Below are 144,179 nucleotides of genomic sequence, written 5' to 3'. Positions count from 1 at the left end.
ACCAACGGGACCTACAATGCAAAATAGCTACTGTAGTTAGCTACAACAAAACCATTCGTAACATTCACATTACAAACATAAATCGTAGGCCGTACAAACGGTTAACAAGCACCTAAATGTTTGCAATAATAACCAACCGAGTTTAGGGAAGTAAAATCAAATAAGTTCAATGAATGCATTTTCATTTAACGTTATCAACTGCTAGCTAGCTAGCTAGCACAACATTGTGCAAGCAACGACTGCACCAAACGGGTTAAAACTTAGTTTTATTGAGTGCGATTATGTATAACACAACAGGAATATCAAGAAAATGTATCAAAACTTAAAGAAACGTTAGCTACATACATAAAACCTTTCAAATGTTGCAAAAATACCTTTGCCTTGGTTCAAAGGGGCGCTTGGGGGTTACAAAGCATGCGCTGCGTATTACGTCACATCTATGCGTCGGTACGTAACGGGGCGTGTGTTTTGACCACAGAAATGAATATTACGTCACATCTATGCGTCGGTACGTAACGGGGCGTGTGTTTTGGCCATATAAATGAATAGAACATCCTTAGAAGCTCTGACCCTGGCTGGTACACTCAAAATGGCTGCCTGGTATTTTTAAAAAAAAGTTTTTTATTAACAGTAACATGCAAAACATAAACATAACAGCCAGAGGGATTCCAAAGAAATGAGAATTTTTTAAAAATAAAACTATTCCACATTATATCAAATCAAATACAGACATATAGCGTATACATTTTTTGACATTTTGTTTTGTATACGTTTTAAAGACGTTTTAAAGAAAATTAAGAAAAGGGGCTTTTTCTTCATAAATTTTGATTTGTGTATGAAACATTTTCCTAATAAAATAAAGAGATTTATGACATACGTTCAATTGTGGAATCAGTGTAGTAAAATAATATGTCAAACTTAGACATATGTCAAACTTAGACATCAAACGACGAAGCCCAACAAAATATCGCAGAGGGAATAGACTTCCTGTAGAAAATATCCCTTAATAAACGATTGTTGAATTTCGTATCTAGTAGACCAATGCCATTCACCTGAATATTGCTTACAATCGGAGATATTCCAAAATATGTATTATTCTGAAGTAAAGTTTTTATCCCACTAGGTATAGCTTTAATAACAGCGTCATTGTAACGGCCGTCATAGTGAATGGTCCAAGGCGCAGCGGGTTGAGTGCTCATTTTATAAACTTTATTAAGACACTGACAAACCAAGACCACAAACAAACAGTGTTGTATGCTAACACATAGCAGTACAACCACAACCTCCCACAACAAACATACTCCTAATTATAGGACCTTCAATCAGAGGCAACGATACACAGCTGCCTCCAATTGAAGGCCCCAATTGAAGGCCCCAATCCCAATTACCTAAACATAGAATTAAACACCCTAGAATACACCCTAGAATAGACGTAGAACTATACGTAGAACTATACAACATAGAACTAAACCAAAAACCCCGGAATACATAAATCAAACGCCCCTCTACATAAACACACACCCAAAACCATATAAAACAAATACACCCTGTCACGTCCTGACCAAACTATAATAACAAATAACCCCTTTACTGGTCAGGACGTGACAGTCATAATCCTTGCTTGAAACCTGCCTGGTATTGTGTTGCAATACTTTCCATGGTATTTTGGAATGTTCTATCAACTGATGCTGTATTTACATGGTAATGTAGAATGTTCATTCAAATGATGCTAACCGATGGCTCATGCAATGAAATTTATGTTTGAAAATATCAATTGAGTTAACTCAACAAATCACACAGGACAGTTTGAAGGGTGCACTTCCTGTTTTTACTTTCATGCATGGGTACACTCAAAATGGCTGCCAGTCCACCATTATGCCGTCACTGACTTGAATGGACACGCCCTTTCTATTCATTCTTATTTCTGTTTTTGCAGTGTTCCAAACAACTGGCAACTCACGAAAAAAAAAACATCAGCCATCTCCAACTGGGAAAAATAGTTTTGAACGGTCATCCAACTTGGAGTTCCAAGTCGGAAACTCGGGCATCTTTCTAGCGCTCCGACTTTCCGACCTGAAGATCACTGACGTCATTATTTGACCTCAGGTTTTTTCAGAGTTCCCAGTTGTCTTGAAAGCACCATTTGTTCCCGAGCTTCCCCAGGTAACACGAATGTCTGGTCCACATTTGGCCTGATTCCGGCATGCCAGATCTAAATCTGCTGGCCTGGGTCTGGCAGCCGGATCCGGCCTGAGTCCGAAATGAATGACGGTACAGACTAGGCCCGATCTGGCAACCTGAAAGGAGACAGAATTGGCCCAGCAATGGCCTAAATCCACTCGATTCTATATTAAATGTAAGAAGTAAATTTATATTAAATGTAAGTAGTAATATTTTATTAAATGTAGGTAGTCATATTTATATTAAATATAAGTAGTCATATTTATATTAAATGTAGGTAGTAATATTTTATTAAATGTAGGTAGTCATATTTATATTAAATATAAGTAGTCATATTTATATTAAATGTAGGTAGTAATATTGCAGCTATCAACTGAACTATGAATGAACATAAAAAAGATATTCTCATTTTAAAACTTTTACTTAAATAGATGAAGTTGACTTTCTGTGGGTGTGAATACCTATCCTATATCCCTCCACAGGCGCTATCTGTGTACAGTAGCGTGGATGTATCCAAATAAATGTCACTAGAAAACAGCTTAAACAAATGCAGCTACTTTAATTTGATTCTATACGCAGAGTTGACACGACTATGTTAGCCATAGTTGACTAGCTAGCTAGCAAGGGATCAGAACATTGCCAGCCTGCCTAGCAATCAAATAAATAGAATGAACAACAAGTCTGCTCCTCTAGCAACCAAACCGATACAACTAACAACCAGGTATAGTGGAATGATGAAATAAACATTTTTACCAGTAAATGTGTGATTGTTTTCTTTGGCAACGGTGGTATAAGATAAACCCCTCTGTTCTGTACATTATCTGCAACTAATAAACACGGAACCAAGTCGTCCATTATTTCCAGATAATGTACAAAGCGTCAGTGTTTATCCCTTACATGTATGTATGTGTAAATGTGTCTACAGTTGAAGTCTGAAGTTTACATACACTTAGGTTGGAGTCATTAAAACTCATATTTCAACCACTCCACAAATTTCTTGTTGATTTGTCAGTTAGGACATCTACTTTGTGCATGACACAAGTAATTTTTCCAACAATTGTTTACAGACGGATTATTTCACTTATAATTCACTGTATCACAAATCAAGTGGGTCAGAAGTTTACATACGCTAAGTTGACTGAGCCTTTAAACAGCTTGGAAAATTCCAGAAAATGATGTCATGGCTATAGAAGCTTCTGATAAGCAAATTGACATCATTTGAGTCAATTGGAGGTGTACCTGTGGACGTATTTCAAGGCCTACCTCCAAACTTAGTGCCTCTTTGCTTGACATTGTGGGAAAATCAAAAGAAATCAGCCAAGACCTCAGAATTCTTTTTTTTTCCGTCATACCGCTCAGGAAGGAGATGCGTTCTGTCTCCTAGAGATGAACGTACTTTGGTGCGAAAAGTTCAAATCAATCCCAGAACAGCAGCAAAGGACCTTGTGAAGATGCTGGAGGAAACAGGTACAAAAGTATCTATATCCACAGTAAAACGAGACCTATATCGACATAACCTGAAAGGCCGCTCAGCAAGGAAGAAGCCACTGCTCCAAAACCGCCATAAAAAAGCCAGACTACGGTTTGCAACTGCACACGGGGACAAAGATCATACTTTTTGGAGAAATGTCCTCTGGTCTGATGAAACAAAAATAGAACTGTTTGGCCATAATGACCATCGTTATGTTTGGAGGAAAAAGTGGGAGGCTTGCAAGCCGAAGAACACCATCCCAACCGTGAAGCACGGGGGTGGCAGCATCATGTTGTGGGGGTGCTTTTCTGCAGGAGGGACTGGTGCACTTCACAAAATAGATGGCATCATGAGGCAGGAAAATGATTTGCAAATATTGAAGCAACATCTCAAGACACCAGTCAGGAAGTTAAAGCTTGGTTGCAAATGGGTCTTTCAAATGGACAATGACCCCAAGCATACTTCCAAAGATGTGGCAAAATGGCTTAAGGACAACAAAGTCAAGGTATTGGAGTGGCCATCACAAAGCCCTGACCTCAACCCTATAGAACATTTGTTGGCAGAACTGAAAAAGCGTGAGAGCAAGGAGGCCTACAAACCTGACTCAGTTACACCAGCTCTGTCAGGAGGAATGGGCCAAAATTCACCCAAATTATTGTGGGAAGCTTGTGGAAAGCTACTCGAAACGTTTGACCCAAGTTAAACAATTTAAAGGCAATGCTACCAATACTAATTGAGTGTATGTAAACTTCTGACCCACTGGGAATGTGATGAAAGAAATAAAAGCTGAAATAAATCATTCTCTCTCCGTTTATTCTGACATTTCACATTCTTAAAATAAAGTAGTGATCCTAACTGACCTAAATGTATTTGGCTAAGGTGTATGTAAACGTCCGACTTCAAATGTATGTAAATAAGGTATTTCTGTTATTAACTTTGTATTACATTTGCAAAAATGTCTAAAAACATGTTTTCGCTTCGTTATTATTGGGCATTGTGTGTAGATAGAGGACATTTTTTTATTTATTCCATTATAGAATAAGTGTCACGTCCTGACCAGCAGAGGGAGGTATGGTATCAGTTTTGGGTCAGGATGTGGCAGGGGTTTGTATGTTAAGGGGTTTGTGTTGGTGATTAGACTCCCAACTGAAGGCAGGGAGTTGCCTTTGATTGGGAGTCTTATATAGTGGTGTGTGTTTTTCTTTGGGGTTGTGGGTAGTTGTTTGTGTGCACTGCGTTTGATTTAGCCTGCCACACTGTTGCCGTTGTGAGTATTGTTTTTTTTTTATTTTTTTGGTTTTCCAGTGGATACTTTACTTGTTTTCATCAATAAACATGAGTGTCCACATTCCCGCTGCGCCTTGGTCCTCCTTTCCCAACGACGGTTGTGACAATAAGGCTGTAACGTAACAAAATGTGCAAAAAGTGAAGGGGTCTGAACACTTTTGGAATGCACTGTATATATGTGCCTGTGGTCAATCTGAATGTGATTGAATATGTTGAGTATCTGTGTACCAAGTTTGGTTACAATACAAATATCAGCGTCTGATTTATATGCATTTATGTACCAGACCCACATGAATGTTGTTTGCCATACTTGTCTGGAAAATATTGCGTTGAAAGACCTTGGTCCAAAAATGCCGTAGATGAAGTTTCATCCGAATAGGGCGAATAGAAATAAAGTGGTGATCCTAACTGACCTAACACAGGGATTTTTATGAGGATTAAATGTCAGGAATTGTGAAAAACTGAGTTTAAATGTATTTGGCTAAGGTGTATGTAAACTTCCGACTTCAACTGTATACTGTACATATGAGATGAGTAATGTGAGATAGGTAAACATTATTAAAGTGGCATTATTAAAGTGACTAGTGATCCATTTGTTAAAGTGGCCAATGATATCAAGTCTGCAGGTAGGTAGCCGCCTCTCTGTGCTAGTGGTGGCTGTTTAACAATCTGATGGCCTTGAGATAGAAGCTGCTTTTCAGTCTCTCTGTCCCAGCTTTGATGCACCCGTTCTGACCTCACCTTCTGGATAATAGCAGGGTGAACAGGCAGTGGCTCGGGTGGTTGTTGTCCTTGATGATCTTTTTGGCCTTTCTGTGACATCGGGAGCTGTAGGTGTCCTGGAGGGCAGGTAGTTTGCCCCGGGTGATGCGTTGGTTAGACCGCTGTCACGGCTGTTTGAAGGAGCGGACCAAAATGCAGCGTGTTCGTAGTTCCACATATTTATTAAACGTGAAACTGAATGCAATACACTTAAATTACTTAAACACAAAACAACAAACCGTGACGCAGAGAGGAAAACACACTACTCAAAAAAGAATAACCCACAAAACAGGAAGAGAAAAACCCCTACTTAAATATGATCTCTAATCAGAGGCAATGAGGATCAGCTGCCTCCAATTAGAGATCAACCCAAACAATCCCAACATAGAAATAGAAAAACTAGAACTTAAACATAGAAATAGAAAACATAGAACAACCCAAAACACCCCCTGTCACGCCCTGCCCTACTCTACTATAGAAAATGTCATCTTACTAGGGTCAGGACGTGACAACCGCACCACCCTCTGGAGAGCCCTGCGTTTGTGGGCGGTGCAGTTGCCTTACCAGGCGGTGATAAAGCCCGACAGGATGCTCTCGATTGTGCATCTGTAAAAGTTAAGTGAGGGTTTTAGGAGCCAAGACAAATTTATTCAGCCTCCTGAGGTTAAACGCTCTTGCGCTTTCTTCACCACACTGTCTGTGTGAGTGGACTATTTCAGTTTGTCGGTGATATGTACACAGAGGAACTTGTGGGGCCACAGTGATGAGGATCAGCGGAGATGGAGATGTTGTTTCCTACCTTCACCACCTGGGGGCGGCCCGTCAGAAAGTCCAGGACCCAGTTGCACAAGGCGGGGTCGAGACCCACGGTCTCAAGCTTAGTGATGAGTTTGGAGGGTACTATGGTGTTAAATGCTGAGCTGTAGTCAATGAACAGCATTCTTACATAGGTAATCATCTTGTCCAGATGGGACAGGGTAGGGTGGAGGTGATATGATCCTTGACTAGTCTCTCAAAGCACTTCATGATGACAGAAGTGAGTGCTACGGGGCGATAGTCATTTAGCTCAGTTACCTTTGCTTTCTTGGGTTCAGGAACAATGGTGGCCATCTTGAAGCATGTGGGGACAGCAGACTGGGATAGGGAGAGATTGAATATGTCTGTAAACACACCAGCCAGCTGGTCTGCGTATGCTCTGAGGACGCGGCCGGGGATGCCGTCTGGGCCGGCAGCCTTGCGAGGGTTAACGCGTTTAAATGTTTTACTCACGTCGGCCACGAAGAAGGAGAGCCCACAGTCCTTGGTGGCGGGCCAGGTCGGTGGCACTGTATTGTCCGCGCAGAAAGAAGTTGTTTAATTTGTCTGAGAGCAAGACGTCAATGTCCGCGACGGGGCTGGTTTTCTTTTTGTAATCCGTGATTGACTGGAGACCCTGACACATACGTCTCGTGTTTGAGCCGTTGAATTGCGACTCCACTTTGTTTCTATACTGACGCTTTGCCTGTTTGATTGCCTTGCGGAGGGAATAACTACACTGTTTGTATTCGGTCATGTTTCCAGTCGCCTTGCCGTAATTAAATGCGGTGGTATGTGCTTTCAGTTTTGCGTGATCAATCCATGGTTTCTGGTTAGGGAAGGTTTTAATAGTCACAGTGGGTACAACATCTCCTATACACTTCCTTATAAATTCGCTCACCGAGTCAGCGTATACGTCAATGTTGTTCTCTGAGGCTACCCGGAACATATCCCAGTCCACGTGATCAAAGCAATCTTGAAGCGTGGAATCCGATTGGTCAGACCAGCGTTGAATAGACCTAAGCACGGGCGCTTCATGTTTTAGTTTCTGCCTATAGGAGGGGAGCAACAAAATGGAGTCATGGTTGGATTTGCCAAAAGGAAGGCGGGGGAGGACCTATGCATCGCGGAAGTTAGAGCAGCAATGGTCGAGTGTGTTACTCGCTTGTTTTACTACAATCAATATGCTGATAGAATTTAGGTAGCCTTATTCTCAAATGAGCAGCTACAATAAATGCAGCCTTAGGATATATGGTTTCCAGTTTGCATAGAGTCCAGTGAAGTTCCTTGATGGCCATCTTGGTATCGTCTTGAGGGGGGGGATGTACACGGCTGTGACAATAAACGAGGAGAGTTCTCTTGGGAGACAATACCGTCGGCATTTGATTGTGAGGAATTCTAGGTCAGGTGAACAAAAAGACTTGAGTTCTTGTATGTTGTTACAGTTACACCATGAGTCATTAATCATGAAACATTCCACCCCTGTCATTCTTCTTACCGGATAGATGTTTATTCCTGTCGGCACGATGCACAGAAAATCCCGTTGGCTATACGGACTCCGACAGCATGTCCCCAACTAGCCATGTTTCCGTGAACCAGAGTATGTTACAATCCTGGAGGTCTCTTTGGAAAGAGACAGGACATAGTAGCCTATTGTTGACTTGGTGATGTGAGGTCTCAATCTTCAATTAAACTTTGTCTATGTTCAGGTTCAGCAAAAATGTGGCATGCAACCTTCGGTTATGACACAGAAAAAACATTGGCAAAGTTACAGCTTAGGTGATACAATTCATAACTTACCTGTGTAACTTCTGCTTCCAACTCACACTCTCAAACACCTAGATCCCTTGAACGCAGCTCACTTTCCAGATCCCAATCACCTGAATTCTAATCACCTGTTCACACACCTGTATGTCATTATCACACACTATTTAGTTCAGTTCTTTGCACCCCATTATTGTGAGGTGTTGTTTGTTTTGTGACACACGTCTATTCGGAGTGCAGGTTTTCCTATAATTTAATCCTCCTGTGTATGGTCGTTTTTGCCTGCCTCACTAACGACTGTCACAACATCCACAGAAGGGGGCGCCTCTCCTCGGTCGAGCGGTGCTCGGCGGTCGTCGTCGCCGGCCTACTAGCTGCCACCGATCTGTGTTTCAGTGTCTATTAGTTATGTCTGGTTTTTGTTTGCACCTGTTTTGTGTTTTGTCATTAGTGGGGGGGTTATTTAGTCTGTCTGTGTTTAGCTAGGATTTTGTGCGGGATTGTTCGTTGTTACGTGTGGTGTTACTTTTATTTTCTAGGCATTAGGGTTGCCGGGCTGCGCCCCGTCTGCCCTTTGAACGGAGCTTCTTTTTGTCCATTTTTCTGACTTATGCTCCCAGCCGTATGTTAAACTTACCCGTGGATTTATTAAATTAAGATTGTTCCAACGGACCTCAGTCTCCTGCGTTTGACTCACTCCTTAAACTGTTCATTCCGCTCGTGACAGAATCCCGCACCACTTATGGAGTCAGCAGGGACAGGAACATTGTCAGTGGAGGAACATGTCGGCCAACATGCCAGTCTCCTCCAGCGACTGGGCACGGCCATGGACCAGGTGCTGACCCGACTGGAGAGCTGGGAGCGAGTCGCTCCATCACCCCCACCAGGACCAATTCATCGCCCTGCGCCCCTACCGAATCCAACCGAATCCAGTACAAGCGGGATATGGATAATGGCTCCCAGGGAGTTCGATGGGACGGCCGCTGGGTGCAAGGGGTTTTTGCTCCAGTTGGACCTGTACCTGGCGACCATCCGGCCCTCTCCCTCCGATGAAGAGAGGGTGAGCGTCCGCGTCTCGTGCCTCACGGGTAGAGCCCTGGAATGGGCCAACGCCGTCTGGGAGGGCCCAGACTCAGCAAAGGACAACTACCCAGAGTTCGCTCGCTGCTTCCGGGCGGTATTCGATCATCCCCCGGAGGGCAAGGCGCCGGGCGAGCGATTATTTCATCTGAGGCAGGAGACGAGGAGCGCTCAGGACTTTGCGCTGGAGTTTCGGACTCTAGCCGCCGGATCGGGGTGGAATGAGCGGGCCCTGATTGACCACTACAGGTGTAGTCTACGTGAGGACGTTCGCCGGGAACTGGCTTGCCGGGACCATACCATCACTCTGGACCAGCTGATTGATTTGTCCATCAGGCTGGACAACCTGCTAACTGCCCGGGGATGTTCCGATCGGGGCCTATTCATTCCACCTCCCATCCCTCCTGCTCCAACGCCCATGGAGCTTGGAGGGACCGCTGCGAGGAGGACCGGAGGGGGGGGCCTCTCCTGCACCCACTGTGGCCGTAGAGGACACACTGCGGACCGGTGCTGGAGAGGTTCTCCCGGGAACTCAGAGGGCAGGCAGAGCACTCCATCGACCCCCCCAGGTGAGTCCGCACCAGTCTCACCCAGACCCCCCTGTTGACCACATGTATGTCTCTGTTTTCTTCCCTGGTTTTTCCCCTCACTCCCAGTATAAGGCACTAGTCGATTCAGGCGCAGCTGGGAGTTTCATGGACCGAAGTGTTGCTGATAAGTTAGGGATCCCCCTGGTTAAACTGGACAAACCCTTCCCCGTGCACGCGTTAGATAGTCGACCACTAGGGTCTGGCCAAGTGAGGGAGGAAACAGTGCCACTGGTCATGGTAACGCAGGGGGGTCATGAGGAACGTATCAGCCTGTTCCTTATTGATTCCCCGGCGTTTCCGGTGGTGCTGGGACTTCCCTGGCTAGCCTCTCACAATCCTCTGATTTCGTGGGGGCAGAGGGCTCTTAAGGGGTGGTCGAGGGAGTGCTCAGGTAGGTGTATAGGAGTTTCCATCGGTGCAACCACGGTGGAGAGTCCAGACCAAGTCTCCACTGTACACATTCCCTCTGAATATGCCGGTTTGGCTATCGCCTTCAGTAAAATGAAGGCGACTCAATTACCACCCCATCGACAAGGGGATTGTGTGATAAACCTCCAGGCTGGCGCGGCCCTTCCTAAAAGTCACGTGTATCCTCTGTCGCAGGAGGAGACAGTGGCAATGGAGACATACGTCACTGAATCCTTGAGACAGGGATACATTCGGCCATCTAAATCACCCGTCTCCTCGAGTTTCTTTTTGTGAAGAAGAAGGGGGAGGCCTGCGCCCGTGCATTGACTGTAGAGGTCTAAATTCTATCACAGTGGGGTTCAGTTACCCACTACCTCTCATTGCTACGGCAGTGGAGTCATTTCACGGGGCGTGCTTTTTCACCAAATTAGATCTCAGGAGCGCTTATAACTTGGTGCGTATCCGAGATGGAGACGAGTGGAAGACCGCATTTAGTACCACATCGGGCCATTATGAGTACCTCGTCATGCCATATGGGTTAAAGAATGCTCCCGCTGTCTTCCAATCCTTTGTGGACGAGGTTCTCAGGGACATGCTCGGGCAGGGGGTGGTGGTGTACATTAATGACATCTTGATCTACTCCGCCACTCGCGCCGCGCATGTGGCTCTGGTGCGTAAAGTGCTTGGGCGGCTGCTGGAGCATGACCTATACGTCAAGGCTGAGAAATGTGAGTTCTTCCAACAAGCCGTTTCTTTTCTGGGATATCGCATTTCCACCACAGGGGTGGTGATGGAAGATGACCGCGTTACGGCTGTGCGTAATTGGCCGACCCCTACCACTGTGAAGGAGGTGCAGCGGTTCTTGGGGTTCGCCAATTATTACCGGAGGTTTATCCGGGGTTTTGGCCAGGTGGCAGCTCCCATTACCTCACTGATGAAGGGGGTCCGGTGCAATTGCGGTGGTCGGCAGAGGCGGACAGAGCCTTCCGTCGTCTGAAGGTTCTGTTTACCAACGCTCCGGTGCTGGCGCATCCGGATCCCTCTTTGCCATTCATAGTGGAGGTGGACGCGTCCGAGGCTGGGGTGGGAGCTGTGCTTTCGCAGCGTTCGGGCGCTCCTCCGAAGCTCCGCCCCTGCGCTTTCTTTTCTAAGAAGCTGAGCCCGGCGGAGCGCAACTATGATGTGGGGGACAGGGAGTTGTTAGCCGTGGTCAAGGCTTTGACAGTGTGGAGACATTGGCTTGAGGGGGCACGTCACCCTTTTCTCATCTGGACCACTGTAGATAGTGGTTTTATTTTCTTCTGTCTTCTCAGAATGCGAAGGCAGCGCATATCTACTGTCAAAAGTTCCATGCAGGAAAATGTTGGATGTCTCACATATGAGGTGAAAATAATAAATGTGACATTAAGTTTTACTTTTTTATCCAAAGCGACAGGATCGTTTCATGTTCGTGGCCCCGGGAATCGAACCCCCGGGAATCGAACCCCCGGGAATCGAACCCACAATCATGACGTTTCGAGCACCCTGATTTCTTTTTTTAATTGACTGTCGTGGTCATTAGTTATTTTGCTATTTTAATAGGCTATAGACTAAATTTGTAACAGTTTAATAGGCTGTAGACTAAATTTGTAACAGTTTAATAGGCTAGAGACTAAATTTGTAACAGTTTAATAGGCTAGAGACTAAATTTGTAACAGTTTAATAGGCTATTGCAATAGTTCAACATGCATGGTTGTAGGCTGCATCACTCAGCCTAGGTTTTTATTTAACTAGATAAGTCAGTTAAGAATCAATTCTTATTTACTACGACGGCCTACCTGGCCAAACTCTAACCCGGACGACGCTGGGCCCTTTTGTGCGCCGCCCTATGGGACTCCCATTCACAGCCAGTTGTGATACAGCCTGGAATCAAACCAGGGTCTGTAGTGACGCCTCTTGCGCTGAGATGCAGTGCCTTATACCGCTGCGCCACTCTGGTTGCAGATTATCAAATGGAAGATAGGCGTACGTTTTTAGAAAATTTTATTATTCTACGTCTATGCTACAACAACACAGTGCAATGAGGAATGTATTGTTTGCTATTATTGTCTAAACTGCAGTGATGCAGGCTAATTTGAATAACCGCTCAAACGTCCTTTTGTGTTTCATGCCAAAATAAAGTCCAGATATATACAACCATTTGGGTCAGTTATAGGTTTACTCTCGACAGTTTACAAGGTCCAGGAAATGACATCAGGCCACTCATATGGTATATTTCGTCAGGATGTATCGGAGTTTAGTATTTTACCATTAGCCGGAACCAAGAGGATTCTGCTGGACTCGGAAAGAGTCGATGCCCGAGTCCCCTGAGTCTCTGACGGAACATGCCCGAATCCGCCGTGTTGACTCGGTCAGTTAAAAGCGCTGCTCACGAAGTCAACTTCGAACAGAACAAGAGTAGAAAACTATGGCTGCAGTTGACGAGCCGCTCTCATCGGACTGTGTGACGGGGCAAAGGCCAAAGGCTCATCCGACGTCTTACTTGACGTACAGAATTGGGGACGGACCGGACAACCTTTAAATGATTGCATGGCAACATCTCCTCTGTGATCTGGTGCACGTGTACTGCTCCCTAGCGGCGACTCCCTACCCCCCGCACCCTGAATGTGTTCGCCTGCCCTGAGCCTCAGTTCAGCGGACAGCCTGCGAGATGGACAGCCTGCGAGATGGACGGTTCTGCGTTCTCAGTGTCTGGAATCAGAGGTCAGAACCAACAACCCTTTTGGTCCAGCCGTCAGGCCACGCCCTGGTTAATGGGGTGACGGGCTTATGACAGGGACGAGGAGGAGGACGGGACAAGGCCCAAGACCAGAAAGAGGTAGTGGACCCTGAGACTCTCCTACCAACCGGGACCTCCTCTGAGCTGGATGTGAGTGGCAGGCTCCAGAGACTCGGTCTGGAGGGAGGAGAGGCTCCAGGAAGGAGAGGGAGGTTCAGGGTAACATCCCCACCATCAGCGCCTTCCACATCAGTGTGGAGGAGAATACAGACCTAGAGACTGCTGAGAGCCAACTGAGAGAGGATGAACAGATTCAGAATGTTTAATAGTCACATGTACAGGGTTACAGGTGATATTACAGTGTTAATAGGTACAGGGTTACAGGTGTTATTACAGTGTTAATAGGTACAGGGTTACAGGTGTTATTACAGTGTTAATAGGTACATGAACAGGGTTACAGGTGATATTACAGTGTTAATAGGTACATGAACAGGGTTACAGGTGATATTACAGTGTTAATAGGTACAGGGTTACAGGTGTTATTACAGTGTTAATAGGTACATGTACAGGGTTACAGGTGATATTACAGTGTTAATAGTTACAGGGTTACAGGTGTTATTACAGTGTTAATAGGTACATGAACAGGGTTACAGGTGATATTACAGTGTTAATAGGTACATGAACAGGGTTACAGGTGTTATTACAGTGTTAATAGGTACATGAACAGGGTTACAGGTGATATTACAGTGTTAATAGTCACATGAACAGGGTTACAGGTGTTATTACAGTGTTAATAGGTACATGAACAGGGTTACAGGTGATATTACAGTGTTAATAGGTACATGAACAGGGTTACAGGTGTTTAGGTTTTAATAGGTACATGAACAGGGTTACAGGTGTTATTACAGTGTACAGTGTTTAAGGATTGGCCCCTTTTAAAAATGTCCCCCCAAAATGACATACCCAAATCTAACTGCCTGTAGCTCAGGACCTGAAGCAAGGATATGCATATTCTTGGTACCATTTGAAAGGAAACACTTTGATTTTTATGGAAATGTGAAAGGAATGCAGGAGAATATAACACATTAGATCTGGTAAAAGATAATACAAAGTAAAAAACAACCCTTTTTATTGTACTATCATCTTTGAAATGCAAGAGAAAGGCCATAATGTATTATTCCAGCCCAGGTGCATTTTAGATTTTGGCCACTAGATGGCAGCAGCGTATGTGCAAAGTTTTAGACTGCTCCAATGAGCCATTGTATTTCTGTTAAAAATGTTGTATCAAGACTGCCCAAATGTGCCTAATTTGTTTATTAATAACTTTTCATGTTCAAAACTGTGCACCCTCCTCAAACAATAGCATGGTATTATTTCACTGTAATCGCTACTGTAAATTGGACAGTGCAGTTAGATTAACAAGAATTTAAGCTTTCTGCCAATATCAGATATGTCTATGTCCTGGGAAATGGTCTTGTTATTTACAGCCCTATGCTAATCGCATTAGCCTACGTTAGCTGAACCGTCCCGCAGGGGACCCACCTATATTTTTTACGTGTGTAGTCTGATTACTACATTATAGACTAGTGATCTATAGCGTATAGAATCCATATGAGGGCGCCGGAGTATCACAGCAGATGTTCATTCTACTGGGCTGTGAAGGATACTGTTAGAGTGGAGGGGCGGCAGCGTACATTTACATTTACATTTAAGTCATTTAGCAGACGCTCTTATCCAGAGCGACTTACAAATTGGTGCATTCACCTTATAATATCCAGTGGAACAACCACTTTACAATAGTGCATCTAAATCTTTTAAGGGGGGGGTTAGAAGGATTACTTTGTCCTATCCCAGGTATTCCTTGAAGAGGTGGGGTTTCAGGTGTCTCCGGAAGGTGGTGATTGACTCCGCTGTCCTGGCGTCGTGAGGGAGCTTGTTCCACCATTGGGGTGCCAGAGCAGCGAACAGTTTTGACTGGGCTGCGCGGGAACTGTGCTTCCTCAGAGGTAGGGAGGCGAGCAGGCCAGAGGTGGATGAACGGAGTGCCCTTGTTTGGGTGTAGGGCCTGATCAGAGCCTGAAGGTACGGAGGTGCCGTTCCCCTCACAGCTCCGTAGGCAAGCACCATGGTCTTGTAGCGGATGCGAGCTTCGACTGGAAGCCAGTGGAGAGAGCGGAGGAGCGGGGTGACGTGAGAGAACTTGGGAAGGTTGAACACCAGACGGGCTGCGGCGTTCTGGATGAGTTGTAGGGGTTTAATGGCACAGGCAGGGAGCCCAGCCAACAGCGAGTTGCAATAATCCAGACGGGAGATGACAAGTGCCTGGATTAGGACCTGCGCCGCTTCCTGTGTGAGGCAGGGTCGTACTCTGCGAATGTTGTAGAGCATGAACCTACAGGATCGGGTCACCGCCTTGATGTTGGTGGAGAACGACAGGGTGTTGTCCAGGGTCACGCCAAGGCTCTTAGCACTCTGGGAGGAGGACACAAGGGAGTTGTCAACCGTGATGGCGAGATCATGGAACGGGCAGTCCTTCCCCGGGAGGAAGAGCAGCTCCGTCTTGCCGAGGTTCAGCTTGAGGTGGTGATCCATCATCCACACTGATATGTCTGCCAGACATGCAGAGATGCGATTCGCCACCTGGTTGTCAGAAGGGGGAAAGGAGAAGATTAATTGTGTGTCATCTGCATAGCAATGATATGAGAGACCATGTGAGGATATGACAGAGCCAAGTGACTTGGTGTATAGCGAGAATAGGAGTGGGCCAAGAACAGAGCCCTGGGGGACACCAGTGGTGAGAGCACGTGGTGCGGAGACAGATTCTCGCCACGCCACCTGGTAGGAGCGACCTGTCAGGTAGGACGCAATCCACGCGTGGGCGGCGCCGGAGATGCCCAGCTCGGAGAGGGTGGAGAGGAGGATCTGATGGTTCACGGTATCAAAGGCAGCAGATAGGTCTAGAAGGATGAGAGCAGAGGAGAGAGAGTTAGCTTTAGCAGTGCGGAGAGCCTCTGTGACACAGAGAAGAGCAGTCTCAGTTGAATGCCCAGTCTTGAAACCTGACTGATTAGGATCAAGAAGGTCATTCTGAGAGAGATAGCAAGAGAGCTGGCCAAGGACGGCGCGTTCAAGAGTTTTGGAGAGAAAGGAAAGAAGGGATACTGGTCTGTAGTTGTTGACATCGGAGGGATCGAGTGTAGGTTTTTTCAGAAGGGGTGCAACTCTCGCTCTCTTGAAGACGGAAGGGACGTAGCCAGCGGTCAAGGATGAGTTGATGAGCGAGGTGAGGTAGGGGAGAAGGTCTCTGGAAATGGTCTGGAGAAGAGAGGAGGGGATAGGGTCAAGTGGGCAGGTTGTTGGGCGGCCGGCCGTCACAAGACGCGAGATTTCATCTGGAGAGAGAGGGGAGAAAGAGGTCAAAGCACAGGGTAGGGCAGTGTGAGCAGGACCAGCAGTGTCGTTTGACTTAGCAAACGAGGATCGGATGTCGTCAACCTTCTTTTCAAAATGGTTGACGAAGTCATCCGCAGAGAGGGAGGAGGGGGGGGAGGGGGAGGAGGATTCAGGAGGGAGGAGAAGGTAGCAAAGAGCTTCCTAGGGTTAGAGGCAGATGCTTGGAGTTTAGAGTGCTAGAAAGTGGCTTTAGCAGCAGAGACAGAAGAGGAAAATGTAGAGAGGAGGGAGTGAAAGGATGCCAGGTCCGCAGGGAGGCGAGTTTTCCTCCATTTCCGCTCGGCTGCCCGGAGCGTAGCCTAGTGGTTAGAGTGTAGGGACGGCAGGTAGCCTAGTGGTTAGAGTGTAGAGGCGGCAGGTAGCCTAGTGGTTAGAGTGTAGGGCGGCAGGTAGCCTAGTGGTTAGAGTGTAGAGGAGGCAGGTAGCCTAGTGGTTAGAGTGTAGAGGAGGCAGGTAGCCTAGTGGTTAGAGTGGAGGGGCGGCAGCGTAGCCTAGTGGTTAGAGTGGAGGGACGGCAGGTAGCCTAGTGGTTAGAGTGGAGGGGCGGCAGGTAGCCTAGTGGTTAGAGTGGAGGGACGGCAGGTAGCCTAGTGGTTAGAGTGGAGGGACGGCAGGTAGCCTAGTGGTTAGAGTGGAGGGGCGGCAGGTAGCCTAGTGGTTAGAGTGGAGGGGCGGCAGCGTAGCCTAGTGGTTAGAGTGTAGGGGCGGCAGGTAGCCTAGTGGTTAGAGTGTAGGGGCGGCAGGTAGCCTAGTGGTTAAAGTGGAGGGACGGCAGGTAGCCTAGTGGTTAGAGTGGAGGGGGGCAGGTAGCCTAGTGGTTAGAGTGTAGGGGAGGCAGGTAGCCTAGTGGTTAGAGTGTAGGGACGGCAGGTAGCCTAGTGGTTAGAGTGTAGGGGCGGCAGGTAGCCTAGTGGTTAGAGTGTAGAGGAGGCAGGTAGCCTAGTGGTTAGAGTGTAGAGGTGGCAGGTAGCCTAGTGGTTAGAGTGGAGGGACGGCAGGTAGCCTAGTGGTTAGAGTGGAGGGGCGGCAGGTAGCCTAGTGGTTAGAGTGGAGGGGCGGCAGCGTAGCCTAGTGGTTAGAGTGGAGGGACGGCAGGTAGCCTAGTGGTTAGAGTGGAGGGACGGCAGGTAGCCTAGTGGTTAGAGTGGAGGGGCGGCAGGTAGCCTAGTGGTTAGAGTGGAGGGGCGGCAGCGTAGCCTAGTGGTTAGAGTGTAGGGGCGGCAGGTAGCCTAGTGGTTAGAGTGTAGAGGCGGCAGGTAGCCTAGTGGTTAGAGTGTAGAGGCGGCAGGTAGCCTAGTGGTTAGAGTGGAGGGACGGCAGGTAGCCTAGTGGTTAGAGTGGAGGGGCGGCAGGTAGCCTAGTGGTTAGAGTGGAGGGGCGGCAGCGTAGCCTAGTGGTTAGAGTGGAGGGACGGCAGGTAGCCTAGTGGTTAGAGTGGAGGGACGGCAGGTAGCCTAGTGGTTAGAGTGGAGGGGCGGCAGGTAGCCTAGTGGTTAGAGTGGAGGGGCGGCAGCGTAGCCTAGTGGTTAGAGTGTAGGGGCGGCAGGTAGCCTAGTGGTTACAGTGTAGGGGCGGCAGGTAGCCTAGTGGTTAGAGTGGAGGGGCGGCAGGTAGCCTAGTGGTTAGAGTGGAGGGGCGGCAGCGTAGCCTAGTGGTTAGAGTGGAGGGGCGGCAGGTAGCCTAGTGGTTAGAGTGGAGGGACGGCAGGTAGCCTAGTGGTTAGAGTGGAGGGGGGGCAGGTAGCCTAGTGGTTAGAGTGTAGGGGCGGCAGGTAGCCTAGTGGTTAGAGTGTAGGGGGCGGCAGGTAGCCTAGTGGTTAGAGTGTAGGGCAGGCAGGTAGCCTAGTGGTTAGAGTGTAGAGGAGGCAGGTAGCCTAGTGGTTAGAGTGGAGGGGAGGCAGGTAGCCTAGTGGTTAGAGGGGGGACGGCAGGTAGCCTAGTGGTTAGAGTGGGAGGAAGGTAGCCTAGTGGTTAGAGTGTAGAGGCGGCAGGTAGCCTAGTGGTTAGAGTGGGAGGCAGGTAGCCTAGTGGTTAGAGTGGAGGGGAGGCAGGTAGCCTAGTGGTTAGAGTAGAGGGGCGGCAGGTAGCCTAGTGGTTAGAGTGTAGGGGAGGCAGGTAGCCTAGTGGTTAGAGTGTAGGGACGGCAGGTAACCTAGTGGTTAGAGTGTAGAGGCGGCAGGTAGCCTAGTGGTTAGAGTGTAGGGGCGGCAGGTAGCCTAGTGGTTAGAGTGGAGGTGCGGCAGGTAGCCTAGTGGTTAGAGTGAAGGGGAGGCAGGTAGCCTAGTGGTTAGAGTGTAGGGACGGCAGGTAGCCTAGTGGTTAGAGTGTAGGGGCGGCAGGTATCCTAGTGGTTAGAGTGTAGGGACGGCAGGTAGCCTAGTGGTTAGAGTGTAGAGGTGGCAGGTAGCCTAGTGGTTAGAGTGGAGGGGCGGCAGGTAGCCTAGTGGTTAGAGTGTAGAGGTGGCAGGTAGCGTAGTGGTTAGAGTGTAGAGGTGGCAGGTAGCCTAGTGGTTAGAGTGTAGAGGTGGCAGGTAGCCTAGTGGTTAGAGTGTAGAGGTGGCAGGTAGCCTAGTGGTTAGAGTGTAGGGGGGGCAGGTAGCCTAGTGGTTAGAGTGGAGGGGCGGCAGGTAGCCTAGTGGTTAGAGCGTTGGGGTGGCAGGTAGCCTAGTGGTTAGAGTGTAGAGGTGGCAGGTAGCCTAGTGGTTAGAGTGTAGGGATGGCAGGTAGCCTAGTGGTTAGAGTGTAGGGGGGGCAGGTAGCCTAGTGGTTAGAGTGTAGGGGTGGCAGGTAGCCTAGTGGTTAGAGTGTAGGGACGGCAGGTTAGAGGCAATCAACACTGAGACATGCATGAGAGCATCAGCTGTACCGGACGACTGTGTGATCACGCTCTCCGCAGCCGATGTGAGCAATACCTTTAAACATGTCAACATTCACAAGGCCGCAGGGCCAGACGGATTACCAGGACGTGTACTCAGAGCATGCGCTGACCAACTGGCAAGTGTCTTCACTGACATTTTCAACCTCTCCCTGTCCGAGTCTGTAATACCAACATGTTTTAAGTAGACCATCATAGTCCCTGTGCCCAAGAATACTAAGGTAACCTGCCTAAATGACTACAGACCCGTAGCACTCACGTCTGTAGCCAGGAAGTGCTTTGAAAGGCTGGTCATGGCTCACATCAACACCATTATCCCAGAAACCCTGGACCCACTCCAATTTGCATACCGCACCAACAGATCCACAGATAATGCAATCTCTATTGCACTCCACACTGCCCTTTCCCACCTGGACAAAAGGAACACCTATGTGAGAATGCTATTCATTGACTACAGCTCAGCGTTCAACACATTTACATTTACATTTAAGTCATTTAGCAGACACTCTTATCCAGAGCGACTTACAAAATGATGCATTCACCTTATGATATCCAGTGGAACAACCACTTTACAATAGTGCATCTAAATATTTTAAGGGGGGGGTTAGAAGGATTACTTTATCCTATCCTAGGTATTCCTTAAAGAGGTGGGGTTTCAGTTGTCTCCGGAAGGTGGTGATTGACTCCGCTGTCCTGGCGTCGTGAGGGAGCTTGTTCCACCATTGGGGTGCCAGAGCAGCGAACAGTTTTGACTGGGCTGAGCGGGAACTGTGCTTCCTCAGAGGTAGGGGGGCCAGCAGGCCAGTGGTGGATGAACGCAGTGCCCTTGTTTGGGTGTAGGGCCTGATCAGAGCCTGAAGGTATGGAGGTGCCGTTCCCTTCACAGCTCCGTAGGCAATCACCATGGTCTTGTAGCGGATGCGAGCTTCAACTGGAAGCCAGTGGAGAGAGCGGAGGAGCGGGGTGACGTGAGAGAACTTGGGAAGGTTGAACACCAGACGGGCTGCGGCGTTCTGGATGAGTTGTAGGGGTTTAATGGCACAGGCAGGGAGCCCAGCCAACAGCGAGTTGAAATAATCCAGACGGGAGATGACAAGTGCCTGGATTAGGACCTGCGCCGCTTCCTGTGTGAGGCAGGGTCGTACTCTGCGAATGTTGTAGAGCATGAACCTACAGGATCGGGTCACCGCTTTGATGTTGGTGGAGAACGACAGGGTGTTGTCCAGGGTCACGCCAAGGCTCTTAGCACTCTGGGAGGAGGACACAAGGGAGTTGTCAACCGTGATGGCGAGATCATGGAACGGGCAGTCCTTCCCCGGGAGGAAGAGCAGCTCCGTCTTGCCGAGGTTCAGCTTGAGGTGGTGATCCGTCATCCACACTGATATGTCTGACAGACATGCAGAGATGCGATTCGCCGCCTGGTTATCAGAAGGGGGAAAGGAGAAGATTAATTGTGTGTCGTCTGCATAGCAATGATAGGAGAGACCATGTGAGGATATGACAGAGCCAAGTGACTTGGTGTATAGCGAGAATAGGAGAGGGCCTAGAACAGAGCCCTGGGGGACACCAGTGGTGAGAGCGCATGGTGCGGAGACAGATTCTCGCCACGCCACCTGGTAGGAGCGACCTGTCAGGTAGGACGCAATCCAAGCGTGGGCCGCGCTGGAGATGCCCAACTCGGAGAGGGTGGAGAGGAGGATCTGATGGTTCACAGTATCAAAGGCAGCAGATAGGTCTAGAAGTATGAGAGCAGAGGAGAGAGAGTTAGCTTTAGCAGTGCGGAGAGCCTCCGTGACACAGAGAAGAGCAGTCTCAGTTGAATGCCCAGTCTTGAAACCTGACTGATTAGGATCAAGAAGGTCATTCTGAGAGAGATAGCAGGAGAGCTGGCCAAGGATGGCACGTTCAAGAGTTTTGGAGACAAAAGAAAGAAGGGATACTGGTCTGTAGTTGTTGACATCGGAGGGATCGAGTGTAGGTTTTTTCAGAAGGGGTGCAACTCTCGCTCTCTTGAAGACGGAAGGGACGTAGCCAGCGGTCAAGGATGAGTTGATGAGCGAGGTGAGGAAGGGGAGAAGGTCTCCGGAAATGGCCTGGAGAAGAGAGGAGGGGATAGGGTCAAGTGGGCAGGTTGTTGGGCGGCCGGCCGTCACAAGATGCGAGATTTCATCTGGAGAGAGAGGGGAGAAAGAGGTCAAAGCACAGGGTAGGGCAGTGTGAGCAGGACCAGCGGTGTCGTTTGACTTAGCAAACGAGGATCGGATATCGTCAACCTTCTTTTCAAAATGGTTGACGAAGTCATCCGCAGAGAGGGAGGAGGGGGGGGGGAGGGGGAGGAGGATTCAGGAGGGAGGAGAAGGTAGCAAAGAGCTTCCTAGGGTTAGAGGCAGATGCTTGGAATTTAGAGTGGTAGAAAGTGGCTTTAGCAGCAGAGACAGAAGAGGAGAATGTAGAGAGGAGTGAGTGAAAGGATGCCAGGTCCGCAGGGAGGCGAGTTTTCCTCCATTTCCGCTCAGCTGCCCGGAGCCCTGTTCTGTGAGGTCGTAGTGAGTCGTCGAGCCACGGAGCAGGAGGGGAGGACCGAGCCGGCCTGGAGGATAGGGGACAGAGAAAATCAAAGGATGCAGAAAGGGAGGAGAGGAGGGTTGAGGAAGCAGAATCAGGAGATTGGTTGGAGAAGGTTTGAGCAGAGGGAAGAGATGATAGGATGGAAGAGGAGAGAGTAGCGGGAGAGAGAGAGCGAAGGTTGGGACGGCGCAATACCATCCGAGTAAGGGCAGAGTGAGAAGTGTTAGATGAGAGCAAGAGGGAAAAGGATACAAGGTAGTGGTCGGAGATTTGGAGGGGAGTTGCAATGAGATTAGTGGAAGAACAGCATCTAGTAAAGATGAGGTCAAGCGTATTGCCTGCCTTGTGAGTAGGGGGGGAAGGTGAGAGGGTGAGGTCAAAAGAGGAGAGGAGTGGAAAGAAGGAGGCAGAGAGGAATGAGTCAAAGGTAGACGTGGGGAGGTTAAAGTCACCCAGAACTGTGAGAGGTGAGCCATCCTCAGGAAAGGAACTTATCAAGGCGTCAAGCTCATTGATGAACTCTCCAAGGGAACCTGGAGGGCGATAAATGATAAGGATGTTAAGCTTGAAAGGGCTGGTAACTGTGACAGCATGGAATTCAAATGAGGAGATAGACAGATGGGTCAGGGGAGAAAGAGAGAATGTCCACTTGGGAGAGATGAGGATTCCAGTGCCACCACCCCGCTGGCTCGATGCTCTAGGGGTATGCGAGAACACGTGGGCAGACGAAGAGAGAGCAGTAGGAGTAGCAGTGTTATCTGTGGTAATCCATGCTTCCGTCAGCGCCAGGAAGTCTAGGGACTGGAGGGTAGCATAGGCTGAGATGAACTCAGCCTTGTTGGCTGCAGACCGGCAGTTCCAGAGGCTGCCGGAGACCTGGAACTCCACGTGGGTCGTGCGCGTTGGGACCACCAGGTTGGAGTGGCAGCGGCCACGCGGTGTGAAGCGTTTGTATGGCCTGTGCAGAGAGGAGAGAACAGGGATAGACAGACACATAGTTGACAAGCTACAGAAGTGTTGTTTCTTGTATTATTGTCTCTTGTGTCTTTAGAGAACTGTTTCACTTAGATATCCTTTTTCTTCTGTCCTGATTTTCTCTTTCTTTTCTTCTGTTAACTAGATATTCTTTGTTGTTCTTCGTTAGCTAGCTAGCTTCTTCCAAAAGAGTCCCTACACCAACACCATAGTGCCCTCAAAGCTCATCACTAAGCTAAGGATCCTGGGACTAAACACCTCCCTCTGCAACTGGATCCTGGACTTCCTGACGGATGGCCTGACATTCTCCTGAATAATTCTCTGATACAGAGCAGAATTCATGGTTTCTTCTATTAAGGCAAGTCGTCCAGGTCCTGAGGCAGCAAAGCATCCCCATCACACTACCACCACCATGCTGGACCGTTGGTATGAGGTTCTTACCGTAGAATGCAGTGTATGTTTTTCACTAGACATAATGGGACCCATCTCAACCAGAAAGTTGACTCCAGTTTGCTAAAAAGCACCTGGATGATCATCAAGACTCTGGGAAGAATGTTCTATGGACGGATGAGTCAAAAGTAAAACCTTTTGGACGACATGGGTCCCCATATCCTCAAAAAATGTATACAGCTGCACCATCGAGAGCATCCTGACCGGTTGCATCATCGCTTGGTATGGCAACAGCTAGGCATTCGACCGTAAGGCACTACAGAGGGTAGTGCGTACAGCCCAATACACCACCGGGGCCAAGCTTCCTGCCATCCAGGACCTCTATACCAGGCGGTGTCAGAGGAAGGCCCAAAAGTAGGTCAAAGACTCCAGTCACCCTAGTCATAGACTGTTCTCTCTGCTACCGCACGGCAGGCGGTACCGGAGTCTAGGTCCAAAAGGCTCCTTAACAGCCTCTAGCCACAAGCCATCAGACTGCTGAACAATTAATCAAATGGCCACCCGGACTATTTACATTGCCCCCCCCATTTGTTTTGTACCCTGCTGCTACTCGCTGTTTATTATCTATGCATAGTCACTTCACCCCTACCTACATGTACGAATTACCACGACTAACCTGTATCCTCTCACGTTGACTCAGTCCTGGTACCCCCTGTATACAGCCTCCACATTGCCTCTGTACCGGTACCCCCTGTATATAGCCTCCACATTGACTCTGTACCGGTACCCCCTGTATATAGCCTCCACATTGACTCTGTACCGGTACCCCCTGTATATAGCCTCCACATTGACTCTGTACCGGTACCCCCTGTATACAGCCTCCACATTGACTCTGTACCGGTACCCCCTGTATATAGCCTCCACATTGACTCTGTACCGTAATACCCTGTATATAGCCTCCACATTGACTCTGTACCGGTACCCCCTGTATATAGCCTCCACATTGACTCTGTACCGTAATACCCTGTATATAGCCTCCACATTGACTCAGTCCTGGTACCCCCTGTATATAGCCTCCACATTGACTCTGTACCGGTACCCCCTGTATATAGCCTCCACATTGACTCAGTACCGGTACCCCCTGTATATAGCCTCCACATTGACTCTGTACTGGTACCCCCTGTATATAGCCTCCACATTGACTCTGTACTGGTACCCCCTGTATATAGCCTCCACATTGACTCTGTACCGTAATACCCTGTATATAGCCTCCACATTGACTCTGTACCGTAATACCCTGTATATAGCCTCCACATTGACTCTGTACCGGTACCCCCTGTATATAGCCTCCACATTGACTCTGTACCGTAATACCCTGTATATAGCCTCCACATTGACTCTGTACCGGTACCCCCTGTATATAGCCTCCACATTGACTCTGTACCGGTACCCCCTGTATATAGCCTCCACATTGACTCTGTACCGTAATACCCTGTATATAGCCTCCACATTGACTCTGTACCGGTACCCCCTGTATATAGCCTCCACATTGACTCTGTACCGGTACCCCCTGTATATAGCCTCCACATTGACTCTGTACTGGTACCCCCTGTATATAGCCTCCACATTGACTCTGTACCAGTACCCCCTGTATATAGCCTCCACATTGACTCTGTACCGTAATACCCCTGTATATAGCCTCCACATTGACTCTGTACCGGTACCCCCTGTATATAGCCTCCACATTGACTCTGTACCGGTACCCCCTGTATATAGCCTCCACATTGACTCTGTACCGGTACCCCCTGTATATAGCCTCCACATTGACTCTGTACCGGTACCCCCTGTATATAGCCTCCACATTGACTCTGTACCGGTACCCCCTGTATATAGCCTCCACATTGACTCTGTACCGGTACCCCCTGTATATAGCCTCCACATTGACTCTGTACCGTAATACCCTGTATATAGCCTCCACATTGACTCTGTACCGGTACCCCCTGTATATAGCCTCCACATTGACTCTGTACCGGTACCCCCTGTATATAGCCTCCACATTGACTCTGTACCGGTACCCCCTGTATATAGCCTCCACATTGACTCTGTACCGGTACCCCCTGTATATAGCCTCCACATTGACTCTGTACCGGTACCCCCTGTATATAGCCTCCACATTGACTCTGTACCGGTACCCCCTGTATATAGCCTCCACATTGACTCTGTACCGGTACCCCCTGTATATAGCCTCCACATTGACTCTGTACCGGTACCCCCTGTATATAGCCTCCACATTGACTCTGTACCGGTACCCCCTGTATATAGCCTCCACATTGACTCTGTACCGGTACCCCCTGTATATAGCCTCCACATTGACTCTGTACCGGTACCCCCTGTATATAGCCTCCACATTGACTCTGTACCGGTACCCCCTGTATAAAGCCTCCACATTGACTCTGTACCGGTACCCCCTGTATATAGCCTCCACATTGACTCTGTACCGTAACACCCTGTATATAGCCTCCACATTGACTCTGTACCGGTACCCCCTGTATATAGCCTCCACATTGACTCTGTACCGGTACCCCCTGTATATAGCCTCCACATTGACTCTGTACCGGTACCCCTGTATATAGCCTCCACATTGACTCTGTACCGGTACCCCCTGTATATAGCCTCCACATTTACTCTGTACCGGTACCCCCTGTATATAGCCTCCACATTGACTCTGTACCGGTACCCCCCTGTATATAGCCTCCACATTGACTCTGTACCGGTAGCCCCCTGTATATAGCCTCCACATTGACTCTGTACCGGTACCCCCTGTATATAGCCTCCACATTGACTCTGTACCGGTACCCCCTGTATATAGCCTCCACATTGACTCTGTACCGGTACCCCCTGTATATAGCCTCCACATTGACTCTGTACCGGTACCCCCTGTATATAGCCTCCACATTGACTCTGTACCGGTAGCCCCTGTATATAGCCTCCACATTGACTCTGTACCGGTACCCCCTGTATATAGCCTCCACATTGACTCTGTACCGGTACCCCCTGTATACAGCCTTGTTATTGTTATTTTAGTGTGCTACTTTTTATTTACATTTTTTGTTTATTTAGTAAGTATTTTCTTAACTCTATTTATTGAACTGCATTGTTGGTTAAGGTCTTGTAAGTTAGCATTTCACTGTGAGGTCTACTACACCTGTTGTATTCAGCATTTCACTGTGAGGTCTACTACACCTGTTGTATTCAGCATTTCACTGTGAGGTCTACTACACCTGTTGTATTCAGCATTTCACTGTGAGGTCTACTACACCTGTTGTATTCAGCATTTCACTGTGAGGTCTACTACACCTGTTGTATTCGGAGCTTGTGACTAATAAACTTTAATCTGATTATTTTCTGGCGAAAACCAAACTGCTCAATGTCCACAATGTCATCAAGCAGAAGGTGTGTGGTAAAGATTTTGATGTCAATTTTAATATGATAGTTGTGACTTGAATTCACACCGGATTCAAATATTATTTTGATATTTTTTTTTTTTTAAGAGTTAATTCAAACAGGATTTATTAAAGAGCCTTTTAAATGTTGTTTTTAAAGTTTGATCTTTCTGACAGCTTGTTGTTGCACCATGTGCAGCTTGCAGCACCCACCCACACATCTGAGCTCTCACTTCCTGCATGTGGCTTCCCACATGATTTACAGCTTGCAGAATCTCTGCCAACTGCCATTGCACAGAGCACCCTCTAATACACAGCACAACTAGGCAGCTAGGCAGTTTCACGTGATTTACCTATCACTGTAGCCACTGCAAGGAAGCGTTTCCACCTAACGGCTCTGCTTGTAAGAGATACAGGATAATCTTTGGAAAAGTAAGAAAATAAATACTATTTAATATATGAAGTGTGTCAAAATAGGTTGAATATTTGTTCGTATAATTTGATGTGCCACTTTACAAGAAAGTGTTGTTCCCTAATTATAGTACTACATTATAATCGCAGTGGTTGTAAAGAAAATACGGTATAATGTTTGAAAAAAATGCAAATAAAGGCTGTGTAATATAGGAAGTTCGCTTGTAATCCATTTGTTCATGATTCCATCTTCTGCCCAAACTCCAGAGCGGACTGAGATTGTTGGTTACCATGCCAACACTAACCATGGTTCCTCGGAGCAGCAGGCCGTTGTCGTGGAGACCAGAATCTAACAAGAGGCTTCAACCACCCAGGGAGAATAATATGAAAAGTAACTGTCTTGTCTGTCTCTCTCTGTCTCTCTCTGTCTTTCCCCATCTCTCTGTCTCCCTGTCTCTCTCTGTCTTTCTCTGTCTCTCTCTCTCCCCGTCTCTCTCTGTCTCCCTGTCTCTCTCTGTCTTTCTCTGTCTCTCTCTCTCCCCGTCTCTCTCTGTCTCCCTGTCTCTCTCTGTCTTTCTCTTTCTGTCTCCCTGTCTCTCTCTGTCTTTCTCTCTTTGTCTCTCTCTCTCCCCGTCTCTGTCTTTCTCCATCCCCCTGTGTCTCTCTCCACCTCTCTCTCTCCCCGTCTCTCTCTGTCTTTCCCTGTCTCCCTGTCTCTCTCTGTCTTTCTCTCTTTGTCTCTCTCTCTCCCCGTCTCTCTCTGTCTCCCTGTCTCTCTCTGTCTTTCTCTGTCTCTCTCTCCCCGTCTCTCTCTGTCTCCCTGTCTCTCTCTGTCTTTCTCTGTCTCTCTCTCTCCCCGTCTCTCTCTGTCTCCCTGTCTCTCTCTGTCTTTCTCTCTCTGTCTCCCTGTCTCTCTCTGTCTTTCTCTCTTTGTCTCTCTCTCTCCCCGTCTCTGTCTTTCTCCATCTCCCTGTGTCTCTCTCCACCTCTCTCTCTCCCCGTCTCTCTCTGTCTTTCCCTGTCTCCCTGTCTCTCTCTGTCTTTCTCTGTCTCTCTCTCTCCCCATCTCTGTCTTTCTCCATCTCTCTCTCTCTCCATCGCTCTCTCTCTCCCCGTCTCTCTCTGTCTTTCTCCATCTCTCTGTGTCCCTTCTGTGTCTCTCTCTATCCCCCTGTGTCTTTCCCCATCTCTCTCTCTATCTATTTCCATCTCCCTGTCTCTCCTCATCTCTCTCTGTCTTTCTCCATCTCTCGGTGTCTCTGTGTCTCTCTCCATCTCTCTCTGTCTTTCTCCATCTCTCTCTGTCTTTCTCCATCTCTCTGTGTCTCTCTCTGTCTTTCTCCATCTCTCTGTGTCTCTCTCTGTCTTTCTCCATCTCTCTGTGTCTCTCTCTGTCTTTCTCCATCCCCCTGTGTCTCTCTCTTTCTTTCTCCATCCCCCTGTGTCTCTCTCTTTCTCTCTCTGTGTCTCTCCCCGTCTCTCTCTCTGTCTTTCTCCATCTCTCTGTCTTTCTCCATCTCTCTGTGTTGCTCTCCATCTATCTGTGTCTCTCCCCATCTCTCTGTGTCTCACTCCATCTCTCTCTCTTCTAAAAAGATAACAATGAGTCATCCAATGGTCAAGTGTAATGTAGTAGTCTAGGATGGGTCATAAAGTAACACGGAATGACATGGATCATCATTAGACAGTTGGTTCCTGTGGACAAACAAGGACACAGAGAGAGAGAAAGGGAGCGAGAAAAAGATAGTGAGAGCGAGTTAACATGTAGGATCATTCTGGCGGCAGGTAGTCTAGTGGTTAGAGCGTTGGGCCAGTAACTACAAAGTTGCTAGATTGAATCCCCTGAGCTGACAAGGTAAAAAATTGTCATTCTGCCCCTGAACAAGGCAGTTAACTCACCGTTCCTAGGCCGTCATTGTAAATAAGAAATCGTTTTTAACTGACTTGCCTAGTTAAATAAAGGTAAAATCAAATTATACAGTTGGGCGGGGGGGCGGGGGGGCAAGAATTATACCGAAAAAAAATATTAGCATGTAAAGTGTTGGTCTCATGTTTCATGAGCTGAAATAAAAGATCCCAGAAATGTTCCATATGCACAAAAAGCTTATTTTGCTTAAATTTTGTGCACAAATTTGCTTACATTCCTGTTAGTGAGCATTTCTACTTTGCCAAGATAATCCATCCACCTGACAGTTGTGGCATATCAAGAAGCTGATAAAACAGCATGATCATTACACAGGTGCACCTTGTTCTGGGGACAATAAAAGGACATTCTAACTTGTGCAGTTTTGTCACACAACACAATGCCACAGATGCTCGTTGAGGGAGCGTGCAGTTGGCATGCTGACTGCAGGAATGTCCACCAAAGCTGTTGCCAAATAATTTAATGTTAATTTCTCTACCATAAGCCCCCTCCAATTTCGTTTTAGAGAATTTTGCAGTACGTCCAACCGGCCTCACAACCGCAGACCACGTGTAACCACGCGCCAGCCCAGGACCTCCACATCCGGCTTCTTCACCGGCGGGATCATCTGAGACCAGCCACTCGGACAGCTGATGAAACTGTGGGTTGGCACAATCGAAGAATTTCTGCACAAACTGTCAGAAACCATCTCAGAGAAGCTCATCTGCGTGCTCGTTGTCCTAACCAGAATATTGACCTGACTGCAGTTTGGAGTGTTAACTGACATCAGTGGGCAAATGCTCACCTTCGACGGCCACTGGCAGGCTGGAGAGGTGTGCTATTCTCGGATGAATCTCAATTTCAATGCACAAAGATACCGTGACGAGATCCTGAGGCCCGTTGTCGTGCCATTCATCCGCCGCCATCGGGAGTGTACAATCAAATCAAATAAAATGTTATTTGTCACAAGCGCCGAATACAAATAGTCTGGGTAACCATTTGATTAGCTGTTCAGGAGTCCTATGGTTTGGGGGTAGAAGCTGTTTAGAAGGCTCCTGAACCTAGACTTGGCTGTACGGTACAGCTTGCCGTGCGGTAGCAGAGAGAACAGGCTACGACTAGGGTGGCTGGAGTCTTTGACAATTTTTAGGGCCTTCCTCTGACACCGCCTGGTATAGAGGTCCTGGATGGCAGGTAGCTTGGCCCCAGTGATATACTGGGCCGTTCGCACTACCCTCTGTAGTGCCTTGTGGTCGGAGGCCGAGCAGTTGCCATACCAGGCAGTGATGCAACCGGTCAGGATGCTCCTATGGTGCAGCTGTAAAACCTTTTGAGGATCTGAGGACCCATGACAAATCTTTCCAGTCTCCTGAGGGGGGATATGTTTTTTCATGCCCTCTTCACGACTGTCTTGGTGTGCTTGGACCATAGTTTGTTGGTGATGTGGACACCAAGGAACTTGAAGCTCTCAACCTGCTCCACTACAGCCCCGTCGATGAGAATGGGGACGTGCTCGGTCCTCCTTTTCCTGTAGTCCACAATCATCTCTTTTGTCTTGATCACGTTGAGGGAAAGGTTGTTGTCCTTGCACCACACTGTCAGGTCTTTGACCTCCTCGCTATAGGCTGTCTCATCGTTGTCAGTGATCAGGCCTACCACTGTTGTGTCTTCGGCAAACTTGATGATGGTGTTGGAGTCGTGCCTGGCCATGCAGTCGTGAGTGAACAGGGAGTACAGCAGGGGACTGAGCATGCACCCATGAGGGGCCCCTGTGTTGAGGATCAGCATGGCGGATGTGTTGTTACCTACCCTTACCACCTGGGGGTGACCCATCAGGAAGTCCAGGATCCAGTTGCAGAGGGAGGTGTTTAGTCCCAGGGTCCTTAGCTTAGTGATGAGCTTTGAGGGCACTATGGTGTTGAATGTTGAGCTGTAGTCAATGAACAGCATTCTCACATAGGTGTTCCTTTTGTCCAGGTGGGAAAGGGCAGTGTGGAGTGGCAATAGAGATTGCATCATCTGTGGATCTGTTGAGGCGGTATGCAAATTGGAGTGGGTCTAGGGTTTCTGGGATAATGGTGTTGATGTGAGCCATGACCAGCCTTTCAAAGCACTTCATGGCTACAGACGTGAGTGCTACGGGTCGGTAGTCATTTAGGCAGGTTACCTTAGTGTTCTTGGGCACAGGGACTATGCTTAAAACATGTTGGTATTACAGACTCAGACAGGGAGAGGTTGAAAATGTCAGTGAAGACACTTGCCAGTTGGTCAGCGCATGCTCAGAGTACACATACTGGTAATCCATCTGGCCCTGCGGTCTTGTGAATGTTGACCTGTTTAAAGGTCTTACTCACATCGGCTGCGGAGAGCGTGATCACACAGTCGTCCAGAACAGCTGATGCTCTCATGCATGTTCCAGTGTTACTTGTCTCGAAGCGAGCATAGAAGTTATTTAGCTCGTCTGGTAGGCTTGTTCACTTCCCTTTGTGGTCTGTAATAGTTTGCAAGCCTACTCTAATCTTAAAGGGTGAATGAGAATATGTACATATAAGTATATGGATGAGCGATGGCCGAGCGGCATAGGCAAGGTGCAGTAGATGGCATAAAATACAGTATATACATGTGATATGAGTAATGTAAGATATGCAAACAATATTAAAGTGACTAGTGATCTATTTATTAAGTGTCCAGTGATTGGGTCTCAATGTAGGCAGCAGCCTCTCTGAGTTAGTGATGGCTGTTTAGCAGTCTGATGGCCTTGAGATAGAAGCTGTTTCTCAATCTCTCGGTCCCTGCTTTGATGCACCTGTACTGATCTCGCCTTTGATGGTAGCGGGGTGAACAGGCAGTGGCTCGGGTGGTTGTTGTCCTTGATGATCCTTTTGGTCTTCCTGTGACATCGGGTGGTGTAGGTGTCCTGGAGGGCAGGTAGTTTGCCCCCGGTGATGCGTTGTGCAGACCTCACTACCCTCTGGAGAGCCCTGCGGTTGAGGGCGGAGCAGCTGCCGTACCAGGATGTGATACAGCCAGACAGGATGCTCTCGATTGTGCATCTGTTAAAGTTAGTCAGGGTTTTGAGTGACAGCCTCCTGAGGTTGAAGAGGCGCTGTTGCGCTTTCTTCACCACACTGTCTGTGTGGGTGGACCATTTCAGTTTGTCTGTGATGTGTACCCCCAGGTATTTTCCACCTTCTCCGCTGCTGTCCCTTCGATGTGGATAGGGGTGTGCTCCCTCTGCTGTTTCCTGAAGTCCACGATCATCTCCTTTGTTTTGTTGATGTTGAGTGAGAGGTTGTTTTCCTGATACCACACTCTGAGTGCCCTCACCTCCTCCCTCTGGCTGTCTCGTCATTGTTGGTAATCAAGCCTACTACTGTTGTGTCGTCTGCAAACTTGATGATTGAGTTGGAGGCGTGCATGGCCACGCAGTCGTGGGTGAACAAGGAGTACAGGAGAGGGCTGAGCACGCACCCTTGCGGGGCCCCAGTGTTGAGGGTCAGCGAAGTGGAGATGTTGTTTCCTACCTTCACCACCTGGGGGCGGCCCGTCAGAAAGTCCAGGACCCAGCTGCACAGGGAGGGGCAGAGACCCAGGGCCTCCAGCTTAACCTCTTACATCTAGATGTTCCGCTAGCGGAACACCTGCTCCAATATCCAATGATGGGCGTGGCGCGAAATACAAATTCCTCTAAAATCCGAAAACTTCCATTTTTCAAACATATGACTATTTTACAGCATTTTATAGACAAGACTCTCGTTAATCTAACCACACTGTCCGATTTCAAAAAGGCTTTACAGCGAAAGCAAAACATTAGATTATGTCAGCAGAGTACCCAGCCAGAAATAATCAGACTACCCATTTTTCAAGCTAGCATATAATGTCACAAAAAACAAAACCACAGCTAAATGCAGCACTAACCTTTGATGATCTTCATCAGATGACAACCCTAGGACATTATGTTATACAATGCATGCATGTTTTGTTCAATCAAGTTCATATTTATATCAAAAACCAGCTTTTTTACATTAGCATGTGACGTTCAGAACTAGCATACCCCCCGCAAACCTCCGGTGAATTTACTAAATTACTCACGATAAACGTTCACAAAAAACATAACAATTATTTTAAGAATTATAGATACAGAACTCCTCTATGCACTCGATATGTCCGATTTTAAAATAGCTTTTCGGTGAAAGCACATTTTACAATATTCTCAGTAGATAGCCCAGCCATCACGGCTAGCTATTTAGACACCGACCAAGTTTAGCCCTGACCAAAGTCAGATTTACTATTACAAAAGTTTCATTACCTTTGTTGTCTTCGTCAGAATGCACTCCCAGGACTGCTACTTCAATAACAAATGTTGGTTTGGTCCAAAATAATCCATCGTTATATCCAAATAGCGGCGTTTTGTTCGTGCGTTCCAGACACTATCCGAATGGTAAATAAGGGTGACGAGCATGGCGCAATTCGTGACAAAAGATTTCTAAATATTTCATGACCGTACTTCGAAGCATGTCAACCGCTGTTTAAAATCAATTTTTATGCAATTTTTCTCGTAAAAAAGCGATAATATTCCGACCGGGAATCTGAGTTTCGGTAAATAGAGGGAAAAACAGAAAGACGGGGGCGGCCAGTGCACGCGCCTAAGCCCATTGTCCTCTGATCGGCCACTTGACAAACGCGATAATGTGTTTCAGCCAGGGCTTTGAATTACGTCATTCAGCTTTTTCCTGGGCTCTGAGAGCCCATTGGAGCCGTAGGAAGTGTCACGTAACAGCAGAGATCCCCTGTAATGGATAGAGATAATCAAGAAGGGCAAGAAACGGTCAGACAGGGTACTTCCTGCATGGAATCTTCTCAGGTTTTGGCCTGCCAAATGAGTTCTGTTATACTCACAGACACCATTCAAACAGTTTTAGAAACTTTGGAGTGTTTTCTATCCAAAGCTAATAATTATATGCATATTCTAGTTTCTGGGCAGGAGTAATAATCAGATTAAATCGGGTACGTTTTTTATCCAGCCGTGAAAATACTGCCCCCTAGCCATAACAGGTTAATGATGATGAGTTTGGACGGTACTATGGTGTTGAATGCTGAGCTGTAGTCAATGAACAGCATTCTTACATAGGTCCTCCTCTTGGCCACCGTCTACAGAGGCTGCTGCTCTATCCTGCTGATAGAGTGTATAACTCGCCTTCTGTATTTTCTTAATGTCGTCGTTCAGCAACGAATCGGTGAAACATAAGATATTACAGTTTTTAATGTCCCGTTGGTAGGATATACGTGCTTTCAGTTCGTCCCTTTTTTTTCTCCCAGTGATTGAACTTTGGCGATCAGTACGGATGGCAAAGGCAGATTAGCCACTCGTCGCCTGATCCTCACAGGGCACCCCGATCTCTTTCCGCAAAATCTCTGTTTGTTTCTCCAGTGAATGACGTGGATAAGGGCCTGTTCGGGTGTTTGGAGTTCCGACTCTTTTTAAAGAACAATTCTTAGGCCAATTCGAGGTGAGTAATCACTGTTCTGACTTCCAGAAGCTCTTTTCTGTCATAAGAGACGGTAGCAGAAACATTACGTACAAAATAAGTTACAAACAATGAGAAAAAACAAACAAAATAGTACGGTTGGTTATTTATAGGCAGGGGAGAGATCAGGTGGTAGACGGGAGAGATCAGGTGATAGGCAGGGGAGAGGTCAGGTGGTAGGCAGGGGAGAGGTCAGGTGATAGGCAGGGGAGAGATCAGGTGATAGACAGGGGAGAGATCAGGTGGTAGGCAGGGGAGAGGTCAGGTGATAGACAGGGGAGAGATCAGGTGGTAGACAGGGGAGAGATCAGGTGATAGGCAGGGGAGAGGTCAGGTGGTAGGCAGGGGAGAGGTCAGGTGATAGACAGGGGAGAGGTCAGGTGATAGACAGGGGAGAGGTCAGGTGATAGGCAGTGGAGAGGTCAGGTGATAGGCAGGGGAGAGGTCAGGTGGTAGGCAGGGGAGAGGTCAGGTGATAGGCAGGGGAGAGGTCAGGTGGTAGGCAGGGGAGAGGTCAGGTGATAGGCAGGGGAGAGGTCAGGTGGTAGGCAGGGGAGAGATCAGGTGATAGGCAGGGAGAGATCAGGTGATAGGCAGGGGAGAGGTCAGGTGATAGACAGGGGAGAGGTCAGGTGATAGGCAGTGGAGAGGTCAGGTGATAGGCAGTGGAGAGGTCAGGTGATAGGCAGGGGAGAGGTCAGGTGGTAGGCAGGGGAGAGGTCAGGTGATAGACAGGGGAGAGGTCAGGTGATAGGCAGTGGAGAGGTCAGGTGATAGGCAGGGGAAAGGTCAGGTGATAGGCAGGGGAGAGGTCAGGTGGTAGGCAGGGGAGAGGTCAGGTGATAGACAGGGGAGAGATCAGGTGATAGGCAGGGGAGAGATCAGGTGATAGGCAGGGGAGAGGTCAGGTGGTAGGCAGGGGAGAGGTCAGGTGATAGACAGGGGAGAGGTCAGGTGATAGACAGGGGAGAGGTCAGGTGATAGGCAGTGGAGAGGTCAGGTGATAGGCAGTGGAGAGGTCAGGTGATAGGCAGGGGAGAGGTCAGGTGATAGGCAGGGGAGAGGTCAGGTGATAGGCAGGGGAGAGGTCAGGTGGTAGGCAGGGGAGAGGTCAGGTGATAGGCAGTGGAGAGGTCAGGTGATAGACAGGGGAGAGATCAGGTGATAGGCAGGGAGAGATCAGGTGATAGGCAGGGGAGAGGTCAGGTGATAGGCAGGGGAGAGATCAGGTGATAGGCAGGGAGAGATCAGGTGATAGGCAGGGGAGAGGTCAGGTGATAGACAGGGGAGAGGTCAGGTGATAGGCAGTGGAGAGGTCAGGTGATAGGCAGGGGAGAGGTCAGGTGGTAGGCAGGGGAGAGATCAGATGATAGGCAGTGGAGAGGTCAGGTGATAGACAGGGGAAAGGTCAGGTGATAGGCAGGGGAGAGGTCAGGTGATAGGCAGTGGAGAGGTCAGGTGATAGGCAGGGGAGAGGTCAGGTGATAGGCAGGGGAGAGGTCAGGTGATAGGCAGTGGAGAGGTCAGGTGATAGACAGGGGAGAGATCAGGTGATAGGCAGGGGAGAGGTCAGGTGGTGGAGAGGTCAGGTGGTAGGCAGGGGAGAGGTCAGGTGATAGACAGGGGAGAGATCAGGTGATAGGCAGGGGAGAAGTCAGGTGGTGGAGAGGTCAGGTGGTAGGCAGGGGAGAGGTCAGGTGATAGACAGGGGAGAGATCAGGTGATAGGCAGCAGATCACACTGTTTTCAAGTGAGTACAAAATTCTAATCTAGGCTGTGAACTGCATGAGAATGTTATTTGAATAATGACGCTAAAGCCCTGAACATTGGGCATCTATTCAACAATGTTGAATGTTTCATTCCATTTGGATCAGTAGTGGGTTTACTCTGGACATTTTACAAGGTTTACAAAGACACAGAGGCAAAAGATTTAACTTCTGATATTGAGATGTGCTGTCTGTTGCAGATCATCAAGTCCTCCTATAATAATCTGGCCGCATACAGTTGAAGTCGGAAGTTTACATACACCTTTGCCAAATACATTTAAACTCCGTTTTTCACAATTCCTGACATTTAATCCTAGTAAAAATGCACTGTTTTAGGTCAGATAGGATCACCACTTTATTTTAAGAATGTGAAATGTCAGAATAATAGTAGAGAAAATGATTTATTTCAGCTTTTATTTCTTTCATCACATTCCCAGTGGGTCAGAAGTTTACATACACTCAATTAGTATTTGGTAGCGTTGCCTTTAAATTGTTTAAACTTTGGTCAAACGTTTCGGGTAGCTTTCCACAAGACAGAGCTGGTGTAACTGAGTCAGGTTTGTAGGCCTCCTTGCTCGCACACGCTTTTTCAGTTCTGCCCACACATTTTCTATAGGACTGAGGTCAAGGGTTTATGATGGCAACTCCAATACCTTTACTTTGTTGCCCTTAAGCCATTTTGCCACAACTTTGGAAGTATGCTTGGGGTCATTGTCCATTTGGAAGACCCATTTGCGACCAAGCTTTAACTTCCTGACTGATGTCTTGAGATGTTGCTTCAATATATCCACATAATTTTCCTTCCTCATGATGCCATCTATTTTGTGAAGTGCACCAGTCCCTCCTGCAGCAAAGCACTCCCACAACATGATGCTGCCACCCCCGTGCTTCACGGTTGGGATGGTGTTCTTCAGCTTGCAAGCCTCCCACTTTTTCCTCCCACTTTTTCCTCCAAACATAACGATCTTTGTCCCCATGTGCAGTTGCAAACCATAATCTGGCTATTTTATGGCGGTTTTGGAGCAGTGGCTTCTTCCTTGCTGAGCGGCCTTTCAGGTTATGACGATATAGGACTCGTTTCACTGTGGATATAGATACTTTTGTACCTGTTTCCTCCAGCATCTTCACAAGGTCTTTTGCTGTTGTTCTGGGATTGATTTGACTTTTTGCACCAAAGTACGTTCATCTCTAGGAGACAGAATGCCTCTCCTTCCTGAGCGGTATGACAGCTGCGTGGTCCCATGGTGTTTATACTTGCGTACTATTGTTTGTACAGATGAACGTGGTACCTTCAGGCGTTTGGAAATTGCTCCCAAGGATGAACCAGACTTGTGGAGGTCTACAATTTTTTTCTGAGGTCTTGGCTGATTTCTTTTGATTTACCCATGATGTCAAGCAAAGAGGCACTGAGTTTGAAGGTAGGCCTTGAAATACATCCACAGGTACACCTCCAATTGACTCAAATTATGTCAATTAGCCTATCAGAAGCTTCTAAAGCCATGACATCATTTTCTTGAATTTTCCAAGCTGTTTAAAGGCACAGTCAACCTAGTGTATGTAAACTTCTGACCCACTGGAATTGTGATACAGTGAATTATAAGTGAAATAATCTGTAAACAATTGTTGGAAAAATTACTTGTGTCATGCACAAAGTAGATGTCTTAACCGACTTGCTAAAACTATAGTTTGTTAACAAGAAATTTGTGGAGTGGTTAAAAAACGAGTTTAATGACTCCAACCTAAATGTATGTAAACTTCCCACTTCAATTGTAGTTCTATGATCCCAGCAGGCCCAGTTATTCAGGAAAGCTTATGCTCCCTGCAGGCCCAGATATTCAGGAAAGCTTATGCTCCCAGCAGGCCCAGATATTCAGGAAAGCTTATGCTCCCTGCAGGCCCAGTTATTCAGGAAAGCTTATGCTCCCAGCAGGCCCAGATATTCAGGAAAGCTTATGCTCCCAGCAGGCCCAGATATTCAGGAAAGCTTATGCTCCCAGCAGGCCCAGATATTCAGGAAAGCTTATGCTCCCAGCAGGCCCAGATATTCAGGAAAGCTTATGCTCCCTGCAGGCCCAGATATTCAGGAAAGCTTATGCTCCCTGCAGGCCCAGATATTCAGGAAAGCTTATGCTCCCAGCAGGCCCAGATATTCAGGAAAGCTTATGCTCCCTGCAGGCCCAGTTATTCAGGAAAGCTTATGCTCCCTGCAGGCCCAGTTATTCAGGAAAGCTTATGCTCCCTGCAGGCCCAGTTATTCAGGAAAGATTATGCTCCCTGCAGGCCCAGTTATTCAGGAAAGCTTATGCTCCCTGCAGGCCCAGATATTCAGGAAAGCATAAGGTGCGCTCTGCCACCGATCCAAGCGGCTATTCCTCGCTCACCTAGAACCATAACGCTTCAATATAGCCTAAATATTAGTCATTTTACTTTAAAAATGTATTACCTTTTATGTGTGGCATGAACACAGCCAGTCACAATGTTTTAATCTGATTAGGCTCCTTCAACAGTCTCCTGTAGGCATGTTCGTCCACTCCACTCTGATATAATTCCAGCATCCAAACCGTGCTCAGGCCATTTGAGGAATGGAAAGAGAAAAGTTGAATGACAGAGATTGTCAAGCCTTCGATACTGGGTCCAGGGTAGGGAGCAATGCATTTTGTCTTTATCAAGATTGACATAATCTATTTGATTGTGGTGTTGAAAACACAAACTCTGATGTTAATAATTCTGAAGTCGTTAACCAACACAGTTATGCTTATTGGTTGTGTGGTGTATTGGCACAGAAACCTGTTGGTGGAAAATTTGTTGCATATATTTTATATAATTACAAACATAGCATCAACATTTTTAAAATCGGTTTTCTCCCCAGCTGATCATTGTCTACAGCCCCCTCTGATTGTAGTGTAATGAGACAGACATGGAACCCAAGTGGGGAAAAAAAACATATTTTAAATATACTTAAGTCATACTTCATTCATATATTTTAATATATTTAACTATGTTTGTGATAAATATACTTCATGATGACAGAAGTGAGTGCTACGGGGCTATAGTCATTTAGTTCAGTTACCTTTGCCTTCTTGGGTACAGGAACAATGGTGGACATCTTGAAGCATGTGGGGACAACAGACTGGGATAGGGAGAGAGTGAATATGTCCGTAAACACTCCAGCCAGCTGGTCTGCGCATGCTAGGGATGGCGGTACATTATATTACCAATCAAAACTTCAGCTGCAATTAAGTTAAATATGCTTTTTTGAAAGTATACTGAAGTCAATTTTCTTGAGACATAAAAAAAGTATACTTTCAGGAAGCATGTTCCTCAGCTGTGCATGTTCCCTTATGTGGAATAAACATTCATTATTACTATTGTCAACATTTTCTGCGCTCTTCTGAACAGGAATTCAGAAAGTACATCAGAACTCTATGCTTCAACTGAAAAACCACTCCATGTGTATTTTGAATGAATATACTAAATTATAACGAAAGCGTATGAAATTGAAATGCACTTTCAATGAGTGTGTTTAAGTGTAATGATAGTGAACATGTAGTATACTTAAACAATGAGAAACTATTCATTTAAAGGACAACTTTTAATAATTGTGTTGATAGTATGATAGTATATTTATAGTATACTTAAGATATACTAGAAAAGCACATCTCCTATTTGAAGTATATTATTTGAAGTATATTTGTAGTATATTTAAGTTTACTTTAGTATACTTGTTTTCCCTTGGGAAGGGTCCTCCTTGGAGGTCAGCGAACCCTCAACCTTTTGGCATCGAGTGGTGACATCAATATTCACCTTTATAAACACAGGGGAGTTACAGTTATTGTTATTTGTTGGGGAATGTGTGCTATTCGTTTACAGTGGAAAGGGATGATCAAAAATATGTTTTACGCTGCGGAACGGGGGGTGCATTCTTTATGACACCTCGAGTTAGACCCCCCCCGGAGATATATGCTGTCGTCGTTACTCTAGCCTGCAGATATTTCCTGTTTTCTACAGAGTCCTCTAGTCATATTCCCTGCAATGTGAAAAAGGAATAGTGATGTTTCAGAGAGAACTGTTGTTTATCAGAGAGAGAGAGAGAGAGAGAGGGGGCAGCAGGTTGCTCTGCCCACTCAGTCACACACACACACACACACACACACACACACACACACACACACACACACACACACACACACACACACACACACACACACACACACACACACACACACACACACACACACACACACACACACACACACACACACACACACACACACACACACACACACACACACACACACACACACACACACAGACTGCCTCCTGCCTCCTGCCTCCTGCCCACAAAGTCACACATCAGCCGGCCAGGCAGATGGAAGTTTGCACGCGCTGGACAACATGGTTGCACGGTGTGTGTGTCACTTCAAGCTTAATTAATAACTTACATTTTGAGCTATTGTTCTTTTTGTCTGGAGGGATCATAACATTACGGAGCAGAGATATTTCCCCCATAGCCTTGACGACACACCGCAGGAGGCTGCTGAAGGAAGGACGGTTCACACCATGTATTTCATACCATTCCACTATTCTGCACCATCTATTACCATGAGCCCATCCTCCCCGAGAGGGAGAGAGGGAGAGGGAGAGAGGGAGAGAGAGGGCGAGGGTGAGAGAGGGTGAGAGGGAGAGATGGAGGGAGAGGGAGAGAGAGAGGGCGAGGGTGAGAGAGGGTGAGAGGGAGAGATGGAGGGAGAGGGAGAGAGAGAGGATGAGAGAGGGAGAGGGAGAGAGGGCGAGAGAGGGAGAGGGAGGGAGGGAGAGGGAGAGGGCGAGAGTGAGAGGGAGAGAGAGGGTGAGAGTGAGAGAGGGAGAGAGGATGAGAGGATGAGAGAGGGAGAGGGAGAGAGAGAGGGCGAGAGAGGGAGAGGGAGGGAGAGAGGGCGAGAGAGGGAGGGAGAGGGAGGGAGAGAGAGAGGGCGAGAGAGGGAGAGGGAGGGAGAGAGAGAGGGTGAGAAAGGGAGAGAGAGAGGGCGAGAGAGGGAGAGGGAGGGAGAGAGGGCGAGAGAGGGAGAGAGAGAGGGCGAGAGAGGGAGAGGGAGGGAGGGAGGGAGAGAGGGAGGGAGAGGGAGAGAGAGAGGGCGAGAGAGGGAGGGAGAGAGGATGAGAGAGGGAGAGGGAGAGAGAGAGGGCAAGAGAGGGAGAGGGAGGGAGAGAGGATGAGAGAGGGAGAGAGAGGGAGGGAAGGCGAGAGAGGGAGAGGGAGGGAGAGAGGGCGAGAGTGAGAAGGTGTTATGGAGGTAGAGTAGGCTGAAACAGGATGGGTACTGAGTCATTGCAGAGTTATATAGAGGTACCTACTGTAGAATGAGGTAGAGTTATATAGAGGTAGATACTGTAGAATGAGGTAGAGTTATAGAGGTAGATACTGTAGAATGAGTTAGAGGCAGAGTTATATAGAGGTAGATACTGTAGAATGAGGTACAGTTATGGAGGTAGATACTGTAGAATGAGTTAGAGGCAGAGTTATATAGAGGTAGATACTTTAGAATGAGGTAGAGTTATAGAGGTAGATACTGTAGAATGAGTTAGAGGCAGAGTTATATAGGGGTAGATACTGTAGAATGAGGTAGAGTTATGGAGGTAGATACTGTAGAATGAGTTAGAGGTATAGTTAAATAGAGGTAGATACTGTAGAATGAGGTAGAGTTATATAGAGGTAGGTACTGTAGAATGAGGTAGAGGTACAGTTATATAGAGGTACCTACTGTAGAATGAGGTAGAGGTACAGTTATATAGTGGTACCTACTGTAGAATGAGTTAGAGATAGAGTTATATAGAGGTACCTACTGTAGAATGAGGTAGAGTTATAGAGGTAGATACTGTAGAATGAGGTAGAGGTAGAGTTATATAGTGGTAGATACTGTAGAATGAGTTAGAGGCAGAGTTATATAGAGGTACCTACTGTAGAATGAGGTAGAGTTATATAGAGGTAGATACTGTAGAATGAGGTAGAGTTATATAGAGGTAGATACTGTAGAATGAAGTAGAGGTAGAGTTATATTGAGGTACCTACTGTAGAATGAGGTAGAGTTATAGAGGTAGATACTGTAGAATGAGGTAGAGGTACAGTTATATAGTGGTACATACTGTAGAATGAGTTAGAGCTAGAGTTATATAGAGGTACCAACTGTAGAATGAGGTAGAGTTATAGAGGTAGATACTGTAGAATGAGGTAGAGGTAGAGTTATATAGAGGTACCTACTGTAGAATGAGGTAGAGGTACAGTTATATAGTGGTACCTACTGTAGAATGAGTTAGAGCTAGAGTTATATAGAGGTACCTACTGTAGAATGAGGTAGAGTTATAGAGGTAGATACTGTAGAATGAGGTAGAGGTAGAGTTATATAGAGGTACCTACTGTAGAATGAGGTAGAGGTAGAGTTATATAGAGGTACCTACTGTAGAATGAGTTAGAGGCAGAGTTATATAGAGGTACCAACTGTAGAATGAGGTAGAGTTATATAGAGGTAGATACTGTAGAATGAGGTAGAGTTATAGAGGTAGATACTGTAGAATGAGGTAGAGGTAGAGTTATATAGAGGTACATACTGTAGAATGAGTTAGAGGCAGAGTTATATAGGGGTACCAACTGTAGAATGAGGTAGAGTTATATAGAGGTACCTACTGTAGAATGAAGTAGAGATATATAAAAAAAAGTATACTAATTGTAAATAATAAATTGTTCATAACTGACTTGCCTAGTTAATAAAGGTTAAATAAAAAATACAAATAAATAAATATAGATGTAGCTATTGTACAATGGGTTAGAGATTGCTTCTGTAGCGAGGTTAGCTGAGATGGCTGGGAGAGATGTAGTTACTGTTAAAGGTAAGCCTACCTCAGAGCCTGCCACTTTACTCTACTCTGCACTTCCTCATTTTGTCAGGGTTGTTGTTGACATTTTCTCTGTCTTTTAAAATCTCTCCTGCATTTCATACTCTACCTGTCTATCTATGTTTCTCCTCTCCTGATTCTGAGCATATTGTCAACTTCTGCTCTGAAACTCTTTGTCTAACAATGCTATCATACTATCCCCCACCCTTCCGCTCTCTCTTCTCTCTCTCTCTCTCGCTCTCACACTGTCTACTCCTGTCTCTCTCTCTCTCTCTCTCTCTCTCTCTCTCTCTCTCTCCTCGCTCTCACACTGTCTACTCCTGTCTCCGTCTCTCTCTCTCTCTCTCTCTCTCTCTCTCTCTCTCTCTCTCTCTCTCTATCCTTGTTCTCTAATTTGCATGAGTGCTGCTGGCTACAGGCTGTGTGTTTCCTCATCTCAGTAGCAGTTCCTCAGTTAGACCTGATCAAACAGACTACAGAGAGGAGCACAACAGAACCAGTTTGTCTGTAATACCTGATCTAACAAACTACAGAGATGAGCATAACAGAACAGCACAGACCAGATCAGCAGCTCTGAAAAGCACCATCATTGGAGAGAGAGAGTTAGCTCTGGAGGAAGAGCTGTTGTTACAGAACCCCGGTGTCTGATACCTTCATCTGGTTCTGGAGGAAGAGCTGTTGTTACAGAACCCTGGTGTCTGATACCTTCATCTGGTTCTGGAGGAAGAGCTGTTGTTACAGAACCCTGGTGTCTGATACCTTCATCTGGTTCTGGAGGAAGAGCTGTTGTTACAGAACCCCGGTGACTGATACCTTCATCTGGTTCTGGAGGAAGAGCTGTTGTTACAGAACCCTGGTGTCTGATACCTTCATCTGGTTCTGGAGGAAGAGCTGTTGTTACAGGACCCTGGTGTCTGATACCTTCATCTGGTTCTGGAGGAAGAGCTGTTGTTACAGAACCCTGGTGTCTGATACCTTCATCTGGTTCTGGAGGAAGAGCTGTTGTTACAGAACCCTGGTGTCTGATACCTTCATCCGGTTCTGGAGGAAGAGCTGTTGTTACAGAACCCTGGTGTCTGATACCTTCATCTGGTTCTGGAGGAAGAGCTGTTGATACAGAACCCCGGTGTCTGATACCTTCATCTGGTTCTGGAGGAAGAGCTGTTGTTACAGAACCCTGGTGACTGATACCTTCATCTGGTTCTGGAGGAAGAGCTGTTGATACAGAACCCCGGTGTCTGATACCTTCATCTGGTTCTGGAGGAAGAGCTGTTGTTACAGAACCCTGGTGTCTGATTCCTTCATCTGGTTCTGGAGGAAGAGCTGTTGTTACAGAACCCCGACTCTGTTCTGCTGTTCTGCTGAGCACCTCCAGGACCTGGAATGTGAACAGAGGCAGTAACAGCAACATGAACAGAGGGATAACTCTGGTAGAACAGCAGGTCAGAGAACCTCAGTGGATAGGTGAGTGATCTGATATGATGACCTCTGTCCAGGGTTACTCATGTAGTCTGTGATGTTTAGCATGATAGTGATGGTATTTCTCTGAGAACTTAGTATTTACCATTTCATCTGAACAGTTTCAACAGTCTTAAACTTCAGCACTGTAATGTCTGATTTGATTTTACAGTGATATCAAGAAAACACAACTGATCAGACTTTACCCAGTCAGTAACATATCTGTCTATAGAGACTTTACCCAGTCAGTAACATATCTGTCTATAGAGACTTTACCCAGTCAGTAACATATCTGCCTATAGAGACTTTACCCAGTCAGTAACATATCTGTCTATAGAGACTTTACCCAGTCAGTAACATATCTGCCTATAGAGACTTTACCCAGTCAGTAACATATCTGCCTATAGAGACTTTACCCAGTCAGTAACATATCTGTCTATAGAGACTTTACCCAGTCAGTAACATATCTGCCTATAGAGACTTTACCCAGTCAGTAACATATCTGTCTATAGAGACTTTACCCAGTCAGTAACATATCTGTCTATAGAGACTTTACCCAGTCAGTACTTCTGTCTATAGAGACTTTACCCAGTCAGTAACATATCTGTCTATAGAGACTTTACCCAGTCAGTAACATATCTGTCTATAGAGACTTTACCCAGTCAGTAACATATCTGTCTATAGAGACTTTACCCAGTCAGTAACATATCTGTCTATAGAGACTTTACCCAGTCAGTAACATATCTGTCTATAGAGACTTTACCCAGTCAGTAACATATCTGTCTATAGAGACTTTACCCAGTCAGTAACATATCTGTCTATAGAGACTTTACCCAGTCAGTATCTGTCTATAGAGACTTTACCCAGTCAGTAACATATCTGTCTATAGAGACTTTACCCAGTCAGTAACATATCTGTCTATAGAGACTTTACCCAGTCAGCACATATCTGTCTATAGAGACTTTACACAGTCAGTAACATATCTGTCTATAGAGACTTTACCCAGTCAGTAACATATCTGTCTATAGAGACTTTACCCAGTCAGCATATCTGTCTATAGAGACTTTACCCAGTCAGTACTCTGTCTATAGAGACATTACCCAGTCAGTAACTTATCTGTCTATAGAGACTTTACCCAGTCAGTATCTGTCTATAGAGACTTTACCCAGTCAGTATCTGTCTATAGAGACTTTACCCAGTCAGTAACATATCTGTCTATAGAGACTTTACCCAGTCAGTATCTGTCTATAGAGACTTTACCCAGTCAGTATCTGTCTATAGAGACTTTACCCAGTCAGTAACATATCTGTCTATAGAGACTTTACCCAGTCAGTAACTTCTGTCTATAGAGACTTTACCCAGTCAGTAACATATCTGTCTATAGAGACTTTACCCAGTCAGTAACATATCTGTCTATAGAGACTTTACCCAGTCAGTAACATTCTGTCTATAGAGACTTTACCCAGTCAGTACATATCTGTCTATAGAGACTTTACCCAGTCAGTATCTGTCTATAGAGACTTTACCCAGTCAGTATCTGTCTATAGAGACTTTACCCAGTCAGTAACATATCTGTCTATAGAGACTTTACCCAGTCAGTAACATATCTGTCTATAGAGACTTTACCCAGTCAGTAACATATCTGTCTATAGAGACTTTACCCAGTCAGTATCATATCTGCCTATAGAGACTTTACCCAGTCAGTAATTCTGTCTATAGAGACTTTACCCAGTCAGTAACATATCTGTCTATAGAGACTTTACCCAGTCAGTAACATATCTGTCTATAGAGACTTTACCCAGTCAGTAACATATCTGTCTATAGAGACTTTACCCAGTCAGTAACATATCTGTCTATAGAGACTTTACCCAGTCAGTAACATATCTGTCTATAGAGACTTTACCCAGTCAGTAACATATCTGTCTATAGAGACTTTACCCAGTCAGTAACATATCTGTCTATAGAGACTTTACCCAGTCAGTAACATATCTGTCTATAGAGACTTTACCCAGTCAGTAACATATCTGTCTATAGAGACTTTACCCAGTCAGTAACATATCTGTCTATAGAGACTTTACCCAGTCAGTAACATATCTGTCTATAGAGACTTTACCCAGTCAGTAACATATCTGTCTATAGAGACTTTACCCAGTCAGTAACATATCTGTCTATAGAGACTTTACCCAGTCAGTAACATATCTGTCTATAGAGACTTTACCCAGTCAGTAACATATCTGTCTATAGAGACTTTACCCAGTCAGTAACATATCTGCCTATAGAGACTTTACCCAGTCAGTAACATATCTGTCTATAGAGACTTTACCCAGTCAGTAACATATCTGTCTATAGAGACTTTACCCAGTCAGTAACATATCTGTCTATAGAGACTTTACCCAGTCAGTAACATATCTGTCTATAGAGACTTTACCCAGTCAGTAACATATCTGTCTATAGAGACTTTACCCAGTCAGTAACATATCTGTCTATAGAGACTTTACCCAGTCAGTACATATCTGTCTATAGAGACTTTACCCAGTCAGTAACATATCTGTCTATAGAGACTTTACCCAGTCAGTAACATATCTGTCTATAGAGACTTTACCCAGTCAGTAACATATCTGTCTATAGAGACTTTACCCAGTCAGTACATATCTGTCTATAGAGACTTTACCCAGTCAGTAACATATCTGTCTATAGAGACTTTACCCAGTCAGTAACATATCTGTCTATAGAGACTTTACCCAGTCAGTAACATATCTGTCTATAGAGACTTTACCCAGTCAGTAACATATCTGTCTATAGAGACTTTACCCAGTCAGTAACATATCTGTCTATAGAGACTTTACCCAGTCAGTATCATATCTGTCTATAGAGACTTTACCCAGTCAGTAACATATCTGTCTATAGAGACTTTACCCAGTCAGTAACATATCTGTCTATAGAGACTTTACCCAGTCAGTACATATCTGTCTATAGAGACTTTACCCAGTCAGTACTACTGTCTATAGAGACTTTACCCAGTCAGTAACATATCTGTCTATAGAGACATTACCCAGTCAGTAACATATCCGTCTATAGAGACTTTACCCAGTCAGTAACATATCTGTCTATAGAGACTTTACCCAGTCAGTAACATATCTGTCTATAGAGACTTTACCCAGTCAGTAACATATCTGTCTATAGAGACTTTACCCAGTCAGTAACATATCTGTCTATAGAGACTTTACCCAGTCAGTAACATATCTGTCTATAGAGACTTTACCCAGTCAGTACATATCTGTCTATAGAGACTTTACCCAGTCAGTAACATATCTGTCTATAGAGACTTTACCCAGTCAGTAACATATCTGTCTATAGAGACTTTACCCAGTCAGTAACATATCTGTCTATAGAGACTTTACCCAGTCAGTAACATATCTGTCTATAGAGACTTTACCCAGTCAGTAACATATCTGTCTATAGAGACTTTACCCAGTCAGTAATCTGTCTATAGAGACTTTACCCAGTCAGTAACATATCTGTCTATAGAGACTTTACCCAGTCAGTAACATATCTGTCTATAGAGACTTTACCCAGTCAGTAACATATCTGTCTATAGAGACTTTACCCAGTCAGTAACATATCTGTCTATAGAGACTTTACCCAGTCAGTAACATATCTGTCTATAGAGACTTTACCCAGTCAGTAACATATCTGTCTATAGAGACTTTACCCAGTCAGTAACATATCTGTCTATAGAGACTTTACCCAGTCAGTAACATATCTGTCTATAGAGACTTTACCCAGTCAGTAACATATCTGTCTATAGAGACTTTACCCAGTCAGTACTCTGTCTATAGAGACTTTACCCAGTCAGTAACATATCTGTCTATAGAGACTTTACCCAGTCAGTAACATATCTGTCTATAGAGACTTTACCCAGTCAGTAACATATCTGTCTATAGAGACTTTACCCAGTCAGTAACATATCTGTCTATAGAGACTTTACCCAGTCAGTATCTGTCTATAGAGACTTTACCCAGTCAGTAACATATCTGTCTATAGAGACTTTACCCAGTCAGTAACATATCTGCCTATAGAGACTTTACCCAGTCAGTAACATATCTGTCTATAGAGACTTTACCCAGTCAGTAACATATCTGTCTATAGAGACTTTACCCAGTCAGTACATCTGTCTATAGAGACTTTACCCAGTCAGTAACATATCTGTCTATAGAGACTTTACCCAGTCAGTAACATATCTGCCTATAGAGACTTTACCCAGTCAGTAACATATCTGTCTATAGAGACTTTACCCAGTCAGTATACTGTCTATAGAGACTTTACCCAGTCAGTAATTCTGTCTATAGAGACTTTACCCAGTCAGTAACATATCTGTCTATAGAGACTTTACCCAGTCAGTAACATATCTGTCTATAGAGACTTTACCCAGTCAGTAACATATCTGTCTATAGAGACTTTACCCAGTCAGTACTTCTGTCTATAGAGACTTTACCCAGTCAGTAACATATCTGTCTATAGAGACTTTACCCAGTCAGTAACATATCTGCCTATAGAGACTTTACCCAGTCAGTAACATATCTGTCTATAGAGACTTTACCCAGTCAGTAACATATCTGTCTATAGAGACTTTACCCAGTCAGTAACATATCTGTCTATAGAGACTTTACCCAGTCAGTAATTCTGTCTATAGAGACTTTACCCAGTCAGTATCTGTCTATAGAGACTTTACCCAGTCAGTAACATATCTGTCTATAGAGACTTTACCCAGTCAGTAACATATCTGTCTATAGAGACTTTACCCAGTCAGTAACATATCTGTCTATAGAGACTTTACCCAGTCAGTATCTGTCTATAGAGACTTTACCCAGTCAGTAACATATCTGTCTATAGAGACTTTACCCAGTCAGTAACATATCTGCCTATAGAGACTTTACCCAGTCAGTAACATATCTGTCTATAGAGACTTTACCCAGTCAGTAACATATCTGTCTATAGAGACTTTACCCAGTCAGTAACATATCTGTCTATAGAGACTTTACCCAGTCAGTAACATATCTGTCTATAGAGACTTTACCCAGTCAGTAATATCTGTCTATAGAGACTTTACCCAGTCAGTAACATATCTGCCTATAGAGACTTTACCCAGTCAGTAACATATCTGTCTATAGAGACTTTACCCAGTCAGTAACATATCTGTCTATAGAGACTTTACCCAGTCAGTAACATATCTGTCTATAGAGACTTTACCCAGTCAGTAACATATCTGTCTATAGAGACTTTACCCAGTCAGTAACATATCTGTCTATAGAGACTTTACCCAGTCAGTAACATATCTGTCTATAGAGACTTTACCCAGTCAGTAATCTGTCTATAGAGACTTTACCCAGTCAGTACATCTGTCTATAGAGACTTTACCCAGTCAGTAACATATCTGTCTATAGAGACTTTACCCAGTCAGTAACATATCTGTCTATAGAGACTTTACCCAGTCAGTAACATATCTGTCTATAGAGACTTTACCCAGTCAGTAACATATCTGTCTATAGAGACTTTACCCAGTCAGTAACATATCTGTCTATAGAGACTTTACCCAGTCAGTAACATATCTGTCTATAGAGACTTTACCCAGTCAGTAACATATCTGTCTATAGAGACTTTACCCAGTCAGTAATTCTGTCTATAGAGACTTTACCCAGTCAGTAACATATCTGTCTATAGAGACTTTACCCAGTCAGTAACATATCTGTCTATAGAGACTTTACCCAGTCAGTAACATATCTGTCTATAGAGACTTTACCCAGTCAGTAACATATCTGTCTATAGAGACTTTACCCAGTCAGTAACATATCTGTCTATAGAGACTTTACCCAGTCAGTAACATATCTGTCTATAGAGACTTTACCCAGTCAGTAACATATCTGTCTATAGAGACTTTACCCAGTCAGTAACATATCTGTCTATAGAGACTTTACCCAGTCAGTAACATATCTGTCTATAGAGACTTTACCCAGTCAGTATCTGTCTATAGAGACTTTACCCAGTCAGTAACATATCTGTCTATAGAGACTTTACCCAGTCAGTAACATATCTGTCTATAGAGACTTTACCCAGTCAGTAACATATCTGTCTATAGAGACTTTACCCAGTCAGTAACATATCTGTCTATAGAGACTTTACCCAGTCAGTAACATATCTGTCTATAGAGACTTTACCCAGTCAGTAACATATCTGTCTATAGAGACTTTACCCAGTCAGTAACATATCTGTCTATAGAGACTTTACCCAGTCAGTAACATATCTGTCTATAGAGACTTTACCCAGTCAGTAACATATCTGTCTATAGAGACTTTACCCAGTCAGTAACATATCTGTCTATAGAGACTTTACCCAGTCAGTACATATCTGTCTATAGAGACTTTACCCAGTCAGTAACATATCTGTCTATAGAGACTTTACCCAGTCAGTAACATATCTGTCTATAGAGACTTTACCCAGTCAGTAACATATCTGTCTATAGAGACTTTACCCAGTCAGTACTATCTGTCTATAGAGACTTTACCCAGTCAGTAACATATCTGTCTATAGAGACTTTACCCAGTCAGTAACATATCTGTCTATAGAGACTTTACCCAGTCAGTAACATATCTGTCTATAGAGACTTTACCCAGTCAGTAACATATCTGTCTATAGAGACTTTACCCAGTCAGTAACATATCTGTCTATAGAGACTTTACCCAGTCAGTATTCTGTCTATAGAGACTTTACCCAGTCAGTAACATATCTGTCTATAGAGACTTTACCCAGTCAGTAACATATCTGTCTATAGAGACTTTACCCAGTCAGTAACATATCTGTCTATAGAGACTTTACCCAGTCAGTAACATATCTGTCTATAGAGACTTTACCCAGTCAGTAACATATCTGTCTATAGAGACTTTACCCAGTCAGTAACATATCTGTCTATAGAGACTTTACCCAGTCAGTAACATATCTGTCTATAGAGACTTTACCCAGTCAGTAACATATCTGTCTATAGAGACTTTACCCAGTCAGTAATTCTGTCTATAGAGACTTTACCCAGTCAGTAACATATCTGTCTATAGAGACTTTACCCAGTCAGTAACATATCTGTCTATAGAGACTTTACCCAGTCAGTAACATATCTGTCTATAGAGACTTTACCCAGTCAGTAACATATCTGTCTATAGAGACTTTACCCAGTCAGTAATATCTGTCTATAGAGACTTTACCCAGTCAGTACTCTGTCTATAGAGACTTTACCCAGTCAGTAACATATCTGTCTATAGAGACTTTACCCAGTCAGTAACATATCTGTCTATAGAGACTTTACCCAGTCAGTAACATATCTGTCTATAGAGACTTTACCCAGTCAGTAACATATCTGTCTATAGAGACTTTACCCAGTCAGTAACATATCTGTCTATAGAGACTTTACCCAGTCAGTAACATATCTGTCTATAGAGACTTTACCCAGTCAGTAACATATCTGTCTATAGAGACTTTACCCAGTCAGTAACATATCTGTCTATAGAGACTTTACCCAGTCAGTAACATTCTGTCTATAGAGACTTTACCCAGTCAGTAACATATCTGTCTATAGAGACTTTACCCAGTCAGTAACATATCTGTCTATAGAGACTTTACCCAGTCAGTAACATATCTGTCTATAGAGACTTTACCCAGTCAGTAACATATCTGTCTATAGAGACTTTACCCAGTCAGTAACATATCTGTCTATAGAGACTTTACCCAGTCAGTAACATATCTGTCTATAGAGACTTTACCCAGTCAGTAACATATCTGTCTATAGAGACTTTACCCAGTCAGTAACATATCTGTCTATAGAGACTTTACCCAGTCAGTAACATATCTGTCTATAGAGACTTTACCCAGTCAGTAACATATCTGTCTATAGAGACTTTACCCAGTCAGTAACATATCTGTCTATAGAGACTTTACCCAGTCAGTAACATATCTGTCTATAGAGACTTTACCCAGTCAGTAACATATCTGTCTATAGAGACTTTACCCAGTCAGTAATCTGTCTATAGAGACTTTACCCAGTCAGTAACATATCTGTCTATAGAGACTTTACCCAGTCAGTAACATATCTGTCTATAGAGACTTTACCCAGTCAGTAACATATCTGTCTATAGAGACTTTACCCAGTCAGTAACATATCTGTCTATAGAGACTTTACCCAGTCAGTAACATATCTGTCTATAGAGACTTTACCCAGTCAGTAACATATCTGTCTATAGAGACTTTACCCAGTCAGTAACATATCTGTCTATAGAGACTTTACCCAGTCAGTAACATATCTGTCTATAGAGACTTTACCCAGTCAGTATTCTGTCTATAGAGACTTTACCCAGTCAGTAACATATCTGTCTATAGAGACTTTACCCAGTCAGTATATCTGTCTATAGAGACTTTACCCAGTCAGTAACATATCTGTCTATAGAGACTTTACCCAGTCAGTAACATATCTGTCTATAGAGACTTTACCCAGTCAGTAACATATCTGTCTATAGAGACTTTACCCAGTCAGTAACATATCTGTCTATAGAGACTTTACCCAGTCAGTAACATATCTGTCTATAGAGACTTTACCCAGTCAGTAACATATCTGTCTATAGAGACTTTACCCAGTCAGTAACATATCTGTCTATAGAGACTTTACCCAGTCAGTAACATATCTGTCTATAGAGACTTTACCCAGTCAGTAACATATCTGTCTATAGAGACTTTACCCAGTCAGTAACATATCTGTCTATAGAGACTTTACCCAGTCAGTAACATATCTGTCTATAGAGACTTTACCCAGTCAGTAACTATCTGTCTATAGAGACTTTACCCAGTCAGTAACATATCTGTCTATAGAGACTTTACCCAGTCAGTAACATATCTGTCTATAGAGACTTTACCCAGTCAGTAACATATCTGTCTATAGAGACTTTACCCAGTCAGTAACATATCTGTCTATAGAGACTTTACCCAGTCAGTAACATATCTGTCTATAGAGACTTTACCCAGTCAGTAACATATCTGTCTATAGAGACTTTACCCAGTCAGTAACATATCTGTCTATAGAGACTTTACCCAGTCAGTAATATCTGTCTATAGAGACTTTACCCAGTCAGTAACATATCTGTCTATAGAGACTTTACCCAGTCAGTAACATATCTGTCTATAGAGACTTTACCCAGTCAGTAACATATCTGTCTATAGAGACTTTACCCAGTCAGTATTCTGTCTATAGAGACTTTACCCAGTCAGTAACATATCTGTCTATAGAGACTTTACCCAGTCAGTAACATATCTGTCTATAGAGACTTTACCCAGTCAGTAACATATCTGTCTATAGAGACTTTACCCAGTCAGTAAATCTGTCTATAGAGACTTTACCCAGTCAGTAACATATCTGTCTATAGAGACTTTACCCAGTCAGTAACATATCTGCCTATAGAGACTTTACCCAGTCAGTAACATATCTGTCTATAGAGACTTTACCCAGTCAGTATCTGTCTATAGAGACTTTACCCAGTCAGTAACATATCTGTCTATAGAGACTTTACCCAGTCAGTAACATATCTGTCTATAGAGACTTTACCCAGTCAGTAACATATCTGTCTATAGAGACTTTACCCAGTCAGTAACATATCTGTCTATAGAGACTTTACCCAGTCAGTAACATATCTGTCTATAGAGACTTTACCCAGTCAGTAACATATCTGTCTATAGAGACTTTACCCAGTCAGTAACATATCTGTCTATAGAGACTTTACCCAGTCAGTAACATATCTGTCTATAGAGACTTTACCCAGTCAGTAACATATCTGTCTATAGAGACTTTACCCAGTCAGTAATATCTGTCTATAGAGACTTTACCCAGTCAGTAACATATCTGTCTATAGAGACTTTACCCAGTCAGTAACATATCTGTCTATAGAGACTTTACCCAGTCAGTAACATATCTGTCTATAGAGACTTTACCCAGTCAGTAACATATCTGTCTATAGAGACTTTACCCAGTCAGTAACATATCTGTCTATAGAGACTTTACCCAGTCAGTACATATCTGTCTATAGAGACTTTACCCAGTCAGTAACTATCTGTCTATAGAGACTTTACCCAGTCAGTAACATATCTGTCTATAGAGACTTTACCCAGTCAGTAACATATCTGTCTATAGAGACTTTACCCAGTCAGTAACATATCTGTCTATAGAGACTTTACCCAGTCAGTAACATATCTGTCTATAGAGACTTTACCCAGTCAGTAACATATCTGTCTATAGAGACTTTACCCAGTCAGTAACATATCTGCCTATAGAGACTTTACCCAGTCAGTAACATATCTGTCTATAGAGACTTTACCCAGTCAGTAACATATCTGTCTATAGAGACTTTACCCAGTCAGTAACATATCTGTCTATAGAGACTTTACCCAGTCAGTAACATATCTGTCTATAGAGACTTTACCCAGTCAGTAACATATCTGTCTATAGAGACTTTACCCAGTCAGTAACATATCTGTCTATAGAGACTTTACCCAGTCAGTAACATATCTGTCTATAGAGACTTTACCCAGTCAGTAACATATCTGTCTATAGAGACTTTACCCAGTCAGTAACATATCTGTCTATAGAGACTTTACCCAGTCAGTAACATATCTGTCTATAGAGACTTTACCCAGTCAGTAACATATCTGTCTATAGAGACTTTACCCAGTCAGTACTATCTGTCTATAGAGACTTTACCCAGTCAGTAACATATCTGTCTATAGAGACTTTACCCAGTCAGTAACATATCTGTCTATAGAGACTTTACCCAGTCAGTAACATATCTGTCTATAGAGACTTTACCCAGTCAGTAACATATCTGTCTATAGAGACTTTACCCAGTCAGTAACATATCTGTCTATAGAGACTTTACCCAGTCAGTAACATATCTGTCTATAGAGACTTTACCCAGTCAGTACATTCTGTCTATAGAGACTTTACCCAGTCAGTAACATATCTGTCTATAGAGACTTTACCCAGTCAGTAACATATCTGTCTATAGAGACTTTACCCAGTCAGTAACATATCTGTCTATAGAGACTTTACCCAGTCAGTAATATCTGTCTATAGAGACTTTACCCAGTCAGTAACATATCTGTCTATAGAGACTTTACCCAGTCAGTAACATATCTGTCTATAGAGACTTTACCCAGTCAGTAACATATCTGTCTATAGAGACTTTACCCAGTCAGTAACATATCTGTCTATAGAGACTTTACCCAGTCAGTAACATATCTGTCTATAGAGACTTTACCCAGTCAGTAACATATCTGTCTATAGAGACTTTACCCAGTCAGTAACATATCTGTCTATAGAGACTTTACCCAGTCAGTAACATATCTGTCTATAGAGACTTTACCCAGTCAGTACATCTGTCTATAGAGACTTTACCCAGTCAGTAACATATCTGTCTATAGAGACTTTACCCAGTCAGTAACATATCTGTCTATAGAGACTTTACCCAGTCAGTAACATATCTGTCTATAGAGACTTTACCCAGTCAGTAACATATCTGTCTATAGAGACTTTACCCAGTCAGTAACATATCTGTCTATAGAGACTTTACCCAGTCAGTAACATATCTGTCTATAGAGACTTTACCCAGTCAGTAACATATCTGTCTATAGAGACTTTACCCAGTCAGTAACATATCTGTCTATAGAGACTTTACCCAGTCAGTAACATATCTGTCTATAGAGACTTTACCCAGTCAGTAACATATCTGTCTATAGAGACTTTACCCAGTCAGTATCTGTCTATAGAGACTTTACCCAGTCAGTAACATATCTGTCTATAGAGACTTTACCCAGTCAGTAACATATCTGTCTATAGAGACTTTACCCAGTCAGTATCTGTCTATAGAGACTTTACCCAGTCAGTAACATATCTGTCTATAGAGACTTTACCCAGTCAGTAACATATCTGTCTATAGAGACTTTACCCAGTCAGTAACATATCTGTCTATAGAGACTTTACCCAGTCAGTAACATATCTGTCTATAGAGACTTTACCCAGTCAGTAACATATCTGTCTATAGAGACTTTACCCAGTCAGTAACATATCTGTCTATAGAGACTTTACCCAGTCAGTAACATATCTGTCTATAGAGACTTTACCCAGTCAGTACTTCTGTCTATAGAGACTTTACCCAGTCAGTAACATATCTGTCTATAGAGACTTTACCCAGTCAGTAACATATCTGTCTATAGAGACTTTACCCAGTCAGTAACATATCTGCCTATAGAGACTTTACCCAGTCAGTAACATATCTGTCTATAGAGACTTTACCCAGTCAGTAACATATCTGTCTATAGAGACTTTACCCAGTCAGTACTTCTGTCTATAGAGACTTTACCCAGTCAGTAACATATCTGTCTATAGAGACTTTACCCAGTCAGTAACATATCTGTCTATAGAGACTTTACCCAGTCAGTAACATATCTGTCTATAGAGACTTTACCCAGTCAGTAACTTCTGTCTATAGAGACTTTACCCAGTCAGTAACATATCTGTCTATAGAGACTTTACCCAGTCAGTAACATATCTGTCTATAGAGACTTTACCCAGTCAGTAACATATCTGTCTATAGAGACTTTACCCAGTCAGTAACATATCTGTCTATAGAGACTTTACCCAGTCAGTAACTATCTGTCTATAGAGACTTTACCCAGTCAGTAACATATCTGTCTATAGAGACTTTACCCAGTCAGTAACATATCTGTCTATAGAGACTTTACCCAGTCAGTAACATATCTGTCTATAGAGACTTTACCCAGTCAGTAACATATCTGTCTATAGAGACTTTACCCAGTCAGTACTTCTGTCTATAGAGACTTTACCCAGTCAGTAACATATCTGTCTATAGAGACTTTACCCAGTCAGTAACATATCTGCCTATAGAGACTTTACCCAGTCAGTAACATATCTGTCTATAGAGACTTTACCCAGTCAGTAACATATCTGTCTATAGAGACTTTACCCAGTCAGTAATCTGTCTATAGAGACTTTACCCAGTCAGTAACATATCTGTCTATAGAGACTTTACCCAGTCAGTAACATATCTGTCTATAGAGACTTTACCCAGTCAGTAACATATCTGTCTATAGAGACTTTACCCAGTCAGTATTCTGTCTATAGAGACTTTACCCAGTCAGTAACTTCTGTCTATAGAGACTTTACCCAGTCAGTAACATATCTGTCTATAGAGACTTTACCCAGTCAGTAACATATCTGTCTATAGAGACTTTACCCAGTCAGTAACATATCTGTCTATAGAGACTTTACCCAGTCAGTAACATATCTGTCTATAGAGACTTTACCCAGTCAGTAACATATCTGTCTATAGAGACTTTACCCAGTCAGTAACATATCTGTCTATAGAGACTTTACCCAGTCAGTAACTTCTGTCTATAGAGACTTTACCCAGTCAGTAACATATCTGTCTATAGAGACTTTACCCAGTCAGTACATTCTGTCTATAGAGACTTTACCCAGTCAGTAACATATCTGTCTATAGAGACTTTACCCAGTCAGTAACATATCTGTCTATAGAGACTTTACCCAGTCAGTAACATATCTGTCTATAGAGACTTTACCCAGTCAGTAACATATCTGTCTATAGAGACTTTACCCAGTCAGTAACATATCTGTCTATAGAGACTTTACCCAGTCAGTAACATATCTGTCTATAGAGACTTTACCCAGTCAGTAACATATCTGTCTATAGAGACTTTACCCAGTCAGTAACTTCTGTCTATAGAGACTTTACCCAGTCAGTAACATATCTGTCTATAGAGACTTTACCCAGTCAGTAACATATCTGTCTATAGAGACTTTACCCAGTCAGTAACATATCTGTCTATAGAGACTTTACCCAGTCAGTACATATCTGTCTATAGAGACTTTACCCAGTCAGTAACATATCTGTCTATAGAGACTTTACCCAGTCAGTAACATATCTGTCTATAGAGACTTTACCCAGTCAGTAACATATCTGTCTATAGAGACTTTACCCAGTCAGTAACATATCTGTCTATAGAGACTTTACCCAGTCAGTAACATATCTGTCTATAGAGACTTTACCCAGTCAGTAACATATCTGTCTATAGAGACTTTACCCAGTCAGTAACATATCTGTCTATAGAGACTTTACCCAGTCAGTAACATATCTGTCTATAGAGACTTTACCCAGTCAGTAACATATCTGTCTATAGAGACTTTACCCAGTCAGTAACATATCTGTCTATAGAGACTTTACCCAGTCAGTAACATATCTGTCTATAGAGACTTTACCCAGTCAGTAACATATCTGTCTATAGAGACTTTACCCAGTCAGTAACATATCTGTCTATAGAGACTTTACCCAGTCAGTAACATATCTGTCTATAGAGACTTTACCCAGTCAGTAACATATCTGTCTATAGAGACTTTACCCAGTCAGTAACATATCTGTCTATAGAGACTTTACCCAGTCAGTACTTCTGTCTATAGAGACTTTACCCAGTCAGTAACATATCTGTCTATAGAGACTTTACCCAGTCAGTAACATATCTGTCTATAGAGACTTTACCCAGTCAGTAACATATCTGTCTATAGAGACTTTACCCAGTCAGTAACATATCTGTCTATAGAGACTTTACCCAGTCAGTAACATATCTGTCTATAGAGACTTTACCCAGTCAGTAACATATCTGTCTATAGAGACTTTACCCAGTCAGTACATATCTGTCTATAGAGACTTTACCCAGTCAGTAACATATCTGTCTATAGAGACTTTACCCAGTCAGTAACATATCTGTCTATAGAGACTTTACCCAGTCAGTAACATATCTGTCTATAGAGACTTTACCCAGTCAGTAACATATCTGTCTATAGAGACTTTACCCAGTCAGTAACATATCTGTCTATAGAGACTTTACCCAGTCAGTAACATATCTGTCTATAGAGACTTTACCCAGTCAGTAACATATCTGTCTATAGAGACTTTACCCAGTCAGTAACATATCTGTCTATAGAGACTTTACCCAGTCAGTAACATATCTGTCTATAGAGACTTTACCCAGTCAGTAACATATCTGTCTATAGAGACTTTACCCAGTCAGTAACATATCTGTCTATAGAGACTTTACCCAGTCAGTAACATATCTGTCTATAGAGACTTTACCCAGTCAGTAACATATCTGTCTATAGAGACTTTACCCAGTCAGTAACATATCTGTCTATAGAGACTTTACCCAGTCAGTAACATATCTGTCTATAGAGACTTTACCCAGTCAGTAACATATCTGTCTATAGAGACTTTACCCAGTCAGTAACATATCTGTCTATAGAGACTTTACCCAGTCAGTAACATATCTGTCTATAGAGACTTTACCCAGTCAGTAACATATCTGTCTATAGAGACTTTACCCAGTCAGTAACATATCTGTCTATAGAGACTTTACCCAGTCAGTAACATATCTGTCTATAGAGACTTTACCCAGTCAGTAACATATCTGTCTATAGAGACTTTACCCAGTCAGTACATATCTGTCTATAGAGACTTTACCCAGTCAGTAACATATCTGTCTATAGAGACTTTACCCAGTCAGTAACATATCTGTCTATAGAGACTTTACCCAGTCAGTAACATATCTGTCTATAGAGACTTTACCCAGTCAGTAACATATCTGTCTATAGAGACTTTACCCAGTCAGTATCTGTCTATAGAGACTTTACCCAGTCAGTAACATATCTGTCTATAGAGACTTTACCCAGTCAGTAACATATCTGCCTATAGAGACTTTACCCAGTCAGTAACATATCTGTCTATAGAGACTTTACCCAGTCAGTAATATCTGTCTATAGAGACTTTACCCAGTCAGTAAATATCTGTCTATAGAGACTTTACCCAGTCAGTAACATATCTGTCTATAGAGACTTTACCCAGTCAGTAACATATCTGTCTATAGAGACTTTACCCAGTCAGTAACATATCTGTCTATAGAGACTTTACCCAGTCAGTAACATATCTGTCTATAGAGACTTTACCCAGTCAGTAACATATCTGTCTATAGAGACTTTACCCAGTCAGTAACATATCTGTCTATAGAGACTTTACCCAGTCAGTAACATATCTGTCTATAGAGACTTTACCCAGTCAGTAACATATCTGTCTATAGAGACTTTACCCAGTCAGTATCTGTCTATAGAGACTTTACCCAGTCAGTAACATATCTGTCTATAGAGACTTTACCCAGTCAGTAACATATCTGTCTATAGAGACTTTACCCAGTCAGTAACATATCTGTCTATAGAGACTTTACCCAGTCAGTAACATATCTGTCTATAGAGACTTTACCCAGTCAGTAACATATCTGTCTATAGAGACTTTACCCAGTCAGTAACATATCTGTCTATAGAGACTTTACCCAGTCAGTAACATATCTGTCTATAGAGACTTTACCCAGTCAGTAACATATCTGTCTATAGAGACTTTACCCAGTCAGTAACATATCTGTCTATAGAGACTTTACCCAGTCAGTATCTGTCTATAGAGACTTTACCCAGTCAGTAACATATCTGTCTATAGAGACTTTACCCAGTCAGTAACATATCTGTCTATAGAGACTTTACCCAGTCAGTAACATATCTGTCTATAGAGACTTTACCCAGTCAGTAAATATCTGTCTATAGAGACTTTACCCAGTCAGTATATCTGTCTATAGAGACTTTACCCAGTCAGTAACATATCTGTCTATAGAGACTTTACCCAGTCAGTAACATATCTGTCTATAGAGACTTTACCCAGTCAGTAACATATCTGTCTATAGAGACTTTACCCAGTCAGTAACATATCTGTCTATAGAGACTTTACCCAGTCAGTACATCTGTCTATAGAGACTTTACCCAGTCAGTAACATATCTGTCTATAGAGACTTTACCCAGTCAGTAACATATCTGTCTATAGAGACTTTACCCAGTCAGTAACATATCTGTCTATAGAGACTTTACCCAGTCAGTAACATATCTGTCTATAGAGACTTTACCCAGTCAGTAACATATCTGTCTATAGAGACTTTACCCAGTCAGTAACATATCTGTCTATAGAGACTTTACCCAGTCAGTAACATATCTGTCTATAGAGACTTTACCCAGTCAGTAACATATCTGTCTATAGAGACTTTACCCAGTCAGTATATCTGTCTATAGAGACTTTACCCAGTCAGTACATTCTGTCTATAGAGACTTTACCCAGTCAGTAACATATCTGTCTATAGAGACTTTACCCAGTCAGTAACATATCTGTCTATAGAGACTTTACCCAGTCAGTAATATCTGTCTATAGAGACTTTACCCAGTCAGTACTATCTGTCTATAGAGACTTTACCCAGTCAGTAACATATCTGTCTATAGAGACTTTACCCAGTCAGTAACATATCTGCCTATAGAGACTTTACCCAGTCAGTAACATATCTGTCTATAGAGACTTTACCCAGTCAGTAACATATCTGTCTATAGAGACTTTACCCAGTCAGTACTCTGTCTATAGAGACTTTACCCAGTCAGTAACATATCTGTCTATAGAGACTTTACCCAGTCAGTAACATATCTGTCTATAGAGACTTTACCCAGTCAGTAACATATCTGTCTATAGAGACTTTACCCAGTCAGTAACATATCTGTCTATAGAGACTTTACCCAGTCAGTAACATATCTGTCTATAGAGACTTTACCCAGTCAGTAACATATCTGTCTATAGAGACTTTACCCAGTCAGTAACATATCTGTCTATAGAGACTTTACCCAGTCAGTAACATATCTGTCTATAGAGACTTTACCCAGTCAGTAACATATCTGTCTATAGAGACTTTACCCAGTCAGTAACATATCTGTCTATAGAGACTTTACCCAGTCAGTAACATATCTGTCTATAGAGACTTTACCCAGTCAGTAACATATCTGTCTATAGAGACTTTACCCAGTCAGTACATATCTGTCTATAGAGACTTTACCCAGTCAGTAACATATCTGTCTATAGAGACTTTACCCAGTCAGTAACATATCTGTCTATAGAGACTTTACCCAGTCAGTAACATATCTGTCTATAGAGACTTTACCCAGTCAGTAACATCTGTCTATAGAGACTTTACCCAGTCAGTAACATATCTGTCTATAGAGACTTTACCCAGTCAGTAACATATCTGTCTATAGAGACTTTACCCAGTCAGTAACATATCTGTCTATAGAGACTTTACCCAGTCAGTAACATATCTGTCTATAGAGACTTTACCCAGTCAGTAACATATCTGTCTATAGAGACTTTACCCAGTCAGTAACATATCTGTCTATAGAGACTTTACCCAGTCAGTAACATATCTGTCTATAGAGACTTTACCCAGTCAGTAACATATCTGTCTATAGAGACTTTACCCAGTCAGTAACATATCTGTCTATAGAGACTTTACCCAGTCAGTAACATATCTGTCTATAGAGACTTTACCCAGTCAGTAACATATCTGTCTATAGAGACTTTACCCAGTCAGTAACATATCTGTCTATAGAGACTTTACCCAGTCAGTAACATATCTGTCTATAGAGACTTTACCCAGTCAGTAACATATCTGTCTATAGAGACTTTACCCAGTCAGTAACATATCTGTCTATAGAGACTTTACCCAGTCAGTAACATATCTGTCTATAGAGACTTTACCCAGTCAGTAACTATCTGTCTATAGAGACTTTACCCAGTCAGTAACATATCTGTCTATAGAGACTTTACCCAGTCAGTAACATATCTGTCTATAGAGACTTTACCCAGTCAGTAACATATCTGTCTATAGAGACTTTACCCAGTCAGTATTCTGTCTATAGAGACTTTACCCAGTCAGTAACATATCTGTCTATAGAGACTTTACCCAGTCAGTAACATATCTGTCTATAGAGACTTTACCCAGTCAGTAACATATCTGTCTATAGAGACTTTACCCAGTCAGTACATATCTGTCTATAGAGACTTTACCCAGTCAGTACTTCTGTCTATAGAGACTTTACCCAGTCAGTAACATATCTGTCTATAGAGACTTTACCCAGTCAGTAACATATCTGTCTATAGAGACTTTACCCAGTCAGTAACATATCTGTCTATAGAGACTTTACCCAGTCAGTAACATATCTGTCTATAGAGACTTTACCCAGTCAGTAACATATCTGTCTATAGAGACTTTACCCAGTCAGTAACATATCTGTCTATAGAGACTTTACCCAGTCAGTAACATATCTGTCTATAGAGACTTTACCCAGTCAGTAACATATCTGTCTATAGAGACTTTACCCAGTCAGTAACATATCTGTCTATAGAGACTTTACCCAGTCAGTAACATATCTGTCTATAGAGACTTTACCCAGTCAGTAACATATCTGTCTATAGAGACTTTACCCAGTCAGTAACATATCTGTCTATAGAGACTTTACCCAGTCAGTAACATATCTGTCTATAGAGACTTTACCCAGTCAGTAACATATCTGTCTATAGAGACTTTACCCAGTCAGTAACATATCTGTCTATAGAGACTTTACCCAGTCAGTAACATATCTGTCTATAGAGACTTTACCCAGTCAGTAACATATCTGTCTATAGAGACTTTACCCAGTCAGTAACATATCTGTCTATAGAGACTTTACCCAGTCAGTAACATATCTGTCTATAGAGACTTTACCCAGTCAGTAACATATCTGTCTATAGAGACTTTACCCAGTCAGTAACATATCTGTCTATAGAGACTTTACCCAGTCAGTAACATATCTGTCTATAGAGACTTTACCCAGTCAGTATCTGTCTATAGAGACTTTACCCAGTCAGTATCTGTCTATAGAGACTTTACCCAGTCAGTAACATATCTGTCTATAGAGACTTTACCCAGTCAGTAACATATCTGTCTATAGAGACTTTACCCAGTCAGTAACATATCTGTCTATAGAGACTTTACCCAGTCAGTAACATATCTGTCTATAGAGACTTTACCCAGTCAGTAACATATCTGTCTATAGAGACTTTACCCAGTCAGTACTATCTGTCTATAGAGACTTTACCCAGTCAGTACTATCTGTCTATAGAGACTTTACCCAGTCAGTAACATATCTGTCTATAGAGACTTTACCCAGTCAGTAACATATCTGTCTATAGAGACTTTACCCAGTCAGTAACATATCTGTCTATAGAGACTTTACCCAGTCAGTAACATATCTGTCTATAGAGACTTTACCCAGTCAGTAACATATCTGTCTATAGAGACTTTACCCAGTCAGTAACATATCTGTCTATAGAGACTTTACCCAGTCAGTATTCTGTCTATAGAGACTTTACCCAGTCAGTAACATATCTGTCTATAGAGACTTTACCCAGTCAGTAACATATCTGCCTATAGAGACTTTACCCAGTCAGTAACATATCTGTCTATAGAGACTTTACCCAGTCAGTAACATATCTGTCTATAGAGACTTTACCCAGTCAGTAACATATCTGTCTATAGAGACTTTACCCAGTCAGTAACATATCTGTCTATAGAGACTTTACCCAGTCAGTAACATATCTGTCTATAGAGACTTTACCCAGTCAGTAACATATCTGTCTATAGAGACTTTACCCAGTCAGTATTCTGTCTATAGAGACTTTACCCAGTCAGTAACATATCTGTCTATAGAGACTTTACCCAGTCAGTAACATATCTGTCTATAGAGACTTTACCCAGTCAGTAACATATCTGTCTATAGAGACTTTACCCAGTCAGTAACATATCTGTCTATAGAGACTTTACCCAGTCAGTAATCTGTCTATAGAGACTTTACCCAGTCAGTAACATATCTGTCTATAGAGACTTTACCCAGTCAGTAACATATCTGTCTATAGAGACTTTACCCAGTCAGTAACATATCTGTCTATAGAGACTTTACCCAGTCAGTAACATATCTGTCTATAGAGACTTTACCCAGTCAGTAATCTGTCTATAGAGACTTTACCCAGTCAGTAACATATCTGTCTATAGAGACTTTACCCAGTCAGTAACATATCTGCCTATAGAGACTTTACCCAGTCAGTAACATATCTGTCTATAGAGACTTTACCCAGTCAGTACATATCTGTCTATAGAGACTTTACCCAGTCAGTAACATATCTGTCTATAGAGACTTTACCCAGTCAGTAACATATCTGTCTATAGAGACTTTACCCAGTCAGTAACATATCTGTCTATAGAGACTTTACCCAGTCAGTAACATATCTGTCTATAGAGACTTTACCCAGTCAGTAACATATCTGTCTATAGAGACTTTACCCAGTCAGTAACATATCTGTCTATAGAGACTTTACCCAGTCAGTAACATATCTGTCTATAGAGACTTTACCCAGTCAGTACATTCTGTCTATAGAGACTTTACCCAGTCAGTAACATATCTGTCTATAGAGACTTTACCCAGTCAGTAACATATCTGTCTATAGAGACTTTACCCAGTCAGTAACATATCTGTCTATAGAGACTTTACCCAGTCAGTAACTATCTGTCTATAGAGACTTTACCCAGTCAGTAACATATCTGTCTATAGAGACTTTACCCAGTCAGTAACATATCTGTCTATAGAGACTTTACCCAGTCAGTAACATATCTGTCTATAGAGACTTTACCCAGTCAGTAACATATCTGCCTATAGAGACTTTACCCAGTCAGTAACATATCTGTCTATAGAGACTTTACCCAGTCAGTAACATATCTGTCTATAGAGACTTTACCCAGTCAGTAATATCTGTCTATAGAGACTTTACCCAGTCAGTAACATATCTGTCTATAGAGACTTTACCCAGTCAGTAACATATCTGTCTATAGAGACTTTACCCAGTCAGTAACATATCTGTCTATAGAGACTTTACCCAGTCAGTAACATATCTGTCTATAGAGACTTTACCCAGTCAGTAACATATCTGTCTATAGAGACTTTACCCAGTCAGTAACATATCTGTCTATAGAGACTTTACCCAGTCAGTAACATATCTGTCTATAGAGACTTTACCCAGTCAGTAATATCTGTCTATAGAGACTTTACCCAGTCAGTACTCTGTCTATAGAGACTTTACCCAGTCAGTAACATATCTGTCTATAGAGACTTTACCCAGTCAGTAACATATCTGTCTATAGAGACTTTACCCAGTCAGTAATATCTGTCTATAGAGACTTTACCCAGTCAGTACATTCTGTCTATAGAGACTTTACCCAGTCAGTAACATATCTGTCTATAGAGACTTTACCCAGTCAGTAACATATCTGTCTATAGAGACTTTACCCAGTCAGTAACATATCTGTCTATAGAGACTTTACCCAGTCAGTAACATATCTGTCTATAGAGACTTTACCCAGTCAGTACTACTGTCTATAGAGACTTTACCCAGTCAGTAACATATCTGTCTATAGAGACTTTACCCAGTCAGTAACATATCTGTCTATAGAGACTTTACCCAGTCAGTAACATATCTGTCTATAGAGACTTTACCCAGTCAGTACATCTGTCTATAGAGACTTTACCCAGTCAGTAACATATCTGTCTATAGAGACTTTACCCAGTCAGTAACATATCTGTCTATAGAGACTTTACCCAGTCAGTAACATATCTGTCTATAGAGACTTTACCCAGTCAGTAACATATCTGTCTATAGAGACTTTACCCAGTCAGTATCTGTCTATAGAGACTTTACCCAGTCAGTAACATATCTGTCTATAGAGACTTTACCCAGTCAGTAACATATCTGTCTATAGAGACTTTACCCAGTCAGTAACATATCTGTCTATAGAGACTTTACCCAGTCAGTATATCTGTCTATAGAGACTTTACCCAGTCAGTAACTTCTGTCTATAGAGACTTTACCCAGTCAGTAACATATCTGTCTATAGAGACTTTACCCAGTCAGTAACATATCTGTCTATAGAGACTTTACCCAGTCAGTAACATATCTGTCTATAGAGACTTTACCCAGTCAGTAACATATCTGTCTATAGAGACTTTACCCAGTCAGTACATATCTGTCTATAGAGACTTTACCCAGTCAGTAACATATCTGTCTATAGAGACTTTACCCAGTCAGTAACATATCTGTCTATAGAGACTTTACCCAGTCAGTAACATATCTGTCTATAGAGACTTTACCCAGTCAGTAACATATCTGTCTATAGAGACTTTACCCAGTCAGTAACATATCTGTCTATAGAGACTTTACCCAGTCAGTAACATATCTGTCTATAGAGACTTTACCCAGTCAGTAACATATCTGTCTATAGAGACTTTACCCAGTCAGTAACATATCTGTCTATAGAGACTTTACCCAGTCAGTATATCTGTCTATAGAGACTTTACCCAGTCAGTAACATATCTGTCTATAGAGACTTTACCCAGTCAGTATATCTGTCTATAGAGACTTTACCCAGTCAGTAACATATCTGTCTATAGAGACTTTACCCAGTCAGTAACATATCTGTCTATAGAGACTTTACCCAGTCAGTAACATATCTGTCTATAGAGACTTTACCCAGTCAGTAACATATCTGTCTATAGAGACTTTACCCAGTCAGTAACATATCTGTCTATAGAGACTTTACCCAGTCAGTAACATATCTGTCTATAGAGACTTTACCCAGTCAGTAACATATCTGTCTATAGAGACTTTACCCAGTCAGTAACATATCTGTCTATAGAGACTTTACCCAGTCAGTACTTCTGTCTATAGAGACTTTACCCAGTCAGTAACATATCTGTCTATAGAGACTTTACCCAGTCAGTAACATATCTGTCTATAGAGACTTTACCCAGTCAGTAACATATCTGTCTATAGAGACTTTACCCAGTCAGTAACATATCTGTCTATAGAGACTTTACCCAGTCAGTAACATATCTGTCTATAGAGACTTTACCCAGTCAGTATATCTGTCTATAGAGACTTTACCCAGTCAGTAACATATCTGTCTATAGAGACTTTACCCAGTCAGTAACATATCTGTCTATAGAGACTTTACCCAGTCAGTAACATATCTGTCTATAGAGACTTTACCCAGTCAGTAATATCTGTCTATAGAGACTTTACCCAGTCAGTAACATATCTGTCTATAGAGACTTTACCCAGTCAGTAACATATCTGTCTATAGAGACTTTACCCAGTCAGTAACATATCTGTCTATAGAGACTTTACCCAGTCAGTACATATCTGTCTATAGAGACTTTACCCAGTCAGTAACATATCTGTCTATAGAGACTTTACCCAGTCAGTAACATATCTGTCTATAGAGACTTTACCCAGTCAGTAACATATCTGTCTATAGAGACTTTACCCAGTCAGTAACATATCTGTCTATAGAGACTTTACCCAGTCAGTAACATATCTGTCTATAGAGACTTTACCCAGTCAGTACTCTGTCTATAGAGACTTTACCCAGTCAGTAACATATCTGTCTATAGAGACTTTACCCAGTCAGTAACATATCTGTCTATAGAGACTTTACCCAGTCAGTAACATATCTGTCTATAGAGACTTTACCCAGTCAGTAACATATCTGTCTATAGAGACTTTACCCAGTCAGTAACATATCTGTCTATAGAGACTTTACCCAGTCAGTAACATATCTGTCTATAGAGACTTTACCCAGTCAGTAACATCTGTCTATAGAGACTTTACCCAGTCAGTAACATATCTGTCTATAGAGACTTTACCCAGTCAGTAACATATCTGCCTATAGAGACTTTACCCAGTCAGTAACATATCTGTCTATAGAGACTTTACCCAGTCAGTAACATATCTGTCTATAGAGACTTTACCCAGTCAGTAACATATCTGTCTATAGAGACTTTACCCAGTCAGTAACATATCTGTCTATAGAGACTTTACCCAGTCAGTAACATATCTGTCTATAGAGACTTTACCCAGTCAGTACTCTGTCTATAGAGACTTTACCCAGTCAGTATTCTGTCTATAGAGACTTTACCCAGTCAGTAACATATCTGTCTATAGAGACTTTACCCAGTCAGTAACATATCTGTCTATAGAGACTTTACCCAGTCAGTAACATATCTGTCTATAGAGACTTTACCCAGTCAGTAACATATCTGTCTATAGAGACTTTACCCAGTCAGTAACATATCTGTCTATAGAGACTTTACCCAGTCAGTAACATATCTGTCTATAGAGACTTTACCCAGTCAGTAACATATCTGTCTATAGAGACTTTACCCAGTCAGTAACATATCTGTCTATAGAGACTTTACCCAGTCAGTACATATCTGTCTATAGAGACTTTACCCAGTCAGTAACATATCTGTCTATAGAGACTTTACCCAGTCAGTAACATATCTGCCTATAGAGACTTTACCCAGTCAGTAACATATCTGTCTATAGAGACTTTACCCAGTCAGTAACATATCTGTCTATAGAGACTTTACCCAGTCAGTACTATCTGTCTATAGAGACTTTACCCAGTCAGTAACATATCTGTCTATAGAGACTTTACCCAGTCAGTAACATATCTGTCTATAGAGACTTTACCCAGTCAGTAACATATCTGTCTATAGAGACTTTACCCAGTCAGTAACATATCTGTCTATAGAGACTTTACCCAGTCAGTAACTATCTGTCTATAGAGACTTTACCCAGTCAGTAACATATCTGTCTATAGAGACTTTACCCAGTCAGTAACATATCTGTCTATAGAGACTTTACCCAGTCAGTAACATATCTGTCTATAGAGACTTTACCCAGTCAGTATTCTGTCTATAGAGACTTTACCCAGTCAGTAACATATCTGTCTATAGAGACTTTACCCAGTCAGTAACATATCTGTCTATAGAGACTTTACCCAGTCAGTAACATATCTGTCTATAGAGACTTTACCCAGTCAGTATCTGTCTATAGAGACTTTACCCAGTCAGTAACATATCTGTCTATAGAGACTTTACCCAGTCAGTAACATATCTGTCTATAGAGACTTTACCCAGTCAGTAACATATCTGTCTATAGAGACTTTACCCAGTCAGTAACATATCTGTCTATAGAGACTTTACCCAGTCAGTAACATATCTGTCTATAGAGACTTTACCCAGTCAGTAACATATCTGTCTATAGAGACTTTACCCAGTCAGTAACATTCTGTCTATAGAGACTTTACCCAGTCAGTAACATATCTGTCTATAGAGACTTTACCCAGTCAGTAACATATCTGTCTATAGAGACTTTACCCAGTCAGTAACATATCTGTCTATAGAGACTTTACCCAGTCAGTAACATATCTGTCTATAGAGACTTTACCCAGTCAGTAACATCTGTCTATAGAGACTTTACCCAGTCAGTAACATATCTGTCTATAGAGACTTTACCCAGTCAGTAACATATCTGTCTATAGAGACTTTACCCAGTCAGTAACATATCTGTCTATAGAGACTTTACCCAGTCAGTAACATATCTGTCTATAGAGACTTTACCCAGTCAGTAACATATCTGTCTATAGAGACTTTACCCAGTCAGTAACATATCTGTCTATAGAGACTTTACCCAGTCAGTAACATATCTGTCTATAGAGACTTTACCCAGTCAGTAACATATCTGTCTATAGAGACTTTACCCAGTCAGTAACATATCTGTCTATAGAGACTTTACCCAGTCAGTAACATATCTGTCTATAGAGACTTTACCCAGTCAGTAACATATCTGTCTATAGAGACTTTACCCAGTCAGTAACATATCTGTCTATAGAGACTTTACCCAGTCAGTAACATATCTGTCTATAGAGACTTTACCCAGTCAGTAACATATCTGTCTATAGAGACTTTACCCAGTCAGTAACATATCTGTCTATAGAGACTTTACCCAGTCAGTAACATATCTGTCTATAGAGACTTTACCCAGTCAGTAACATATCTGTCTATAGAGACTTTACCCAGTCAGTAACATATCTGTCTATAGAGACTTTACCCAGTCAGTAACATATCTGTCTATAGAGACTTTACCCAGTCAGTAACATATCTGTCTATAGAGACTTTACCCAGTCAGTAACATATCTGTCTATAGAGACTTTACCCAGTCAGTATATCTGTCTATAGAGACTTTACCCAGTCAGTAACATATCTGTCTATAGAGACTTTACCCAGTCAGTAACATATCTGCCTATAGAGACTTTACCCAGTCAGTAACATATCTGTCTATAGAGACTTTACCCAGTCAGTACTACTGTCTATAGAGACTTTACCCAGTCAGTACATATCTGTCTATAGAGACTTTACCCAGTCAGTAACATATCTGTCTATAGAGACTTTACCCAGTCAGTAACATATCTGTCTATAGAGACTTTACCCAGTCAGTAACATATCTGTCTATAGAGACTTTACCCAGTCAGTAACATATCTGTCTATAGAGACTTTACCCAGTCAGTAACTCTGTCTATAGAGACTTTACCCAGTCAGTAACATATCTGTCTATAGAGACTTTACCCAGTCAGTAACATATCTGTCTATAGAGACTTTACCCAGTCAGTAACATATCTGTCTATAGAGACTTTACCCAGTCAGTAACATTCTGTCTATAGAGACTTTACCCAGTCAGTAACATATCTGTCTATAGAGACTTTACCCAGTCAGTAACATATCTGTCTATAGAGACTTTACCCAGTCAGTAACATATCTGTCTATAGAGACTTTACCCAGTCAGTAACATATCTGTCTATAGAGACTTTACCCAGTCAGTAACATATCTGTCTATAGAGACTTTACCCAGTCAGTAACATATCTGTCTATAGAGACTTTACCCAGTCAGTAACATATCTGTCTATAGAGACTTTACCCAGTCAGTAACATATCTGTCTATAGAGACTTTACCCAGTCAGTACATATCTGTCTATAGAGACTTTACCCAGTCAGTAACATATCTGTCTATAGAGACTTTACCCAGTCAGTAACATATCTGTCTATAGAGACTTTACCCAGTCAGTAACATATCTGTCTATAGAGACTTTACCCAGTCAGTAACATATCTGTCTATAGAGACTTTACCCAGTCAGTATATCTGTCTATAGAGACTTTACCCAGTCAGTAACATATCTGTCTATAGAGACTTTACCCAGTCAGTAACATATCTGTCTATAGAGACTTTACCCAGTCAGTAACATATCTGTCTATAGAGACTTTACCCAGTCAGTAACATATCTGTCTATAGAGACTTTACCCAGTCAGTAACATATCTGTCTATAGAGACTTTACCCAGTCAGTAACATATCTGTCTATAGAGACTTTACCCAGTCAGTAACATATCTGTCTATAGAGACTTTACCCAGTCAGTAACATATCTGTCTATAGAGACTTTACCCAGTCAGTAACATATCTGTCTATAGAGACTTTACCCAGTCAGTAACATATCTGTCTATAGAGACTTTACCCAGTCAGTAATATCTGTCTATAGAGACTTTACCCAGTCAGTAACATATCTGTCTATAGAGACTTTACCCAGTCAGTAACATATCTGTCTATAGAGACTTTACCCAGTCAGTAACATATCTGTCTATAGAGACTTTACCCAGTCAGTAACATATCTGTCTATAGAGACTTTACCCAGTCAGTAACATATCTGTCTATAGAGACTTTACCCAGTCAGTAACATCTGTCTATAGAGACTTTACCCAGTCAGTAACATATCTGTCTATAGAGACTTTACCCAGTCAGTAACATATCTGTCTATAGAGACTTTACCCAGTCAGTAACATATCTGTCTATAGAGACTTTACCCAGTCAGTAACATATCTGTCTATAGAGACTTTACCCAGTCAGTACTATCTGTCTATAGAGACTTTACCCAGTCAGTAACATATCTGTCTATAGAGACTTTACCCAGTCAGTAACATATCTGTCTATAGAGACTTTACCCAGTCAGTAACATATCTGTCTATAGAGACTTTACCCAGTCAGTACTACTGTCTATAGAGACTTTACCCAGTCAGTAACATATCTGTCTATAGAGACTTTACCCAGTCAGTAACATATCTGTCTATAGAGACTTTACCCAGTCAGTAACATATCTGTCTATAGAGACTTTACCCAGTCAGTAACATATCTGTCTATAGAGACTTTACCCAGTCAGTAACATATCTGTCTATAGAGACTTTACCCAGTCAGTAACATATCTGTCTATAGAGACTTTACCCAGTCAGTAACATATCTGTCTATAGAGACTTTACCCAGTCAGTAAATATCTGTCTATAGAGACTTTACCCAGTCAGTAACATATCTGTCTATAGAGACTTTACCCAGTCAGTAATTCTGTCTATAGAGACTTTACCCAGTCAGTAACATATCTGTCTATAGAGACTTTACCCAGTCAGTAACATATCTGTCTATAGAGACTTTACCCAGTCAGTAACATATCTGTCTATAGAGACTTTACCCAGTCAGTAACATATCTGTCTATAGAGACTTTACCCAGTCAGTAATATCTGTCTATAGAGACTTTACCCAGTCAGTAACATATCTGTCTATAGAGACTTTACCCAGTCAGTAACATATCTGTCTATAGAGACTTTACCCAGTCAGTAACATATCTGTCTATAGAGACTTTACCCAGTCAGTACTTCTGTCTATAGAGACTTTACCCAGTCAGTAACATATCTGCCTATAGAGACTTTACCCAGTCAGTAACATATCTGTCTATAGAGACTTTACCCAGTCAGTAACATATCTGTCTATAGAGACTTTACCCAGTCAGTACATTCTGTCTATAGAGACTTTACCCAGTCAGTAACATATCTGTCTATAGAGACTTTACCCAGTCAGTAACATATCTGTCTATAGAGACTTTACCCAGTCAGTAATTCTGTCTATAGAGACTTTACCCAGTCAGTAACATATCTGTCTATAGAGACTTTACCCAGTCAGTAACATATCTGTCTATAGAGACTTTACCCAGTCAGTAACATATCTGTCTATAGAGACTTTACCCAGTCAGTAACATATCTGTCTATAGAGACTTTACCCAGTCAGTAACATATCTGTCTATAGAGACTTTACCCAGTCAGTAACATATCTGTCTATAGAGACTTTACCCAGTCAGTAACATATCTGTCTATAGAGACTTTACCCAGTCAGTAACATATCTGTCTATAGAGACTTTACCCAGTCAGTATCTGTCTATAGAGACTTTACCCAGTCAGTAACATATCTGTCTATAGAGACTTTACCCAGTCAGTAACATATCTGTCTATAGAGACTTTACCCAGTCAGTAACATATCTGTCTATAGAGACTTTACCCAGTCAGTAACATATCTGTCTATAGAGACTTTACCCAGTCAGTACTACTGTCTATAGAGACTTTACCCAGTCAGTAACATATCTGTCTATAGAGACTTTACCCAGTCAGTACTATCTGTCTATAGAGACTTTACCCAGTCAGTAACATATCTGTCTATAGAGACTTTACCCAGTCAGTATCTGTCTATAGAGACTTTACCCAGTCAGTATCTGTCTATAGAGACTTTACCCAGTCAGTAACATATCTGTCTATAGAGACTTTACCCAGTCAGTAACATATCTGCCTATAGAGACTTTACCCAGTCAGTAACATATCTGTCTATAGAGACTTTACCCAGTCAGTAACATATCTGTCTATAGAGACTTTACCCAGTCAGTAACATATCTGTCTATAGAGACTTTACCCAGTCAGTAACATATCTGTCTATAGAGACTTTACCCAGTCAGTAACTCTGTCTATAGAGACTTTACCCAGTCAGTAACATATCTGTCTATAGAGACTTTACCCAGTCAGTAACATATCTGTCTATAGAGACTTTACCCAGTCAGTAACATATCTGCCTATAGAGACTTTACCCAGTCAGTAACATATCTGTCTATAGAGACTTTACCCAGTCAGTAATATCTGTCTATAGAGACTTTACCCAGTCAGTAACATATCTGTCTATAGAGACTTTACCCAGTCAGTAACATATCTGCCTATAGAGACTTTACCCAGTCAGTAACATATCTGTCTATAGAGACTTTACCCAGTCAGTAACATATCTGTCTATAGAGACTTTACCCAGTCAGTATCTGTCTATAGAGACTTTACACAGTCAGTAACATATCTGTCTATAGAGACTTTACCCAGTCAGTAACATATCTGCCTATAGAGACTTTACCCAGTCAGTATCATATCTGTCTATAGAGACTTTACCCAGTCAGTAACATATCTGTCTATAGAGACTTTACCCAGTCAGTATCATATCTGTCTATAGAGACTTTACCCAGTCAGTAACATATCTGCCTATAGAGACTTTACCCAGTCAGTAACATATCTGTCTATAGAGACTTTACCCAGTCAGTATCTGTCTATAGAGACTTTACCCAGTCAGTAACATATCTGTCTATAGAGACTTTACCCAGTCAGTAACATATCTGTCTATAGAGACTTTACCCGGTCAGTAACATATCTGCCTATAGAGACTTTACCCAGTCAGTATCTGTCTATAGAGACTTTACCCAGTCAGTAACATATCTGCCTATAGAGACTTTACCCAGTCAGTATCATATCTGTCTATAGAGACTTTACCCAGTCAGTAACATATCTGTCTATAGAGACTTTACCCAGTCAGTATCATATCTGTCTATAGAGACTTTACCCAGTCAGTAACATATCTGTCTATAGAGACTTTACCCAGTCAGTAACATATCTGTCTATAGAGACTTTACCCAGTCAGTAACATATCTGCCTATAGAGACTTTACCCAGTCAGTAACATATCTGTCTATAGAGACTTTACCCAGTCAGTATCTGTCTATAGAGACTTTACCCAGTCAGTAACATATCTGTCTATAGAGACTTTACCCAGTCAGTATCTGTCTATAGAGACTTTACCCAGTCAGTAACATATCTGTCTATAGAGACTTTACCCAGTCAGTAACATATCTGTCTATAGAGACTTTACCCAGTCAGTAACATATCTGCCTATAGAGACTTTACCCAGTCAGTAACATATCTGTCTATAGAGACTTTACCCAGTCAGTAACATATCTGTCTATAGAGACTTTACCCAGTCAGTATCTGTCTATAGAGACTTTACCCAGTCAGTAACATATCTGTCTATAGAGACATTACCCAGTCAGTAACATATCTGTCTATAGAGACTTTACCCAGTCAGTAACATATCTGTCTATAGAGACTTTACCCAGTCAGTAACATATCTGTCTATAGAGACTTTACCCAGTCAGTAACATATCTGTCTATAGAGACTTTACCCAGTCAGTAACATATCTGTCTATAGAGACTTTACCCAGTCAGTAACATATCTGTCTATAGAGACTTTACCCAGTCAGTAACATATCTGTCTATAGAGACTTTACCCAGTCAGTATCTGTCTATAGAGACTTTACCCAGTCAGTAACATATCTGTCTATAGAGACTTTACCCAGTCAGTAACATATCTGTCTATAGAGACTTTACCCAGTCAGTAACATATCTGCCTATAGAGACTTTACCCAGTCAGTAACATATCTGTCTATAGAGACTTTACCCAGTCAGTATCTGTCTATAGAGACTTTACCCAGTCAGTAACATATCTGTCTATAGAGACTTTACCCAGTCAGTAACATATCTGCCTATAGAGACTTTACCCAGTCAGTAACATATCTGTCTATAGAGACTTTACCCAGTCAGTAACATATCTGTCTATAGAGACTTTACCCAGTCAGTATCTGTCTATAGAGACTTTACACAGTCAGTAACATATCTGTCTATAGAGACTTTACCCAGTCAGTAACATATCTGCCTATAGAGACTTTACCCAGTCAGTAACATATCTGTCTATAGAGACTTTACCCAGTCAGTATCTGTCTATAGAGACTTTACCCAGTCAGTATCTGTCTATAGAGACTTTACCCAGTCAGTAACATATCTGTCTATAGAGACTTTACCCAGTCAGTAACATATCTGTCTATAGAGACTTTACCCAGTCAGTAACATATCTGTCTATAGAGACTTTACCCAGTCAGTAACATATCTGTCTATAGAGACTTTACCCAGTCAGTAACATATCTGTCTATAGAGACTTTACCCAGTCAGTAACATATCTGTCTATAGAGACTTTACCCAGTCAGTAACATATCTGTCTATAGAGACTTTACCCAGTCAGTAACATATCTGTCTATAGAGACTTTACCCAGTCAGTATCTGTCTATAGAGACTTTACCCAGTCAGTAACATATCTGTCTATAGAGACTTTACCCAGTCAGTAACATATCTGCCTATAGAGACTTTACCCAGTCAGTAACATATCTGTCTATAGAGACTTTACCCAGTCAGTAACATATCTGTCTATAGAGACTTTACCCAGTCAGTATCTGTCTATAGAGACTTTACCCAGTCAGTAACATATCTGTCTATAGAGACTTTACCCAGTCAGTATCTGTCTATAGAGACTTTACCCAGTCAGTAACATATCTGTCTATAGAGACTTTACCCAGTCAGTATCTGTCTATAGAGACTTTACCCAGTCAGTATCTGTCTATAGAGACTTTACCCAGTCAGTATCTGTCTATAGAGACTTTACCCAGTCAGTAACATATCTGCCTATAGAGACTTTACCCAGTCAGTAACATATCTGTCTATAGAGACTTTACCCAGTCAGTAACATATCTGTCTATAGAGACTTTACCCAGTCAGTATCTGTCTATAGAGACTTTACACAGTCAGTAACATATCTGTCTATAGAGACTTTACCCAGTCAGTAACATATCTGCCTATAGAGACTTTACCCAGTCAGTAACATATCTGTCTATAGAGACTTTACCCAGTCAGTATCTGTCTATAGAGACTTTACCCAGTCAGTATCTGTCTATAGAGACTTTACCCAGTCAGTAACATATCTGTCTATAGAGACTTTACCCAGTCAGTAACATATCTGTCTATAGAGACTTTACCCAGTCAGTAACATATCTGTCTATAGAGACTTTACCCAGTCAGTAACATATCTGTCTATAGAGACTTTACCCAGTCAGTAACATATCTGTCTATAGAGACTTTACCCAGTCAGTAACATATCTGTCTATAGAGACTTTACCCAGTCAGTAACATATCTGTCTATAGAGACTTTACCCAGTCAGTATCTGTCTATAGAGACTTTACCCAGTCAGTAACATATCTGTCTATAGAGACTTTACCCAGTCAGTAACATATCTGCCTATAGAGACTTTACCCAGTCAGTAACATATCTGTCTATAGAGACTTTACCCAGTCAGTAACATATCTGTCTATAGAGACTTTACCCAGTCAGTATCTGTCTATAGAGACTTTACCCAGTCAGTAACATATCTGTCTATAGAGACTTTACCCAGTCAGTATCTGTCTATAGAGACTTTACCCAGTCAGTAACATATCTGTCTATAGAGACTTTACCCAGTCAGTATCTGTCTATAGAGACTTTACCCAGTCAGTATCTGTCTATAGAGACTTTACCCAGTCAGTATCTGTCTATAGAGACTTTACCCAGTCAGTAACATATCTGCCTATAGAGACTTTACCCAGTCAGTAACATATCTGTCTATAGAGACTTTACCCAGTCAGTAACATATCTGCCTATAGAGACTTTACCCAGTCAGTAACATATCTGTCTATAGAGACTTTACCCAGTCAGTAACATATCTGCCTATAGAGACTTTACCCAGTCAGTATCATATCTGTCTATAGAGACTTTACCCAGTCAGTAACATATCTGCCTATAGAGACTTTACCCAGTCAGTATCATATCTGTCTATAGAGACTTTACCCATGGCATTGAATAGGTATGCCCATTGAATAGGGATGCCCATTGAATAGGGATGCCCATTGAATAGGGATGCCCATTGAATAGGGATGCCCATTGAATAGTGATGCCCATTGAATAGGGATGCCCATTGAATACCTTTCTGTGGTTGAAACCTACTGATGTGAAATGAAAATAGATTACAGATTAAAGGAACACCATGACAACATTATTATGTCTGTTCTGTCTCTATGGCAACACTGTTCTGTCTCTATGGGAACACTGTTCTGTCTCTATGGGAACACTGTTCTGTCTCTATGGGAACACTGTTCTGTCTCTATGGGAACACTGTTCTGTCTCTATGGGAACACTGTTCTGTCTCTATGGGAACACTGTTCTGTCTCTATGGGAACACTGTTCTGTTTCTATGGGAACACTGTTCTGTCTCTGTGGAAACACTGTTCTGTCTCTATGGGAACACTGTTCTGTCTCTATGGGAACACTGTTCTGTCTCTATGGGAACACTGTTCTGTCTCTATGGGAACACTGTTCTGTCTCTATGGGAACACTGTTCTGTCTCTGTGGGAACACTGTTCTGTCTCTATGGGAACACTGTTCTGTCTCTATGGGAACACTGTTCTGTCTCTATGGGAACACTGTTCTGTCTCTATGGGAACACTGTTCTGTCTCTATGGGAACACTGTTCTGTTTCTATGGGAACACTGTTCTGTCTCTGTGGAAACACTGTTCTGTCTCTATGGGAACACTGTTCTGTCTCTATGGGAACACTGTTCTGTCTCTATGGGAACACTGTTCTGTCTCTATGGGAACACTGTTCTGTTTCTATGGGAACACTGTTCTGTCTCTGTTGGAACACTGTTCTGTCTCTATGGGAACACTGTTCTGTCTCTATGGGAACACTGTTCTGTCTCTATGGCAACACTGTTCTGTTTCTATGGGAACACTGTTCTGTCTCTGTGGGAACACTATTCTGTTCTGTCTCTATGGGAACACTGTTCTGTCTCTATGGGAACACTGTTCTGTCTCTATGGGAACACTGTTCTGTTTCTATGGGAACACTATGCTGTCTCTGTGGGAACACTGTTCTGTCTCTGTGGGAACACCGTTCTGTCTCTATGGGAGCACTGTTCTGTTCTGTCTCTATGGGAACACCGTTCTGTTTCTATGGGAACACTGTTCTGTCTCTGTGGGAACACTGTTCTGTCTCTATGGGAACACTGTTCTGTCTCTATGGGAACACTGTTCTGTCTCTGTGGGAACACTGTTCTGTCTCTATGGGAACAATGTTCTCTCTCTATGGGAAGACTGTTCTGTCTCTATGGGAACACTGTTCTGTCTCTATGGGAACACTGTTCTGTCTCTATGGGAACACTGTTCTGTCTCTATGGGAACAATGTTCTCTCTCTATGGGAACACTGTTCTGTCTCTATGGGAACAGGTTAGAGTAATAGAAAGGCCATGGGTGTGTCTGAACTGTCAGCCTGTTCACTATGGGCCCTGGCCAGAAGTGGTACATTATAAAGGGAATAGGTTGCCTTTTGGGAGACAGCCCATGACAACATCACGTCTGTTCTGTCTCTGGGTCACCAGGTATTCTCCTGTATTGTGGCTGAAGGACGACATCAATAACATACAGCTGGCGAGTTTTAAGCTTTTTCGGCAGGATAGAACAGCAGCCTGTGGTAAGACGAGGGGTGAAGGTGTATGTATATTTGTAAACAACAGCTGGTGCACAAAATCTAAGGAAGTCTCAAGGTTTTGTTCGCCTGAGGTAGAGTATCTCATGATAAGCTGTTGACCACACTATTTACCAAGAGAGTTTATCTATATTTTTCGTAGCTGTCTATTTACCACCACAAACCAACGCTGGGCATTAAGACCGCACTCAACCAGCTGTATAAGGCCATAAGCAAACAGGAAAATGCTCATCCAGGAGCGGCGCTCCTAGTGGCCGGGGATTTTAATGCAGGGGAACTGAAATCAGTTTTACCAGATTTCTATCAGCATGTTAAATGTGCAACCAGAGGGAAAAACAACTCTAGACCGCCTTTACTCCACACACAGAGACACATACAAAGCTCTATATCTCATGTCAGAGTTAGTGATCTGCTGTAACTTAGACCTGGGTGTATTTCTACAGTGCTGATATCTACCAGCCTTATGACAGACAGTGCTCTAACAACCCTGTGGCTGAAACAACCATTATGCAAAACTAAGAGTTAGTCCCAAATAGCACCCTATTCCCTATATAGTGCACTACTGTTGGCCAGTGCCCTATGGAACCCTATTCCCTATATACAGTTGAAGTGGGAAGTTTACATACACCTTAGCCAAATACATTTAAACTCAGTTTTTCACAATTCCTGACATTTAATCCCAGTGAAAATTCCCTGTTTTAGGTCAGTTAGGATCACCACTTTATTTTAAGAATGTGAAATGTCAGAATAATAGTAGAGAGAATGATTTATTTCAGCTTTTATTTCTTTCATCATATTCCCAGTGGGTCAGAAGTTTACATACATTCAATTAGTATTTGGTAGCATTGTCTTTAAAATTGTTTAACTTGGGTCAAACGTTTCGGGTAGCCTTCCACAAGCTTCCCACAATAAGTTGGGTGAATTTTGTGACCAAGCTCCATTTGCGACCAAGCTTTAATTTCCTGACTGTTGTCTTGAGATGTTGATTCAATATATCCACATCATTTTCTTGCCTCATGATGCCATCTATTCTGTGAGTAGTAAGAAGTAGTAGTCATGGTTACTGCTCCAGAGTCTATACATCCATACTAGTAGTCATGGCTCCAGAGTCTATACATCCATACTAGTGGTAGTCATGGTTACTGCTCCAGAGTCTATACATCCATACTAGTAGTAGTCATGGTTACTGCTCCAGAGTCTATACATCCATACTAGTAGTAGTCATGGTTACTGCTCCAGAGTCTATACATCCATACTAGTAGTAGTCATGGCTCCAGAGTCTATACATCCATACTAGTAGTAGTCATGGCTCCAGAGTCTATACATCCATACTAGTAGTAGTCATGGCTCCTGAGTCTATACATCCATACTAGTGGTAGTCATGGTTACTGCTCCAGAGTCTATACATCCATACTAGTAGTAGTCATGGTTACTGCTCCAGAGTCTATACATCCATACTAGTAGTAGTCATGACTCCAGAGTCTATACATCCATACTAGTGGTAGTCATGGTTACTGCTCCAGAGTCTATACATCCATACTAGTAGTAGTCATGGTTACTGCTCCAGAGTCTATACATCCATACTAGTAGTAGTCATGGTTACTGCTCCAGAGTCTATACATCCATACTGGTAGTAGTCATGGCTCCAGAGTCTATACATCCATACTAGTAGTAGTCATGGCTCCTGAGTCTATACATCCATACTAGTGGTAGTCATGGTTAATGCTCCAGAGTCTATACATCCATACTAGTAGTAGTCATGGTTACTGCTCCAGAGTCTATACATCCATACTAGTAGTAGTCATGACTCCAGAGTCTATACATCCATACTAGTAGTAGTCATGGCTCCTGAGTCTATACATCCATACTAGTAGTAGTCATGGTTACTGCTCCAGAGTCTATACATCCATACTAGTAGTAGTCATGGTTACTGCTCCAGAGTCTATACATCCATACTAGTAGTAGTCATGGTTACTGCTCCAGAGTCTATACATCCATACTAGTAGTAGTCATGGTTACTGCTCCAGAGTCTATACATCCATACTAGTAGTAGTCATGGTTACTGCTCCAGAGTCTATACATCCATACTAGTAGTAGTCATGGTTACTGCTCCAGAGTCTATACATCCATACTAGTGGTAGTCATGGTTACTGCTCCAGAGTCTATACATCCATACTAGTAGTAGTCATGGTTACTGCTCCAGAGTCTATACATCCATACTAGTAGTAGTCATGGCTCCAGAGTCTATACATCCATACTAGTAGTAGTCATGGCTCCATAGTCTATACATCCATACTAGTAGTAGTCATGGCTCCTGAGTCTATACATCCATACTAGTGGTAGTCATGGTTACTGCTCCAGAGTCTATACATCCATACTAGTAGTAGTCATGGCTCCTGCTCCAGAGTCTATACATCCATACTAGTAGTAGTCATGGTTACTGCTCCAGAGTCTATACATCCATACTAGTAGTAGTCATGGTTACTGCTCCAGAGTCTATACATCCATACTAGTAGTAGTCATGGCTCCAGAGTCTATACATCCATACTAGTAGTAGTCATGGCTCCTGCTCCAGAGTCTATACATCCATACTAGTAGTAGTCATGGTTACTGCTCCAGAGTCTATACATCCAAACTAGTAGTAGTCATGGTTACTGCTCCAGAGTCTATACATCCATACTAGTAGTAGTCATGGTTACTGCTCCAGAGTCTATACATCCATACTAGTAGTAGTCATGGCTCCAGAGTCTATACATCCATACTAGTAGTAGTCATGGCTCCATAGTCTATACATCCATACTAGTAGTAGTCATGGCTCCTGCTCCAGAGTCTATACATCCATACTAGTAGTAGTCATGGTTACTGCTCCAGAGTCTATACATCCATACTAGTAGTAGTCATGGTTACTGCTCCAGAGTCTATACATCCATACTAGTAGTAGTCATGGCTCCAGAGTCTATACATCCATACTAGTAGTAGTCATGGCTCCATAGTCTATACATCCATACTAGTAGTAGTCATGGCTCCTGCTCCAGAGTCTATACATCCATACTAGTAGTAGTCATGGTTACTGCTCCAGAGTCTATACATCCATACTAGTGGTAGTCATGGTTACTGCTCCAGAGTCTATACATCCATACTAGTAGTAGTCATGGTTACTGCTCCAGAGTCTATACATCCATACTAGTAGTAGTCATGGTTACTGCTCCAGAGTCTATACATCCATACTAGTAGTAGTCATGGTTACTGCTCCAGAGTCTATACATCCATACTAGTAGTAGTCATGGCTCCAGAGTCTATACATCCATACTAGTAGTAGTCATGGCTCCAGAGTCTATACATCCATACTAGTAGTAGTCATGGTTACTGCTCCAGAGTCTATACATCCATACTAGTAGTAGTCATGGTTACTGCTCCAGAGTCTATACATCCATACTAGTAGTAGTCATGGTTACTGCTCCAGAGTCTATACATCCATACTAGTAGTAGTCATGGTTACTGCTCCAGAGTCTATACATCCATACTAGTAGTAGTCATGGTTACTGCTCCAGAGTCTATACATCCATACTAGTAGTAGTCATGGTTACTGCTCCAGAGTCTATACATCCATACTAGTAGTAGTCATGGCTCCAGAGTCTATACATCCATACTAGTAGTAGTCATGGCTCCAGAGTCTATACATCCATACTAGTAGTAGTCATGGTTACTGCTCCAGAGTCTATACATCCATACTAGTAGTAGTCATGGTTACTGCTCCAGAGTCTATACATCCATACTGGTAGTAGTCATGGTTACTGCTCCAGAGTCTATACATCCATACTAGTAGTAGTCATGGTTACTGCTCCAGAGTCTATACATCCATACTAGTAGTAGTCATGGCTCCAGAGTCTATACATCCATACTAGTAGTAGTCATGGTTACTGCTCCAGAGTCTATACATCCATACTAGTAGTAGTCATGGTTACTGCTCCAGAGTCTATACATCCATACTAGTAGTAGTCATGGTTACTGCTCCAGAGTCTATACATCCATACTAGTAGTAGTCATGGTTACTGCTCCAGAGTCTATACATCCATACTAGTAGTAGTCATGGTTACTGCTCCAGAGTCTATACATCCATACTAGTAGTAGTCATGGTTACTGCTCCAGAGTCTATACATCCATACTAGTAGTAGTCATGGCTCCAGAGTCTATACATCCATACTAGTAGTAGTCATGGTTACTGCTCCAGAGTCACCTAATTCACCTTCCAAACAGAAGATAATTTACATTTTACTCCATACAGTGGGGGAAAAAAGTATTTGATCCCCTGCTGATTTTGTACGTTTGCCCACTTACAAAGAAATGATCGGTCTATAATTTTCATGGTAGGTTTATTTGAACAGTGAGAGACAGAATAACAACAAAAATATCCAGAAAAACGCATGTCAAAAATCTTATAAAATGATTTGCATTTTAATGAGGGAAATAAATATTTGACCCCTCTGCAAAACATGTCTTAGTACTTGGTGGCAAAACCCTTGTTGGCAATCACAGAGGTCAGACGTTTCTTGTAGTTGGCCACTAGGTTTGCACACATCTCAGGAGGGATTTTGTCCCACTTCTCTTTGCAGATCTTCTCCAAGTCATTAAGGTTTCAAGGCTGGCGTTTGGCAACTCGAACCTTCAGCTCCCTCCACAGATTTTCTATGGGATTAAGGTCTGGAGACTGGCTAGGCCACTCCAGGACCTTAATGTGCTTCTTCTTGAGCCACTCCTTTGTTGCCTTGGCCGTGTGTTTTGGGTCATTGTCATGCTGGAATACCCATCCACGACCCATTTTCAATGCCCTGGCTGAGGGAAGGAGGTTCTCACCCAAGATTTGACAGTTCATGGCCCCGTCAAATAATGCGGTGAAGTTGTCCTGTCTCCTTAGCAGAAAAACACCCCCAAAGCATAATGTTTCCACCTCCATGTTTGACGGTGGGGATGGTGTTCTTGGGGTCATAGGCAGCATTCCTCCTCCTCCAAACACGGCGAGTTGAGTTGATGCCAAAGAGCTCCATTTTTGTCTCATCTGACCACAACACTTTCACCAGTTGTCCTCTGAATCATTCAGATGTTCATTGGCAAACTTCAGACGGGCATGTATATGTATTCTTGAGCAGGAGGACCTTGCGGGCACTGCAGGATTTCAGTCCTTCACGGCGTAGTGTGTTACCAATTGTTTTCTTGGTGACTATGGTCCCAGCTGCCTTGAGATCATTGACAAGATCCTCCCGTGTAGTTCTGGGCTGATTCCTCACCGTTCTCATGATCATTGCAACTCCACGAGGTGAGATCTTGCATGGAGCCCAAGGCCGAGGGATATTGACAGTTCTTTTGTGTTTCTTCCATTTGCGAATAATGGCATCAAATGTTGTCACCTTCTCACCAAGCTGCTTGGCGATGGTCTTGTAGCCCATTCCAGCCTTGTGTAGGTCTACAATCTTGTCCCTGACATCCTTGGAGAGCTCTTTGGTCTTGGCCATGGTGGAGAGTTTGGAATCTGATTGATTGATTGCTTCTGTGTACAGGTGTCTTTTTTCTAGGTAACAGTGTGCTCCTAATCTCAGCTCGTTACCTGTATAAAAGACACCTCGGAGCCAGAAATCTTTCTGATTGAGAGGGGGTCAAATACTTATTTCCCTCATTAAAATGCAAATCAATTCATAACATTTTTGACATGCGTTTTTCTGGATATTTTTGTTGTTATTCTGTCTCTCACTGTTCAAATAAACCTACCATTAAAATTATAGACTGATCATTTCTTTGTCAGTGTGCAAACATACAAAATCAGCAGGGGATCAAATACTTTTTTCCCCCACTGTACATTTTCCTTGACACCTAAACCCTAAACACCCTAAAAGTACTCATTACATTTTTAATGTGTAGCAGGACAGGAAAATCGTCCAATTCACACTTATCAAGATAACATCCCTGGTCATCCCTACTCCCTCTGATCTGGAGGACTCACTAAACAGAGAACATCCCTGGTCATCCCTACTGCCTCTGATCTGGAGGACTCACTAAACAGAGAACATCCCTGTTCATCCCTACTGCCTCTGATCTGGAGGACTCACTAAACAGAGAACATCCCTGGTCATCCCTACTCCCTCTGATCTGGAGGACTCACTAAACAGAGAACATCCCTGGTCATCCCTACTGCCTCTGATCTGGAGGACTCACTAAACACAAATGTATGGTTGTAAATGATTTCTGAGTGTTGGAACGTTTACTTTTGATACTTCAGTATATTTAAAACCAAATACTTTTAGACTTTTACTCAAGTAGTATTTTACTGGGTGACTTCTACTTTTACTTGAGTAACTTTCTATTAAGGTATCTATACTTTTACTCAAGTATGACCATTGGGTTCTTTTTCGCTGTTGATGCGAGTGTGTTTGTTGACTTCATTTTCTAGCTAGCAAAGGAGTAGAAGCAACCCTGCATAGCCACCTTGCATTTGCTTCGATGGACGACCAGTCCACTTGGCAAGCAAATTGTCTAGCAAATTGTCTAGCAACTTGGGAATCTCAGAAATAGAGACATGCTTAGAGAGACATTACTATATTGCCTGGTGGAAAAGATGAAAACATATCGTTAATATGTTTTTAATATGTTGGCAAGTGTTTTATAAAAGCAATAAGGCTCTGGAACCTGTGGATTATGGTGAGGAACAGACATCTAAGGGCTGTTTCCCCGGTCCTCTCATTTCCCTCGGGCCTAAGAACAGCCCTCAGTCAGGAGTTAACCTATTCAGGATAATCCTCAGGTTCTCATGCCTTATTGCTTCAATGGACACGGAGGACCTGATCCTCCATCAGCACTCCTAATCTGAGGCGCTTGCTACATATAAACTGCTCCAAAGCCCAGCGCAGCATCGGAAAAGCATAGAGGGAGGGAGAACTGAACAGAGCTGGAACAGAAGAACAGGAAAAAGCTCAGGCAGGTTCATAATGTCAGAGAAACAGAGAAGTACCGGAGAAATAGAGTAGAACAGTGTAGTAGTGGTGTAGTAACAGTAGTGGTGTAGTAACAGTAGTGTAGTAGTGGTGTAGTAATAGTAGTGTAGTAGTGGTGTAGTAACAGTAGTGGTGTAGTAACAGTAGTGTAGTAGTGGTGTAGTAACAGTAGTGTAGTAGTGGTGTAGTAACAGTAGTGTAGTAGTGGTGTAGTAACAGTAGTGTAGTAGACAGGTAGCAGTATAGTAGTGGTGTAGTAACAGTAGTGTAGTAGTGGTGTAGTAACAGTAGTGTAGTAGTGTAGTAGTGGTGTAGTAACAGTAGTGTAGTAGTGGTGTAGTAACAGTAGTGTAGTAGTGGTGTAGTAACAGTAGTGTAGTAGTGGTGTAGTAACAGTAGTGTAGTAGTGGTGTAGTAACAGTAGTGTAGTAGACAGGTAGCAGTATAGTAGTGGTGTAGTAACAGTAGTGTAGTAGTGGTGTAGTAACAGTAGTATAGCAGTGGTGTAGTAACAGTAGTGGTGTAGTAACAGTAGTATAGTAGTGGTGTAGTAACAGTAGTGTAGTAGTGTAGTGGTGGTGTAGTAACAGTAGTGTAGTAGTGGTGTAGTAACAGTAGTGTAGTAGTGGTGTAGTAACAGTAGTGGTGTAGTAACAGTAGTATAGTAGTGGTGTAGTAACAGTAGTGTAGTAGTGGTGTAGTAACAGTAGTGTAGTAGTGGTGTAGTAACAGTAGTGTAGTAGTGGTGTACTAACAGTAGTGTAGTAGTGGTGTAGTAACAGTAGTGTAGTAGTGTAGTAGTGGTGTAGTAACAGTAGTGTAGTAGTGCTGTAGTAACAGTAGTATAGTAGTGGTGTAGTAACAGTAGTGTAGTAGACAGGTAGCAGTATAGTAGTGGTGTAGTAACAGTAGTGTAGTAGACAGGTAGCAGTATAGTAGTGGTGTAGTAACAGTAGTGTAGTAGTGGTGTAGTAACAGTAGTGTAGTAGTGGTGTAGTAACAGTAGTGTAGTAGACAGGTAGCAGTATAGTAGTGGTGTAGTAACAGTCGTGGTGTAGTAACAGTAGTGTAGTAGACAGGTAGCAGTATAGTAGTGGTGTAGTAACAGTAGTGTAGTAGTGGTGTAGTAACAGTAGTGTAGTAGACAGGTAGTAGTATAGTAGTGGTGTAGTAACAGTAGTGTAGTAGTGGTGTAGTAACAGTAGTGTAGTAGTGGTGTAGTAACAGTAGTGTAGTAGTGGTGTAGTAACAGTAGTGTAGTAGTGGTGTAGTAACAGTAGTGTAGTAGACAGGTAGCAGTATAGTAGTGGTGTAGTAACAGTAGTGTAGTAGTGGTGTAGTAACAGTAGTATAGTAGTGGTGTAGTAACAGTAGTGGTGTAGTAACAGTAGTATAGTAGTGGTGTAGTAACAGTAGTGTAGTAGTGTAGTAGTGGTGTAGTAACAGTAGTGTAGTAATGGTGTAGTAACAGTAGTGGTGTAGTAACAGTAGTATAGTAGTGGTGTAGTAACAGTAGTGTAGTAGTGGTGTAGTAACAGTAGTGTAGTAGACAGGTAGCAGTATAGTAGTGGTGTAGTAACAGTAGTGTAGTAGTGGTGTAGTAACAGTAGTGTAGTAGACAGGTAGCAGTATAGTAGTGGTGTAGTAACAGTAGTGTAGTAGTGGTGTAGTAACAGTAGTGTAGTAGTGGTGTAGTAACAGTAGTGTAGTAGACAGGTAGCAGTATAGTAGTGGTGTAGTAACAGTAGTGTAGTAGACAGGTAGCAGTATAGTAGTGGTGTAGTAACAGTATTGTAGTAGTGGTGTAGTAACAGTAGTGTAGTAGACAGGTAGCAGTATAGTAGTGGTGTAGTAACAGTAGTGTAGTAGACAGGTAGTAGTATAGTAGTGGTGTAGTAACAGTAGTGTAGTAGTGGTGTAGTAACAGTAGTGTAGTAGTGGTGTAGTAACAGTAGTGTAGTAGACAGGTAGCAGTATAGTAGTGGTGTAGTAACAGTAGTGTAGTAGTGGTGTAGTAACAGTAGTGTAGTAGTGGTGTAGTAACAGTAGTGTAGTAGACAGGTAGCAGTATAGTAGTGGTGTAGTAACAGTAGTGTAGTAGTGGTGTAGTAACAGTAGTGTAGTAGACAGGTAGTAGTATAGTAGTGGTGTAGTAACAGTAGTGTAGTAGACAGGTAGCAGTATAGTAGTGGTGTAGTAACAGTAGTGTAGTAGACAGGTAGCAGTATAGTAGTGGTGTAGTAACAGTAGTGTAGTAGACAGGTAGCAGTATAGTAGTGGTGTAGTAACAGTAGTGTAGTAGACAGGTAGCTGTATAGTAGTGGTGTAGTAACAGTAGTGTAGTAGTGGTGTAGTAACAGTAGTGTAGTAGTGGTGTAGTAACAGTAGTGTAGTAGACAGGTAGCAGTATAGTAGTGGTGTAGTAACAGTAGTATAGTAGTGGTGTTGTAACAGTAGTGTAGTAGTGGTGTAGTAACAGTAGTGTAGTAGTGGTGTAGTAACAGTAGTGTAGTAGACAGGTAGCAGTATAGTAGTGGTGTAGTAACAGTAGTGTAGTAGTGGTGTAGTAACAGTAGTGTAGTAGTGGTGTAGTAACAGTAGTGTAGTAGTGGTGTAGTAACAGTAGTGTAGTAGTGGTGTAGTAACAGTAGTGTAGTAGTGGTGTAGTAACAGTAGTGTAGTAGACAGGTAGCACTATAGTAGTGGTGTAGTAACAGTAGTGTAGTAGTGGTGTAGTAACAGTAGTGTAGTAGACAGGTAGCAGTATATTAGTGGTGTAGTAACAGTAGTATAGTAGTGGTGTAGTAACAGTAGTGTAGTAGACAGGTAGCAGTATAGTAGTGGTGTAGTAACAGTAGTATAGTAGTGGTGTAGTAACAGTAGTGTAGTAGTGGTGTAGTAACAGTAGTGTAGTAGTGGTGTAGTAACAGTAGTGTAGTAGACAGGTAGCAGTATAGTAGTGGTGTAGTAACAGTAGTGTAGTAGACAGGTAGCAGTATAGTAGTGGTGTAGTAACAGTAGTGTAGTAGTGGTGTAGTAACAGTAGTGTAGTAGTGGTGTAGTAACAGTAGTATAGTAGTGGTGTAGTAACAGTAGTATAGTAGTGGTGTAGTAACAGTAGTGTAGTAGTGGTGTAGTAACAGTAGTGTAGTAGTGGTGTAGTAACAGTAGTGTAGTAGACAGGTAGCAGTATAGTAGTGGTGTAGTAATAGTAGTGTAGTAGACAGGTAGCAGTATAGTAGTGGTGTAGTAACAGTAGTGTAGTAGTGGTGTAGTAACAGTAGTGTAGTAGTGGTGTAGTAACAGTAGTGTAGTAGTGGTGTAGTAACAGTAGTGTAGTAGACAGGTAGCAGTATAGTAGTGGTGTAGTAACAGTAGTATAGTAGTGGTGTAGTAACAGTAGTGTAGTAGACAGGTAGCAGTATAGTAGTTGTGTAGTAACAGTAGTGTAGTAGACAGGTAGCAGTATAGTAGTGGTGTAGTAACAGTAGTGTAGTAGACAGGTAGCAGTATAGTAGTGGTGTAGTAACAGTAGTGTAGTAGTGGTGTAGTAGACAGGTAGCAGTATAGTAGTGGTGTAGTAACAGTAGTATAGTAGTGGTGTAGTAACAGTAGTGTAGTAGACAGGAAGCAGTATAGTAGTGGTGTAGAAACAGTAGTGTAGTAGTGGTGTAGTAACAGTAGTGTAGTAGTGGTGTAGTAACAGTAGTGTAGTAGTGGTGTAGTAACAGTAGTGTAGTAGACAGGTAGCAGTATAGTAGTGGTGTAGTAACAGTAGTATAGTAGTGGTGTAGTAACAGTAGTGTAGTAGACAGGTAGCAGTATAGTTGTGGTGTAGTAACAGTAGTATAGTAGTGGTGTAGTAACAGTAGTGTAGTAGACAGGTAGCAGTATAGTAGTGGTGTAGTAACAGTACTGTAGTAGTGGTGTAGTAACAGTAGTGTAGTAGACAGGTAGCAGTATAGTAGTGGTGTAGTAACAGTAGTGTAGTAGTGGTGTAGTAACAGTAGTGTAGTAGACAGGTAGTAGTATAGTAGTGGTGTAGTAACAGTAGTGTAGTAGACAGGTAGCAGTATAGTAGTGGTGTAGTAACAGTAGTGTAGTAGACAGGTAGCAGTATAGTAGTGGTGTAGTAACAGTAGTGTAGTAGACAGGTAGCAGTATAGTAGTGGTGTAGTAACAGTAGTGTAGTAGACAGGTAGCAGTATAGTAGTGGTGTAGTAACAGTAGTGTAGTAGACAGGTAGTAGTATAGTAGTGGTGTAGTAACAGTAGTGTAACAGTAGTGTAGTAGACAGGTAGTAGTGGTGTAGTAGTGGTGTAGAAATTTATATATTACCTGTCTACTACCCACCACTGGGACCTGTATGCTCTCGTTGGTTGGCCCTCGCTACCCACCACTGGGACCTGTATGCTCTCGTTGGTTGGCCCTCGCTACCCACCACTGGGACCTGTATGCTCTCGTTGGTTGGCCCTCGCTACCCACCACTGGGACCTGTATGCTCTCGTTGGTTGGCCCTCGCTACCCACCACTGGGACCTGTATGCTCTCGTTGGTTGGCCCTCGCTACCCACCACTGGGACCTGTATGCTCTCGTTGGTTGGCCCTCGCTACCCACCACTGGGACCTGTATGCTCTCGTTGGTTGGCCCTCGCTACCCACCACTGGGACCTGTATGCTCTCGTTGGTTGGCCCTCGCTACCCACCACTGGGACCTGTATGCTCTCGTTGGTTGGCCCTCGCTACCCACCACTGGGACCTGTATGCTCTCGTTGGTTGGCCCTCGCTACCCACCACTGGGACCTGTATGCTCTCGTTGGTTGGCCCTCGCTACCCACCACTGGGACCTGTATGCTCTCGTTGGTTGGCCCTCGCTACCCACCACTGGGACCTGTATGCTCCGTTGGTTGGCCCTCGCTACCCACCACTGGGACCTGTATGCTCTCGTTGGTTGGCCCTCGCTACCCACCACTGGGACCTGTATGCTCTCGTTGGTTGGCCCTCGCTACCCACCACTGGGACCTGTATGCTCTCGTTGGTTGGCCCTCGCTACCCACCACTGGGACCTGTACGCTCTCGTTGGTTGGCCCTCGCTACCCACCACTGGGACCTGTACGCTCTCGTTGGTTGGCCCTCGCTACCCACCACTGGGACCTGTATGCTCTCGTTGGTTGGCCCTCGCTACCCACCACTGGGACCTGTATGCTCTCGTTGGTTGGCCCTCGCTACCCACCACTGGGACCTGTATGCTCTCGTTGGTTGGCCCTCGCTACCCACCACTGGGACCTGTATGCTCTCGTTGGTTGGCCCTCGCTACCCACCACTGGGACCTGTATGCTCTCGTTGGTTGGCCCTCGCTACCCACCACTGGGACCTGTATGCTCTCGTTGGTTGGCCCTCGCTACCCACCACTGGGACCTGTATGCTCTCGTTGGTTGGCCCTCGCTACCCACCACTGGGACCTGTACGCTCTCGTTGGTTGGCCCTCGCTACCCACCACTGGGACCTGTATGCTCTCGTTGGTTGGCCCTCGCTACCCACCACTGGGACCTGTATGCTCTCGTTGGTTGGCCCTCGCTACCCACCACTGGGACCTGTATGCTCTCGTTGGTTGGCCCTCGCTACCCACCACTGGGACCTGTATGCTCTCGTTGGTTGGCCCTCGCTACCCACCACTGGGACCTGTATGCTCTCGTTGGTTGGCCCTCGCTACCCACCACTGGGACCTGTATGCTCTCGTTGGTTGGCCCTCGCTACCCACCACTGGGACCTGTATGCTCTCGTTGGTTGGCCCTCGCTACCCACCACTGGGACCTGTATGCTCTCGTTGGTTGGCCCTCGCTACCCACCACTGGGACCTGTATGCTCTCGTTGGTTGGCCCTCGCTACCCACCACTGGGACCTGTATGCTCTCGTTGGTTGGCCCTCGCTACCCACCACTGGGACCTGTATGCTCTCGTTGGTTGGCCCTCGCTACCCACCACTGGGACCTGTATGCTCTCGTTGGTTGGCCCTCGCTACCCACCACTGGGACCTGTATGCTCTCGTTGGTTGGCCCTCGCTACCCACCACTGGGACCTGTATGCTCTCGTTGGTTGGCCCTCGCTACCCACCACTGGGACCTATATGCTCTCGTTGGTTGGCCCTCGCTACCCACCACTGGGACCTGTATGCTCTCGTTGGTTGGCCCTCGCTACCCACCACTGGGACCTGTACGCTCTCGTTGGTTGGCCCTCGCTTCATATTCGGCTCCAAACCCACTGGCTCCAGGTCATCTACAAGTCTCTGCTAGGTAAAGCCCCGCCTTATCTCAGCTCACTGGTCACCATAGCAGCACCCTCTCGTAGCACGCGCTCCAGCAGGTATATTTCACTGCTCACCCCCAAAGCCAATTTTTACTTTGGCCGGACTTTCCTTCCAGTTCTCTGCTACCAATGACTGGAACGAATTGCAAAAATCACTGAAGCTGGAGACTCATATCTCCCTCACTAACTTTAAGCATCCGCTGTCTGAGCAGGTCACAGATCACTCCACCTGTACATAGCCCATCCAACTACCTCATCCCCATACTGTATTTATTTATTTATTTTGCTCCTTTGCACCCCAGTGTCTCTACTTGCACATTCATCTTCTGCACATCTATCAGTCCAGTGTTTACTTGCTATATTGTAATTACTTCGCCACCATGGCCTATTTATTGCCTTAACTCCCTTATCTTACCTCATTTGCACTCACTGTATATAGATTTTCTTACTGTATTATTGACTGTACGCTTGTTTATTCCATGTGTAACTCTGTGTTGTTGTTTGTGTCGCACTGCTTTACTTTATCTTGGCCATGTCGCAGTTGTAAATGAGAACTTGTTCTCAACTGGCCTACCTGGTTAAATAAAGGGTTAGGGTTATATATATAATATATAAATACCTGGTTAAATAAAGGGTTATATATATATAATATATAAATACCTGGTTAAATAAAGGGTTATATATATATAATATATAAATACCTGGTTAAATAAAGGGTTATATATATAATATATAAATACCTGGTTAAATAAAGGGTTATATATATATAATATATAAATACCTGGTTAAATAAAGGGTTATATATATATATATATATATATATATATATATATATATATATATATATATATATATATATATATAATATATAAATACCTGGTTAAATAAAGGGATATATATATAATATATAAATACCTGGTTAAATAAAGGGTTATATATATATATATAATATATAAATACCTGGTTAAATAAAGGGTTATATATATAATATATAAATACCTGGTTAAATAAAGGGTTATATATATAATATATAAATACCTGGTTAAATAAAGGGTTAGGGATATATATATAATATATAAATACCTGGTTAAATAAAGGGTTAGGGTTATATATATAATATATAAATACCTGGTTAAATAAAGGGTTATATATATAATATATAAATACCTGGTTAAATAAAGGGTTATATATAATATATAAATACCTGGTTAAATAAAGGGTTATATATATATAATATATAAATACCTGGTTAAATAAAGGGTTATATATATATATATAATATATAAATACCTGGTTAAATAAAGGGTTAGGGTTATATATATAATATTTAAATACCTGGTTAAATAAAGGGTTAGGGTTATATATATATATATATATAAATACCTGGTTAAATAAAGGGTTATATATATATAATATATAAATACCTGGTTAAATAAAGGGTTATATATATAATATATAAATACCTGGTTAAATAAAGGGTTATATATATAATATATAAATACCTGGTTAAATAAAGGGTTATATATATAATATATAAATACCTGGTTAAATAAAGGTGAAATAAAATAAAAATTTAAACTCTTAAGGAGCCGCCCCTTTTTTTTCAATTTTCTCCTAAAATGACATACCCAAATCTAACTGCCTGGAGCTCAGGCCCTGAAGCAAGGATATGCATATTCTGATACCATTTGAAAGGAAACACTTTGAAGTTTGTGGAAATGTGAAATGAATGTAGGAGAATATAACACATTAGATCTGGTAAAAGATAATACAAAGAAAAACGTTTTTCTGTATTTTTTTGTACCATCATTTTGAAATGCAAGAGAAAGGCCATAATGTATTATTCTAGCCCAGGTGAAATGTAGATTTTGGCCACTAGATGGCAGCAGCGTATGTGCAAAGCTTTAGACTGATCCAATGAACCATTGTATTTCTGTTCAAAATGTTGTATCAAGACTGCTCAAAGGTGCATAGTTGTTTTATTAATGCATTTTCAAGTTCGTAATTGTGCACTCTCCTCAAACAATAGCCTGGTATTCTTTCACTGTAATAGCTACTGTAAATTGGACAGTGCAGTGTGGATTAACAAGAATTTACGCGTTCTGCCAAAATCAGATATGTCTATGTCCTGGGAAATTTTCTTGTTACTTACAACCTCATGATAATCTCATTAGCCTAGGTGAGCTCAACTGTCCTGTGGGGGACACACCAATCCCTTAACAGTATATGATCGTGAGTTGAGAATACAATCAGAAATCCTCTGACAATAATTTGCAACTGACAGCCCCAATTGAAAACTGAAACATTGGCAGTTCATTACATAATTTGTCGCAAGAATTTTCAGATATCAAAATGGGACAAAAAAAAGTTTGGGAACTATGGTGAGTCAAGGTCTTATTGATCTCTCTCTCTCTCTCTCTCTCTCTCTCTCTCTCTCTCTCTCTCTCTCTCTCTCTCTCTCTCTCTCTCTCTCTCTCTCTCTCTCTCTCTCTCTTTGGGTGAGTCACTCTCACCGCGCTCTCTCTCTCTCTCTCTCTAAGGTGAGTCACGCTCTTACCACCCGTGCTCTCTCTCTCTCTCTCTCTCTCTCTCTCTCTCTCTCTCTCTCTCTCTCTCTCTCTCTCTCTCTCTCTCTCTCTCTCTCTCTCTCTCTTTAGGGTGAGTCACTCTCTTACCGACCGTGCTCTCTCTCTCTCTCTCTAGGGTGAGTCACGCTCTTACTGCTCTCTCTCTCTCTCTCTCTCTCTCTCTGCTCTCTCTCTCTCTCTCTCTCTCTCTCTCTCTCTCTCTCTCTCTCTCTCTCTCTCTCTCTCTCTCGCTCTAGGGTGAGTCATGCTCTTACAGACCTCTCTCTTTCCCTCCATAGTAACCTGTGAATGTGTTGTCTGCAGCATTCGGTCACATGACAGCTCGATCAGCTGTTCGATTTCACTTACTGGCATGTGAACTGAGCCAGGAACACAGTCAAATGGATTTCGCTGATTCGGTCACTCATCTGTACAATGTTGTTGTATTTCCCCTGCATGCCGTTCAGTTCATTCAGTTTCCCAAATACAACAGTTACAAAGGCAAGGAGACACATTTTCTTTTCATTACACAGAAAGTCAGTTCCTCTCTAAATTAAAAATTTAAAAACCAACACTTCCCCTCGATAACACCCAAGCCTCTGTGTGAAGTAAAACATTGTCATGCCCTGATCTCGTATCTCCAGATAGTTTTGTGAACAGGCGTGCGCGATGTAGTTTACAAGCTGAGTCCTGCGCTCAGCTCTTTAGCCATGGCAGATGGACACAGATTCATTACTAAAGTGTAGAGGCTCGTGGCAGATGGAGACAGATTCATTACTAAAGTGTAGAGGCTCGTGGCAGATGGAGACAGATTCATTACTAAAGTGTAGAGGCTCGTGGCAGATGGAGACAGATTCATTACTAAAGTGTAGAGGCTCGTGGCAGATGGAGACAGATTCATAACTAAAGTGTAGAGGCTCGTGGCAGATGGAGACAGATTCATAACTAAAGTGTAGAGGCTCGTGGCAGATGGAGACAGATTCATTACTAAAGTGTAGAGGCTCGTGGCAGATGGACACAGATTCATAACTAAAGTGTAGAGGCTCGTGGCAGATGGACACAGATTCATAACTAAAGTGTAGAGGCTCGTGGCAGATGGAGACAGATTCATAACTAAAGTGTAGAGGCTCGTGGCAGATGGAGACAGATTCATAACTAAAGTGTAGAGGCTCGTGGCAGATGGACACAGATTCATAACTAAAGTGTAGAGGCTCGTGGCAGATGGAGACAGATTCATAACTAAAGTGTAGAGGCTCGTGGCAGATGGACACAGATTCATAACTAAAGTGTAGAGGCTCGTGGCAGATGGACACAGATTCATAACTAAAGTGTAGAGGCTCGTGGCAGATGGAGACAGATTCATAACTAAAGTGTAGAGGCTCGTGGCAGATGGAGACAGATTCATAACTAAAGTGTAGAGGCTCGTGGCAGATGGACACAGATTCATAACTAAAGTGTAGAGGCTCGTGGCAGATGGAGACAGATTCATAACTAAAGTGTAGAGGCTCGTGGCAGATGGAGACAGATTCATAACTAAAGTGTAGAGGCTCGTGGCAGATGGAGACAGATTCATAACTAAAGTGTAGAGGCTCGTGGCAGATGGACACAGATTCATAACTAAAGTGTAGAGGCTCGTGGCAGATGGAGACAGATTCATAACTAAAGTGTAGAGGCTCGTGGCAGATGGAGACAGATTCATTACTAAAGTGTAGAGGCTCGTGGCAGATGGAGACAGATTCATAACTAAAGTGTAGAGGCTCGTGGCAGATGGAGACAGATTCATTACTAAAGTGTAGAGGCTCGTGGCAGATGGAGACAGATTCATAACTAAAGTGTAGAGGCTTGCCCAACGTCCCGTGGTAGATCGATCCCATGGAATCTGTTTTTCATCAATATAGCCACGCAGCACACTGAACATCCCCTGTGCTGTCTCTCTCTCTCTCTACGGTGAGTCACGCTCTTATCGACCTCTCTATCGCTCTCTCTCTGTCTCGCTCAATTCAATTCAATTCAATTCAATTCAAGGGGTTTTATTGGCATGGTAAACATATGTTAACATTGCCAAAAGCAAGTGGAGTAGATAATATACAAAAGTGAAATAAACAATAAAAATGGACAGTAAACATTACACTCACAGAAGTTCCAAAAGAATAAAGACATTTCAAATGTCATATTGTGTCTATATACAGTGTTGTAACGATGTGCAAATAGTTAAAGTACAAAAGGGAAAATAAATACATATAAATATGGGTTGTATTTACAATGGTGTTTGTTCTTCACTGGTTGCCCTTTTCTTGTGGCAACAGGTCACACATCTTGCTGCTGTGATGTCACACTGGGGTATTTCACCCAGTAGATATGGGAGTTCATCACAATTGATTTGTTTTCTAATTCTTTGTGGGTCTGCGACATCTGAGGGAAATATGTGTCTCTAATATGGTCATACATTGGACAGGAGGTTAGGAAGTGCAGCTCAGCAATAGCAAGGCTATTCTCACTGAGTCTGTACATAGTCAAAGTTTTCCTTAAGTTTGGGTCAGTCACAGTGGTCAGGTATTCTGCCACTGTGTACTCTGTTTAGGGCCAAATAGCATTATTGTTTTCTGTTAGCATTCTGCATTTGTTTGTTAATTCTTTACTGTGTGTCAAGTAATTATCTTTTTGTTTTCTCATGATTTGGTTGGGTCTAATTGTGTTGTTGTCCTGGGGCTCTATAGGACGAGCTTGCTTAGGAGACTCTTCTCCAGGTTCATCTCTCTGTAGGTGATGGCTTTGTTATGGAAGGTTTGGGAATCGCTTCCTTTTAGGTGGTTGTAGAATTTAACGTCTATTTTCTGGATTTTGATAATTAGGCGATATCGGCCTAATTCTGCTCTGTATGCATTATTTGGTGTTTTACGTTGTACACAGAGGATATTTTTGCAGAATTCTGCATGCAGAGTCTCAATTTAATGTTTGTCCCATTTTGTGAATTCTTGTTTGGTGAGCGGACCCCAGACCTCACAACCATAAAGGGCAATGGGTTCTATAACTGATTCAAGTATTTTTAGCCAGATCCTAATTGGTATGTCGAATTTATGTTCCTTTTGATGGCATAGAAGGCCCTTCTTGCCTTGTCTCTCAGATCGTTCACAGCTTTGTGGAAGTTACCTGTAGCGCTGATGTTTAGGCCGAGGTATGTATCGTTTTTGTGTGCTCTAGGGCAACGGTGTCTAGATGGAATTTGGATAAAGTAATCCTTCTAACCCCCCCCCCCCCCTTAAAAGATTTAGATGCACTTTTGTAAAGTGGTTGTTCCACTGGATATTATAAGGTGAATGCACCAATTTGTAAGTCGCTCTGGATAAGAGCGTCTGCTAAATGTCTTAAATGTAAATGTAAATTTGTATTTGTGGTCCTGGCGACTGGACCTTTTTTGGAACACCATTATTTTTGTCTTACTGAGAGTTACTGTCAGGGCCCAGGTCTGACAGAATCTGTGCAGAAGATCTAGGTGCTGCTGTAGGCCCTCCTTGGTTGGGGACAGCAGCACCAGATCATCAGCAAACAGTAGACATTTGACTTCAGATTCTAGTGGGGTGAGGCCGGGTGCTGCAGACTGTTCTAGTGCCCTCGCCAATTCATTGATAAATATGTTGAAGAGAGTGGGGCTTAAGCTGCATCCCTGTCTCACCCCACGGCCCTGTGGGAAGAAATGTGTTTTTTTGCCTATTTTAACCGCACACTTATTGTTTGTGTACATGGATTTTATAATGTCGTATGTTTTTCCCCCAACACCACTTTCCATCAATTTGTATAGCAGACCCTTATGCCAAATTGAGTCGAAGGCTTTTTTTAAATCAACAAAGCATGAAGACTTTGCCTTTGTTTTGGTTTATTTGCTTGTCAATTAGGGTGTGCAAGGTGAATACGTGGTCTGACGTACAATAATTTGGTAAAAGCCAATTTCACATTTGCTCAGTGCATTGTTTTCACTGAGTAAATGAACTAGTCTGCTGTTAATGATAATGCAGAGGATTTTCCCATGGTTTCTGTTGACGCATATCCCACGGTAGTTATTGGGGTCAAATTTGTCTCCACTTTTGTGGATTGGGGTGATCAGTCCATTTGTTCCAAATATTGGGGAAGATGCCAGAGCTGAGGATGATGTTAAAGAGTTTAAGCATAGCCAATTGTAATTTATTGTCTGTATATTTGATCGTTTCATTGAGGATACCATCAACACCACAGGCCTTTTTGAGTTGGAGGGTTTGTATTTTGTCCTGTAGTTCTTTCAATGTAATTGGAGAATCCAGTGGGTTCTGGTCGTCTTTAATAGTTGATTCTAAGATTTGTATTTGATCATGTATATGTTTATGCTCTTTGTTCTTTGTTATAGAGCCAAAAAGATTGGAGAAGTGGTTTATCCATACATCTCCGTTTTGGATAGATAACTCTTCGTGTTGTTGTTTAGTGTTTTCCAATTTTCCCAGAAGTGGTTAGATTCTATGGATTCTTCAATCACATTGAGCTGATTTCTGACGTGCTGTTCCTTCTTTTTCCGTAGTGTATTTCCGTATTGTTTTAGTGATTCACCATAGTGAAGGCGTAGACTCAGGTTTTCTAGGTCTCTGTGTTTAAGTTTTTGCATTCTTCATCAAACCATTTGTCATTGTTGTTCATTTTCTTCGGTTTTCTGTTTGAAATGTTTTGATTTTATCGGGAAGCTGAGAGGTCAAATATACTGTTTAGGTTTTCTACTGCCAAGTTTACACCTTTACTATTACAGTGGAACGTTTTGTCCAGGAAGTTGTCTAAAAGGGACTGAATATGTTGTTGCCTAATTGTTTTTTGGTAGGTTTCCACACTACTTTCCTTCCATCTATAGTATTTCTTAATATTATTCAGTTCCTTTGGCTTTGATGCCTCATGATTGAGTATTGCTCTGTTCCAGTAGAGTGTGATTTGTTGTGATCTGATAGGGGGGTCAGTGGGCTGACTGTGAACGCTCTGAGAGACTCTGGGTTGAGGTCAGTGATAAAGTAGTCTACAGTACTACTGCCAAGAGATGAGCTATAGGTGTACCGACCATAGGAGTCTCCTCCAAGCCTACCATTGACTATGTACATACCCAGAATGCAACAGAGCTGCAGGAGTTGTGACCTGTTTTTGTTGGTTATGTTGTGTCCAGGGGGGCGTATGGGGGAGGGAATGCTGTCACCTCCAGGTAGGTGTTTGTCCCCCTGTGTGCTGAGGGAATGCTGTCACCTCCAGGTAGGTGTTTGTCCCCCTGTGTGCTGAGGGAATGCTGTCACCTCAAGGTAGGTGTTTGTCCCCCTGTGTGCTGAGGGAATGCTGTCACCTCCAGGTAGGTGTTTGTCCCCCCTGTGTGCTGAGGGAATGCTGTCACCTCCAGGCAGGTGTTTGTCCCCCTGTGTGCCGAGGGTGTCAGGTTCTTGTCCGGTTCTGGAATTTAGGTCACCACAGACTAGTACATGTCCCTGGGCCTGGAAATGATTGATCTCCCCCTCCAGGATGGAGAAGCTGTCTTCATTAAAATATGGGGATTCTAGTGGGGGGATATAGGTAGGATGGAGAAGCTGTCTTCATTATAGTATGGGGATTCTAGTGGAGGGATATAGGTAGGATGGAGAAGCTGTCTTCATTATAGTATGGGGATTCTAGTGGGGGGATATAGTTAGGATGGAGAAGCTGTCTTCATTAAAGTATGGGGATTCTAGTGGGGGGATATAGGTGGCACACAGGAGGAAATATTTCTCTGTTGAGATCATTTCCTTTAGAATTTCTAGCCAAATGTAAAATGTTCCTGTTTTGATTAATTTAATGGAGTGAGTTAGGTCTGCTCTATACCAAATTACCATAGCCCCTGAGTCCCTTCCCTGTTTCACACCTGGTAGTTTGGTGGATGGAAGTACCAGCTCTCTGTAACCTAGAGGACAACCAGTGGGTCCATCTCCTCTATACCACCCACCTGGTAGTGTGGTGGATGGGACTACCAGCTCTCTGTAACCTAGAGGGCAACCAGTGGGTCCATCTCCTCTATACCACCTGGTAGTGTGGTGGATGGGACTACCAGCTCTCTGTAACCTAGAGGACAACCAGTGGGTCCATCTCCTCTATACCACCTGGTAGTGTGGTGGATGGAACTACCAGCTCTCTGTAACCTAGAGGGCAACCAGTGGGTCCATCTCCTCCATACCATGTTTCTTGTAGGATGACAATGTCTGTATTTAAGATTTCTTTGAAGTCCAGGTTCCTGCTCTTTAGTCCAAAGCCAGATGACCTCAGGCCTTGGATATTCCAGGATGAAATGGTGAAGGCTTTGTGTTCCATAAAGTTTCCAATGTTGTTGGCCGTGTGGTTTGGCCTCGGGCCAGTAAGTGTGAGCAGAGCCTGCTGAGCATCTGATACATTCCATTGGCTTGGGCTAGTGTAAGAGTGGAGGTTGGGCCTGTTTGCTTGCTTACGGCCTGGGCGTATGTGTGACTTCCACGTTTAGGCCCTCTTTGTGGGAGTGGGGGGCATGGGGTGGGCAGGAGGGGCATAGGTCTGATCTGAGGGGGCCTAAATGGGGTGTGGGCATGGTTGGTTTGGGGGGGGGGTGTTGATTGGTTGAGGTGGGGCGTGGATGTGTCTGGTGGTGTTGTGGTCTGGATGTAGGTCCTCTATGTGTGGTCCGGGGGGGGGTCTGCAGGTCCGGGGGGTCCTGTGGTCCAGGGGGTCCCGCAAGTCTGGGCGGGGTGTCTATTGGTCTGTTCCTCCTGTGTGAAGTGTTGGGGCTGCGTTTGAGGGCGATGTCCTTTAGAGTCCGGGCGAAGGTGGGCACTGCTGCCTTGTATAGGTGGACCTGGTCGAAAAGGCTGTTCAAGTCCAAGGTAGAGTGGAGGGCCAGGTAAACATTTGGTTTTGAGGCACAGTCACAGGAAATACTTGCATTTACCCGCTGTATGGTAGCAGGGTGGAAGTCTTTATGTGGTAGCAGGGTGGAGATAACCACTGGTGCGTTGGGGAATGTAGAAGAAGCTTTTTCAATCACTCCCTTCAGTGCTGTGGCCACCCTTTCCTGCTGGGCTCTCAGGTCGTTGGTGCCTGTGTGTATTATTATGTGGCTGGGTGACCCTAGTCGGTCCTCAGACAGAAGGTCTAGGGTGCTGGGTGAAGCCAGTTGGTCCTCAGACAGAAGGACTAGGGCGCTGGGTGACCCTAGTTGGTCCTCAGACAGAAGGTCTAGGGTGCTGGGTGAACCTAGTTGGTCCTCAGACAGCAGGTCTAGGGCGCTGGGTGAACCTAGTTGGTCCTCAGACAGAAGGTCTAGGGCGCTGGGTGACCCTAGTTGGTCCTCAGACAGAAGGTCTAGGGAACGCTGGTGAACCTAGTTGGTCCTCAGACAGAAGGTCTAGGGTGCGCTGGGTGACCCTAGTTGGTCCTCAGACAGAAGGTCTAGGGCACGCTGGGTGAACCTAGTTGGTCCTCAGACAGAAGGTCTAGGGCGCTGGGTGAACCTAGTTGGTCCTCAGACAGAAGGTCTAGGGTGCGCTGGGTGAACCTAGTTGGTCCTCAGACAGCAGGTCAGGGGCGCGCTGGGTGAACCTAGTTGGTCCTCAGACAGAAGGTCTAGGGCACGCTGGGTGACCCTAGTTGGTCCTCAGACAGAAGGTCTAGGGCGCTGGGTGTTTGGGCACCAGAGTTTAGACACTTGTATATATTTCCAGTTTGAGTCCATAAGGAGCACAATCTGTGTCTTGTGTATGTCCTCACCCTCTCCTCCATCCCCCCTCTCCCTCTCCTCCATCCCCCTCTCCCTCTCCTCCATCCCCCTCACCCTCTCCTCCATCCCCCCTCACCCTCACCCTCTCCTCCATCCCCCTCACCCTCTCCTCCATCCCCCTCTCCCTCTCCTCCATCCCCCCTCACCCTCTCCTCCATCCCCCCTCTCCCTCTCCTCCATCCCCCTCTCCCTCTCCTTCATCCCCCTCACCCTCTCCTCCATCCCCCCTCACCCTCTCCTCCATCCCCCCTCACCCTCTCCTCCATCAGTCTGACCCTCTCCTCTAGTGCTCTCCCCTCTCTCTCTCTCTCTCTCTCTCTCTCTCTCTCTCTCTCTCTCTCCCTCTCTCTCTCTCCTCCATCCCCTCTCTCTCTCTTCTCTATCTCTCTCATTCTCTCTCTCATCACTCTCATTCTCTCTCTCTCTCTCTCTCTCTCTCTCTCTCTCTCTCTCTCTCTCTCTCTGCTCTGCTCTGCTCTGCTCTGCATGTGATTTCATCTCCATTCATCTGTATTTTCCACACCACTCTCTTCAGAAAATTATGTCCCCTTTAATCGTCGACATTTGTAAGCTAGCAGCTAGCCAGTTGCAGCACTCCTTTTTCAGACACCTTAGAGTTGATCCTGGTTAGCCGATTTATCTTGTTATCCTGGCTGCTGCGATTATGGACAGCACGAGTGTAGTTATTCTAAGACGCTGGTTAGTCGGTCAGCCAGCCAACCAGTAAAGCCAGTTATTCTGTGATCTTGGTAATCACCAATAGAATGCTGAGTAGATCCTGTGATCCTGAAAACTGTTTCTTTTTCCAGGTAATTAAACGACAGACCTTGTGTCGGAACATTGGCAGCGCTGTTACCATGGAGACTGGCAAGCGAGGCTCGGTGAATGTGATAGGGCCTGGCAGCGGCTCCGTCTCAGAGCAGAGAGAGAACAGCATCAACAACAGCATGCCACTCCGGGCTCCTCTAACCACCTTGTTCCTTCACACAGTGCCAGGCTTTTCTTCACACCACCAGGCTCAGCCAGCTGCCTCCTTGGACTCCACGGCCCTCCGTCTGTCCATCCCTCAGCAGGGTTCCACAGACTCCCTTCCCTTCCTGACTCTCCACCTACCAGCCAGGCTGCAGCTGCACCAGCAGGCCCCACAATCAGGCCTGGGGCCGCATGTGTCCCTGAGGGCCTCTGTGTCTGCGGCCAGACCCTCGAGGTCCGCTGGGAAGCACCTTTGTCCTCACTGCGGCCGGGACTGCATGAAACCCAGTGTCCTGGAGAAGCACCTGCGGTGCCACACCGGGGAACGGCCCTACCCATGCACCACCTGCGGCATTTCTTTCAAAACCCAGAGCAACCTCTACAAGCACCGCCGCACACAGGCCCACGCACGCCTCGACTCCGGCTCAGGGCAGAGGTCGCTCGGATCTCTGGGCAGTCTACAAGGTCACTCATCCCTGGGATCGATGGACAGTCTGCAGGGACACCAAGCCAGTCTGCAAGGTCACTCATCCCTGGGATCGATGGACAGTCCGGGCAGTCTACAGGGCCATTCCTCAGTGAGCAGTCTGGGCAGTCTACAGGGCCATTCCTCAGTGAGCAGTCTGGGCAGTCTACAGGGCCATTCCTCAGTGAGCAGTCTGGGCAGTCTACAGGGCCATTCCTCAGTGAGCAGTCTGGGCAGTCTACAGGGCCATTCCTCAGTGAGCAGTCTGGACAGTCTACAGGGCCATTCCTCAGTGAGCAGTCTGGGCAGTCTACAGGGCCATTCCTCAGTGAGCAGTCTGGGCAGTCTACAGGGCCATTCCTCAGTGAGCAGTCTGGGCAGTCTACAGGGCCATTCCTCAGTGAGCAGTCTGGGCAGTCTACAGGGCCATTCCTCAGTGAGCAGCCTGGGCAGTCTACAGGGCCATTCCTCAGTGAGCAGCTTGGACAGTCTACAGGGCCATTCCTCAGTGAGCAGCTTGGACAGTCTACAGGGCTATTCTTCCCTGGGCAGTCAGGACAGTCTGCAGGGACATCGTCTGCAAGGTCACCAGGACAGTCTATTCAGTTTACATGGTTCCAGGGATGCCCTCACCTCCAGCCCCTCTCTAGATACCCTCAGCCAGGACCCAGGCAGTCTGGAGAATGGCAGCTCTCTCTCTGCTACCACCACCACCCTCTCCCCCAGCCCTGGCCAGAGGAGTGGGACAGAAGCAGGTAGAGACACAGACACAGGCTGGGCCCTGCAGCAGGCTGGGTTAGAGGGTCTCCTCCTGGCTGCTGGGAACCAGAGTTTAGAGTTATCCAAGAGGAGGAGAGAAGCGGAGGATACGAGGGATGAACGGAGAGAGAGCAGGAAGGATAAAGATAGAGAGAAGTCAGTGTTGACCCTGTCCCGCCACCTCCCGCTGCGGAGACAGCAGGCTGCCATCTTGTCTCAGTGGGAGGGTTCTCTGGCTAGGGGGATGGCCCAGAACCAAGACAACTTCCTGTCTAGAGGGAAGTCCCAGAGCCACGACAGCACAGACTCCGGCTATAGCGAGACCTCCAGCCCTGGGTCTGGACCCCACAACCCTGGGTCTGGACCACACAACCACAGCCCTGGGTCTGGACCACACAACCCTGGGTCTGGACCACACAACCACAGCCCTGGGTCTGGACCACACAACCACAGCCCTGGGTCTGGACCACACAACCACAGCCCTGGGTCTGGACCACACAACCACAACCCTGGGTCTGGACCACACAACCACAGCCCTGGGTCTGGACCACACAACCACAGCCCTGGGTCTGGACCACACAACCACAGCCCTGGGTCTGGACCACACAACCACAACCCTGGGTCTGGACCACACAACCACAGCCCTGGGTATGGACCACACAACCACAGCCCTGGGCCTGGACCACATAACCACAGCCCTGGGTCTGGACCACACAACCACAACCCTGGGTCTGGACCACACAACCACAGCCCTGGGTCTGGACCACACAACCACAGCCCTGGGTCTGGACCACACAACCACAACCCTGGGTCTGGACCACACAACCACAGCCCTGGGTCTGGACCACACAACCACAGCCCTGGGTATGGACCACACAACTACAGCCCTGGGTCTGGACCACACAACCACAGCCCTGGGCCTGGACCACACAACCACAACCCTGGGTCTGGACCACACAACCACAGCCCTGGGTATGGACCACACAACCACAGCCCTGGGCCTGGACCACACAACCACAGCCCTGGGTCTGGACCACACAACCACAGCCCTGGGTCTGGACCACACAACCACAGCATGGAGTCAGTGGCAGAGTCTATTATGGAGATACACGACCAGCCGGACACTTTCCACAGACAGCCTGATCAAACTAACACCACACAGCTAAACGCCACACATACACTCACACAGCCTTCACACACACCCACACAGCTAAACGCCACACACACACCCACACAGCCAAAACTCACAGTGTCTCAGCCCAGGAGCACAGTTTCAGTCCTGGCCCAGCAGAGTCTTGAAGAGAGAATCTCCAAGCTGATCTCAGAGAATGATGCCGTGGTGGAGGACAAACACCTGAACACAGTCCGACCCAGGAAGACCCTCCTGTCTAAACAGGGCAGCATTGACCTGCCAATGCCCTACACCTACAAAGATTCCTTCCACTTCGATATGAAGACCAGCAACAGGCCTCCTACAACCAGCGCTGGGATGGCCTGGCAGAGAGGGGATAGGGGAGGAGGGTGGCCAGGTCTGTATAGTTCGGTACATACCCAGACCTCCACCAGCCTGGAGCAGGGGCATCATGCCCCCCTGACCCGCAGTAGCTCCCTGCCCCACAGTGTGGGTCTTCAGGGTACAGACAGAGCCAGCTCAGCCTCTCCTCACAACCCCCATCCTCACCAAAGAGACTGGCTACACCTGGGCCGTAAGGGCAGCTCTGGACTACTTTACCCAGTAGGCTTTGCCACCAAGTCTGTGGACCATCGTGCATCAGGCCACCGCATGCTGGTCAGACAGGCGGCCGTGGACAATCTCCCGACGGACGGACCGTTGACGTTAGCAGCAGGCGACAATGTCATTCCCTGCGGTCTTGGCTCGGACGGAGACGTAGGCGCGGATGGAGAGCTGAGTAGAAAGAGTCGTAGGAAGAAGTCCCAGAAGTTTGCCTACAGTAAGTGGTACAAGTATGGAGGAGGAGGAGGAGGGACGTTCACAAAGCTCTACAGCCCAGAGAAGGTAGCTGATCCGGGTGTGTTGAAGACTAAAAGGTCGTTAGCTGGTCTGGAGCCAGAGAGGGTCCTGGGGGTTCAGAGAGGCCCAGATCTGGTGACATCACACGTCTCAAGTAGTGCCACTGTGTGTCTTCCATCCTGCCTCCAAGACAACCTTTCACCTGTCAATCATGTCCACTCATATCAAACACCTAGTCATCTCCATACCGCACCCACTTCCTGTCTCACACCCAGTCATCTCCATGCCGCACCCACTTCCTGTCTCACACCCAGTCATCTCCATGCCGCACCCACTTCCTGTCTCACACCCAGTCATCTCCATAACACACCCACTTCCTGTCTCACACCCAGTCATCTCCATAACACGCCCACTTCCTGTCTCACACCCAGTCATCTCCATACCGCACCCACTTCCTGTCTCACACCCAGTCATCTCCATACCGCACCCACTTCCTGTCTCACACCCAGTCATCTCCATGCCGCACCCACTTCCTCTCTCACACCCAGTCATCTCCATAACATGCCCACTTCCTGTCTCACACCCAGTCATCTCCATAACACACCCACTTCCTGTCTCACACCCAGTCATCTCCATACCCCACCCACTTCCTGTCTCACACCCAGTCATCTCCATACCCCACCCACTTCCTGTCTCACACCCAGTCATCTCCATACCACACCCACTTCCTGTCTCACACCCAGTCATCTCCATGCCGCACCCACTTCCTCTCTCAAACATCCCCTCCAGAGAACCCAGTCAGTCTCAAAAGAAGCGTTTTCTAACAGGACTGACTGTGTGTCTCAACGATGTGGAAGCCATGTTCCCTCAGAGAGGAAGAAGCAGAAAATTGAGAATAACGTTTGTCTTCTGGAGAGAGGAGGAGGAGGAGGAGGCCTAAACAGCAGCATTAAACTGAACCAACTCTCATCCTCAGTCAGAGGTGGGATAGCCAAGCCCTTCTCCTCCTCGTCCTCCTCGGATTCAGCCAAGACCAGTTTCCTCCCCAAGTACCAGTTAATGATTCCTACAGACTCAGGGCCTACGGGCCTCACCCCAACACAACCTACGGGCCTCACCCCAACACAACCTACGGGCTTCACCCCAACACAACCTACGGGCCTCACCACAACACAACCTACGGGCCTCACCCCAACACAACCTACGGGCCTCACCCCAACACAACCTACGGGCCTCACCCCAACACAACCTACGGGCCTCACTCCAACACAAGCTAGAGGCCCTGTCAGTGTTTCATCAGTCACAGGCTTAGGACAGGCTCAGCGCAGGTCTGCTACACCTGTTTCTGTTCAGAGTCAACATGCCAAACCATCCATAGCATCGGTTCAAAGCCGGTTTGCTACCATCACAGCCACAGCGGAGAAGCAATCTGCCACACCACCCACAGCCTCAGTACAGAGCATGCCCTGGAAACCATCAGTATATGGTCAATGTGTTACACTCAACACCACTTCCACAACAACCCTCCACCCTGCTCTCACAGTAGCAGACCATGTCAACCCTCTAACCGATGTTACTGCAGAGGTCAACCCAGAGGTCAACCCTCTAACCGATGTTACTGCAGAGGTCAACCCTCTAACTGATGTTACTGCAGAGGTCAACCCAGAGGTCAACCCTCTAACCGATGTTACTGCAGAGGTCAACCCAGAGGTCAACCCAGAGGTCAACCCTCTAACCGATGTTACTGCAGAGGTCAACCCTTCGTGCCATACGATAGCAGCTTTAGCATGCCATGCCATTCCATTCACTGAAACCCAGTCGTCCCCATACCATACATCCATAGCATACCCTGCTATACCGTTCACTGTTAGTCACAGCGGGCAGTCAGAGGGTCAGAAAGTGTTCCATGTGAGGACAGCGGACCTCCACATCTGTCTCCAGCTCATCTCAGACGAACAGCTGGCGCTCATAGAGCCTCAGATAGAACGGCAGGATATGACATCGGAGCCTCAGACGGAACGGCAGGATATGACATCAGAGACAGGGCCTTCTCATGGTCGCGTCCACGGAGCGATGGATCCAGGAGGAACCACAACGATAAAGGAAGCACTCCAAACCAGTTCATGTATTCTACCTGATGCTGAAACACAGGAGGGGGCAGTAAAGGATGTGACACAGGAAGTCACTGAACCTATGCACCCAGTAGAACCTTCTTCAACACAACATGAGAACAACAGAGGTTTCTCTGGCGATGAAGAGTGGCAGCATTCAGAAGCAGTATGTTGTCATGACCAGGAGCATCGCTCAACAGACACCCTCTCTAGTCCTGGAGCTCCTCTTACTCAGACTGACAGATCAGAGAGGATGGAAGCTGATCCTCTAACCAACACAGAGCAGCAACTGTCTCGTAATGATCCACCTGACCCAGGACTATTTCCTCAGAACCACCCAGACTCCGTCCTAGAGACTCCAGGACTATTTCCTCAGAACCACCCAGACTCCGTCCAGGAGACTCCAGGACTATCTCCCCAGAACCACCCAGACTCCGTCCAGGAGACTCCAGGACTATTTCCTCAGAACCACCCAGACTCCGTCCAGGAGACTCCAGGACTATCTCCTCAGAACCACCCAGACACCAACACCGTCCAGGAGACTCCAGGACTATTTCCCCAGAACCACCCAGACTCCGTCCAGGAGACTCCAGGACTATTTCCCCAGAACCACCCAGACTCCGTCCTAGAGACTCCAGGACTATTTCCTCAGAACCACCCAGACTCCGTCCTAGAGACTCCAGGACTATTTCCTCAGAACCACCTAGACTCCAACACCAACCTAGAGACTCCAGGACTATTTCCCCAGAACCACCCAGACACCGTCCAGGAGACTCCAGGACTATCTCCCCAGAACCACCCAGACACCGTCCAGGAGACTCCAGGACTATCTCCCCAGAACCACCCAGACACCGTCCAGGAGACTCCAGGAATATTTCCCCAGAACCACCCAGACTCCGTCCTAGAGACTCCAGGACTATATCCTCAGAACCACCCAGACTCTGTCAACATGACTCCAGCTCTGCCTCACAACCTGGTTGCCCAGTCTAGAACTCTCCAGAACCACCCAGACACCAACACGGTCACAATGCTTCTTCAGAACCACATAGACACTGGCAACGTGGCTCCAGTGAGTCTATCTCTGCCTCAGAACCACACCCCCCTGGCTCCACTGAGTCTATCGCTGCCTCCATTTCTCCCTCCGAGGACACCAGGCGGTGCAGCTTCTGCCTCTCTGGGAGGTGTGGAACCAGCCAGGAGTCTGACAGACAGAGGAGAAGAACAAGGCCTTCCTCTGCACCTCCTCCTTTCTTCAGACAGGACAGTCAGTGAAGTAGTCAGCCCCTCTCATCGGGGCTGGTCTGAACAGGGCGTCAGTGAAGTAGTCAGCCCCCTGGTCTGTACTGGACTGCTAGCTGGGGAACCCAACTCAGCTGGACCGCCGGTCTGTACTGGACTGCTAGCTGGAGAACCCAACTCAGCTGGACCGCCGGTCTGTACTGGACTGCTAGCTGGGGAACCCAACTCAGCTGGACCGCCGGTCTGTACTGGACTGCTAGCTGGGGAACCCAACTCAGCTGGACCGCCGGTCTGTACTGGACTGCTAGCTGGAGAACCCAACTCAGCTGGACCGCTGGTCTGTACTGGACTGCTAGCTGGGGAACCCAACTCAGCTGGACCGCCGGTCTGTACTGGACTGCTAGCTGGAGAACCCATCTCAGCTGGACCGCCGGTCTGTACTGGACTGCTAGCTGGAGAACCCAACTCAGCTGGACCGCCGGTCTGTACTGGACTGCTAGCTGGAGAACCCAACTCAGCTGGACCGCCGGTCTGTACTGGACTGCTAGCTGGAGAACCCAACTCAGCTGGATCGCCGGTCTGTACTGGACTGCTAGCTGGAGAACCCATCTCAGCTGGACCGCCGGTCTGTACTGGACTGCTAGCTGGAGAACCCAACTCCGCTGGACCGCCGGTCTGTACTGGACTGCTAGCTGGAGAACCCAACTCAGCTGGACCGCCGGTCTGTACTGGACTGCTAGCTGGAGAACCCAACTCAGCTGGACCGCTGGTCTGTACTGGACTGCTAGCTGGTGAACCCATCTCAGCTGGACCGCCGGTCTGTACTGGACTGCTAGCTGGGGAACCCAACTCAGCTGGACCGCCGGTCTGTACTGGACTGCTAGCTGGAGAACCCAACTCACCTGCAGTCAACCACAGCTTCACAGCAGGTAGGAACACCTCATATTCATTTCTATGTTCTAATATAACACTGATTCTTGGTCAAGTTAAAATATTCATTTTGTAAATGTTCAAAATGTAATATTATTGTCAATACTATTGTGAACTGTAAAGACGTTTCTGAAATCTTTGTTTGCTCCACAAGGTGTCAGTAAGTGGTTCCTTTGAGATCCTCTCTAGATGTTATCACATGTTCTCAGATGTAAAAAGGTCTCATCAGCGTCAACAAAACACAACCATGTTAAAGTAAAAACCCAACTCATATAAAACCTTTTTTAGTTTTGGATAAATGTTTTACCTTCTGTAAGTTTAAGAAAAATGTCCATGTGCCTTGTCATTCCATTGCCAAAAACCCACATTTCTTTAAGATATTGTCTAATCGCTCTCCCTCATGATGACGGAGGATAATGAAAGTTTACAGAAGTAGGAAGTAATGGTAGACCTACCAATTAGTTGAAGTGATTTTACTGATATACATTTGTTTATTCATTATTAAATAATTAAAACTTGTAATTCCATTACCAAATTGGAAACAGAATTACCAAACAATCTGCAGCAGAATCACTGCAACTGAATTGGCTACAACAGGAAATCACAGTAGTCGCTAACCACAGCTGGGTTACCTGTTACTGTCCTCTCTTCCACTGTTATGTTCAGCTCATAGTGTCTCCTGTTACTATACATGGAATAAACAAACATACAGTCAATAATACAGTAGAAAAATCTATATACAGTGTGTGCAAATGGAGTAAGGAGGTAAGGCGAGAGCATACAGGTTGCAGTGGTGGGTAGTATGTGGGACTTTGGTGATAAAACGGATGGCACTGTGATAGACTGCATCCAATTTGCTGAGTAAAGTGTTGGAGGCTATTTTGTAAATGACATCGCCGAAGTCGAGGATCGGTAGGATGGTCAGTTTTACGAGGGTATGTTTGGCAGCATGAGTGAATGATGCTTTGTTGCGAAATAGGAAGCCGATTCTAGATTTAATTTGGATTGGAGATGCTTAATATGAGTCTGAAAGGAGAGATTTCAGTTTAGCCAGACACCTAGGTATTTGTAGTTGTCCACATATTCTAAGTCAGAACCGTCCAGAGTAGTGATGCTAGTCTGGCGGGAGGGTGCGGGCAGCGATCGGTTGAAGAGCATGCACTTAGTTTTACTAGCGTTTAAGAGCAGTTGGAGGCCACGGAAGGAGTGTTGTATGGCATTGAAGCTCATCTGGAGGTTTGTTACCACAGTGTCCAAAGAAGGGCCAGAAGTATACAGAATTGTGTCGTCTGCGTAGAGGTGGATCAGAGACTCACCAGCAGCAAGAGCGACATCATTGATGTATACAGAGAAAAGAGTCGGCCCGAGAATTGAACCCTGTGGCACCCCCATAGAGACTGCCAGAGGTTCGGACAACAGGCCCTCCGATTTGACACACTGAACTCTGTCTGAGAAGTAGTTGGTGAACCAGGCGAGGCAGTCATTTGAGAAACCAAGGCTGTTGAGTCTGCTGATAAGAATACAGTGATTGACAGAGTCGAAAGCCTTGACCAGATTGCATAGCGAGAAGGTACGGTGGGATTTGAAATGGTCGGTGAGCTGTTTGTTAACTTGGCTTTCGACGACCGTAGAAAGGCAGGGTAGGATAGATATAGGTCTGTAACAGTTTGGGTCTAGAGTGTCCCCCCCTTTGAAGAGGGGTATGACCGCGGCAGCTTTCCAATCTTTTTAAGAGAGGTTGAACAGACTAGTAATAGGGGTTGCAACAATTTCGGCGGATAATTTTAGAAAGAGAGGGTCCAGATTGTCTAACCCAGCTGATTTGTAGGGGTCCAGGTTTTGCAGCTCTTTCAGAACATCAGCTGTCTGGATTTGGGTGAAGGAGAAGCTGGGGAGGCTTTGGCAAGTAGCTGCGGGGGTGCGGAGCTGTTGGCCGGGGTAGGGGTAGCCAGGAGGAAAGCATGGCCAGCCATAGAGAAATGCTTATTGAAATTCTCAATTATCGTGGATAATCGTTTTTCCTAGCCACAGTGCAGTGGGCAGCTGGGAGGAGGTGCTCTTATTCAAATCAAATCAAATGTATTTTTATATAGCCCTTCGTACATCAGCTGATATTCTCAAAGTGCTGTACAGAAACCCAGCCTAAAACCCCAAACAGCAAGCAAAGCATGTGAAAGAAGCACGGTGGCTAGGAAAAACTCCCTAGGAAAAACTCCCTAGAAAGGCCAAAAACCTAGGAAGAAACCTAGAGAGGAACCAGGCTATGAGGAGTGGCCAGTCCTCTTCTGGCTGTGCAGGGTGGATATTATAACAGAACATAGTCAAGATGTTAAAATGTTAAAATGTTCATAAATGACCAGCATGGTCAAATAATAATAATCATAGTAGTTGTCGAGGGTGCAACAAGCACGTCCGGTGAACAGGTCAGGGTTCCATAGCCGCAGGCAGAACAGTTGAAACTGGAGCAGCAGCACGGCCAGGTGGACTGGGGACAGCAAGAAGTCATCATACCAGGTAGTCCTGAGGCATGGTCCTAGGGCTCAGGTCCTCCGAGAGAAAGACAGAAAGAGAGAAAGAGAGAATTAGAGAGAGCATATTTAAATACACACAGGACACCGGATAAGACAAGAGAAATACTCCAGATGTAACAGACTGACCCTAGCCCCCCGACACATAAACTACTGCAGCATAAATACTGGAGGCTGAGACAGGAGGGATCAGAAGACACTGTGGCCCCATCCGATAATACCCCCGGACAGGGCCAAACAGGCAGGATATAACCCCACCCACTTTGCCAAAGCACAGCCCCCACACCACTAGAGGGATGTCTCCAACCACCAACTTACCGTCCTAAGACAAGGCCGAGTATAGCCCACAACGATCTCCGCCATGGCACAACCCAAGGGGGGCGCCAACCCAGACAGGAAGACCACGTCAGTGACTCAACCCACTCAAGTGACGCACCCCTCCCATGGACGGCATGGAAGAACACCAGTAGGCCAGTGACTCAGCCCCTGTAAAAGGGTTAGAGGCAGAGAATGCCAGTGGAAAGAGGGGAACCGGCAAGGCAGAGACAGCAAGGGCGGTTCGTTGCTCCAGCCTTTCCGTTCACCTTCACGCTCCTGGGCCAGACTATACTTAATCATAGGACCTACTGAAGAGATAAGTCTTCAGTAAAGACTTAAAGGTTGAGACTGAGTCTGCGTCTCTCACATTGGTAGGCAGACCATTCCATAAAAATGGAGCTCTATAGGAGAAAGCCCTACCTCCAGCCGTTTGCTTAGAAATTCTAGGGACAATTAGGAGGCCTGCGTCTTGTGACCGTAGCGTACGTGTAGGTATGTAGGGCAGGACCAAATCGGAAAGATAAGTAGGAGCAAGCCCATGTAATGCTTTGTAGGTTAGCAGTAAAACCTTGAAATCAACCCTTGCCTTAACAGGAAGCCAGTGTAGGGAGGCTAGCACTGGAGTAATATGATCAAATTTTTGGGTTCTAGTCAGGATTCTAGCAGCCGTATTTAGCACTAACTGAAGTTTATTTAGTGCTTTATCCGGGTAGCCGGAAAGTAGAGCATTGCAGTAGTCCAGCCTAGAAGTAACAAAAGCATGGATTAATTTTTCTGCGTCATTTTTGGACAGAAAATTTCTGATTTTTGCAATGTTACGTAGATGGAAAAAAGCTGTCCTTGAAACAGTCTTGATATGTTCTTCAAAAGAGAGATCAGGGTCCAGAGTAACGCCGAGGTCCTTCACAGTTTTATTTGAGACGACTGTACAACCATCCAGATTAATTGTCAGATTCAACAGAAGATCTCTTTGTTTCTTGGGACCTAGAACAAGCATCTCTGTTTTGTCCGAGTTTAAAAGTAGAAAGTTTGCAGCCATCCACTTCTTTATGTCTGAAACACAGGCTTCTAGTGAGGGCAATTTTGGGGCTTCACCATGTTTCATTGAAATGTACAGCTGTGTGTCGTCCGCATAGCAGTGAAATTTAACATTATGTTTTCGTATGACATCCCCAAGAGGTAAAACATATAGTGAAAACAATAGTGGTCCTAAAACGGAACCTTGAGGAACACCGAAATTTACAATTGATTTGTCAGAAGACAAACCATTCACAGAGACAAACTGATATCTTTCCGACAGATAAGATCTAAACCAGGCCAGAACTTGTCCATGTAGACCAATTTGGGTTTCCAATCTCTCCAAAAGAATGTGGTGATCGATGGTATCAAAAGCAGCACTAAGATCTAGGAGCACGAGGACAGATGCAGAGCCTCGGTCTGACGTCATTAAAAGGTCATTTACCACCTTCACAAGTGCAGTCTCAGTGCTATGATGGGGTCTAAAACCAGACTGAAGCGTTTCGTATACATTGTTTGTCTTCAGGAAGGCAGTGAGTTGCTGTGCAACAGCTTTTTCAAATTTTTTTGAGAGGAATGGAAGATTCGATATAGGCCGATAGTTTTTTATAATTTCTGGATCAAGATTCGGCTTTTTCAAGAGAGGCTTTATTACTGCCACTTTTAGTGAGCTTGGTACACATCCGGTGGATAGAGAGCCGTTTATTATGTTCAACATAGGAGGGCCAAGCACAGGAAGCAGCTCTTTCAGTAGTTTAGTTGGAATAGGGTCCAGTATGCAGCTTGAGGGTTTGGAGGCCATGATTATTTTCATCATTGCGTCAAGAGATATAGTACTAAAACACTTTAGTATCTCCCTTGATCCTAGGTCCTGGCAGAGTTGTGTAGACTCAGGACAATGGAGCTTTGGAGGAATACCCAGATTTAAAGAGGAGTCTGTAATTTGCTTTCTAATGATCATGATCTTTTCCTCAAAGAAGTTCATAAATGTATTACTGCTGAAGTGAAAGCCATCCTCCATTTGCGAAGGCTGCTTTTTAGTTAGCTTTGCGACAGTATCAAAAATAAATTATTTTCCTCAATTAAGTTGGAAAAATAGGATGATCGAGCAGCAGTGAGGGCTCTTCGATACTGCACGGTACTGTCCTTCCAAGCTAGTCGGAAGACCTCCAGTTTGGTGCGGCGCCATTTCAGTTCCAATTTTCTGGAAGCTTGCTTCAGAGCTCGTGTATTTTCTGTATACCAGGGAGCTAGTTTCTTATGACAGATGTTTTTAGTTTTTAGGGGTGCAACTGCATCTAGGGTATTGCGCAAGGTTAAATTGAGTTCCTCGGTTAGGTGGTTAACTGATTTTTGTCCTCTGACGTCCTTGGGTAGGCAGAGGCAGTCTGGAAGGGCATCAAGGAATCTTTGGGTTGTCTGAGAATTTATAGCACGACTTTTAATGCTCCTTGGTTGGGGTCTGAGCAGATTATTTGTTGCAATTGCAAACGTAATAAAATGGTGGTCCGATAGTCCAGGATTATGAGGAAAAACATTTAGATCCACAACATTTATTCCATGGGACAAAACTAGGTCCAGAGTATGACTGTGGCCAGAGACATGTTGGACAAAACCCACTGAGTCGATGATGGCTCCGAAAGCCTTTTGGAGTGGGTCTGTGGACTTTTCCATGTGAATGTTAAAGTCACCAAAAATTAGAATATTATCTGCTATGACTACAAGATCCGATAAGAATTCAGGGAACTCAGTGAGGAACACTGCATATGGCCCAGGAGGCCTGTAAACAGTAGCTATAAAAAGTGAGTGAGTAGGCTGCATAGATTTCATGACTAGAAGCTCAAAAGACGAAAACGTCATTGTTTTTTTTTGGTAAATTGAAATTTGCTATCGTAAATGTTAGCAACACCTCCGCCTTTGCCGGATGCACGGGGGGTATGGTCACTAGTGTAACCAGGGGTGAGGCCTCATTTAACACAGTAAATTCATCAGGCTTAAGCCATGTTTCAGTCAGGCCAATCACATCAAGATTATTATCAGTGATTAGTTCATTGACTATAACTGCCTTGGAAGTGAGGGATCTAACATTAAGTAACCCAATTTTGAGATGTGAGGTATCACAATCTCTTTCAATAATGGCAGGAATGGAGGAGGTCTTTATACTAGTGAGATTGCTAAAGCGAACACCGCCATTTTTAATTTTGCCCAACCTAGATCGAGGCACAGACACCGTCTCAATGGGGAAAGCTGAGCTGACTACGCTGACTGTGCTAGTGGCAGACTCCACTAAGCTGGCAGGCTGGCTAACAGCCTGCTGCCTGGCCTGCACCCTATTTCATTGTGGAGCTAGAGGAGTTAGAGCCCTGTCTATGTTCGTAGATAAGATGAGAGCACCCCTCCAGCTAGGATGGAGTCCGTCACTCCTCAACAGGCCAGGCTTGGTCCTGTTTGTGGGTGAGTCCCAGAAAGAGGGCCAATTATCTACAAATTCTATCTTTTGGGAGGGGCAGAAAACAGTTTTCAACCAGCGATTGAGTTGTGAGACTCTGCTGTAGAGCTCATCACTCCCCCTAACTGGGAGGGGACCAGAGACAATTACTCGATGCCGACACATCTTTCTATCTGATTTACACGCTGAAGCTATGTTGCGCTTGGTGACCTCTGACTGTTTCATCCTAACATCGTTGGTGCCGACATGGATAACAATATCTCTATACTCTCTACACTCGCCAGTTTTAGCTTTAGCCAGCACCGTCTTTAGATTAGCCTTAACGTCAGTAGCCCTGCCCCCTGGTAAACAGTGTATGATCGCTGGATGATTAGTTTTAAGTCTAATACTGCGGGTAATGGAGTCGCCAATGACTAGGGTTTTCAATTTGTCAGAGCTAATGGTGGGAGCCGTCGGCGTCTCAGACCCCACAACGGGAGGAGTAGAGACCAGAGAAGTCTCGGCCTCCGACTCCGACTCGCTTAATGGGGAGAACCGGTTGAAAGTTTCTGTCGGCTGAATAAGCGACACCGGTTGAGCATTCCTACAGCGTTTCCCTCCAGAAGCCATGAGAAAGATGTCCGGCTGCGGGGACCGTGCGAGGGGGTTTATACTAACGTTACTATCTGTACTTACTGGTGGCACAGACGCTGTTTCCTCCTTTCCTACACTGAAATTACCCTTGCCTAACGATCGCGTCTGAAGCTGGGCTTGCAGCACAGCTATCCTTGCCGTAAGGCGATCGTTCTCCTGTATATTATAAGTACAACGACTGCAATTAGAAGGCATCATGTTAATGTTACTTAGCTTCGGCTGTTTGAAGTCCTGACGAACCATGTCCAGATAAAACGTCCGGGGTGAAAAAGTTGAATTAAAAAAGTTGAGTGAGGGAAAAAGTAAAAATATACGGTAATGAAAAAGTAAAAGGTAGCAAAGTAAGATCGGCAACAAAACGCACAGCAGCGTAAACAAGTCTGCAAGTTGTGACTTTACAGGACTAGTGGACTTTAGTGAACTTTTAGGAGTTTGTGGAAGTCCTTCGTCCAAAGTTTATTTTTTATTTGTTATTAACATGATTTAGAGCTTGTAAAGCTGTTCTGAGTCAATGTGGAGGCTATATACAGGGGGTACCGGTACAGAGTCAATGTGGAGACTATATACAGGGGGTACCGGTACAGAGTCAATGTGCATGCGGGGATTCAGGTTAGTCGAGGTAATGTGTACAATAGATAGATAATAAACGGCGAGTAGCAGCAGGGTACGAACTCTGAATCCCGAGTCGCGCAGCGGTCTAAGGCACCGTATCTCAGTGCTAGAGGCGTCACTACAGACCCTGGTTCAATTCCAGGCTGTATCACAACTGGCCGTGATTGGGAGTCCCATATGGCGGTGCACAATTGGCCCAGCGTCGTCCGGGGAAGGCAGTCATTGTAAATAACAATTTGTTCTTATTGACTGACTTGCCTAGTTAAATAGAAAACAAAAGGGGGGGGGGTCAATGTAAATAGTCCGTTGGTCATTTGATTCAGCAGTCTGATGGTTTGGGGGTAGAAGCTGTTAAGGAGCCTTTTGGACTTAGACTTGGCAGAGAGGAGAGTCTATGATTTGGGTGACTGGAGTCTCTGACGATGTTTTGGACCTTCCTCTCCTTGAAAGCGGCAACTCTAGCCTTTTAGCTCGGTGCGGATGTTACCTGTAATCCATGGCTTCTGGTTGGGATATCAGCTTGTTAATGATATTGTCTCGATATCAGTAGCATGTTTGTTTCTATCCTAAATATAACTACAGTAACTCCCATGGAAGTGTTTCGGTTTAGTGCCAGGCTCGCTAGTCTAGTGTTGTCTGCCTGGCTGGAATCACTAACACTACATCATAATGTAATGTCATAGTAATGACATAAGGCTGTTATTAACATGATTTAGAGCTTGTAAAGCTGTTCTGAACCATGTCTGTCAGATCTGCTATTTGTATTTATTATTGATCCCCGTTAGTTCCTGCCAAGGCAGCAGCTACTCTTCCTGGGGTTTATTATGGATCCCCATTAGTTCCTGCCAAGGCAGCAGCTACTCTTCCTGGGGTTTATTATGGATCCCCGTTAGTTCCTGCCAAGGCAGCAGCTACTCTTCCTGGGGTTTATTATGGATCCCCATTAGTTCCTGCCAAGGCAGCAGCTACTTTTCCTGGGGTTTATTATGGATCCTCATTAGTTCCTGCCAAGGCAGCAGCTACTCTTCCTGGGGTTTATTATGGATCCCCATTAGTTCCTGCCAAGGCAGCAGCTACTCTTCCTGGGGTCCAGAAAAACTAAGGCCGTTTATACAATTTTAACAACATTACAATACCTTCAGACTGTGTGCCCTCAGACCACTCCACTATCACATATGTACAATTCAAAATCTATGTGTACGTGTGTGTGTGTGTGTGTGTGTGTGTGTGTGTGTGTGTGTGTGTGTGTGTGTGTGTGTGTGTGTGTGTGTGTGTGTGTGTGTGTGTGTGTGTGTGTGTGTGTGTGTGTGTGTGTGTATGCTCCTATGTTTGTGTTGCTTCTCAGTCCCCACTGATCCATAAGGTGTATTTTTCTCTGTTTTTTAAATCTGATTTTACTGATGGCATGAGTTACTTGATGTGGAATAGAGTTCCATGTAGTCATGGCACCTTCCATAGTCTGTTCTGGACTTGGGGACTGTGAAGAGACCTCTGGTGGCATGTCTTGTGGGGTATGCATGGGTGTCTGAGCTGTGTGCCAGTAGTTTAGATAGACAGCTCGGTGCATTCAGCATGTCAATACCTCTCACAAATACAAGTAGTGATGAAGTCAATCTCTCCTCCACTTTGAGCCAGGAGAGATTGACATGCATATTAATGTTTGCAATGTGGGTACATCCATCCAAGGGCCAGCCGTGCTGCCCTGTTCTGGGCCAATTGCAATTTTCCTAAGTCCCTCTTTGTAGCACCTGACCACACGACTGAACATTATTCCAGGGGCGACAGAACTAGGGTCTGTTGGACCTGCCTTGTTGATAGTGTTGTCAAGAAGGTAGAAACTAGGGCTTGTAGGACCTGCCTTGTTGATAGTGTTGTCAAGAAGGTAGAAACTAGGGCCTGTAGGACCTGCCTTGTTGATAGTGTTGTTAAGGAGGTAGAAACTAGGGCCTGTAGGACCTGCCTTGTTGATAGTGTTGTCAAGAAGGTAGAAACTAGGGCCTGTAGGACCTGCCTTGTTGATAGTGTTGTTAAGGAGGTAGAAACTAGGGCCTGTAGGACCTGCCTTGTTGATAGTGTTGTTAAGAAGGCAGAGCAGCACTTTATCATGGACAGACTCCTCCCCATCTTAGCTACTGTTGTATCAATATGTTTTGACCAAGACAGTTTACAATCCAGGGTTACTCCAAGCAGTTTAGTCACCTCAACTTGCTCAATTTCCACATTATTTATTACAAGATTTAGTTGAGGTTTAGGATTTAGTGAATGATTTGAAAGACTGAAAAAAATCTGAAAACAAAACAAATTTTGGAAACTGAAAACATTTACTGCAAACAATTTCTATTATCCCATCTTAGAAGGTAGAAATTGAGTTATTACTATGGCAATTCATATTATTTTTCCAAAATGAATGATTGTTATATAGTGTGTTAAAAATAACCCCATTTTAGTAATTTCGACAATCCAGCACTGGGTCAATATTGGAAAAACACAGCATTGGGTTAATTCAACCAAGTGGGTTTGGGTTGTGCTCCTTTGGATTAAACACTTCACCCAACTGCTGTAGAGATGGTTGTCCTTCTGGAAGGTTCTCTCATCTCCACAGAGGAACTCTGGAACTCTGTCAGAGTGACCATTGGGTTCTTGGTCACCTCCCTGACCAAGGTCCTTCTCCCCTGATTGCTCAGTTTGGCCGGGCGGCCAGCTCTAGGAAGAGTCCTGGTGGTTCCAAACTTCTTCCATTTAAGAATGATCGAGACCACTGTGTTCTTGGCGACCTTCAATGCTGCAGAAATGTTTTGGTACCCTTCCTCAGATCTGTGCCTCGACACCATCCTATATCGGAGCTCTGCGGAAAATTCCTTTGACCTCATGGCTTGGTTTTTGCACTGTCAACTGTGGGACTTTATATAGACTGGGTTCTTGGCGACCTTCAATGCTTCAGAAATGTTTTGGTACCCTTTCCAAATCAAATCAAATTGTATTTGTCACATGCGCAGAATACAAATGTCACATCCTGACCATAGAAAGCTTTTATTTTCTATGGTAGAGTAGGTCAGGGCATGACAGGGGGTTTTGTCTAGTTCATTTATGTCTATGTGGGGTTTCTAGTTTCTGTATTTCTATGTTGTTGTTTTTGGGGATGATCTCCAATTAGAGGCAGCTGGTCGTGTTGTCTCTAATTGGGGATCATATTTAAGTTGTTGTTTTTCCCACTAGGTTTTGTGGGAGATTATTTTGAGTGAGTGTATGTTGCACGTCTTCGTCACGGTTTGTTGTTTTGTTTATTAGTTTATTTGTATGTCTCGCACAGTTTCACAGTTATAATAAAATGTGGAACCTTGTTCCGCTCCTTCATGCGACAACCGTGACAACAAAAGGTGTAGACCTTACGGCGAAATGCTTACTTACAAGCCCTTAACCAATGCTTTAAGAAGTATTAAGAAAAAATAATTATTGTGTAAAAAATAGAAAATAAAAGTCACAAATAATTAAGCAGCAGCAGTAAAATAACAATAACGATGTTATATACAGGGGGTACCAGTATAGAGTCAATGTGCGGGGGCACCAGTTAGTCTAGGTAATTAAGGTAATATGTACATGTAGGTAGAGTTAAAGTGACTATGCATAGATAATAAACAGAGAGTAGCAGCAGCATAAAAGAGGGGTCTGGGTAGCCCTTTGATTAGCTGTTCAGGAGTCATGTCTTGGTGGTAGAAGCTGGGACAACGCTCCCACGCGCGAGACACACTGGCAACAGCCAGTGAAATAGCAGGGCGGCAAATTCAAAACAACAAAAATCTCATAATTCAAATTTCTCAAACATACAATTATTATATCCCATTTTAAAGATAATCTTCTCATTAATCCAACCACATTGTCCGATTTCAAAAAGGCTTTACGGCGAAAGCATGATGTTAGGACAGCGCCTAAACAAGAAAAACCACACAGCCATTTTCCAAGCAAGGAGAGGCGTCACAAAAAACAGAAATACAGCTAAAATTAATCACTAACCTTTGATGATCTTCATCAGATGACACTCATAGGACTTCATGTTACACAATACATTTATGTTTTGTTCAATCAAGTTCATATTTATATCCATACACCGCATTTTACATTGGCGCGTGATGTTCAGAAATGTTTTGCCTCCCAAAACTTACGGTGAATGAGCACATCAATTTACAAAAATACTCATCATAAACGTTGATAAAATTTACAACAGTTATTGAAAGAATTATAGATACACTTCTCCTTAATGCAACCACTGTGTCAGATTTCAAAATTCGCTTTACGGCGAAAGCACATTGTTCAATATTCTGGGTACAGAGCTTAGCCATCAAAGCAAGCTATACAGTTACCCGCTAAGTTCTGGAGTCAACTAAACTCAGAAATAGTATTATAAATATTCACTTCCCTTTGCTGATCTTCATCGGAATGCACTCCCAGGACTCCCACTTCCACAAGACATTTTTGTTTTGTTCGATAAACTCAATATTTATGTCCAAATACCTCCGTTTTGTTTGCGCGTTCAGATCACTAATCCAAAGGTATAATGCACGAGTGCAAAACCCGAGACGAAAAGTCAAATAGTTCCATTACCGTTTGTAGAAACATGTCAAACGATGTTTACAATCAATCCTTAGGGTCTTTTTAACATAAATCTTCGATAATATTCCAACCGGACAATAGCATATTCATTACAGAGGAAAAAGAAGGAGCGGCGCACCTGCGTGAGAGCGCAGTAAACAACTCACTGGTCCCAGGCTTGAGACAGCTCTTATTCTCTGCCCGGTAACAGTAGAATCATGAAACAAGGTTCTAAAGACTGTTGACATCTAGTGGAAGCCTTAGGAAGTGCAAAATGACTCCACAGACACTGTAGTTTGGAAATGCAATCAGTTGAAAAAACTACAAACCACTTCCTGGTTGGAATTTGTCTCAGGTTTTTGCCAGCCATATGAGTTCTGTTATACTCAAAGACATCATTCAAACAGTTTTAGAAACTTCAGAGTGTTTTCTATCCAAATCTACTAATAATATGCATATCCTATCTTCTGGGCCTGAGTAGCAGGCAGTTTAATTTCGGCACGTCATTCATCTGAATTTCCAAATACTGCCCCCTGCCACTAAAAAGTTAAGAAACCTTTTGGACCTAGACTTGGCGCTCCGTTACCGCTTGCTGTGTGGTAGCAGAGAGAACAGTCTATAACTAGGTTGGCTGGAGTCTTTGACAATTTTAGGGCCTTTCACTGACACTGCCTGGTATAGAGGTCCTGGATGGCAGTCAGCTTAGCCCCAGTGATGTACTGGGCCGTACACACTACCCTCTGTAGTGCCTTGCGGTCAGAGGCTGAGCAATTGCCATACCAGGCAGGGATGCAACCAGTCAGGATGCTCTCGATGTTGCAGCTGTAGAACCTTTTGAGGATCTCAGGACCCATGCCAAATCTTTTCAGTTTCCTGAGGGGGAATAGGCTTTGTCGTGCCCTCTTCACGACTGTTTTGGTGTGTTTGGACCATTCTAGTTTGTTGTTGATGTGGACACCAAGGAACTTGAAGCTCTCAACCTGCTCCACTACAGCCCCGTCTATGAGAATGGGGGCGTGCTCGGTTCTCCTTTTCCTGTAGTCCACAATCACCTCCTTATTCTTGGTTACGTTGAGGGATAGGTTGTTATTCTGGCACCACCTGGCCAGGTCTCTGACCTCCTCCCTATAGGCTGTCTCGTCGTTGTCGGTGATCAGGCTGTTGTGTCATCTGCTAACTTAATGATGGTGTTGGAGTCATGCCTGGCCATGCAGTCGTGGGTGAACAGGGAGTACAGGAGGGGACTGAGCATGCAACCCTGTGGAGCTCCAGTGTTGAGGATCAGCGAGGCAGATGTGTTGCTACCTACCCTCACCACCTGGGGGCGGCCCGTCAGGAAGTCCAGGATCCAGTTGCAGAGGGAGGTGTTCAGTCCCAGGATCCTTAGCTTATTGATGAGCTTTGAGGGCACTATGGTGTTGAACGCTGAGCTGTAGTCAATGGAGATTGCATCATCTGTGGATCTGTTTGGGCGGTATGCAAATTGGAGTGGGTCTAGTGTTTATGGGGTAATGGTGTCGATGTGAGCCATGACCAGCCTTTCAAAGCACTTCATGGCTACGGACGTGAGTGCTACGGGTCTGTAGTCATTTAGGCAGGTTGCCTTTGTGTTCTTGGGCATAGGGACTATGGTGGTCTGCTTAAAACATGTTGGTATTAGACTCAATCAGGGACATGTTGAAAATGTCAGTGAAGACACCTGCCAGTTGGTCAGTGCATGCTTTGAGCATACGTCCTGGTAATCAGTCTGGCCCCGCAGCCTTGTGTATGTTGACCTGTTTAAAGGTCTTACTCACGTCGGCTACGGAGAGCGTGATGACACAGTCGTCCTGATGCTCTCATGCATGCCTCAGGCTCCTGTCACTGGGCAGGTCGTGGCTGTGCTTCCCTCTGTAATAGTTTGCAAGTCCTGCCACATCTGACGAGCGTCAGAGCCGGTGTAGTATGACTCAGTCTTGGCCCTGTATTGACGCTTTGCCTGTTTGATGGTTCGTCGCAGGGCATAGCAGGATTTCTTGTAAGCTTCCGGGTTAGAGTCCCGCACCTTCAAAGCGGCAGCTCTACCCTTTAGCTCAGTGCGAATGTTGCCTGTAATCCATGGTTTCTGGTTGGGGTATGTACGTACAGTCACTGTGGGGACGACGTCCTCGATACACTTATTGATGAAGCCAGTGACTGATGTGGTGTACTCCTCAATGCCATCGGAAGAATCCCGTAACATGTTCCAGTCTGTGCGAAAAACAGTCCTGTAGTTTAGCATCTGCTTCATCTGACCACTTTTTTATAGATCGAGTCACTGGTGCTTCATGCTTTAATTTTTGCTTGTAAGCCGGAATCAGTGTATATGTGTATATAGTCTGTGTGTCTCTGTATATATGTTCGTCTGTGTGTCTGTATATATACTGCTCAAAAAAATAAAGGGAACACTTAAACAACAAATCTTAGATCTGAATGAAATAAATAATCTTATTAAATACTTTTTTCTTTACATAGTTGAATGTGCTGACAACAAAATCACACAAAAATAATCAATGGAAATCCAATTTATCAACCCATGGAGGTCTGGATTTGGAGTCACACTCAAAATTAAAGTGGAAAACCACACTACAGGCTGATCCAACTTTGATGTAATGTCCTTAAAACAAGTCAAAATGAGGCTCAGTAGAGTGTGTGGCCTCCACGGCCGGTATGACCTCCCTCCAACGCCTGGGCATGCTCCTGATGAGGTGGCGGATGGTCTCCTGAGGGATCTCCTCCCAGACCTGGACTAAAGCATCCGCCAACTCCTGGACAGTCTGTGGTGCAACGTGGCGTTGGTGGATGGAGCGAGACATGATGTCCCAGATGTGCTCAATTGGATTCAGGTCTGGGGAACGGGCGGGCCAGTCCATAGCATCAATGCCTTCCTCTTGCAGGAACTGCTGACACACTCCAGCCACATGAGGTCTAGCATTGTCTTGCATTAGGAGGAACCCAGGGCCAACCACACCAGCATATGGTCTCACAAGGGGTCTGAGGATCTCATCTCGGTACCTAATGGCAGTCAGGCTACCTCTGGCGAGCACATGGAGGGCTGTGCGGCCCCCCCAAAGAAATGCCACCCCACACCATGACTGACCCACTGTCAAACCGTTCATGCTGGAGGATGTTGCAGGCAGCAGAACGTTCTCCATGGCGTCTCCAGACTCTGTCACATGTGTCACATGTGCTCAGTGTGAACCTGCTTTCATCTGTGAAGAGCACAGGGCGCCAGTGGCGAATTTGCCAATCTTGGTGTTCTCTGGCAAATGCCAAACGTCCTGCACGGTGTTGGGCTGTAAGCACAACCCCCACCTGTGGACGTCGGGCCCTCATACCACCCTCATGGAGTCTGTTTCTGACCGTTTGAGCAGACACATGCACATTTGTGGCCTGCTGGAGGTCATTTTGCAGGGCTCTGGCAGTGCTCCTCCTGCTCCTCCTTGCACAAAGGCAGAGGTAGCAGTCCTGCTGCTGGGTTGTTGCCCTCCTACGGCCTCCTCCACGTCTCCTGATGTACTGGCCTGTCTCCTGGTAGCGCCTCCATGCTCTGGACACTACACTGACAGACACAGCAAACCTTCTTGCCACAGCTCGCATTGATGTGCCATCCTGGATGAGCTGCACTACCTGAGCCACTTGTGTGGGTTGTAGACTCCGCCTCATGCTACCACTAGAGTGAAAGCACCGCCAGCATTCAAAAGTGACCAAAACATCAGCCAGGAAACATAGGAACTGAGAAGTGGTCTGTGGTCCCTACCTGCAGAACCACTCCTTTATTGGGGGTGTCTTGCTAATTGCCTATAATTTCCACCTGTTGTCTATTCCATTTGCACAACAGCATGTGAAATTCATTGTCAATCAGTGTTGCTTCCTAAGTGGACAGTTTGATTTCACAGAAGTGTGATTGACTTGGACTTACATTGTGTTGTTTAAGTGTTCCCTTTATTTTTTTGAGCAGTGTATGTTAGTTTGTGTGGGTGAGCAGTCAGCCACGGCAGGAAGGTGTCGTGTCCTGGCTGAGGGTATGTCCTAAATGACACCCCATTCCCTGTGTAGTGCACTAATTCTGACCCGGGGGGCCTTGGGAAATAAGGAATAGGGTTCCTAAAGGTTTGCGGGCATACTGTTTGTAGCAGTCTGTAGCAGTCTGTAGCAGTCTGTAGCAGTCTGTAGCAGTCTGTAGTAGTCTGTAGCAGTCTGTAGCAGTCTGTAGTAGTCTGTAGCAGTCTGTAGTAGTCTGTAGCAGTCTGTAGCAGTCTGTAGCAGTCTGTAGCAGTCTGTAGCAGTCTGTAGTAGTCTGTAGCAGTCTGTAGCAGTCTGTAGCAGTCTGTAGTAGTCTGTAGCAGTCTGTAGTAGTCTGTAGCTGTCTGTAGCTGTCTGTAGCAGTCTGTAGCAGTCTGCAGCAGTATGTAGCAGTCTGTAGCAGTCTGTAGTAGTCTGTAGCAGTCTGTAGCAGTCTGTAGTAGTCTGTAGCAGTCTGTAGCAGTCTGTAGTAGTCTGTAGTAGTCTGTAGCAGTCTGTAGCAGTCTGTAGTAGTCTGTAGCAGTCTGTAGCAGTCTGTAGTAGTCTGTAGCAGTCTGTAGCAGTCTGTAGTAGTCTGTAGCAGTCTGTAGCAGTCTGTAGTAGTATGTAGCAGTCTGTAGTAGTCTGTAGTAGTGTGTAGCCGTCTGTAGCAGTCTGTAGCAGTCTGTAGCAGTCTGTAGTAGTCTGTAGCAGTCTGTAGCAGTCTGTAGCAGTCTGTAGTAGTCTGTAGCAGTCTGTAGTAGTCTGTAGTAGTGTGTAGCCGTCTGTAGCAGTCTGTAGCAGTCTGTAGCAGTCTGTAGTAGTCTGTAGTAGTGTGTAGCCGTCTGTAGCAGTCTGTAGCAGTCTGTAGCAGTCTGTAGTAGTCTGTAGTAGTCTGTAGTAGTCTGTAACAGTCTGTAGTAGTCTGTAGTAGTCTGTAGTAGTCTGTAGTAGTCTGTAGTAGTCTGTAGTAGTCTGTAACAGTCTGTAGTAGTCTGTAGTAGTCTGTAGCAGTCTGTAGTAGTCTGTAGCAGTCTGTAGTAGTCTGTAGTAGTCTGTAGCAGTAGGTTGTCTGTGAACCTATGTGTTGAGACAGGAGGTGGGTGATAATATCAGTGTAGAGTATAGCCAGAGTATAGGGCTCTTTCAAACTAATATGAAATACAAGACTAATCCTACTGTCTCTAATGTCTAATCCTACTGTCTCTAATGTCTAATCCTACTGTCTCTAATGTCTAATCCTACTGTCTCTAATGTCTAATCCTACTGTCTCTAATGTCTAATCCTACTGTCTCTAATGTCTAATCCTACTGTCTCTAATGTCTAATCCTACTGTCTCTAATGTCTAATCCTACTGTCTCTAATGTCTAATCCTACTGTCTCTAATGTCTAATCCTACTGTCTCTAATGTCTAATCCTACTGTCTCTAATGTCTAATCCTACTGTCTCTAATGTCTAATCCTACTGTCTCTAATGTCTAATCCTACGGTCTCTAATGTCTAATCCTACTGTCTCTAATGTCTAATCCTACTGTCTCTAATGTCTAATCCTACTGTCTCTAATGTCTAATCCTACAGTCTCTAATGTCTAATCCTACTGTCTCTAATGTCTAATCCTACTGTCTCTAATGTCTAATCCTACTGTCTCTAATGTCTAATCCTACTGTCTCTAATGTCTAATCCTACTGTCTCTAATGTCTAATCATACTGTCTCTAATGTCTAATCCTACTGTCTCTAATGTATAATCCTACTGTCTCTAATGTCTAATCCTACTGTCTCTAATGTCTAATCCTACTGTCTCTAATGTCTAATCCTACTGTCTCTAATGTCTAATCCTACTGTCTCTAATGTCTAATCCTACTGTCTCTAATGTCTAATCCTACTGTCTCTAATGACTAATCCTACTGTCTCTAATGTCTAATCCTACTGTCTCTAATGTCTAATCCTACTGTCTCTAATGTCTAATCCTACTGTCTCTAATGTCTAATCCTACTGTCTCTAATGTCTAATCCTACTGTCTCTAATGTCTAATCCTACTGTCTCTAATGTCTAATCCTACTGTCTCTAATGTCTAATCCTACTGTCTCTAATGTCTAATCCTACTGTCTCTAATGTCTAATCCTACTGTCTCTAATGTCTAATCCGAATGTCTCTAATGTCTAATCCGAATGTCTCTAATGTCTAATCCGAATGTCTCTAATGTCTAATCCGAATGTCTCTAATGTCTAATCCTACTGTCTCTAATGTCTAATCCTACTGTCTCTAATGTCTAATCCTACTGTCTCTAATGTCTAATCCGAATGTCTCTAATGTCTAATCCGAATGTCTCTAATGTCTAATCCTACTGTCTCTAATGTCTAATCCTACTGTCTCTAATGTCTAATCCTACTGTCTCTAATGTCTAATCCTACTGTCTCTAATGTCTAATCCTACTGTCTCTAATGTCTAATCCTACTGTCTCTAATGTCTAATCCTACTGTCTCTAATGTCTAATCCTACTGTCTCTAATGTCTAATCCTACTGTCTCTAATGTCTAATCCTACTGTCTCTAATGTCTAATCCTACTGTCTCTAATGTCTAATCCTACTGTCTCTTATGTCTAATCCTACTGTCTCTAATGTCTAATCCTACTGTCTCTAATGTCTAATCCGAATGTCTCTAATGTCTAATCCGAATGTCTCTAATGTCTAATCCGACTGTCTCTAATGTCTAATCCGACTGTCTCTAATGTCTAATCCTACTGTCTCTAATGTCTTACTAAACTGGTTTGTCCTAAAGGAGCCAAGAAGAGCTGTGACAGAGGAGGAGATGAGGAGGAGGAGGAAGACTCCAGAAGAACAAGCCTGAAAGATGAAGAGGAGAGGGAGGAGTGGGAGGAGAAGAGGGAGGAGAGAGAAGAGGTTTTGGAAGAGACAGAGGAGAGTGAGGAGACAACGGAAACACCTGGCCATACCTCTGATGGGTTTAGAGGAGAGGTAAGTCAAGAGATGTGTCTATCTGTCTGTCAATCAATAATACCTTCACTAGAACCTTCACTAGAACCTTCACTAGACCCTTCACTAGACCCTTCACTAGACCCTTCACTAGAACCTTCACTAGACCCTTCACTAGAACCTTCACTAGACCCTTCACTAGAACCTTCACTAGAACCTTCACTAGAACCTTCACTAGACCCTTCACTAGAACCTTCACTAGACCCTTCACTAGAACCTTCACTAGAACCTTCACTAGACCCTTCACTAGAACCTTCACTAGAACCTTCACTAGAACCTTCACTAGAACCTTCACTAGACCCTTCACTAGACCCTTCACTAGAACCTTCACTAGAACCTTCACTAGACCCTTCACTAGACCCTTCACTAGAACCTTCACTAGACCCTTCACTAGAACCTTCACTAGAACCTTCACTAGACCCTTCACTAGAACCTTCACTAGAACCTTCACTAGAACCTTCACTAGACCTTAACGCTGCTGACACCTGTATGAAACAAAAGCAACATCTCTCCCACACAGACACGCAGTATAATCAACAGACATCTCACAGACACGCAGTATAATCAACAGACATCTCACAGACACGCAGTATAATCAACAGACATCTCACAGACACGCAGTATAATCAACAGACATCTCACAGACACGCAGTATAATCAACAGACATCTCACAGACACGCAGTATAATCAACAGACATCTCACAGACACGCAGTATAATCAACAGACATCTCACAGACACGCAGTATAATCAACAGACATCTCACAGACACGCAGTATAATCAACAGACATCTCACAGACACGCAGTATAATCAACATACATCTCACAGACACGCAGTATAATCAACAGACATCTCACAGACACGCAGTATAATCAACAGACATCTCACAGACACGCAGTATAATCAACAGACATCTCACAGACACGCAGTATAATCAACAGACATCTCACAGACACGCAGTATAATCAACAGACATCTCACAGACACGCAGTATAATCAACAGACATCTCACAGACACGCAGTATAATCAACAGACATCTCACAGACACGCAGTACAATCAACAGACATCTCACAGACACGCAGTATAATCAACAGACATCTCACAGACACGCAGTATAATCAACAGACATCTCACAGACACGCAGTATAATCAACAGACATCTCACAGACACGCAGTATAATCAACAGACATCTCACAGACACGCAGTATAATCAACAGACATCTCACAGACACGCAGTATAATCAACAGACATTTCACAGACACGCAGTATAATCAACAGACATCTCACAGACACGGAGTTACATTTTCCATTACAACATGGGGACTGGCTGGTCTAGGGTTAAAGCTTCCATGATTTTCTCTATTTTTGCTGATTTTTGTATACTGAATGTTATCAGATCTTCAAATCAAATTTATTCATAAAGCCCTTCTTGCATCAGCTGATATCTCAAAGTGCTGTACAGAAACCCAGCCTAAAACCCCCCAAACAGCAAGCAATGCAGGTGTAGAAGCACGGTGGCTAGGAAAAACTCCCTAGAAAGGCCAGAACCTAGGAAGAAACCTAGAGAGGAACCAGGCTATGAGGGGTGGCTAGGAAAAACTCCCTAGAAAGGCCAGAACCTAGGAAGAAACCTAGAGAGGAACCAGGCTATGAGGGGTGGCCAGTCCTCCTCTGGTTGTGCCGGGTGGTGTAAGGCTCGGGCGTCGTAGTGAGGAATCAAACGCAGGAAGCAGCGAGCACAGGGTAGTGGCTTTTAATAGTTGAAACAGGCGAGCACACACAAGCCACCCCAAACAGCGAAATAATGCGCACACAGAGAGAGAGAGAGAGAGAGAGAGAGAGAGAGAGAGAGAGAGAGAGAGAGAGAGAGAGAGAGAATTAGAGAGAGCATACTTAAATTCACACAGGACACCGGATAAGACAGGAGAATTACTCCAGATATAACAGACTGAACCTAGCCCCCCGACTCTACCCTTTCTGATATTTCTTAATTTTTATTTTTGGATTATGTTGGTTTTGTATTGTATTGTTTTCTAGGTATTATTCCTGCACTGTTGAAGCTAGAAACACAAGCATTTCACTGCACCTGCGATAACATCTGCAAATATGACCAACAAACTTTGACTTGATTTTGATAAAGAGATATGTTTGATATTTGGGACACATCTCTGGGTCAGTCTGGGTTAGTAGACTATCTATTTGGGACACAGCTCTGGGTCAGTCTGGGTTAGTAAACTATCTATTTGGGACACAGCTCTGGGTCAGTCTGGGTTAGTAAACTATCTATTTGGGACACAGCTCTGGGTCAGTCTGGGTTAGTAGACTATCTATTTGGGACACAGCTCTGGGTCAGTCTGGGTTAGTAGACTATCTATTTGGGACACAGCTCTGGGTCAGTCTGGGTTAGTAGACGATCTATTTGGGACACAGCTCTGGGTCAGTCTGGGTTAGTAGACTATCTATTTGGGACACAGCTCTGGGTCAGTCTGGGTTAGTAGACTATCTATTTGGGACACAGCTCTGGGTCAGTCTGGGTTAGTAGACGATCTATTTGGGACACAGCTCTGGGTCAGTCTGGGTTAGTAAACTATCTATTTGGGACACAGCTCTGGGTCAGTCTGGGTTAGTAAACTATCTATTTGGGACACAGCTCTGGGTCAGTCTGGGTTAGTAGACGATCTATTTGGGACACAGCTCTGGGTCAGTCTGGGTTAGTAGACGATCTATTTGGGACACAGCTCTGGGTCAGTCTGGGTTAGTAGACGATCTATTTGGGACACAGCTCTGGGTCAGTCTGGGTTAGTAGACTATCTATTTGGGACACAGCTCTGGGTCAGTCTGGGTTAGTAGACTATCTATTTGGGACACAGCTCTGGGTCAGTCTGGGTTAGTAGACGATCTATTTGGGACACAGCTCTGGGTCAGTCTGGGTTAGTAGACGATCTATTTGGGACACAGCTCTGGGTCAGTCTGGGTTAGTAGACGATCTATTTGGGACACAGCTCTGGGTCAGTCTGGGTTAGTAAACTATCTATTTGGGACACAGCTCTGGGTCAGTCTGGGTTAGTAAACTATCTATTTGGGACACAGCTCTGGGTCAGTCTGGGTTAGTAGACGATCTATTTGGGACACAGCTCTGGGTCAGTCTGGGTTAGTAGACGATCTATTTGGGAGACAGCTCTGGGTCAGTCTGGGTTAGTAGACGATCTATTTGGGACACAGCTCTGGGTCAGTCTGGGTTAGTAGACGATCTATTTGGGACACAGCTCTGGGTCAGTCTGGGTTAGTAAACTATCTATTTGGGACACAGCTCTGGGTCAGTCTGGGTTAGTAGACTATCTATTTGTCTATCTGATGGTCTGTCTGTTTGGTCCTTCTTAAACTATCCAAGACATTGTGGAGCTACTAGAATGACCGGGAACTGATACTTCTCTCTCTGACAGGATGAAGCAGATTCCCGTCACAGCATCTGGACATCGCTGCCACTTTACCGTCGTCTATATCAGACACCAACCAACGTGTCTCACACACTTTCGAAGGCCACTCAGCAACAGATCAACTTAACTTCAGGAAAAGATCCGTCGTATAACCTACAGACCAACTGTTCCAATGCCCCTGAACCCACCGTGTGCTGTAGCACCCCAGCCTTTAGTGATACCAGCATCTTCAGCAGATCACAGATTTTGCCTAAGACAGAGACAAACTGTGTCCTCCCCTCCAAACTACTTCAGAGCCACAGTGAGACTAACATGGTATATACGAATGTGAGTAGGGCAGGACAGACACACCCCTTCCCTACAGTAGACTGTTTGAGCAGGTTTAGGGCCCCTACAGCACAGTGTGTGAGCAGGTTTAGGGCCCCTACAGCACAGTGTGTGAGCAGGTTTAGGGCCCCTACAACAGAGTGTGTGAGCAAGTTTAGGGCCCCTACAGTAGACTGTTTGAGCAGGGTTAGGGCCCCTAGAGTAGACTGTGTGAGCAGGGTTAGGGCCCCTATAACAGAGTGTGTGAGCAGGGTTAGGGCCCCTACAGTAGACTGTGTGAGCAGGGTTAGGGCCCCTACAGCAGAGTGTGTGAGCAGGTTTAGGGCCCCTACAGTAGACTGTTGGAGCAGGGTTAGGGCCCCTACAATCGAGTGTGTGAGCAGGTTTAGGGCCCCTACAGTAGACTGTTTGAGCAGGGTTAGGGCCCCTACAGCAGAGTGTGTGAGCAGGGTTGGGGCCCCTATAGCAGACTGTGTGAGCAGGGTCGGGGGAGTGCAGAGTAGTAGCCTGGAGGACCAAGAGGACAGTAGCAGTAGTGATGATGAAGGGAAACTGATCATTGAGCTTTAGACAGTTAGATTTCCTAAATGGAATACAGACAGACTGGAAGAGGGGAGGAGGGGAGGAGGGGAGGAGGGAGGAGAGGTGGAGGGAGGAGAGGAGGGGAGGAGGGGAGGAGGGAGGAGGGAGGAGAGGAGGGGAGGAGGGGAGGAGGGGTGGAGGGAGGAGGGAGGAGAGGAGGGGAGGAGGGGAGGAGGGAGGAGGGGTGGAGGGGTGGAGGGAGGGAGGAGAGGAGGGGTGGAGGGGAGGAGGGGTGGAGGGAGGAGAGGGAGGACAGGAGGGGAGTAGGGGTGGAGGGAGGGAGGAGAGGGAGGACAGGAGAGGAGGGAGGGAGGAGAGAAGGGGAGGGTAGAGGGTAAAGGGAGGAGAGGAATGGAGGAGGGGAAGAGGGGAGGAGGAGAGGAGGGGAGGAGGGGAGGAGGGGAGGAGGAGAGGAACATGGAGAGGAACATGGAGAGGGAAGAAGAGGGGAGGAGAAGAAGAGGAGCTAGCCTGAGGAACACTGGCTGGGGTGGAGAACAGGACCATGGGTCATATACAGGACCAAGGGTCATATACAGGACCGTGGGTCATATACAGGACCGTGGGTCATATACAGGGCCGAGGGTCATATACAGGACCGTTGGTCATATACAGGACCGTGGGTCATATACAGGACCGTGGGTCATATACAGGGCCGTGGGTCATATACAGGGCCGTGGGTCATATACAGGGCCGTGGGTCACATACAGGACCGTGGGTCATATACAGGACCGTGGGTCATATACAGGGCCGTGGGTCATATACAGGGCCGTGGGTCATATACAGGACCGTGGGTCATATACAGGGCCGTGGGTCATATACAGGACCGTGGGTCATATACAGGGCCGTGGGTCACAGGAGAAACTGATAGAGGATCGAACTGTACATTAATAAACATCTTGTTTTATGGGAATTAACCTGGAGTGCCATATGTTGTATATAAGTGACAGAAAAGCATTTGATTTAATCAGTATAGTGTACATTGTTTGATGTTATTTTTCAGATGTTTTTCAGATGTTTTATAAAAAATAAAAGTTGGATAAAATTGTATCAGAAACCTCCTTCAGCTGCTCTAGACTCTCATTTACTGTCTTTATTGTATTTTTATTTCACCTTTATTTAACCAGGTATTTATATATTATATATATAACCCTTTATTTAACCAGGTATTTATATATTATATATATAACCCTTTATTTAACCAGGTATTTATATATTATATATATAACCCTTTATTTAACCAGGTATTTATATATTATATATATAACCCTTTATTTAACCAGGTATTTATATATTATATATATATAACCCTTTATTTAACCAGGTATTTATATATTATATATATAACCCTAACCCTTTATTTAACCAGGTATTTATATATTATATATATCCCTTTATTTAACCAGGTATTTATATATTATATATATAACCCTTTATTTAACCAGGTATTTATATATTATATATATATAACCCTTTATTTAACCAGGTATTTATATATTATATATATAACCCTAACCCTTTATTTAACCTGGTATTTATATATTATATATATAACCCTTTATTTAACCAGGTATTTATATATTATATATATATAACCCTTTATTTAACCAGGTATTTATATATTATATATATATATATATATAACCCTTTATTTAACCAGGTATTTATATATTATATATATATAACCCTTTATTTAACCAGGTATTTATATATTATATATATAACCCTTTATTTAACCAGGTATTTATATATTATATATATATATATAACCCTTTATTTAACCAGGTATTTATATATTATATATATAACCCTTTATTTAACCAGGTATTTATATATTATATATATAACCCTTTATTTAACCAGGTATTTATATATTATATATATAACCCTTTATTTAACCAGGTATTTATATATTATATATATAACCCTTTATTTAACCAGGTATTTATATATTATATATATATATAACCCTTTATTTAACCAGGTATTTATATATTATATATATAACCCTAACCCTTTATTTAACCAGGTATTTATATATTATATATATCCCTTTATTTAACCAGGTATTTATATATTATATATATAACCCTTTATTTAACCAGGTATTTATATATTATATATATATAACCCTTTATTTAACCAGGTATTTATATATTATATATATAACCCTAACCCTTTATTTAACCTGGTATTTATATATTATATATATAACCCTTTATTTAACCAGGTATTTATATATTATATATATATAACCCTTTATTTAACCAGGTATTTATATATTATATATATATATAACCCTTTATTTAACCAGGTATTTATATATTATATATATATAACCCTTTATTTAACCAGGTATTTATATATTATATATATAACCCTTTATTTAACCAGGTATTTATATATTATATATATATATATAACCCTTTATTTAACCAGGTATTTATATATTATATATATAACCCTTTATTTAACCAGGTATTTATATATTATATATATAACCCTTTATTTAACCAGGTATTTATATATTATATATATAACCCTTTATTTAACCAGGTATTTATATATTATATATATAACCCTTTATTTAACCAGGTATTTATATATTATATATATAACCCTAACCCTTTATTTAACCAGGTAGGCCAGTTGAGAACAAGTTCTCATTTACAACTGCGACCTGGCCAAGATAAAGCAAAGCAGTTCGACAACATACAACAACACAGAGTTACACATGGAATAACCAAAACATACAGTCAATAACACAATAGGAACGTCTATATACAGTGTGTGTAAATGGCGTGAGGAGGTAAAGGCAATAAATAGGACGTAGTAGCGAAGTGTATGAATGATATTAGTCCTTAATAACATTATTAGAGATTGAATGACGTTACATGTGAATAATCTGTCTCTCTCTAGACTGGTTTACATGAATCATTTCAATTATATGACATATTATGTTGCATATTATTAATACCGTTACAATAATGACTGGCTCTTCAAGATTAGTGTACTGACACATCCAGTCTTTAGTTCTGAAATGTCTTCCATGTCTTCCCTGTGGCTCAGTTGGTAGAGCATGGTGTTCGCAACGCCAGGGTTGTGGGTTCGATTCCCACGGGGGGGGCCAGTACAAAAAAATACATTTAAAATACATTTTAAAAAAGGTATGAAATGTATGCATTCACTACTGTAAGTCGCTCTAGATAAGAGCGTCTGCTAAAATGACTAAAATGTAAATGAAATCACTGCCGTTTATAAACTGAAGTTCTCTAAGTCCCACACACACAAATGTGATTTGGTCGCATGTAACTTGTTGTTTGAACAGTCAGCATTCCAATCACGGCTATAGAGCAAAATGTACTATTCATGTTTCAAAATATTCATTGATCATCTTTCAATAGACTTTCAGCGGACAGCTAATATACCCTTCTGGAGGGTTCTGTCAGGTCTGGACCTGGAGGGTTCTGTCAGGTCTGGAACTGGAGGGTTTCTGTCAGGTCTGGAACCCAGGAGGGTTCTGTCAGGTCTGGACCTGGAGGGTTCTGTCAGGTCTGGAACCCAGGAGGGTTCTGTCAGGTCTGGAACCCAGGAAGGTTCTGTCAGGTCTGGAACCCAGGAGGATTCTGTCAGGTCTGGAACTGGAGGGTTCTGTCAGGTCTGGAACCCAGGAGGATTCTGTCAGGTCTGGACCTGGAGGGTTCTGTCAGGTCTGGAACCCAGGAGGGTTCTGTCAGGTCTGGACCTGGAGGGTTCTGTCAGGTCTGGACCTGGAGGGTTCTGTAATGTCTGGAACTGGAGGGTTTGTCGTGGAAAATTGTCTTAAAAGTATCACTCTTACAAGAACTTGTAAATTCAATATAGACTTTAATACAAAGTAGCAAAGCCGAGCTGGTCCGCGGAACAACTGACTTTCTCAGGCCCCAGCTCTGCTTTTATGCACATACAATACATAGGTCCATCCTTTATGTAAATGAAGAAAAACCCTTTGTGCTTTCTGCCACCATTATCTTTCAACCCTATGGATAACGCTCATATCTGAGGATAACGCCCACATCTGCTCTTGTTTCTAACATAATGGTGGCCAAACTTTCCTTATATGGACATAAAATGAATGCATGCATCGCATGCTTACCCTTACTCATTTGTCCTGGTTAGGTGTTTATCTCCTCCTCCCTTCATTAATGTATCTCTGCTTTTCCTTCCCTCAGCACATTCTCTTTTCTCCCACAGGTTCTGTCAGGTCTGAAACCCAGGAGGGTTCTGTCAGGTCTGGAACTGGAGGGTTCTGTCAGGTCTGGAACCTAGGAGGGTTTCTGTCAGGTCTGGAACCTAGGAGGGTTCTGTCAGGTCTGAAACCCAGGAGGGTTTCTGTCAGGTCTGGAACTGGAGGGTTCTGTAATGTCTGGAACCCAGGAGGGTTCTGTCAGGTCTGGTACTGGAGGGTTCTGTCAGGTCTGGAACCCAGGAGGGTTCTGTCAGGTCTGGAACTGGAGGGTTCTGTCAGGTCTGGACCTGGAGGGTTCTGTCGTGGAAAATTGTCTTAAAAGTATCACTCTTACAAGAACTTGTAAATTCAATATAGACTTTAATACAAAGTAGCAAAGCCGAGCTGGTCCGCGGAACAACTGACTTTCTCAGGCCCCAGCTCTGCTTTTATGCACATAAAATACATAGGTCCATCCTTTATGTAAATGAAGAAAAACCCTTTGTGCTTTCTGCCACCATTATCTTTCAACCCTATGGATAACGCTCATATCTGAGGATAACGCCCACATCTGCTCTTGTTTCTAACATAATGGTGGCCAAACTTTCCTTATATGGACATAAAATGAATGCATGCATCGCATGCTTACCCTTACTCATTTGTCCTGGTTAGGTGTTTATCTCCTCCTCCCTTCATTAATGTATCTCTGCTTTTCCTTCCCTCAGCACATTCTCTTTTCTCCCACAGGTTCTGTCAGGTCTGGAACCTAGGAGGGTTTCTGTCAGGTCTGGAACCCAGGAGGGTTCTGTCAGGTCTGGAAGTGGAGGGTTTCTGTCAGGTCTGGAACCTAGGAGGGTTTCTGTCAGGTCTGGACCTGGAGGATTCTGTCAGGTCTGGAAGTGGAGGGTTCTGTCAGGTCTGGAACCCAGGAGGGTTTCTGTCAGGTCTGGAACTGGAGGGTTCTGTAATGTCTGGAACTGGAGGGTTCTGTAAGGTCTGGACCTGGAGGGTTCTGTAAGGTCTGGACCTGGAGGGTTCTGTCAGGTCTGGAAGTGGAGGGTTCTGTCAGGTCTGGAACTGGAGGGTTCTGTCAGGTCTGGAAGTGGAGGGTTCTGTCAGGTCTGGAACTGGAGGGTTCTGTCAGGTCTGGACATGGAGGGTTCTGTCAGGTCTGGAAGTGGAGGGTTCTGTCAGGTCTGGAACTGGAGGGTTCTGTCAGGTCTGGAACTGGAGGGTTCTGTCAGGTCTGGACATGGAGGGTTCTGTCAGGTCTGGACATGGAGGGTTCTGTCAGGTCTGGAACTGGAGGGTTCTGTCAGGTCTGGAAGTGGAGGGTTCTGTCAGGTCTGGAAGTGGAGGGTTCTGTCAGGTCTGGAACTGGAGGGTTCTGTCAGGTCTGGAAGTGGAGGATTCTGTCAGGTCTGGACATGGAGGGTTCTTCGATGTAGCTCAGTTGGTAGAGCATGGTGTTTGCAACGCCAGGGTTGTGGGTTTGATTCCATAACCCTGGATTGTAAATTGTTATGGTCAAAACATGTTGATGCAACAGTAGCTAAGATGGGGAGAAGTCTGTCCATAATAAAGCGCTGCTCTGCCTTCTTAACAGCACTATCAACAAGGCAGGTCCTACAGGCCCTAGTTTCTACCTTCTTAACATCACTATCAACAAGGCAGGTCCTACAGGCCCTAGTTTCTACCTTCTTAACAACACTATCAACAAGGCAGGTCCTACAGGCCCTAGTTTCTACCTTCTTAACAACACTATCAACAAGGCAGGTCCTACAGGCCCTAGTTTCTACCTTCTTAACAACACTATCAACAAGGCAGGTCCTACAGGCCCTAGTTTCTACCTTCTTAACAACACTATCAACAAGGCAGGTCCTACAGGCCCTAGTTTCTACCTTCTCAACAACACTATCAACAAGGCAGGTCCTACAGGCCCTAGTTTCTACCTTAACAACACTATCAACAAGGCAGGTCCTACAGGCCCTAGTTTCTACCTTCTTAACAACACTATCAACAAGGCAGGTCCTACAGGCCCTAGTTTCTACCTTCTTCTTAACAGCACTATGAACAGGGCAGGTCCTACAGGCCCTAGTTTTGATACACCTGGACTACAATTCAGTAATGTGGTCAGGTGGCACACAGAGTGATTTAGGAAAATTGCAGTTGGCTCAAAACAGGGCAGCACAGCTATCCCTTAAATGTACACAGGGAGCTAATATTAATGGCATGCATGTTAATCTCCCATGGCTCAAAGTAGAAGAGAGATTGACTTCATCACGGCTTGTTTTTGTAAGCAGTGTTGACAAGCTGAATGTACCTACTCAAATGCTAGGCTAATATTAACCCCCACAGTAACAAACTAAATGCTAGGCTAATATTATCCCCCACAGTAACAAACTAAATGCTAGGCTAATATTATCCCCCACAGTAACAAACTAAATGCTAGGCTAATATTAACCCCCACAGTAACAAACTAAATGCTAGGCTAATATTAACCCCCACAGTAACAAACTAAATGCTAGGCTAATATTATCCCCCACAGTAACAAACTAAATGCTAGGCTAATATTAATCCCCGCTGTACCAAACTAAATGCTAGGCTAATATTATCCCCCGCTGTACCAAACTAAATGCTAGGCTAATATTAATCCCAGCTGTACCAAACTAAATGCTAGGCTAATATTAACCCCCGCTGTACCAAACTAAATGCTAGGCTAATATTATCCCCCGCTGTACCAAACTAAATGCTAGGCTAATATTATCCCCCGCTGTACCAAACTAAATGCTAGGCTAATATTATCCCCCACTGTACCAAACTAAATGCTAGGCTAAAATTATCCCCCACTGTACCAAACTAAATGCTAGGCTAATATTAACCCCCGCTGTACCAAACTAAATGCTAGGCTAATATTATCCCCCACAGTAACAAAAGAAATGCTAGGCTAATATTAACCCCCACAGTACCAAACTAAATGCTAGGCTAATATTAACCCTCGCTGTACCAAACTAAATGCTAGGCTTATGTTAACCCCACAGTACCAAAAGAAATG

General features: G+C 44.0%; 2 protein-coding genes across 4 annotated transcripts in view; one reads left to right on the top strand and one right to left on the bottom strand.

Moving 5' to 3' along the window:
- cstf1 (cleavage stimulation factor, 3' pre-RNA, subunit 1) overlaps positions 1 to 480 on the bottom strand; it is a 17,357-nt gene extending 16,877 nt beyond the window's left edge. The window contains exon 1 of one of the 2 annotated variants that reach the window (XM_045692001.1): positions 375 to 480. The gene's annotated coding sequence lies outside the window, so the exon portion shown is untranslated. The other variant, XM_045692002.1, reaches the window with a different exon arrangement.
- A 26,612-nt stretch (positions 481 to 27,092) lies between these two features.
- On the top strand, positions 27,093 to 136,963 carry znf831 (zinc finger protein 831). Of its 2 annotated transcripts, XM_045691999.1 has the most exons (5): positions 27,093 to 27,231; positions 27,478 to 27,601; positions 105,766 to 113,404; positions 132,351 to 132,547; positions 136,015 to 136,963. In XM_045691999.1, exons 3-5 carry the CDS (start codon positions 105,814 to 105,816, stop codon positions 136,903 to 136,905), a joined length of 8,679 nt encoding a protein of 2,892 aa, XP_045547955.1. In that variant the 5' UTR covers positions 27,093 to 27,231; positions 27,478 to 27,601; positions 105,766 to 105,813; the 3' UTR covers positions 136,906 to 136,963. The 2 variants fall into 2 exon arrangements, with proteins under 2 accessions (XP_045547955.1, XP_045547956.1); XM_045692000.1 differs by lacking the exons at positions 27,093 to 27,231; positions 27,478 to 27,601 and adding an exon at positions 43,723 to 44,762.
- The last annotated feature ends 7,216 nt before the right edge of the window (positions 136,964 to 144,179 follow it).

The sequence above is a fragment of the Salmo salar genome, chromosome ssa12 (assembly GCF_905237065.1).
Source record: "Salmo salar chromosome ssa12, Ssal_v3.1, whole genome shotgun sequence".
Taxonomy (NCBI): domain Eukaryota; kingdom Metazoa; phylum Chordata; class Actinopteri; order Salmoniformes; family Salmonidae; genus Salmo; species Salmo salar.
The sequence above is the reverse complement of the archived record's forward strand: the minus strand, read 5'-3'. Positions and strand labels throughout refer to the sequence as shown.

What these genes read in the sequence shown, in the direction of transcription:
- znf831 (XM_045691999.1), top strand. Translation starts at nt 105,814, where the DNA reads ATGGAGACTGGCAAGCGAGGCTCGGTGAATGTGATAGGGCCTGGCAGC. An exon ending in CAACCACAGCTTCACAGCAG is followed by an intron (nt 113,405 to 132,350) that starts GTAGGAACACCT and finishes TTTGTCCTAAAG; the next exon opens with GAGCCAAGAAGAGCTGTGAC. An exon ending in CTGATGGGTTTAGAGGAGAG is followed by an intron (nt 132,548 to 136,014) that starts GTAAGTCAAGAG and finishes TCTCTCTGACAG; the next exon opens with GATGAAGCAGATTCCCGTCA.